Source organism: Rhipicephalus sanguineus, chromosome 4 (genome assembly GCF_013339695.2).
Source record: "Rhipicephalus sanguineus isolate Rsan-2018 chromosome 4, BIME_Rsan_1.4, whole genome shotgun sequence".
Classification (NCBI taxonomy): Eukaryota; Metazoa; Arthropoda; class Arachnida; order Ixodida; family Ixodidae; genus Rhipicephalus; species Rhipicephalus sanguineus.
The window spans coordinates 73,754,857-73,899,035 of NC_051179.1; the positions used below are offsets into that span (position 1 = coordinate 73,754,857).

The 144,179-nt window shown below is 44.7% G+C and overlaps 1 protein-coding gene and 1 long non-coding RNA gene across 2 annotated transcripts; one reads left to right on the forward strand and one right to left on the reverse strand.

Annotated features, from left to right (window-relative positions):
• Positions 1-40,218: 40,218 nt before the first annotated feature.
• LOC119390254 (uncharacterized) lies at positions 40,219-82,115 on the forward strand. The gene is made up of 7 exons (XM_037657830.1): positions 40,219-40,314; positions 46,085-46,219; positions 51,803-52,009; positions 53,117-53,180; positions 71,473-71,635; positions 75,239-75,359; positions 82,050-82,115. The coding sequence occupies exons 2-6, from the start codon at positions 46,097-46,099 to the stop codon at positions 75,345-75,347; spliced, it is 666 nt and encodes a 221-aa protein (XP_037513758.1). The 5' UTR covers positions 40,219-40,314; positions 46,085-46,096; the 3' UTR covers positions 75,348-75,359; positions 82,050-82,115.
• Positions 55,748-70,010, reverse strand: LOC119390255 (uncharacterized). Its single transcript, XR_005183264.2, has 3 exons — positions 69,913-70,010; positions 68,523-68,682; positions 55,748-55,981 (listed from the first exon to the last, which is right to left on the reverse strand). It is a non-coding gene; the product is annotated as an uncharacterized LOC119390255 (long non-coding RNA).
• Positions 82,116-144,179: the final 62,064 nt, after the last annotated feature.

Sequence of the window (144,179 nt, forward strand, 5' to 3'; positions counted from 1 at the left end):
TTCACACGTCGCGAGAATTTCGATGACAGTCTTGAGGCGAAGAAAACGGCTCTGCATTCATGAATACGTTTATTCAACGTTAATCAAACACTCCGTATATTCTTTCAGACGGTGAATGTATCACTTGCGGCCATAGTTGACACAGTGTATTAACAGTGCCCTCGTCATCGACTTCTACCTCTTTATGCAGTTTTCGTACTCATATCCTGGACTAGTGAGAACTAAGGTTAAAGAACATCGAGAAGAACTCCAGGCAGATAAAAACAGAAATTCATCGCGACTAAACTCACCCCATCTTGTGCCGACCAGCAGGAGCTCTTATGATGTGCAAGCCAGCACTTTCGCTGCCCAAATTCCGATCTATTCCTGAAGTTTCTTGCCGCTCCCAGGAACTCTACATTTTACTTATACGCATAAAGAGAACCAAAACGGAGTATGATACGAGAAAGCGTATCTTACGCATCCTGCACCATTATGAACACACACTGTGCATTGCCTCACACATAAGAGTTTGCGACAGCAGAACAGTTCTTGGTAGTCAAATCTAGATAAAGCTGTTTGAAATGTGCGAATATTCGTTTAAATTCAAACGTAAGTGATGAAAATGACCGTTGGAATGCTGTGAAAGGAAGCCCGAGGCAAGTGGCGACTGTTTGGAATGTTTCTCCTGCGTAGGAGCCAACGTTATCGCGTTGAGTTGAGTTTTGCAATCGAACGAGGTTATGTACATGAATCCTACACTCAAGAATTAGATCATAATGTAAAAAAAAGGCAGAAGTTCAGTGAAAGATGGAAGCTTGCAGAGATGCCTTCTCCTCCTCCTTTGTTTGGGTTGGAGGAGAGGTTACGAAGCATATACACACACGTGCTAAGGAAAGCAGTTGCCGCCTTGAAGAAGACAAGTCCGCTTGTCGAAATATTGGCTCCAGCCACACCCCGCATTCACGAATTTTTCATCTAGATCAGAACGTTTTACTTGTCGGAAGCTAGCGAATCTACCAGTTATATTTGCGCAATACAATTAGAACCTGAAGCATGGTAATAATATATTTATTTATTTCAGTATACTGCGGACCTTCTCGGTCCAAGCAGGAGTGGTAGTCCATAAAATGGTTACAGTTGTGTCGAAAGTGACGAATACATTCCAGATAATAATAGTTCAATGCTTGACAACAGTTTCAAAGATACACTTCTTAGATAACATGCGTGCACAATTCAAAAATGTAACATACTAAATAGAAGAAACGATATCGCCGATTTCCCGAGCAAAATATTCTACCGTTTCACAGTTCACCGCAGATGATGGTAGACTATTCCAGTATGCTATTGATGATGGAAAAACAGAGTTTTGATGAATGTTGTGACTTTTAGGCAGCCGTATGGGCAGCTCCTTCAACTGCTACGATACCGTTAAGTTGCCTGGGCATACAGGCTGTTCTCTTATTTCATAACTGACATTATTATAATATAACAGGTACCTGAAACTACCTGCTTATTCTTCATGAAAATCTACGTTCACTATAGTCAAGTTTCGCATGGCGGCACGCAAGTGTGACGAACAGCGTGAATAAATTGTTTTTCCACTCACCTGACCCCAACCCTACTTTGTGTTTCATATTTGGCATACAATTTGACGCACGAAGGCAGTTCTTTTCTTTTTCAGATTATGAAATGAGGTTCCGAAGTTTTCCTCTGGGAACACAGCTGCTCGCCATTCGTCACGGTAGTTTAACTGTCAGGAAAATAAATTATCGTGAGAACAATAGGGGTATGCGAATGTTCGAAAATTTGGAATAAGGAGTTCACTCGCGTTGTATTCGATTCGGAACGCGAATTGATTAGGGCGCATTCGAATTACCGAATATTTTTCGAATACTTTTCGAAGAATGATAACCGACGTGAAATCCCCCAAAGGAACAAAATGTTGGAATAGCCAGTGACCATCTTCTTTAATTATTTAATCGCCAAGATGCATGCAGTTCACGCTTATCGGGGACTATCGAACCTTTACCATTATTATCATGAGATTCATGATGTTCATTCATGGAACATTATTTAACATATAGGCCTTAGTGTTATTTAAAAGCTGGTGACAACGTACTACCCCGAATACTGAAGTAACTGCTGTATTCATCCTACAGTTAAACAATACCTCGAAGGCTCTAGTGGCTACTACGAGCTTACTTTAGTTTACATAAATGCGGCATCTTTTGACAAATAAATGAAACTTCTTTAAATATGACGTCATGGTCGCTGAAAGCTAAATCACCCTTAATGGCTGGGCGCTACAAACATACCAGTCAGAGTCATAGTGACAGGTCATGATGACATGTATAAACGCTTCTGTGTATCAGCAGCAGTAGCACGCACTACTTGCAACGTTAGTTGCTATGACACTCGACTTCGGCATAACCTTCGATGTAGCGTAGGGCGAAACCACCATTGTTATACGAAGCGCCAAGCAAAACTTTATAAAATAGAGAAGAAGAGAAGAAATAGTAGAGAAGGAAAGGCAGGGAGGTTAACCAGTATAGGACAACCGGTTTGCTACCCAACACATGGGGACAGGGTGGGGGAGATTTAAAGATGGAGAGGAAAGAGAGAGAGAGAAAGATAGAAAGATAGCACATGACACAGCACACATAGAAATAAATAAGAAAGGCTGCTAGTGGGGAGGTGCGTCTTGTGGGCTTTGAGAGAGAGTGAGAGGGCCGGCGGAGATTTTGATGTTGTGAAAGTCCTGGTATGCAGAAAACATTCATTACGTTCACGCAGAGTTGAAGTAAGGTGTAGAGATTAAAAAAAATGATAGCTCAAGTGAATAAAAATTAGGAAATCTGTTTACGCATTTCCGCAGATATCCTCTCTGGTATAGACATCCATATTAGGCTTATCTCATAAATTGAAGATATTGTATACAAGACACAACATTTTAAAGTGGGTTAATTAAAGGGGGTTGCCCGTGACGTGGGGTAACGACCACGTGCTGTGAAATTTTCTTTTCAAGTGCGTAGCACTTGAGGGACCCGGCTTGTCATTCATCTGTAAATCTTCTATGGAATTATGACACTCAAAATCAAGTGCTCAATACATGTCTAAAGCAAGGCTAGCGATGCTCAAACCCGGCCTAAAATAAACGAACGAGGTCTAAAATGTTATATTTACACAAATCACCAATATTTAACCGCAATAATTACTTTCGCTAGAAACGCTTCGGAAACATGCGGCTGACGCCTAAACCGCGCTAGAGAGGGCACCACCGCCTCATTGCTCCACTAACCTGCGCATCGTCCGCGCCTTCGTCGCTACATCTGAAGGGGGAAGCGACCGTACGGAACTCGCTGTTGATGACACGTATCTAAAATGCCGTAACAAGCAGGAAGCCGATAAAATGTAGCAAAAAGTCGTAACTCTATAGGAACGGGAAGCTTGGTGCCCATGCTCAGGTTTTTTCAGGTTTCACCGTAGTGGAACTGCATTTAGCGCAGGATTTAGAACTGCACCAATGGCAACACAAGTTCTAGCATTTATGGCATTTTAAAACCCTGTTTCACACGACGTTTAGTAGCAAAATCTGTCGTCATTTATTACCTACGCTGAGACAATTAAAGTGAGATACGCTTTCGAAAGCTCGCAAAACGAGCAGCTTTCAGACAGCATTTGACCCTCCGCCATTAGCAGCCCTTATACGTGCCCGTTATCTGAATTACCGCACACCGAGAGCACGCACCCTCTAAAGTTCAGCAGCCGGCTATTATTGCCAGTACGTGCCTTTCCGAAGGTCAGGCGGCTGTCGCGAATGCATACGTAGCAAAGCTGCTGAGCCAAACAGCGGCTCAAATCGTCCTCGGTGAATCTGCCGAGAGCCGAACGAACGCGCGTGACTGTCCTTCGCTGGCGAAATAGCGAAGGGTAATGAACGAGCATGTTATGTGAGTGACACCCTCCCCCCTTCCCCAAACGTCAACTAGCGCTGTCTTATCGTAAGTTAGTTTCAAAGCAACACCCGATGAAGTAGGGCCCATTTTATTATATAGAAGGCCCCACTCTTCCCTCGTTTTATATTTTATTTTTATAAAGAGTTACCTGTCGCCTTCCTCTGTGTTTTCACATTCATTAGCTGTCTTTTTTTTTTTTTTGCCGAGGCACACCTCATGCAATGGCAACCTCATGAACTGTGGTGCCTTTTTCTGTGGTACAAACTGAACCAATTCTGCGAGAAGATTGCACTGGTTCGGTCGCCGTAGCGGTGAGAAAAATTTTCAAGCAGTTGATAAACTGTGTCATATATGGGAATAAAGTAAATTGCTGCTGGCCGCTCAGTAACAACTCAGGTAGAGCACGTCGACCTCTACCTATATCAGAAGGCTATAAGAAGGCGTAGGGCTGACCGGTTGCTTGGCAGTGCAAAACTGTAGCTGAATAAATAGGTAATCATGTAAGAATAGACTAGTGGCATTCGGACAAATGGCTTCATTTTGTTCAACTTTGACACAATCTTAAAAAACAAGAAATGTAGTGCCCTTATACAACGCACAAATATACTTAGAACTCGATATACATGTAGCCCCAAAACAATGCCTCACATCTGTCAGCCGACTCGTGGCATACACGTGGTGCCAGCTCACCACATGCATCGCAAACGGTATACAATTAGAGTGCCGCGAAAGTTACGGGGTGGCGTCTGGGCAGGCACTGACAGCCGCGAACTTGGTTCGGCATCCCGCGTGCGGTTATGCGCAATGCGTCCTCTGAGAGCTCATGTATGGAACCGCCTCCTGCTAGACGGTCAGAATAATTGGTTTCCAGGGGAGGCATGCCACAGGCACGTCCAGCCTGCTGCAGAGCTCGAAGAGGAACGCAGTTATGGCGAGAACCACGGAAAGAGATTCCGGCAAGCTCATTCGTCGCTGGGAGCTTCGATTGATGACAGCTCTGACTGCACGCACTATGCGTAATGGAGAACGAGGCCAGAGCATTTATTTGGAAGAGAACAGGAATGCTGAAGTTTTCGCGGGCGTTGTAGTTTGTTTCGCGTTTCTTTTCTGTTGGTATTTACATGTGTGAACCATGTATGTAGAATACGGAGGTTTCTTTGTGATACGAGGAAAAGTGGTACAGGAATAAACTGGAGCACAGGGAAAGTGGTTTGTCTAAAGCGTTATGGTTCTGACCGGCTATTCCGTACTGGGAAGAAAAAGGATGCCTAAACCCAATATCAGGGCGCAGGCTCAATTCCGGGCCGCGGTGGCCGCATTTCGATGGGGGCGAAATGCAAATCACACCCTTGTGCCTAGATTTTGGTGCCCGTTAAAGAAGACCAGGTGGTCCAAATAAATTCGAAGTCCTCCACTACGGCATGAGTCCTAATATTGTCGTCGTTTTGGCACGTAAAATCCCAGCAATATTTATTCTTATTATGCAGACAATATCCTTGAAAGGTGTTTTTAAAAAAGGCGATTTGTTCAAAAAATTCCGTGCTTTCTTCTAACCACGTGCTTTCAAAGTAAAAATCTCGACGTACCGTGAGTTCCACACAAATAACGTATTTACCGTTATTTTTGGTATATGTGCATAAGTAATTGCTGGATTCTAACAAACGAAAGTGTAAACACCAAATAAGCGTCTGAATAACTGCTTACCTTGTTTGCTCACTTTTTGTAAGAACTCACCCGCCGTGTGTAGCTTAGCAGGTATGGTGTCGCGTTGTCGCGGGAGCGAATCCTTGGCACGGCGGCCGCATTTTCATGGGGGCGAAATGCTGGGGGCCTGCGTGCTTAGATTTAGGCGCATGTTAAAGAACACCGGATGGTCGAAATTTCCGGAGCCCTACACTACGGCGTGCCTCATAATCATATCGTTCTTTTAGGTCGTAAAACGCGAACAATTATCATTAATATGGTGTGACGTTGATGGGCGATGGTTCCCGTCCGGATCATGGCGGCTGCATTTAGATTTTAGGTGGGGGTGGAGTGCAAGAACAGTCATCTGCGTAAGTACAGGGGTACGATAAAGACCTCCAGGTGGTATACCTTAATCCGTAGTTTCTCACTCCGGCCTGCCTCGTAACCGAATAATACTTTCAGCTCGTAAAACCTCAGATATTATTATTAAGGCGAAAGCCTTAGATGCCTAGTCAAATGTGAAAAGTAAGCGTCGTCGGCTGAACGAGAGTGACGCAAAAAATTATGGCCTGATGAAGTCAGCCTATGACCTCATCACGCCATTACAAGCGGAATACAACCTTTACAATTCATTACAATCCGATTGCAATCGCATTACAACCAATAAAATCGGATAAGAAGAAAAAGATCGCCTTCGAATCGTCGTAGTGAAATGCATAAGAGACCGTATGATTTAAAAAAAAAGCCTAGTAAGTTATTATTATCTGATAGATACTAATTATTCTGAGGCCTCTGTCACCACATCATATAACTGGTACACATATAATATCACTATTTCTTACCCAGGTAAATAATGAGAAGAGGTTCGCCCAGTGATTTTCAGCAACCTGGCAGCTTTTTTAGGCAATAAACATCCCTATTTATAGCTTTCCGTGATGCTTTGCCTCCTAAAGGCGCATATTAAAACTGCGGTGCGCCATACGTGATTCTCATTCAGAGCAAAAAACGTGCCATTTCGATTTTTCTCACTCGGCCCTGTCATCCCGCAGTGTTGGCGACTTACGGGATATATGTCTTATCTTTCCCCTGAAACGCTTCCGATCAGGTTGTGAAACTCTAGCGTGTGATACACGTGCCCCCTTGAAGCTTCTGCATGCTGCCAGAGCAGCCGATCAATCTTCATTTCTCACACTGGTGACTTTATGCCTCTACTTCGCACTTGCCTGATGTCCATTGCAGCACGAATGAGGCAGGCGCCGCTGGTACGTGCAGTGTGTACTCTAGTGTTTTTGCGAGGAATTCACGTGTGCGCGTCCTTGCTGATGGTAGTGAGTGAGTGAGTGAGTGAGTGAGTGAGTGAGTGAGTGAGTGAGTGAGTGAGTGAGTGAGTGAGTGAGTGAGTGAGTGAGTGAGTGAGTGAGTGAGTGAGTGAGTGAGTGAGTGAGTGTGCGAGTGAGTGAGTGAGTGAGTGTGCGAGTGAGTGAGTGAGTGAGTGAGTGAGTGAGTGTGCGAGTGAGTGAGTGAGTGAGTGAGTGTGCGAGTGAGTGAGTGAGTGAGTGTGCGAGTGAGTGAGTGTGCGAGTGAGTGAGTGTGCGAGTGAGTGAGTGAGTGTGTGAGTGAGTGAGTGAGTGTGTGAGTGAGTGAGTGTGTGAGTGAGTGAGTGAGTGTGTGAGTGAGTGAGTGTGTGAGTGAGTGAGTGTGTGAGTGAGTGAGTGTGTGAGTGTGTGAGTGTGTGAGTGAGTGAGTGAGTGAGTGAGTGAGTGAGTGAGTGTGTGAGTGTGTGAGTCAGTGAGTGAGTGTGTGAGTGTGTGAGTGTGTGAGTGAGTGAGTGAGTGAGTGTGTGAGTGTGTGAGTGAGTGAGTGAGTGAGTGAGTGTGTGAGTGTGTGAGTGTGTGAGTGAGTGAGTGAGTGAGTGAGTGTGTGAGTGTGTGAGTGAGTGAGTGAGTGTGTGAGTGAGTGAGTGTGTGAGTGAGTGAGTGAGTGAGTGTGTGAGTGTGTGAGTGAGTGAGTGTGCGAGTGTGCGAGTGTGTGAGTGTGTGAGTGTGTGAGTGAGTGAGTGTGTGAGTGTGTGAGTGTGTGAGTGAGTGAGTGAGCGAGCGAGCGAGCGTTTATTCGTTGGGTCCAGCAAAACGCGATTAATCGCGCACCCGGCTAATCCCACGACGGGACCAACAGGTCTAGCCTGCCGGCCCGATCATGGGCGCGCCGGACGGCCAGGATTTAGTCCTCATAGACGGAACATTATGAACGAGGGTAATGCGCTGAAAGCACGACGTGACCTAGCGCGGACAAAGTACAGGCGCTAACTTGTAACAGAGATATATTAGGCTCAAGCCTTAGATGTCTCATCAAACGCAAAAATTACTTTAGACTAATGGTAGTAATAATAGCTTTGCGATCGGTGTGGTAGACCGTGATTGGTTCCGCGACCATTTTCAGCAAGACGAATTTGTTCCTTTCGTCGAGCATTGTATTCACGCTGTTCTTCTGGTGACTTTACCTTCCGTGGTCTACCCGTACCGTGGAAGTCTTAGAATGAACTTAGTGAGTTGGTAGACGGGTCTTCTTTTTATATATAAAAGCGGGAAACACATGCGGGGTGAAGTAAGGACCGCTTGACGTCATCCGAAGCCTTCGCGCGGACTGCGAAGCAGCTGCTATCTAATCTTTAGCGGGAAGATGTGGGAAGGTGTTTCTATTGTTCGCAGGCGCCATACCTTCCACCATGCGGTTTTGATGCTTCCTTTGTGGCTTTCTTTATTGAAACGAATACTGAGCTTTATGCTGTATTCCTGATTGCAAAGAAAGCTATGTCGTTTGCCTTCAATTGTTAAAGGGCCACTAGATCACCCAAAGGTCAAAATTTAGTTGCGGAGTTGTAGTTGCGCACGAGTCTACGGAGAACGAGTTCAACGGCTCTTCTGTCCACCTCTCCGAATGCCTTTGCCCAGCGTCCGAGGTGAAAACGCAAGCAGCAGGCGCATCAGCTTGCGGAGGAGCCGACGAACGCGTTCGCTGCAGACTCCTGCACAAATGCACACGAGCGTCTGTTGGTGGCTTAGGGCCCTTTATTCTGGCGTTCTGTGTTTACGCCACGAAATTTTCCGACCAACGAGAGGCTTCGTTGTAAAGCCTCTCGTTGTGAACAAGGCTTGTCGTTTCTCCGCCCTAGTCCACGACGCTTTTTTAGCGCTTAAACCTTGTTAATATTGCACAAGAGTACCGCACACACAGTGCTCTCGGGGCGAACGCGCAGTGAACCTGGATGCAGGCAGCGCCTCTGGCGGTGGCGGCACGAAAAACTGGCGTCGACCCGCTGCTTGTTTTGACGAAAGGCGCGCACTAGAGTTTCGCTGAAGCTCGTTGTCCGGCGTTGATCGTGGCTCAGCTTGAAGGTCCGATTCGCAGAGCCAGCCATTTCCTCGGTTTCTTCGTCATCGTCCCGTGTGCGCTGCGTCAACCAAAGATTATTTCATCGCTTTGTAGCTGAAGTAGTAGAGCAATCGCTCTACTACTTCAGCTTTCCCGAAGAAAGGGCTGAATTACCCTTATCGTGGGTGATGTAATTTTCGCAAATGTCAGCAATTAAATTCAACAATAATTGTCGGGGTTTTACGTCCCAAACATTATGTTGAAGGTTTCTTCCTACAAACAGGAAAACAAAGGTGGACACTAAGAGTGTCTTTGTACAAAATTAATACACATATGAGCTTGCGTTTTTTTTTTCTTGTTGAGCCTTAGCCTCCGCGATTAGTTCTGGCAGCTTGCCATTCCTCCGGCCGTCTGATTCTGCGCGTTTCGATAGGAAGAAGTGCAACGTTGTTAGCAACAAAACACGCCGCGGCGCTCGCCAGGTTGTTAAACAGCTTTTCCCGTTTGCGCTCTGCCTGTGTTTAATCATGGTGGAGCTAGAGCAGAGACCTGACACGCGGCTCGTCTAACCCTAGTAGTTATGACGAAACAAAAATAGACGAAGAGATTATTCGCTGTTGTTGGGGACCGAACCTGCAACCATTCAATAACGTGTCCGATAGTCTACTAATTGAGCAACGACGACGGTCATTCCCTCGTCGACTAGACTGTGTATTTTTGTGAGCATAATCGTGAGAGTGTTAGCCACCCCACCTACAAAAATGGCGGCCAGCAGTGGAGTAACCAGGAGGGGGGAGGAGATTGAGGGGCTCAAACTCCCCCGAAAATTTTCAATTTTGAATGTGTATGTATACACGCACACATAAAAACGCGCGCACGAACACACAAAAATTATGGTTGTACACCCCCCCCCCTCACTCCTGAAAAAAAAATTTCGGGCTATGCTACTGGCGGAGAGTGGTGTTGGTTAAATTCATTATCCGGTGGGTTCTTTAGCTGCTGTATGCCCCCCTTGTGATATTGAGACATTTATCTATTCCGGGAAATTTTACGAATGGTTGCAAACAACAGAGGGAAAGCTCCTTCTAGCAAAGCGGAACAATTAGCCCGCGTATATTCGCTTGCTTACTACTCTGCAAGGTCGCGGGATCGAATCCCGGCCGCGGCGGCTGCATTTTCGGTGGAGGCGAAAATGTTTGAGGCCCGTGTACTTAGATTTAGGTGCACGTTAAAGAACCCCAGGTGGTCGAAATTTCCGGAGCCCTTCACTACGGCGTCTCTCATAATCATATGGTGGTTTTGGGACGTTAAACCCCAGATATTATTATTATTATTACTCTGCAAGGTGAGGGGAGGAGGGGAAAAAAGGCCCTAGGAGAGTGGGTGCCTACTTGGTTCGACGTGCAAAGTAGGCCTGATTTTTCGTCTGCTCGGCAAGAAAGCAAACACCACTACCAGCACCCGTAACGTAGAGAAAAAAAAATCACAGCATATCCACGGGGTGAATGATGATGAGTGGGGCGAAGCTACGGAGGGAATCATCTGTAAACCGTGAAACTCTTCCGTGAAATGCGCCCAGTACATAATATAAAGAGTGTGAAACATCGTGTATATATTAAACATCAAACTTTTATTGTACTGTTGGTTTACGTGGTCCCTTCATTATCACTTGTGATCGGTGAAATGCAAGGAAGAAGTCCGCTCCCGAGCGAAAGAGCGCCAAGAGCGACCGCATTCCCCGCTCGCCCTGTGCGAATTAAAGGCAAGGCTAGAGGGAAGACAGGACGCGCGTTCCACGACGCGAGGTCGGTAGCATGCCCAACGAAAGCCAACGGAACGCGATCGTGCAAGTGCTCCGGCTTCGCATCGCCTCATGGTTCCATTTAGCGTCCCAAAACCAAACATATTGCTCAAGGTGTGCCTTGCGTTTTTCGTAGAAATAATTTCTTTATCATGTACATCAAGACGAAAAGTTGAAAGCTCACTAGAGTGTATCGCCCGCAAAGTATGTCTTTTAGTGTGATTTAACTCTCGTATGGCAGGGTCCTCGCGCCGTTGCCGGTCCACCTCGCCCGTTGACGATCGGGCGAGGTGGCTACATGCAACTACTACTACTACACTTTAAGAAAAACATCTGGCGTTCTTTCGTTCTGCTTTTACAAAACATCTGGCGTCTTTCGTTGGTTTATTTCATCAATCAACGGCGTTTTGAACAAAATTTTTATTGTTTAATCACGCACAGGAGAAATCTCACCAGGCACTACCTTGGAGGTAAACAATGGCTGCTAATGGCAATGAGAGACAGAAGAAGTCGGCTTTTAGCTAACACTTACACTTCTACTTCTACTAACGTTTCCTACTGGAACATGCCAATGGCTGCTAATGGGGAATGAGAGACAGAAGAATTCGGCTTTTAGTTAACGCGCACGCTGCGAATTTTCTATTGTTCAACAACGCACAGGAGAAATCTCCCACCGGCACCACCTTGGAGGTCAAAGCGTAAGACTTGTTACTCACTACTACGACCACGACGACTACGAGGGACGAACGGGTGCCGCCTTAAGGAGCTTCGCCCCTAAAAGATGACAGCTTATGTTGTAGAAGGAAAGCTGTGGTAAGAATATCAGCGCAGCACGTACTTCAGCCACGTAACCAAACAGAGCAAGGAGAGAAATGAAGAAATTGGAAAGCAGACGAGAAAATTTGCTGGGAAGTTGAAGACAAAAAAATGAAACCTTTTGCTTGAAATGGAACTGCGCTCAGACAGTGCCAAGAACAGAGAACAGCCTGCAAGAAAAGCGCACAACCACGACCGATTTCTGCGGCAGTTTCCTCAGAACTTCCCTGACCACGTGAGGCTGACCACCGCTGCCTTATCGATCGTTCAATCTAGAATCCAAAGCTAGCAATTGCTCCGCTGTGATTTCCCTCTCTCAATGTTCCAACTACGGTTCCTTCAAAAAGAAAGGTAAACAACAAACGATTGGTCAGCGCGGTGAACAAAGGAACAAAAGACATACAGCTGGAGGCTGCGGGAGTACAAGCCATACCCTGCGGTGTTGCCGGAGATCTGGGCACAAAAGGGAATCTGCACCGTGAACAAAGGGACGTCGGACACAAAAGAAGAGCTTAACGCGAACATCGCGTTAACAACTAATCGCGCGCCTATAGCTTAGCCAAATGGAGCCTGTGTCGAATGGGAGAAAAAGCGACGATACCGAAATGGAGCGACTCCGACTAAAGGCTGCATGAAAACAGCAGACAATGACCTCGACAGACCGAAAATGAAGCTGCAGCAACGAACAGGCGACGAAACGGCGCGTGTGAAAATAAGAGAGGTTAAAACAAGAACACCCAAACCTTGGTGACGATATCGCACGTCCTGGATTAAATTACCACATTGAAAACACCCGGCTTATCACCCGATACAATGGGGACAATGCACGGTCGAACACGTCAAATGACCAAACACTGGAACACACAAAAAAAACTGTTGAAAAAAATGGGCGCTGCGGTTCTAATTGCTGCGACATAATCTCGTTCGCTTGCTCGCTGTGCTAATTAAAAAAAATGTACAAAAGACACTGTGTGTGCACTGTCAGCGGTTCTGGAATCTGTGGACGTGAACCTTGAACACGGCTTCCATCATGCTCCGAATACTGAGATTTCGGTGTTGCGAAGCAGTCGTGCGATATTGCCGGTATCTACGAGTTTTCACTGAGAAGCACGAAACCAAACGTTTCGCGTTAAACGTGTTTACACTCCTAGCAAGAACGCTTCTAATTGCGTTTTCCGCTCGAGATTTTACTAAATGCCCTTTATTGTAGCAATAAACAGTACGAGACATGTTTGTGACGTCCAAACCAGTGCCACTGGCAAGTGAATTCTCTGGAGATTTTCCCGTGCTCTCATTCTCATAGTTCAAAACTTTTTGCGTCTAACCTGTGTGAATGATATTCCCTGTACGCGTACAAGATGAGATGCCAACGCGAAGCCCTGAGATTGCAGCAATAAAGCTAGGTCCGCTTAACTTTCTCACAGTGAACTTCATCAAAGGTAATACGGGGACACCGTAACGAGGACTGGACCATTAAAACCTGCAATTGCAACGCCATGAGTATCAGTGTTTTTCGCACACTAAGTGAATGCACTTGCGAGGACATATTTTGGGGCAATAATGGTAATCACGTCGCCAACGAGGCACTCTCGCCCTCCGATGGAAAAACTCGAGTGAAGGCGATTCGCCTATCATGAATACACACCGCAACACAATTTTATTTTCTAGGTCGTGCCCTCGCAAGCACACATTGGTCATATACTTGTTTGGAAGGGTCGCCTATATAAAGGTGTTCATTCTGTGAAGTTCTGACTGCCATTCCAAGTTCCCCCGTTTCATTGCAGCGTTATCTTGCAGCTTCTCGGTGGGCATGGCATTCACGAAGGCATGCATACTCGTTCCGTATTATAATGGCGGGCACAGCTACGTGCGACTGCAGTGTGGCCTGAATCAACAAAGATACCTTTCATTTGATGAACGCTGCGTAGGTGAATGAAAACTAGAAAAGGAGGAACGCCGTACATGTGTTTCAAATGTTTCAACCAATTGCATCCCAGAAAGCGAAGCAGTTTGGTGCGGACTGCTGGCCTTGCAAATGCTTTTGCAAGAGTTTCACGTACAAAAACTTGGCCGCGTATCTGCGTGCTTTGCTGCAAATGTCGTGTAAAGACGATAGAAGAGGCGCTGTGTGAGATATGGACGCCATCTGGCAATACGTCGGGAAACATGAGTGCTGTGTTGCGTGCTGGTAGTCCCGGCGCAGCAGCAGGCGAAGACCGGCGGTGACCAACGCGACCGGCGGGGACGCCAAACAGCCCGAAAACGCGGTTTGGCGCGAAGCGCTGAAGCAGAGAAACGTCCGCACTCAACGAGTACTCTCCACACACTCTTTTATTTACACGTCGCCTGGGTAAAACAGGAACGCCAGAGCGGCGCCCACAACCGGCAGCCTGAAGGCCGCCCACAACGCTGCTTTTTCATTTTTTAAATATTTTTTTTCACCTTCTTGGCCTTCTCAAAACTAAAGTTTTTCGACACCAACCCATGGCATTCGTACAGTGCAATACAGAACCGAAACCGAAACACAACAATGAGCTCGTGCGAAGGGCACGGAGGAAGGCAAATTTCAGCGCAGTCGCATTTTCAGCTTTGTTGAAACAGCGCTCACTAGACGACGACGAAGTAAAAGAAGGCACAGGACAGGCGCTGCCTGTCGTGTGCCTTCTTTTACTTCGTCGTCGTCTAGTGAGCGCTGTTTCAACAAAGATGAACGCATACCAACTCGCTCAAGCTTCCATTCTTATGCATTTTCAGCGCAGCTTAAGAAACTAGGGTCCTTAAAATTACGTATGTATGCATTTTCTATTAAAGGAACACGCCACCTAATACTTACCTAGTGATGTTGCACCTCAGATGTGCATGATATTTACTTTTTGATCGACAACGTTCACAAGTATGAACAGCCATACCAGTTCAAGACGGCTGGCCCTTGGGTAAGGTGGCTAGAATGGGGAGGTGTGCTGAGCGCCGCGCGTTTCCCTTGCCAGAGAGGGTCCCTCTGCGCGCCGATGCCGCCAGGGGCGCTGCTGCAGGGGGCGCGGGTACAGCCGCCGCTGTCGCAGACTGCCCGTTGGAAGGCTACCACAAGGAAACGCGGCGTGATTTTTGTTCTTTTCACCATTTACGCGTTCTTTATTAACGCGATAGCGTTAGAGAGCTCGTGTCGCAGAAATTCCGGTGTCGGTGTCGGTGTCGGCACCGTTGGTTGTGAGCGAAAAATCGTCCGTGAGCGAAAAATCGAGAAAGAAGCAAATAAAATAAAGAATAAAATCTTCGGTCCTATTGAGGATCGAACCCGGGCCGTTCGCGTGGCAAGCAGGTGTCCTACCACAAAGCCAGGACGTTACTTGCAGCTGCTTCAGAAAAAAACACTACATAAATGTCATATAGTGAAGGAGTCTAACGCATTTTGTTCGGCAGGTGTCACGACAAAAACGAGCCCACTCGGCGATTTGTAGGCGCATTGGCGAGACCATCAAACTACGTCGAAAAAGGCCGGGATAGTGCAGCCATCGCCGCTAAAAACACGCACGAACAGCTCTAAAAATGGACAACTATATCCATCTAGCGGAAAACATATCAAGCCAACGCTGGCTTTCTAGAGGAGGCGTTGTTCAAGCAAACAGCGAACGCTAGATAATGTGCTGCCATCTGTGAGGCATTCTAAAAAATATGTCTCGACTCTTTATGGCCTCCGAGATGGCGAGCGCGCGGCGTGCATCTTGTAGGCCATGCGATTCTTGTTTCAGATCGACAACCTCTACCATTTGCGCGCGCGCGCACATGTGTATCTGTGTGCGTGTGTGTATAACAATACAGAATAATAAGTATGCACTTAGTGGTTGAAGTGCGCACTAGGGGCCGGATTTCGCTATCGCGTTCAACTCTTAAAGGCGAAGCTTAAGGGTCCTTCAATTTTTGTACACGAGTCATGCATTAGTGAGCTGTGGTGAAAATGCCCTATAAAACGAAGAGAACTGAACGCTGGTGCTTCGTTCCTGGCTGCTACGAAAACTCTGAAACCAAAGAACTGAATTGCGAAGAAATACGATAATGATGAACAAAATGTATGTTCGCCCTATCCCGGTATGGGGCGCCGTTTTCTTGTTGTTGTTCTTTTTCTCTGGCAACACAGCTTAAAAAATGAAACCTCTAACACTATTAGAAAGGAATGATCTGCGCTTGTGCCTTGGACTTCTAATGTTCGTTGTAAACAACGTGTTAGATATGGAAGCGCGATTACCATGGTCGGTAATTAGATCAGAGACAGCAACAGTTAAAACGTACATTTTGAAAGATATACAGTTCGCATCAGAGACAATCATTATACGTTTTCATTTAAAAACCTAGTTTATTCTTGAAGCACATTGGTCGTGAGTGAACACCCCTCAGATTCGCATTAGCGCTGCTAGAACTACTCAATGTAAAAATATAACATATTGGATCTTCAAGTAAGCTCAGTTCGATCCTTCGCACAAAAGTCGTGATATTTTTTTTTCTCCTAGTGCTAAACAAACGCCATTTCTGTATTTAAATTACCAGTACACAATTACCTTGCTTACATGACAATTAGCAATACAACTCATTATGTCAAAAAAAAAAAAACCGCGACTTATGCATTGGTAGAGGGTAAGGTTAGGACAACGTCACTAGACTAGTTTGCTAACCTAGTCTAGTAACATTGGGTTAGGCATCATCTCTCGCTCTTTTCAGTGGTCTTTTTCAATTCGACTTCCCAATCATGCACCTAAGGCGCTTAGCCGTGCTCCCTATTGGGTTGCAGAAATTAGCGCTTTTTTTTTATGTCTTCCTCTTATCATCCTATATATACACCTATATTAATTACCGAAATACTGGCTGTTGTTTTAGCAAGCTCCCGTCAAATGAATCAACAGCAGTTATAGTTACAGATTATCTTTCGGTATGTTCAGCACTTCCTATATACGGCAGCGAATTCAACACTCCTGAGCATGTTTCGTTATCTAATAGCTGCAAACTTACAAAAAATTTGGTTGCTGAGGGTACTGGGCCACCGCGGATTGTATCTAAATGAAATGGTGGATTCATGAGCCTCAGTATCTCTATGTGGAGCTCTGATTCATAATTTACCAGATACGGCTTATGCGACAGCTTTAAGGTATAGAAATGCTTGTTTGCAAAGCGACACTGGCAAATTATCACTGGATAAATTTTAAAAATTCGTACATGTAAGGTATTGCTGGAATAAACAGCGGTGTGTTTCTTACAGCAGATTACGCGGTCCAATTCCACGAGTGCATTTTTTATTTATATAATGCTGGTATCATGGCGTCCTCGGCCGTTGTGCAAATTTTGCAATCAATTGAAACAACGGACCACTTCCTTTTATTCTGTCGCCGATATTACAATTAGAAAAAAAAAGGTACCTCGTAGCTCCACTTCAGAAGATATGATTAACAATAAGTTACTGTTCTTATATTCAGAGGGATGTCTGTTATGCTGTATTCGGTTATATAAATATGACGAAAAGATTACTGCGATGGTTTATTTTTCCTTCCCTTTTCTTTGTTCCAAATCCATTTTGTCTAGATCGATCTTTCGCATTGCTTCAGATCTAGATATTTACTACCGCGTCTCTTTCATAAATTCCACCTGACAGTATGACCGCTTGCTCATTTATCGTTTTCATTTACTCGATGTTTACTTTTTAATCTAACTTTCTAGTTACCCTTGGCTTCATATGTGTTTTTTTAAATTATCCATATTGTGTGTAACGAATTTTTTTCTTTCAAGGAAGTAACACCAATCGACATTTGCTGGTTGGTGCGCACCGCATGTCACTCCGATATATTCTTTCTCGCGTGCATTCCTTTACGAAAATCTGTAAAGAAGGAGAGGAAGATGAGAAGCGTACGAACTTGAGCTTGTTGGTACACATTCATAGTAAAAAACAGCGCGAAAACTACAAGGACGAGACAGCGCTAGTCCTGTTTCATCTGTCTCGTCTTCGTAGTTTTCGCGCTGTTTTTCACTAGGAGAGGAATATGTTACAGTGTGCCCTTTTTTACTGCACTCGCTGAAAGCGAAAAGGAAAAAGACGATTAACGCAGCAAACCAGCAAACTGTTGCAAGCTAATAGCGCGAGACAGGTTTGCCGTACATGAGCGGCGCTACGCGGCACGTCGTCTGCTCGACTCCCCGCGCCTCTGCGTACAGCGCCCCTTGCGGCATCGGCGCGATTTGGGGACCGGTTTTCGCGGCCGCTTTTCACACCTCCCCATTCTAGCCACCCTACCTTGGGCAAGTGGTTCAACTTTGGCCGAGTGGCTGAATCGAGGGACGTGCCGACAAACAGACAGACAGAAAGACAGACCAAAATTTCTGCGTTTAAGTTCCCCAAGAAAGACTATCGTCTTTAAAATGTTTGAGGCAATGCTTGTATTGACTGACCTCTGAAGCCGGTGGTATTCAAAAAAAAAAAAAACCGCCGCAGAAAAAGACGCGTGACGCCCTCAGCCAAAAACCCTTCTCACGGACATCTGGCGAGCACCAAAGAGGTAATTTGAACTCAATCAATTTTCTTTCAAGGGCTGGGGTTTCAACCCGTGTCCCCCTGGTCGGAAAGCGAGGGCCGGGACCACTAGGTCACACGTCCCCTTTGTTTGTTAACACGAAAGTGTTTTATGCCGGGGTCCACCAAGACTTCACTGACGTCATTTCCGCCACGGAAATGATATTGCGACAAAACAAAACTTCAAGAAAAAGTTTCGTTGACGCGGACAACCTGGGAGTCCAACCCACGACCTCCCGGTCGTGCGCACTGCGCTACCGAAACACCTACACGATGCTTTATAAACGCGCGTTATTACTCTCGCACTTCCTCCGCGAAAGTAACGCCAGCGGGAAGTGGAACGCCTTCGCGAGTTCACGGCTCAAGCTACGAACTCCGCCTCTCGCGTTCCTGAAGCGCTGCGTAGTAGTTACACCGTGGCACGAGCGGAGGCCAAGAGTATATATCTTGCACCGTGGCAGAGGCATAGGTTAGCTTATTACTGGGGGGCGTACACCTTTCCGCTTCTCTCCTCAAATGACGACGCTTTGTATAAGTGCACATCGAGCACCAGTGTTTATTATGCGCTTGTTAATGCCACCTTTGCGCGTGATTCACCATATGCTGCTGCGTCCAGGTGTATGTTAGCTACTTTAACTATCACAACGGTTTATTATTGATCACGGAAGTTAGTCGTCAGGATGGAAATGCGCCACCTCGCGTCATCGTCAGTGCATCAACGTTAAACGGTGCTAGTGCTGCCAAACATCAATAGTCATTGTCCAAGCTTTTATATACCAATGTACGATAAACAATCAACTACCTCTGTGAAAACACGTTTCGCTTTCGCGTCATACGGATTCTTATGACGGAGAGACCAACCATGTTTTTTTTATTTCTTTATTGCCTCATATATATCAATATCTACACACTCATTACAAACCAAGGTACAGTACAAAGCTGTAGTGCAATGATCATCCGTCATCTGTTAGCTGATTGCATATCAGAACATTGGCATGCGCAGCAACGGTTCCACTTTGGAAACCTACTCCGTCCCTTACATATGCACATTCTGCATTTCAAGAAATAACTTTTTTTTAGTTGCACACCGGTACTTTACCAGTAAAAAATCACAGCATATCCACGGAGGGAATGATGATGAGAGGGCGGAGCTGCGGAGGTTCATCGGTAAACCGTGAATCTTCCGTGAATTCTGCCCAGTACATCATCACCGACGTGAGATCGGGCGCGTTTATACTAAAGGTTCGATGAGTTATGACGACTTGCAGCTCACTTTAATTTTACATGTACGGTGTGAATTTTCATTGTTTAGAAAACCATTGCTTTAGAAAACATCTGGCGTCTTTCATTAAGCAGCTGGCGTCTTTTCGTTTTGCTTTAGAAACATCTGGCGTTCTTTCGTTTTGCTTTTAGAAAACATCTGGCGTCTTTGGTTGGTTTATTTCATCAATTAACGGCGTTTTGAACAAAATTTTTATTGTTTAATCACGCACAGGAGAAATCTCACCAGGCACTACCTTGGAGGTAAACAATGGCTGCTAATGGGAACGAGAGACAGAAGAAGTCGGCTTTTGGCTAACACACTTCTACTTCTAACGTTTCCTACTGGAACATGCCAATGGCTGCTAATGGGGAATGAGAGACAGAAGAATTCGGCTTTTAGTTAATGCGCACGCTGCGAATTTTTTATTGTTCAACAACGCACAGGAAAAATCTCCCACCGGCACCACCTTGGAGGTCAAGATCTGGTACTGGCGTTACGACTGGTTACGCACTACTACGAGGGACGAACGGGTGCTGCCTTAAGGAGCTTCGCACCTAAAATACTCAAACGCATAGACACTCCTCCCCCCTACGGCTGCATCGTACGGGTTCCGGGTCACGATGGCCTCGAGGAGAATCAAGCGGCAGACGCCGCGGCCCGCGGACGCATGAACCGAGCCTTCCCGCACGAGATTCGGGGCACCTCCCAAACAACACAAGCAGACGAAGCAGAGTCAATAGCACTAACTTATCATGCACCGCTGCAACACTGCCGGCTTGAACGCAGGTACCCCCCCCCCCCTTCCCAAACTGACAAGAGATGACGCGACCGACTACAGGTGACTGCAGAGCAAGGCGTTCACTCATGGTATTCTATTGCACTAAACCAACGTTCTACGGTTACATCAGCCCACGCTGCAATGTAGCACTCTGGCACACTTTCTACTGCAATGAAGGGGAAGCATCCAAGTGCTACAAGCAGCAGCAACAGATGCAGACCTGCTCACTAAAGCTTGGGAGGCCACGTCCTCCAAAGCCGGACCTGGTCGACCAGCGCCAAATCGTTGGTCCAGGCCAGAGGGTTCCTTGAATAAACGCACCCTCCCACCCTCACTACCCAGCCATTCTTCAATAAACGTTTTCTCTCTCTCTCTATCTCTCTCTCTCTCTACAGCTCTACACGAAAGAAACACAGCTGCGATTGCGGGACTACATTCATAAGCGTCAGCTTTCGCTTCTTTGCCAAGAGAAAACGGCAGACGATTTAAAATCACGTTTTAGAGTACTCCCTGTCGTGAAGCTCGCGCTCACGGGTGCATGTAGAGCCAACGCTACGAAATTTACACTTCTAAGTAGTGTTCAAAAACCACAATAGTAGTTCTGCCAGGAACATGTTTGTTTGTCAATATCTTGCAGGAGCATACTAAACAATAAGAAATTTGGCTTACCTAATAAACATAATAATTGTTTAGACCACTAGAGCCTTTAATAAACACTTCAACTACTTTAATTGAACTAACGAATACTACTTTTTCTTTAACTTCGTTTACCAAATATTCAGGGACAGTGCCAAAAATAGGCGATGAACTACCCCCCCTAGGAACCCAAGGATGTTTAAAGGACCCCCAAACCACCAACAGACGCTCGCGTGACCTTCTCCGCGCCTTTCCTCTATCGACAACGGCCTTCATGACGTCACTTGTATGGTTAGGCGACGTCGTGAGCAACAGACGCTGCAAGTGGGCTTACAAGAGCCTGTTTTCTGCTAGCAGATGCGCGCGCTTCTTGCGTTTCCACCTTGGACGCGGAGGAAGGGCGCTCGGAGAGCTGGATACCTTAGATCACGGCCGCTAATTTAGCGGCCGTGCTTAGATACACGAGCCGACGAACGCGGCCTAGAGAAGGAAAGAGCGAAACGAGAAGACGCTTGCAACTCCGCTAGCGTTCGCTGTAGACTCGTGCACAACTGCAACGCCACAACTAAATTTCGACCTCTGGGTGGTTTAAAAGGGCCCTTTAAGTGCATAAGCATTTCCGCGGCCGCTACATAAAATAACAGGTGCGTCCTGCTGCGTGGCACCAAAACGGCGTCTCGGGCCTATGGGCACACTGCGCTTGCATAGGCGGCTCCACCAGCGCGGCGGCGTTCAGCGCCAACGCGGCCGTTTCCGCGTCCCTGGGGTGATAGCGTTCCTCCCAGACCACACGCGTGGCGGCTTGGTCAAGCATGGTGTTGTCTTTATGCGTTCCTCTGTAACTGCTGGCTGGTTTTCATACGATCGAAGGTTTAGATAAATTTTTCAGAGGCGTAATCATTGATAAAGGCAAGCTTCTGTACGAGGCAGGTTATGTACATAATATTAAAAAACTTGTCTCTGCGGATGGAAGCGTGGTGACAGGTAAGTGTTTGTCTCAGACGTGCATCAACGCTCCGTCGGAGACCATTAAGTTGACAGTAAATAAGCAACTATATTCAATGGTCTCGTTTTATTAAATGCGAAGCATTTCTTAGCGAACTTCTGCGACTTGGAGCGTATCTATCTATCTATCTATCTATCTATCTATCTATCTATCTATCTATCTATCTATCTATCTATCTATCTGTCTGTCTGTCTGTCTGTCTGTCTGTCTGTCTGTCTGTCTGTCTGTCTGTCTGTCTGTCTGTCTGTCTGTCTGTCTGTCTGTCTGTCTGTCTGTCTGTCCGCCTTCGACCTTGTGCTCTCCTGGCCGTTTCGTTAATAGGATGTACACCAAAGTTGGTATGGCGTAACATGACTTTATCACGAACATAAATGATCGGTCATAACATGAAAATCATGATATCCATGTCATGAACGACATGATTTACATTCCACTGTCTTGGTGCTCTTGCGGCCGTTTCGTTATCTTGATATATACCAAAATTAGTATGGCGTGACAAGAATGTATGACGAACATGAATGACAGGTCTTAAATCCCACGCAGCGCTATTGATTAATCTATTTTAATCTATTTTATAATTAATCTATTTATTATCTATTTTACTAATGCCAAACAGATGCGGCCGATTCAACATAGAGGAGGCGCTGTCTGAGACAAGGCAAAACATAAATGCAGAAGACTATCGTCTTTCGACGACATTTGCAGCGAAGCACGCAGATACGCGGCCAATTTTTTCAGCTGTTCTCCTTGATGACCAACTTTCTTTTTCAATCTGTTCATTGCTTTCTTTGACTGTCCCAAGAGATGCGCAAGATCTAATGCAGTGTGGCAGGCCTGAATTACATGAAATCTACGTTCTGTGCACGATTCTGAGGCCGACTGTGGAACGAGCGCTTCGATCTCGTCTTTCCCAGGGTGCGAGGAACATTTGATCGTGGGGCTTTCTCGTGAGCTTTCACAATCCAATACAATAGCTGCCCAGGCTATTGTGTCATCAGCTGGATTAATTCGCCGGCGTTTCCTGGGCTGCGTGTTCTTTTTTTTATTTTGCATGTAGCGTGGACACCCAGGAAACACAGTAGGGACCGCAGTCGGAAGAATAAGCCTAATCTTCGTGTTATTTTTGTACTCATTATCAGCTAAATGTAATGAACATACTAGCGACTTGCCACTTGGCTCCCACTTGCTTCCTTTCCCTGATGGTCCTTGGTGAGAAATATTCTTCAGGCACGCTTCCTGACACTGTAGATCGCAGGGGAATTCGTGGTACTGCACAGTAGCGGCTCTCCTCGCGTTCTAGTTGCACAGCGGCACAAAACAGCTTCGCAGCATCGCGCTGCTAGAAAAAACCATCTGCTGCACACAGGCAACCAAAAAGACCGCACTCAAGCACAGGAAACATGACATGAGGCAAGCTGCTCACACTCACGACCACACAAAAAAGCAAACGAAAAAGTACACGAACACGCATAAATCCCGAGGCGAAAACACTGTAGCACGAACCGGCGTCTGCCTTGCGTACCGGAGTAGTGGCGCCCTCACAAAAAACAGCGGCCGCAACTGTCAACTCAGCCGATACGCGCTCGCCCTTTGACGCCGACGCGACGCAGCAGGCCACACCTATTTTTTTACGTAGCGGTCGTGGCCTGTCTGTGCTAATTCAACGAGAAAACTGTGTGTCATTCCTCCCGTCACGTAAGATCATTGTCACTGTAAAATGAATAAATGCAAAAACACACCAAAAAAACAAAACTAATTTCCATGCCAGTCCACTCCTTTATTCAATAATGAGAATAATGGATCGTGATACACTTCGAGCCTTGTTGCCCGATATGGATGGCTTCAATCGCCTCTCTTTCAGTCCTGTCACAGCTGTTAGCAACATATCTTGTAGGCTGCAACTTTCGGTAGCAACTACAGCTCATTACGTGCGTTATCCAGTGCCTGCAATAGTCGTTCTTCATATAAGTGCGGTGTTTGCTTACCGTTTCATTAAAACTAGTTGATATTTGAATTCGAATTAGTGACTCGGGACACCCGTCTGTCGATATCATACGAAAACAATATTAATCCCAGATTATCTAAGCGCGCGCAGCAGTCCGGTGCGAGCGGGTTACCTGAGTGAAGGTTCAATTTTCGCGAGTGACGAACAGGTACCCGCTAATTGTAAGTGAACTGTAGTATTGAGAGGAAAAGCGGCACCAGTCACAAGACGTACCTTTGTCCGCTACGGTGATCTAGTGATAGGACGTCCTGCATGTGTGTGCATGTGGGCATGTTTTGTTTTGTTTTATTTTGTCTTCCTCTCTCTCTGTCCTCTTTCCGACCCCTATATCCCCACCCCTGTGCAGGGTAGCAAACCGGTCGCTCGCACCAGGTTAACCTCCCTGCCTCTTCCTTTTCATCTATTTCTCTCTCTCTCTCTCTAGTGGCTATGGTGCTCCACTGCTGACCCGAAGGTCGCGGCCGCGGCGGCCGAATTTTGAATAGAAGTGAAAATTCTCGAGGCCCGTGCACTAAGATTTTGGTGGTCGGATTTTCCGAAGCCCTCCACTACGGCGTCTCTCATAATTATATCATGGTCTTGGGACGTTAAACCCCAACAATTATTATTATTATTATTGTATTACAAGACGTACCTTAATACCATATGCTTTGTAAATGCGCGTTTTCTTGTTGGAATACGCCCTTGAATGGAATGTTCCTAGCCCAATCGCTGGAGGGGAATTATGAGAGTGGGCTGGCAATTACGACAGCACTGACTTTCTTCTACGGGCATATTTTGACGTGTCGTAACTGGGGAACACTCAACGTGTTTTATTCGCAAGCTGCGCTACAGCCACGCAACTACGATAAAGACCAGATGACGAATGTATTTAGGTGACCGCGGACACTGCGTTACAAGGCGCAAAATTTTAACGCGATAGTTCCGTCATCACTGACTCCTGCTTCATACGAAAAATCTTTCCTGGGGCGTCATTTAAGTGGCGGGAGTTTTCTTTTCTACGCCAGGTAGCTGTTGGCAAAGCTGTTGATTTGGTGGGCACCTGCGGAGACATCCTGAAAATGATATGAATACGATGATGTTGCGTTTCATAGAACGAAAGTGATAGGTTGCACAACCAGGCAAAGGCAAACAAAGCAATTCTAGTCTTGCAATCTTATTTATGTCTCAATAATAAGTAAACTATGCTGCAATCTAGAATTACGAATAGCAAGATTGAATTATCCGTTCGCACAAATGGTGCATGGGGCTACCAGGTCCATCAAATCCAGGAGCTTTGTGTCTTCCCTTTTAAAGGTGCATTGTTTGCTTCCGTAGATTCGTAGAAGATTGGTCCACTCTTTAGTCTCCGTGTAAGAACACTGCTACATTTCAGGTTAATCTGTAAAGATCGCACTAAGTCTAGGTGATCCTGATATGCCGGTTCGTATAGGTGTGTCGTTTCAATTTCCTAGGCTACCTATAGTATGCAAGACCTTCCACGTAGTGCATAGTTTCGCTGCAGGGGTGGTACAGTGGTAACGGTGATCGGCTAGTGACCCGAAAGACACGGGTTCGAACCCGGCCGCGGCGGTACAATTTAGATGGAGGCGGAATGCTAGAAGCAGGTGTACTAAGATGTAGTTTCACCTTGAAGGACCCCAGGTGGTCGCAATTTCCGAAGCCATGCACTATACGGCCTGCCTGATAATCACGTCGTGGTTTTCGGGACGTAAAACTCCTGAAGTTATTATATTACGGGACGTAGTTCTGCAGCATTCCACGGCGATCACGCTTACATTCTCGCACTTTCTCAGATTGTCACTCCCATAGAATGCCTCGTGCAGCAAGGCTTCCGCGTAATATGCCTACTCTTAAGTTATGTAGATTTTGCTCCTCATAGAGACAAATACATCCGCTTTAACTTTGTGAAAGACTTCAACATGCCTTCAGATAGCGACACTCAATTCCTTGCAAAGCCATGGGGTTACGCGTATTTTTGACCCCACGGACCCCTGTCTTCGCACTCATCTGACGCTTATCAAAGAATGCAGCTCCTGTATTAAAGATATGAGCGTTTGCGCAGCTTCACAAGTTTAAGTTAGAAAGCAAAAAAGAAAGAGTCATACAATTTCCCATCACTGCCATTGCGCGAAGTGTTCTGATTCATTTCTTTAGAAAAAAATGGTATGGTACTAAGAGGACGGGGACGAACTGATAGACACGAACTGACCATTTTGATACGCGCACGTGTTGATCCTCTAATGAACACGTGTTCATGTGCATTGGCATGACTTTACAGTTCGCGTCAGTGCAGTTTACGGCACATGCCTCGACTCTGTTTCAGTGGCTCATGATGAATTGTTAGTTCTGCATGTTTCTATTTTTCTAATCGGATCCTTGTTTAGCAGACTATATAGATCGGCGTGGTTTCTGTTAATGAACAGTTCGATGTTGGCGCCCGTGTCTGTCAGTTCGTGTCTTCACTTCGTCCCCGTCAACTTCGCGTCATACCGATTTTTAAAGACGATAGTCTTTCTTGGGGAACTTAAACGCAGAAATTTTGGTCTGTCTTTCTGTCTGTCCTTCTGTCTGTCTTTCTGTTTGTCGGCACGTCCCTCGATTCAGCCACTCGGCCAAAGTTGAACCACTTGCCCAAGGGCCAGCCATCGTGAGCGGCTGAATAGGTTCACACTTGTGTACATTGTTGATCAAAAAGCAAACATTACGCATATCTGAGGCGCAACATCACTAGGTAAGTATTAGGCGGTGTGTTCCTTTAACAGGAAATACATAGATACGCAATTTTAAAGACCTTGATGGTATGCGTTTAACGTTGAGACAGTAACGCGTTTATTAAAAGATTGCCACAGCTGAAGCGATCAGCGGTCCAAGCCGAGCAAGCGCGAGCGCCAACAACAACCGTCTTCGTCGTCTTCTTTCGCAGGCGTTCTTGTCTGCGCCCTACCATGTTACAAATCACTCCCCCGCGGAAAAGGAGCCATCCTGGCGACCCAAGGAACAGTTACAACTGGTGGGTCATAATGCGGCTTCAGTCGATCGACGTGAACAGTCTCGCGGCCGCGACGACGGCGGTCCGTAGATGATTGAACAGGCTCAATCATATAGTTAACTGGGGATGCTTGACGTAGGACGCGGTAGGGGCCTTCGTACTTAGGCAGTAGCTTCGTGGAAAGGCCAGGAGCGGAGGAGGGAACGCGAAGCCACACCAACGTTACAGGCGAATACGACTGAGGAGGCAGGTTTTCGTCGTGACGGTCCTTCTGGCCCTACTCGCCCTACAATGTTACAACCCTAGTTTCTTAAGGTGCGCTGAAAATGCGACTGCGCTGAAACTTGTCTTCCTCCGTGCCCTCTGCACAAGCTCATGTTGTGTTTCGGTTTCGGTTCAGTATTGCATTGTACGAATGACAGGGGGCGCCGCTCTGGCATTCCTGTTTTACCCAGGCGACGTGTAAGTAAGAGAGTTTGTGGAGAGTACTCGTTGAGTGCGGACGTTTCTTCTCCTTCGGCGCATCGCGCCAAACAGCGTGTTCGGGCTGGCCGGCGTCCCCACCGGTCGCGTTGGTCACCGCCGGTCTTCGCCTGCCGCTGCGCCGGGACTACCAGCCCGCAACACAGCACTCGTGTTTCCCGACGTATTGCCAGATGGCGTCCATATCTCACGCAGCGCCTCTTCTATCGTCTTTAGGCGACATTTGCAGCGAAGCACGCAGATACTCGGCCAATTTTTTCTCAAGCAATGAACCAACTAGCTCAGCAACAAGCACTGTTTTGGTTCAGCAGTCACGTGTATAGTTAGCTCATGCACGCACAATGATAATGTGCTGAGCGGCCAGCTTAGATTCGCCATGCCTGTTTCTCTTATGGCACTTTCCGAAAACCCTTTTTCTTATTAATGACGTTAGGTCAGAAAAACCCAGGGTGGTTTCCGGCGCTCGCGACGCCGGAAATTCCAGGAAATTCCAGGAAATTCTCGCCTGCTAGTTTCCATGGCCGCCATCTTTTTCCTATTGGCATTTTACAGCGTCTTTAACTTCAAACGATGGATACATTAGAGAAATGTAAAATTAGCCGTTAGAAGGAGGCAACTCTTTTGTTTTTACTTTTAGAGAATGTTTTTTTTTTGCGCAGCCACCCTTACCCCTACAGTTTTCTGAGAGGTAAATCCCATTTCAGCATTATTATACTTTTCTTATTTGAACTTGCCTGCTATTGATTAGTGTTTCGCAGTTTTGTGGAGCAAAAAACAATGCTTATTACTTTTGATATGCAAACTTTCAACGCTGTGAGCTGCAGCATTCCGATGCGCTTATTCTGCTTTTTCGTATAGTCCATATGTTCCCACTGCTAAGGAGGCCTTGTCATAGTAGGGCATAATGGTGACAAGGGTATAACAAAGAGCTAATTATCAGATCTGCAAAATCACAGCTGTTGCCCTAATTATCGGCAATTTTGAGCAACAAAAAGAACAAAGCTTAAACAAAGAAGAATGAACGTTGATGTGCAAGCTAAGCATCGTTATATTGTATATACTGAACACATTTATTTAATATCTAGTTCCACTGAGGCCGCCCTGTCTTCCGTAACATAATAAAGACAATGTGATAGTTTGAATATTACACCAATAGTATACTTGCCATGCCGTTAGGCAAAACATGTCGACGAGAATTTCGTGCCGCCATCATGAAACATCGCTTTCCACGTCAGCAGTGCACTCCGAAAACACATTGCCAGTGTGTATTCATTCGATATTCACAGTCGGCTTTAAGCTAATCGTTTACGTTGTTAATATGCTTCGGTTATTGGTACCATACATCTTTTTTTCGGTTTTTTTTGCTTTCATGACTTGATTATTAGCTTACGCAATGAATTTTCTGTTTTCCATTGCTTGTGGGCCTCTCGGTAGATACCATAGTTCGCACATGCTATCGTGTCACGCCCAGACGTCTGTCTCTTTCTCTTTCTTAATAGGCCCAACAGCATAAATAGGAGCGAAGATATATAGGGAAGACGGTAGACAACCTAACGGGAACAGTCTTTATTCGTACAATTTTAATTGTCTCAAAGTAAAAAATGTAGGAAACCTACGCGTAAAGGCATTCGGTTGTCTTCCTTCGCACGAGGGAAGCGGAAAGAGGAAGGGAACGGAGATTTACGTGAAAGAGACCAAGAAGATTTACGCACACGTGCGTGAACATAAGGGATAAAATCACTGCAAGAAAGGGACGAAGAAATAATGAATAATACGTGGGGCAAATGAAAGAAGTAGCTCCAATGGCACTTGTCTGTATCATCCGACACCATCCCCATAATTTCTTGGCGGTTTTCCGATGGAGGAAACTACGTTATAGTTTTAATGGAAGCAGGATATTGGAAAGGAGAGAAGCGAAGCACTTAAAGGCAATGGCGGAGAAGAAAACGGGGAATTGGTGAGATATATAGTCTCGCTACGAGAGGCGTTTTCTTTTTTCTTTTTTTAAGAAGCCGTGCCCTGCAGTTTTAAGTTCTAGCGTACATGCGAGACAGTGCCGTGACAAGTGGTGCAATACCGCGCGCAGCCGCCAGACACTAGCGATTATGGCCTCCGAAGGAAGACAATCTGCCCTCCTGGCAGAGAAGGCTGCAAGCTTTGTGCTGGTAATGAACTGGATGTGTTTCGACGAAAAGCACTTCTTTTTACGAGCTGCTGGGACTGAACGACGCGGTGAAATAGCAAAAATACGAGGGTAAAGGAGCTTCGCTAGGAAGCTATAACGACGGGGTGCGATTGATTGAGGCTATTCTTTTTTACCCTCACTATGTTCATCTTTCTCACTAAACTTATTTCTGACGCACATATAAAGTGCTCGAGGCGCTTCGACCTGGAGTGTATGATATATTTGCGTTTACCTCATCTATTTACCTATAGTTACGCCGAAACGTGGATACCTTCGACATAAACATAGAAGATAAGGATAGGCGATAAAAGAGGAAAGTGAGGCTTGCGATCATTTTGGATTTAAGATAGCTTACTCATTCTTTATCAACGGCACATGCTCTACTTTCGTGCTCACGTACACAAGCCAGTAATAATATTATCTGGGGTCTAACGTCCCAAAACCATGGTATGATTATGAGTGACGCCGTAGAGGAGGGCTCCGGAAATTTTGACCACCTGGGCTTCTTTAACGTGCACCTAAATCTAAGTACACGGGCCTCAAACATTTTCGCCTCCGTCGAAAATGCAGCCGCCGCGGCCGGGATTCGATCCCGCGATCTTCGGGTCCGCAGCCGAGCGCCATAGCCACTAGACCGCCGTGGCGGGGCCGTGGACAAGACAAGATGGACGACATTCTTAGGTATGCTTTAAGCTGTCATTGTAACTTCTATAATATGCAGTTAGAAACGGCATGCAAACGTACTTTCACGTACTTTTTAAAATTTTTTGTTGAGTTAATACAAGCGCCCGCAACATTGCTGTTTTGCGGTCGTTATTTCTGCCCTGGGTCAGGGGTAAGTATTTTATACCCCTGACACACGGGCAAAGCTAAAGTACTTTGCAGCACAGCCCTTTAGTGGTTCCGAAGGGCCCTTTGCAGAAAGAAGTTGCGCGGATGACGCACGGCACAGCACTAAGTTCTTCAGGTGGTTCGTGGCCTCCGAGAATCTCCGCGGTTCCTCAGATCAACGCAGCAAACAAAAAATAAAAATAAAGAGGCGCAGCATGTTGAGTAACCGCCTCCCGGTACCGTCCTGGGTAGAGCCACCGATTCGATAGGGAGCCCTAGGCCTCCCTTCATCATTTTCCTCGGGGCTATTAAATAAAGTTCTTGTCACTGTCACTGTTAAACCATCTGGAGAGAAAACATTTTAAAAATAGCGCCGTTTGTTGCGGCGTTTGTTGACCGCGCCCATTGTTCTGAGTAGAACGCACCCCACTATTGACGAAGCAAATGACACTGCCGATATTCAACATGGCGGCTATAGTGACGTGGTGCGGGGGTTTGAGGGTACATATAGCTAGGGTAAAGCTTCATCGTTCGGCAAATCGCATTACGGCGTTACTGTCCTATGGCCCGGAAGTACAAAGGGTGACATCGTTGCCTCGACCTTGCGTTATTGGGGGGTCACGCATATTTGTAACAGCCCCTGCAGAGGGAATTATCGCGGCACCCAGGGAGCCTTCGTTGGAAGGGTGTATTGATGAGTTGTGCGCGCTGTATGCGAGAGTAGCCCTTTTCCGTTCGAAAAGTAGATGTGAGATCTCCTTTCCCACAAAGAAATTTTTCCGGAATGGATGCACTCTTTTGTCGTGTGTCACTACGCATGAACGCCTTTCCGCAAACCGCTCCCTCAACTAAAGGACCTCAGAGTACCCCTGTGTCAGGGGTATTACATCCCTAGCACATATTTCAATGTGCCTAATTTTCATTGATAAATTTGCCGAATCCTTCCCGATTTGTCTTAGCATGGAGGCATTGCGAAAGTACTAAATGATATATACTGTAAGCTAAGCTACGTCTTAGTTGCTCTCCACAACGCACATACTAAACGGACTTCCTCCGGACATATTTGTCACGCATATTTGCTTTCATATTTGTTTTTCATAGCCTCCAGAATTTATTCAGCATCTATCAACATTTGTTGTTGATGGTAGGGTCCTCCGTGATGGTTGTTCCGGCGTTGCTAACACTGTGGTAAGCCGTCTTTCCCAACAGGTGGGGTGACGCAATATTGTGAATACGGAGAGGAAGAGGATAATGTCTAATGAAGAGAAAGGAGGAGAGGTCGGCTTGGACAGCGGGCTTCTAGCCTGCTACTGCTCGCGGGGGTATTAGGAAAAGGGAGAGAAAGAGACAGAGGGAGTTATGATGAGAAGAGACTATGGTATAGTACAACGAGTCACTGCGCAAGAAAGACTCCGCCGTACACTTGTTTATGATGCGGTCTACGCGCAGTTACAGTACGTGTTTTCTGAAGAGGGCTTCGCTTTTGTCGCCTGTCAGTGTGTCATTCATTCTTTGGGAACGCGTCTTGCATTCCGCTTATCGCACCTGAACCAGGGACCAAATCCTAGGGGAGCGTGCAAGTGAGCGTTAGGGATGGGTGTGCGTCGAAAGAGCGACTGCTCAGCATATAACTTTTGTGCACTTTTAGCGGCAATAGCGCTCTTTCTCGTTTTGTATTCTTGCGATTACCTTTGTCGCTACATGAAACCGGTGCTTCTGACGCTCGACTTGCGCAATCGTTTGCATGGCTTAGTCGCCATGTCTCAGGTCGGTCATCAGAGTTTTTCTAGCTCCCGCAATCATAATGGCAACCGTCTTGATCGGAACACGTGCACAGTGGCGTGCTGTCGAGCATTGTTGCGTTCAGTATTATTAAATGCGAAGCATTTCTTAGCGAACCTCTGGCACTTTTAGCGCTTCTATCTACGTATCTATCTATCTATCTAGCCGCCTACGTCTGGGTGCTCTCATGGTGGCCTCCTTAACTTGGTGTAGACCAATATTTGCATGGGAGGGTAAGAGGATTTGACGAATATGATTGCCGGGTCACGACATGAATAACGTTAAAATCTTGTCGAGTACGTCGTCAAACCCTTTCCACTAGACACGTGTGGCACATACCCGTTTACAACGGGCCGCGGTGTGCGGGTATGCGCCACAGGTGACTGACAGTTTATACATACCCAGGAACGGCGACAACAGACATTGATAACCTAAATGCTAGAGCGTTAAGGAAAACCAACATCGGCAGCGCTGACTCAGCGAATGGAAAGAATGAAAATTAGGATCCCAGCAGGAATCGAACCCAAGCATTCTGCGTGGCAATCAGGTATTCTACCACTGAGCCACGCTAGGTCTGTAAACTGGGTTGGAAAAACAGCCTACGCAGGCGTATTAACGGTGCAACGTAAATTGTGTTTGTGGCGCTGGCTTTCTAATTTTACTGAAAAGCAATAAACACTACATGATACTCCTACGATGTGTACTCCTAAGATACAGGTGTCATATGAGATTAAGGTGTGTAGTTCCTGGGTTGGCTCCGCGTTTATAGCAGTCTAATAAACATTACGTTTGTATTCCTATGATTCAGCACGCTATATTGAAGCATTGCGCGACCCCGCACCTTAAAGTCACCGCATCTTAAAGTCATTTCGTCCACCAGAACGACGCAATGTCCTCTTCATTTCTTACGAGGCTGGGCGATGGCCTCATGCTGACCGAGGATGATGCCAGATTGAATGACAGCCGCTTTGTAGACTAGGCTACGTAGGCCACATACGCCCAGGTAATCTACGAATACGACAAACACCATCCACTGATGTTCGTCTACGTATCACTATCCAGGCCTACCAGCCTCGACGGCCTATACCTCACCAACGCGAAGGGTGGCTTCAGGTTCCGACATGTCGCCGGCTCTGTCGACAGATAATTTGTCGACGAAATGTCCGAGGCATCCACGAATTCAAACAGCTCTACTATACGACATACTTCACTACACATGGACCCCTCGTCACCACGATGACGACCGGATCCTATAACAAGTCATGACCAGCTGCTGGTGCTCACTGATCACGTTGATGATATGCCCTTGTTCAAGAACTGTCAAGAACTTCTTGCACACATTCACACGGGCTCGTGAAACCTGCGTGCGTTCTCCGGACACGTATAAGCACTACATATCAGCTTACCGCTTCACTGCAAAAACTGTCCTTTAGATTCCTTCAGATCCACGAACAAGACCTACGTAGAACTTACAGATGGCTCTCATTATATGGAAATAGGGAGTACACGTTCGTAACTGCCAACGGACATATTGCTTTATTTTTAGTTAGGGAGAGAGTGTTCTAAAGTCCTCAAGAAAAAGAAAGTCATAAAAGTCCTAAAGTCTGAAGGTCCTAAAATTGACTGCGCTGTTAAGTTATTTTCCAACCAAAGACCGTCACATAGCTACTTTTATTGTGATAGCAATTATATGGGCACTCTCGACGGGCTTTTGCTGTCGGCGTCGCCGTCATGTTCGGTATAAAGTCCAAATTGATAACATCCCGCCGCGCAATTTAGGTTCTACCGGCGGGTAAAAGCTCGCGAGCAGGGGCGACGATCGCAGCTGAAGCAGAGATCAAACGAGCCGGCCTATCTGCGTCGTTCGGAAGGCGCATGCGACAACATCCCCCCGCGTGTTAGACCTGCCGTCGAATGCTGCTCAAGCAGAAACGAAACGCCCCGCCCGTCTTGAACGAGCATGCAGGGATGCGAGGGCGGGGGGGGGGGGAGGAGGGTGCTTGAACAGCAACTGCGAACTTTGGTCCTAAAGGCGCGCTCACGATCGCTTGCGCGCGCGCTATCTCGGCAGGCATCAGCAAACGGCTCGTATACTCTTTTACGCACGCTCTCAACGCGAAGAGACTGCGAAAAGCGCATCTCTCCCTGGAGCGGCCGTATTCTCTTACACCAACGTTTTGTAGAGTTACGCGAGATCGGATCCAAAGAGTTAGCTGCCAGCCTTCCTTCGTATAACATTACAATTTGTTGCCTTCGCATTCATTGCTTCGCCCTTGCGGTGAAACTGTGATCTTTTTTTCTTCAGACAAGATGCGTTTACAGAAGGCCTGGGGAGCGCGCAACTACCACTGTTTTATATGTGAGCGGTTTATCTTTAATCTTCTTTCACGTCAACCGAGAGTGGTTAAATTTGTAGCTTTGTGTATGTCACCCTCACGAGGAACGAAGGTAGGCAATATTTTGCTGCCGTCCTGACATACTGCCAGACTGTCTGCGTCTATTTGCCGCGAAGTAGGCATGTGCGAATATCCGAGCACTGGGAATATTCGAAGGAATATTACAGTATTCGAATTCGATTCGACACGAATTTAAGGTATTCGAAATTTCAAAGTATTCGAAATGAACGAACAGGCGTATCTTGGACAGCATGTAACCCGCCTGTGAAGGTGGTTTCACTGCAGCTTGAGAGTGCTACGCCGTGAAAACACCTAACCCACAAAATTGCGCACTGCAGCGAAGCCCCACTCCAAGGTTAAATGAACATATTACTCCCACAGAGATTAATCATTTTTTTAAGTTTAAAAGCTTGTTATACGGGCTTATAAGTTATATGTAGAGTAATTTTTAAAGTGCGACGTATTTTACCGGTTATGACTTGCGTCCTACTGAAATTGAAATCCTGCTACTATTCGATGTTACTAAACGTACGTAGCGTTTAGTTTAGTAGTGTTTAGTAGCAGCAAAAAGAATGACAGCCGCACAGGCCTCGTTCCAATAAAAAAGAAAAAAAAACAAAAAAAAACCATGCTGTTCAGGTTAGTTGGGCCACGACAAATATGCTCTTTTGTATAATGTGTGATACGTACTATTCGAACTATTCTATTCAAAATTATTTGACGAAATCACTGTTCGCTTCGAACCTGAGATTTGCTATTCGGATACCGCGAAGGCTTCTGTGCGACGTTCCACGGCATAGGCGTGCGCAGGGTTCCCCATCAGGGGGGGGGCGGGGGGGGGGGCGAAGGTTCGTCGCAGCGCCCCCCCTCTCAATTATGTCAATGTGTAGGGCTGACTTTGCCCCCCCCCCCCGAGTCGCAGCGCCCGCACCCTCCCTATTATGTCAATGTGTGGGGCTCACTTTGCCCCCCCCCCCCCCCGTGCGCACGCCTCTGTTCCACGGTGCCTTAAAGGGGTATTCAGACGGGGGAGGAATGATCGGGGGAGACGGGGCGATTGCGTATCACGTGACCGCGACGTCACGGATTAGCGAGTGGGCGTGACCCCCCCGCGTCTCCTCGAAGGAGACGGGGACGTTTTCCCCGAAAGGACAAACGATCCCCCTGCGGTGGGGGATGTGGCGGAATTTCGGGCTCTTGTTTGGCCACATTGTTGCACTTGCTCCTGCAGAGAGCGGCAGGGGTCCAGTCTGCAGCTGGATGGTCGTCTGCAGCTCGTCGTCAGCAGCTCGTCAAACGGGTGGTGCAAGCCACCAGAGTAGTCTAGTAACACTGGTCTCCCCCTCCGTTTGCCTCGTCCGTGTGAGTGGGGGGAATTTGTGGAGACTTCTCCTCGCGAGCTGACGTCACTAGGCTCCGCCTTTACCCCCCGAGCATTTCTCCCCCGTCTGAATAGGGGTAAAGAAATGCTCGGGGGGTAAAGGCGGAGTCTGGTGACGTCAGCTCGCGAGGAGAAGTCTCCACAAATTCCCCCCACTCACACGGACGAGGCGAACGGAGGGGGAGACCAGTGTTACTGGACTACTCCGGTGGCTTGCACCACCCGTTTGACGAGCTGCTGACGACGAGCTGCAGACGACCATGTAGCTTCAGACTGTACACCCGCTGCCGCTTTGCAGGAGCAAGTGCAACAATGTGGACAAACAAGAGCTCGAAATTTCGCTATATCCCCCACCGTCAGGGGATTGTTTGTCCTTTCGGGGAAAAGGTCCCCGTCTCCCCCGAGAAGGCGCGGGGAGGTCACGCCCACTCGCTAATCCGTGACATCGCGGTCACGTGATCCGCAATCCCCTCGTCTCCCTTGAGCATTTCTCCCCCGTCTGAATACCCCTTAATAGACAAGGACACAAGGAACGTGCGGCGCTGGTTCGCCTTGGTGAAAATCGCCCCTTTATGAAAGCCTTCTTTCGGGACTGTGCCACGGGAGTACAGAGGCTGACTTCACAGCCTCAACAGTGGATTTTTGGGGGTCACGCCTTTTAAGGGGATAATGGCAACGCCGAAGGAGCCCTCTTGTTAAACCGGTTCGCTGCAGCGGAATGGTTTTCAAACATCGGCATTTTTGGTAAACCACGTGCGTTTCAGGAAACTGTTTTCAAACATCGGCATTTTTGGTAAACCACATGCGTTTCAACGCTACTTTGAAGTGAGCGTGAAAAACATGATTTTTAAAAAAAGACAGCTCAAATATATCAGAGTCAATATGTACCGAGTCTTATTCTCATCAACTTAACTTGTCTGTACCAATAAATTCCTGATATACAGGCATTTTGTGCAGCTTTACATGTTTGTGACATTTTTCCTCAAAAGTAATGTGCGTGCAAAGGGAAATAAAATACTCGTAAGACTGAATTTCACGTTTTCTATGGCGGGAATGATTATCGTGACCTAGGAGTGCACCGTTTTTTTCGCCAGGTGCACTGTTCAGGAATTGCGAAATTGGCGGAGCAGTGGTTTCTGTTTTCATTTTTTTAGCCATGATTTGTATATTTTTAGGTCAACATTTTTATTTCCTAAAACTACGAAATCATTGCTCCGAGCCGAAAACCTGCGCCTACAGTAAATTTCATCAAAATCGGGAAGAGTAACCCGTACCGCGATATGATTATGAGGGACGCCGTAGTGAAGGGCTTCGGAAATTTAGACCGTCTGGTGTTCTATAACGTGCACTGACATTGCACGGTACACAAGCATCTAGCATTTCGGCTCCATCGAGGCGAAATACAATGTGGCCGCCGCGGCCAGGTTCGAAGTTGTGCGAATGTAGCGTCGCTACGCGTTTGAAGGAAAAAAGAAAACATTAGGCAGTTCGACATACCGGTCTTGCACAGATAAAAGAAAAGCAACAATTTTTAACCAGATGGAAATTAAAGATATATCAAAGGATGAGAAATGATCGGTGTAGGTGACCTGCGTACAATTCTAAGTGAAAATATTTTAAAAGACCCGTGACAATAAACTGAGTTCATAATGGTAAACAAAGGAATTGCCATGCGTGTTATTAATAAACTGCAGTTATGTCGCGAGCGTTCGCCTCACGGCCTCGCATACACCACAGGGAGCAAAATCGTGAAGCACCACATTGATATTTGCCCCGCTTCACTATTTCAAAACAAGTAATTTCAATCACTGTTTCGAAAATTCTGCGATGTGCACTCGTTCTCCATCACGTTTGTTCCTGAAAGTGTTGAATAAGAGCGAGCGATTACGAGACGACGACGAAAGCTGCTGTGGCACGTGCGACATAATAATGACGTCCACCAAGCTTGCCGCATGGTGATTTCAAGGTACAAAGCTTGTCGCACTGGAAACGCTGTCACCAGGGCCGCACTAGCTCTGCCGCAAACGCGCGCGCGGAGGTGCACAGCAGACGCTTCAACGACCGAGCGCCGACGACCTTGCTCAGTCGTTTAAGTGGGCCCCCAGGGGAGCATCTGGCGCTGGCGTCGCGCGCGGACTTCACGTCACGTGTCAGTGTTCCCGCCTTTCGTCCGGGTCGCTTTGTGCTGGCAGTGCTGGTGTCCTCGGTTGTTGCAAGCGTCACAAGCTCTCGATTCTGGACGACATTGGCAGTAACGTTTCTACAACGCTGTGAGTTCTACCACAGGTACGTGCGCTTCACTCTGGCTTTCTTTATTGACATATTCCGCGTAACAGGCACGCGAAACGTATATGCGATCGAAGCTAGCTTATAGCACAGCGTTCCTGATCAGCCGAGCACGGGTGAACCATAGCTTATAACCTTTATCACGAGCATAATGTCCGCGGTACAAGGACGTAAAATAAGGTTCCTGTTGCCAAACCGTTGACTGCGTTGATATAAGCGGCACTAGGAACTACCTCTTGGGCAAGCAGCATTCCGGAACCATGTATTGCCGCCTATTGAGCGCTGAACTTTTCAAGATGGTGTTAACGTTTGACAGACGTGTTCCTGTTGCTATATCTTGCCTAGAGAATGGTATTCTCCGATTTTCCTTTGTTGCATGCGGCTAAATGCCGCATGCAACACGACCTTTATTTTGCCCGCTCAGGGTTGCACACGAGTACTTCTCGATCGTATAAACCAGTGGTTCTCAGCCACGAATATTTCGGGGACCCCTTGTGGACCGGTGGAAGTGATAAAGACCCCTTACAGTGAGGGAAAAGGTGGCGGGGGGGGGGGGGGGAGGAGGGTCATAAATTAACACAACATACGTAAAATAGGTGCCTTTTATTTCTTTCTGGCAAAGAATGGTCAGACTAACGTGCCATGCCAATTCGATCTCAACAGCAGCTCAGTGGCGTAGATCATGGGGGGGAGGGGGGGGGGCTCGGGGGGTCCTAACCCCTCTTGTGTTCAGGCCGGGGGAGACACCCCTTACAAGTGTACCCCCTTGAGATTTATCTTTCAAACGTCACATTTGCATTTTTGACAGTTAAGGATAGCGCAGCTATCCTTAAAACAGACCCTGAAATCTGAAGCCCTTCTAATGAGCAGAAACCAAGTACAGAAGTCAAAGCTGCTTGTCGTCTCAAGAGGTGCTGTAGAGCAAGAGCTTTCTGAAATGCTACGGGCTACTTCTGACGTGCCGTAAATATTTATTATGCTGGGCTTTGAAATGCAAAGTAAATAAATAATCCCAGATTATCTATCCTTATTATTGTCTACTATTTGTTGTAAGCCATTCATAATGAAGTATAAATGTGATTGCTCGATTATATTTACGTTAATTAAAAAACGCCGGTGAACATTTGCAAGAAAATTTGCTGCCGTATACACCGTGGGAGGCAATTTTTTTAACAGGTATGCACGATGGGGAATGGAGCTGAAGTTAAAGAAAAGCTGTACCTTTACGTGGTATCACACAAAAAAGTGCTACCATTTTTATTTCATGCCTTAACCCAAAGACATAGCTGGAAATATGCTACAGCCTACCTGCGAGTTACAATTAGAAACTAACTTCGCCATGAAACGTACGTTTATACTATTGGCTGCAAGGCGCTGTCTTCCTGACCCGGCAGCGACTCTCATGATCGTCTTATTGATTTTTTTTTAGTTTCGTGTGAAAGCCTAACCGTAATTTTTATATGATTAAAAAATAAATAATAAAAACAAAATGACCGCCACTGCAAGTTGTGTCCCCCCCCCCCCCGTGATTTTTCTGGATTTACGCCACTGCAACAGCTTGTCAATAAGTTGTGCGGTCTGCAGCCAAATTCCACCTGCTTCTAGCTATGGTTGCCCCTGAGATATGCAAGCCTAGAAAAAATACGCTGGCGTGCATATGTCGTAGAAAACCGAAACAGAAGCTTTACAACCATCTCATGAAGATAGGGAAACATAAGTCAGCCCCGCCGCAATACAAGGATGTTATACGGTGAAACATACCAAAAAATAGGAAGGGGCCATTGTTACAGGAGGTAGTGTGCATCCGAAAAACGCGTTTCTTTTTTTTTTTTTTTAGAATGGGCTTCTCGGACCCCCATTTGGAAATCCGTGGTGTCGACCCTTTCTTTTTTTTTTTTTTTTCTAGTGTGTGCCGTCATATTGCCTAGAGTTTCCGTAGCTAAAGGTAACTAATGTTGTCTAGCGGGTGGCGCCATCTCTGATCTGACAACCCGCTCACCCACTGGACCACTGGCTTGTGTTAAGAGTGTTCTCTGAGTGTACTAGAATGAGCCTACTTGTGTGAAGCTCCTCGTTTGCACTGAGTCTCTCTTTTCGAAAGACTCAGTATCGTCCATGCAGAGCAAGTAAGTGCTGGCACCCTTCGGGGATGAAATGAATTTTTTGCTTGAGCTGTAATGTTTTCGTTTTCTTTCACGGTTTGTTTACGCCGTTGCATATAGTTGCATCGGCTATTGGTCGTACCATGTATTACAGCGTGCAATCGTGCGTGTGCGCGCGATGATTAGTCTCGTGGCGAGGACGGCATTTGTTTGTTGCACTCAAACTGTCGTATATCGCGTTTCTGAACAAGATAGACAACCCTGCTTCTTATTCATGCGTTTATTGTCTGCAGATGCGGAATTACAGCTGTTCATGCGGGTGCTGATGCCCCCCCCCCCCCCCCCCCCGAGTACAGGGTGATTGAAAGAAAAGAAGGTATATCAAGAAAATGTCAATTCTTGCGCAGAAAAAAAAATGCTTCACGAGGCGGGATTCGAACCTGCGTACCCTCGATCACGAGGCGAGCGTCCTAACCACTCGGCTGTTCATGCACGCTAGCAGGGTGTGGCATAGCCTGTGTAAAGTGTAGCAAGGGGGTGTGAAAGGGAAGTGAGTGTGAGTGGAGATGTGATGGTGGGGAGGAGGAGAGACAGTACAGCTACGGTTCCTAGAAGACCGTAGTACAGCCAATGCCTCCTTGACTAGATGCCCGCCGCGTAGTCCGGTGACCCGGTTCCGTACCCTCTCCCTCTTTTTTTTCTCCGCGGTCAGGCCACAAGCGCCCCCTATAGCGCACGCCTGCAACGGATGCAACGGGTTTTCTTCCTGCGGCACTTAAAACGCCTGTCCTGTGTTAAAAGGGAACAGAACATCTTACTTACTTACTTACTTACTTACTTACTTACTTTTACTTACTTACTAACGGAGGTCACGTGCTGCGGCCTCCGAGATTGCCATCACGCCTGTTACAGTCTCGAAGGTGTAAGCGTATTTCCGCTGCCGCCGGAAGTCGGTCAGGCTACGAGCGCTGCCTCACGGATTTTGTGGGGAACTGAGGGAACCGCCGCCGCAATGGGAAAGCGAGCGACGCGGCGGGCATCTAGTCAAGGAGGCATTGGTACAGCATATCAGAATGAAATAGAGAAAAATGGCGAAAAAGAAATGCAGAAAGGAAAAGAGAGAGAGCAGGGGCGGCGCCAGTGGGGGGGGCACGGGGGGGGGGTGCTGGAGCCCCCCTGCATTTTCACCTGCCTGCGCCCCCCCCCCAGTAAAAAAATCCTGGCGCCGCCCCTGAGAGAGACAATAAAAAAAAGTGCTAAAGAAAAACAGAGTGGGAGATAGAGAGCGAGAAGGATAAAAAGAAGGAGAAAGCAAGTAAGAAACGGAGAGAGAAAGAAAGGGATGAAAGAAGGAAGAAACGGGGAGAGAAAGAAAGGGATGAAAGAAGTAAGAAACGGAGAGAGAAAGAAAGGGATGAAAGAAGGAAGAAACGGGGAGAGAAAGAAAGGGATGAAAGAAGGAAGAAACGGAGAGAGAAAGAAAGGGATGAAAGAAGGAAGCAAGAAACAGAGAGAAGGAAAGGGATGAAAGAAGAAGGATAGAAAGAGAAAAAAACTAGAGAGAGAGAAATAAATAAATAGAAATAAACACAGAAAAAACACAGTTTTCAATAGTAACAGAAGAACCACTGTGAAGTCAAAGACCATATCAGCAGAACTTACTGTCTTGCATTGCAGCCAAAGTGCCAACGAAGGATGCTGACCTGCCGATTTTGCACACAAAGCTTTCCAACATTGGTGGCCTATTTCGAGCACCAGAAGTTCCACAGCAGTGCTTCATCTGGTGCAGTTTGCCCTTGTGGGCCGTGCCAGGCTGTGTTGAAGAGCTATGAAGGCCTGAAAAGCCACTTTTCGAGGCACCACAGACAACGTGATGATCCAAGTGATGAACAAAGGGGTGCTGTGTTCTTGTGCCCAGTGTCGTCATGTGGGATAAGTGAGTCGACCCGTGCAAACTTGTTGTCACACATTGTTGCACATTTTGACAGTGGAACAAATTCTGTCGCTTGCCCTTTCACTGGATGTTCCAGCGTGTTGAGAACAGCTGGATCACTAAGGACTCATGTGTCGAGGTACCACCCAACAACGGCGGATGTTGCACAGGACACTCCACAGCATTCAGAAATGGCGGACACGAGTGAGGCCATTGAAATGGAACAAGAACCTGGCCCAAGTGGAGTCTCCACTCATTCACCAAGTGATGGTGTAGTCGCGACAGTCATGACTCAGAGCCTGATGGCAGCAGAGATACCAAGCTTTTCAGTGACAACTTTGCACTGTTCCTGTTGAAGCTTGAATCTGAGCATCATGTGCCTGCAGCAACAGTACAATACATTGTCAAGGAAATGCAGAACATACACAATCTCAACATAGATATGACCTTGCACAGACTGGCGGAAGCTGTTCCAGCTGACGCTCTTGCCGCAGTTAATTCTGCATTTGTTGAAGATGCTTTTTCAACGACACGTTTTCTGCTTTCGTCTTCCTATCGGCGGCACAAGTATTATAAAGACAGTTTTTGTTTTGTGCAACCAACAGAGATCACGTTAGGCATAAACAAGCAGAATGCTGCTTCAATTTACCATTACGTTCCAATTGAAAATCTCATCCATTTTTTGGCTTTTTGTGCGCCAGCACTCAGCCAAACTGCTCATCAAAATACATTAGATGACTGCTACCACGATTATGTTGTGTGCGAATCCTTTAAGCGTCCAGAGCAAAATGTTGTTCGCCTCATTCTTTATTTGGATGAATTTGAAATTTCTAATCCACTAGGCTCATCAAGGGGAAATTACAAGCTGCTCGGTGTCTATATGACACTCGGGAACTTGCCATTGCATTGTAGGTCACTGGTTCAAGGCATGCAGTTAGTGATGCTGTGCCGGCGGAAAGACATCAAAGAGTTCGGGTTGGACAAAGTTCTTGATCCATTGACTCAAGATCTAGTTGTACTAGAAAGGAAAGGCCTGATGGTTAATGGAATAAACCATCACGTGAGACTAGACTTTATCACAGGTGACAACCTTGGAAGCCACACAGTTGGTGGTTTTACTCAGAATTTTGGTACGTCCACCTACTTTTGCCGTTTTTGCTTGCTGACGCGCTCAGAATTTCACGAAAATCCCCATGCAGTTGGGGAAAGGCGCACCCCAGAAAACTATGCTCGTTCATATGAACGCCTTGCAAGTTGTGACAGTGTGCAAGATGATTTTGGTATCATCGGGAATTCCCCCTTTCATGTGTTAGAGCACTTTCATGTATGCCAGCCTGGGTTACCGCCGTGCATTGGGCATGATGTTTTCGAAGGTGTAGTGCAATATGACGTACCATTGTACATAAAATACTTCGTCACCAAGAAAGCCTGGTTCAGTTACGACTACCTGAACAACAGGATTTCCACAATGCAGTACAGTGCCCATGATCTCCGCAACAAACCAGCTAAAGTTCCCAGCAAGGGCAACAAGCTTGGTGGCCAAGCGATGCAGAATTTGACACTGTTAAGACTGTTGCCCATTTATGTTGGCTCGAAAGTAGTTGACCATAATGACTCAACATGGCAGCTTCTGGTCAAACTGATGAACATCACCGATCTTTTAATGGCGCCTAAAATAACCTCTGCTCAAGTGGCATTATTAAAAGTAACAATTGAAGACTACATTGCAACTCGATGCTCCCTGTTTCCCAAGGATAAGTTGCGCCCGAAGCATCACTACATGCTTCATTATAGTGACTTAATTCAGGTGTTCGGCCCTCTTTGCCATGTCTGGACCATGCGATTCGAAGGGAAGCACCAGTACTTCAAGCAATGTATAAGGAGCGCGAAGAACTTCAAGAATGTCACGAAGACATTAAGCGAGCAGCACCAGCTTTACCAGGCATTCTTGGCTGCAAAGGGCTTGTTTCGGATTCCTGTTGAGTTCACAGAGATGGGAGGGGCTGATCAGCTGAGAATTTTGAGTGATGTGAGATATGGTGTAATTTCAAAGGACAGTACCCTGCTTAAGAAAGCAACTGTGGAAGGTGTCACATACACTATCCATGACTACGTGCTTGTTTCGGGCACCCGGTATGACACTGTCTTTGGAGAAATTGTTGCGATTGTGAACACTAGTTGTGAAGACATGTCACTGCTGGTGAATTGTGTTCATGCAACGTTTGCATCTGGTTTCTCTTTCTATGTGTTGGAAAATGGCGTTAGGGAAACAATGCTTTTGCACCCTTCTCGGCTACTGGATAGAACACCATACAGGCCCTACACTGTTTCTGGTGCCTCTGTAGTACGCCTGAGGTCTTCGTTTCCTGAAGAACTGTAAATGTTGCGGCTTTGCATTCTTCATGATGTTATGACATTTTCATGGCCTTGTTTATGTTAAGGTGATGCACATACAGAAGGGGGATGGATGCGTCAGTGTCTCTTCGATCTCTTTGTACAAGAGTGAGTGCTTATATTTAGATGACACTGTGCGATAGATTTTTTTTATCGTGCTATGCTTTAGTTTGCTTGTGGTGCGCGCTCTCTCTGTGCATATATCTGGAAATATATATATATATTTGGGTGATGTGCGGAAAAATGAAATATTTGAAAGTCTGGCACCCTATCCTGTCTTCTCTCGTTTTTTTCTTCCTTGTCTCAGTTGTGTCACAAATATTTTGTTAAATTCTGTGTCTCACCGGTTGCACTGTTTTTATTTTACGATGAACACCAACCATCTTGCCCAACTCGCCATTCCACTTTCATAGGCAATTTTTTTGTATTGTCACTTTCAACTTTCAGTACAAAAACTTTGAAAAAACATTTTTGGTCCCTCAGCCTGGCTGGCTAGTGACGAGACCAATAGTTAGACATACCGCATAACTCAGCAAACAGTACCAACAGTGACAAGTGGAACAGGTATACATCCATATATTAGCTAGTTTACACGTGCGACATTTAGACATAGAGAATAAATAAAAATAGATAGATTGATTATCTGCTAACATAAAATGCTTCATGGCCACAGAAAAGTGTGCTGCTTTCACATTGGTCGGTGTAACATCCCAAATGAGAGCACCATGAAATTCTGTTAGCCGCCAACCGTGGGCATTTTTTGGCAACCGGTAAATTAAATCAATTGTTCGTCGCAACTCTTGTGCTGAGTGCCAGTAATGTAAAGATGCTTAGTGGTAGAGGGTCGTCATGTTTTCTTATTCTGTGTATTACTATATCTGCAATGCTTATTACGTGAACTGAGTCCAGCTGCAGTCGAAATCTGGGATGTTGGGAGGGCGGTAATTTCAAGGTAACGTCGCAGCGCGTCTTTCATTTTTGTGTTTCCTCTGGTTCATCAAGCCTCCGCACATTGTACAAGTGGTTTGTTTGGTATTTGAAAAGTGTAATGTTCTGGGTGAAGTGAATGTTTTGATTCAATGTCTCTTTGAATAGTAAATTTGATTTGCTGCTATTGGGTCACTTGGCGGTAGTTTTCGTGGTAGCTATGTGTGACTTGCTTTTCTTTCTTTGTGGGGATACCAGGTGTATTCTAGATGTATGTCCCCTAAATGGTTTATTATTGTGTGAATTGTGTTCTTGTGTTACCTTGCATTATTTTATTTTTGTGGCCATATTTGTGCAATGATAACTATCTACTGCGAGTGCAAGCTGCCTGTTCGCTTGTTGCATGCCTCTTATTAAAAGTTGCCTCTCCTGATGGCTCGACGGGGCATGACACAAATTCATTTGTGTTGTTTTTTATATAGCATATATTGGAAAAACACTTTTAAGGTTCCTAAAGAAGCTTCTCTCCTAAAACTGCAGGCTTGCCACAGTATGCCTTTCGTCAAAATATGGAGCGGGGACCACAGTGTCAAAAAAACTGCCTGCGTGGGGACGCTGTTGGAGGTGCTCGTGCAGGCAAAAGAAAAGGGAGTCTGCGACTCGACACAGGCTAAGGTATACAATGTAATCAGGTTCACAAAGCTAAAACGAAACAAGTCTAATTTAAATAGGCTACCTGAGTACTTGTCACGTTATGCTGTATGTTCCTTACATGCATGCTTACTTTGCGTACCTGATTCACTATCACTTTAAACCGGCAGTTGTTTAACATGAATTAAACAAGGCTAAGGCTTAATTTAGTTTGAGTGGAGCACAAAGAAAACAGACCCTCTGGCAAGGGCTGACTTGATAATTGTACTCTTGTGCTGTTTTGGTTGCCTGTAATGTTAACCACGGTCACATAAAAAATTTGTTTTGGCCCATGTACTTATTAGCAGACCTTTGACTTTTTTGCAAATATCCTATGCAAACTTGAATTCGAACTACTGTAAGTGGAAATATATCTTTTATTACCCAAATTTAGGTTAGACTTTGGTAAATAGGTGTTTAATTTTATGTCAGGCCTTTTACAGAAGCTCATAAATTACCTTAAGAACATATGTGCTTGATTTAATTTTAATTGACATTAAATTAAGTGTACAGCTTGCTCTTGCACACACCGTTATTGCCTACATTAAGTATCTTGCCTTCACCCACCATGAAATTAGTGCTGGTGAGGAGAGGTTCTTGTGGCTGCTTTTGGCCAAGAGTATACAAGAAACTTTTTAACATTGTTTTACAGTGCGTTTTTTTTTTAAGGAGTACTGACACAAAATTTTGAAGGTGAGACAACTTGTGGGATAGATTTGTGTGGACATACATGCATCATCTACGAAATATCAACGGACGATATATAGCTTAGAACATATTTACAATCAATTTTAAAGTTCATGTTGCGCCACGGCACGCGAAGCACGTTTTTGGTTTTCATGTAAACAATCAACCGCCCCCTGCTTCACGAGTTTGTGTTGGCTGCTACGATCCTTGCGAGCCCTCTCTTCTAGCAGACCTTTTCAATGGAAAGAGGGGGCAGACCTGCACAGGAGTACAAAGGCTGATATCCTCACCTCGGCAGTGTATTTTTGGGGGTCACGCATAATTACAATGCCTCAGAGATCGGCATTATAGCAGCATTCAGGAAGCCTTCGTTGAAAAGAGTTGTCAAAGCGGTGCTCATGTGCACGCGGTTTTGTGTGCACATGTAGACAGCTATTTTTACACAAAAACAACTCTGGGTCCCGCCTCATTCGGTGCTCTCTGAAACCGAAACTACGACTGAGCGCTACAAAACCATCTCCAAATCTGACCTTTCGCACGATTGAGCAAAGAGCTACCCAGCCGTGATAATTGGGTCGTTAGCTACCTATTGCAGCAGAAAAAACTAGATGCAAAATTTTTGTGTCAGTGCTCCTTTAACTGATATATAAACCAAGTCCTGTGATTCGGACGAACATTTTTGGGAGCTAAAGGTTATCGTACATTCAAAGAATTATGGTATGAAATTTGGCACTTGCCTTTGTAGCGTCTAGGTAGCTTTTTCGCTATTAAATGTGCGGTGTAGTTTCGTAGATTCCTAATAATGAATTAACTTCTGTAGCTCTCACAGTTCTTTAATTGTTGCAAAAATTGAACCACCAGTGGCTTGGAAAGCATTACTAGCATTTTATCTTTGACACATCAGTCTCAAAAAAGAGCTTGACTACCAAGCACGTAGTGACAGCACCTAAGACAATATATAAGGCCATATTGTTACCTCTTTGTTTAATATTATTTCAAACACAGGTTTTTCTGAAAGACTGGACAGAGCTTGATGAAGGAACCTTTGAAGGAATCGTGAATGAGCTCCCCCTTGATGACAGAGTTGTAATTGTTGCTGAAGGGGTTCCAAAAGCTTCACCTGTCCCTGCTCTTCCAGGTGCCCTCCCTTATTGTTCGTCTTATCAGTGGTTTTTGAAACTTGGGGTGTATTGATTTTGCATTGCAAGATTTCGAAAAAGTTTGAACATCTCCTAAGTGTGTGAATTCATTTGTAGTAGTTCGTTACTGTAGTGTATGTAAATCATAAGTGGTTCTAACTTGGGATGGCATGAAGCAGAGTCAGTCCCGAATATCTCAAACTTGAAAGGGATTGCAAAATGGTAGATACCATTTTGCAATACTCAACCACCATGTGTCTATAAAGCAAGATTACAGTACGGTTTTATAATGCAGTGAATAGCACCTGCAAGCATCAAGAGAAAGTAAATTGTCTGTAATACTACTATACAGCTTTTGTAGTGATGGGCAACAAACAGTGCACATTGCTGCGCTATTGGCCTTTTGGTTTGGACGCTTGCATGACTACAAGGAAGCCATGGCTTTTGCCCTCATTTTGTAGCTTTAGTAGTTAAAGTACCCCTTTAACATGAAATCAGTCATTGTATTTAGTTTTATGCCTGATAGGCTGCTTTTTTTTATTCTTCCAGGCACTTCACAGGGGGGCATTAGTTCAACAGGTTCCCGTGAAAGTGAAAAACAATACGAGGGTTTCTTGTTTCAATTTGAAACCTTGCCGGAGCGTGTTCAAAATGCTCTTAAAGCCCAGAGGCCACTTCCTCCTAGAGAAAGAAAGGAATTGGTACGATGTGTAGTTGAACAAATGACAAGAATATGCCCCAGGCCTAGACGGGACTTGATTCGAGAGGCAGCAATGGTGGTAGTACAGGCCTTTCCTGATGCCCTTGAGGATCGTGGCCTAGGCGGTGGACTGCTTGGGAGAGGATATGACTCTCTCTTTCAACAACTAGAAAGCCGTGTTGAAAACACTACTCGAGGAAGACCAACGATCTCACCAGATGTGCAGAGGCCCAGGAAGCTAGTTAAGTGGTCATATGGCTGTGTTAACTGGCAGCCTGTGAGGGACATGGAGCCACCAGAGGATACTGATGACAAGATTCAGTTTTTAAAACGAGAGGGGAAAAAAAGCCTGAAAGAGATCAACATGTCACTTTGTACTGCCTACATGGAAGAAACGTATCCCGAACAAAGGAGTTTCATAAATGCTGATCCCCCTCCTCACGTTTCCACGGTGAAGGAAGAATGGCCAATGCTTCTTCACAGGCCATTCTTTTATAAGCATGGGAATAAGCTCCTCGCCAAGGATGTCAAGGTGCAGAGGGTTTCATTTTTTATGATCTTTCGGTTAAGTCCGAAATGATTGATTTTGCTTTCACTCATTTACTTGTGTCCATTGCAGAACAAAGGCCTCTCTCAGTTTTTCTTCAGCTAACTCTCTAATGAGCCTTGCGTTATTCTGTTGTGGTTGCCACACAGGATGTCATCAGTTTCGTGTCTTGTTAGCTGAGTTGGACTTCTACTTTCTATTCTTACAGTAATATAAAAACCTTTCAGCTTTTCTGTCTTGCAAGTCATACTAACAGGTCTCCATGACTGATCCCAGTGTTGGACACCGAAGTTTCCTACCGTTCACTGACATCTTTTCTCTGCCAATGACCACAAAGTAAGGAGCTGTGAGCTTCTTGCTTAATGTTTTTGGAGGATCTTCCTACCTTTAGCTTCCTCTCTAAACGGCAGGTCAGGGAAGGCTTGCACTATCTTTAGCTTGTACTTTTTAAGGTCTATATCACTTCTGCGGCCTTCCCATTTATGCTAAAGAACTCTTTTATATAACATGGAATAAACCCTGTGGACTATAGTTAGATACAACTTAAGAAGTCTGGAGAGGCCCCACCAAAATGATTGAAGCGCGGCAGTCGATTGCCTCCTCGACTGTAGAAACAGTCCCGCTCCTGCACTCGGCAACACTATCAAAAGGCGGGGGTCACCGGCCGTGGAGCTCATCACTTCAGTCTGGAGTGTGTGCCCTTTGGTGCAGGCTTGTGTGCACCCTCCTTTGAGGAAGAAATTCTAAAGTTGTATCCGACTATAGGTGTCTGACTTCTAGACATAGTCCTCAGAGCATGTGCTCTTTCTTTACTTATTACCACAAATCTTTTGTACCGTCTCCTAACATCTTTGTGGCTCATTTAAATGTCTGAAACTGCATGAGGCAGGTCCATAACTTCACTTTTGACTGAATTGGAATGTTTAATGGTGCCAGGAGTGCTATTGCAGAGTGATTCTGTTGCAGTTCTATAACTTCTGTTATGCCTTCTGCCACCATTAGCCGTCTGCTATTAAGCAAAATTTCTGCGCTGCTCTTTTTGACCAATGGCTGATGACTAATGGTGGCGAAAGGCATAAAAGAAAAGTCATAGAATCGCTCTGCTAGGCACCCCAGGTTTAGTTTCTACTTGAAGCTTAAGCGACTGATTAAATAAGTGCAGTCAGGTTTAGTTTCTACTGGAAGCTTAAAGGGGCTCTGTAACACTTTTCTAAGTAATTGTCTAATGGCTTCATTAAAAGAGCTTATTGCCTCACGAATTGTCTGCCGCAAAAACTTTTAGAATCCTTCAAGTACGAGCGGAGCTACAGGGATTTGTCGCACGCTTTAAGTGCTTTCTCTCTCCTTTCGTGCCAGCGAGTACACATGAAGTCATGCATGGAGGGGGATGATGTGGGGGCAAGAATATGCGTTCCTTCGGCAGTGCACGTCATGACCTTCAGCACTTTTCATTTTTTTTCTGCGAACGCGCGGCTTACTTTCAATGTGATCGCAAGTGCGTGCGAGGGCACATGGCAGCATCCCGTGGCAGCCGCAGTAACTATGCAGCTAAAGATGCTCCATTCAGCAAACGGCCGTGGACTTGTCTAAATGGCACAGTAATTTGGGTACACGCCATCATTTGTACAGAGAAGAGAGAGAGCGATTTCTAGCTAACTTCGAGAAATAATTGCACATTCCAGGCCGCGTGTTGCGCTATAATGTTTGACTTGCGTGTTCTCAGGAGCCTCGACTGACAATCGGCAGTGCTTTCTGACCATGCTGAAAAAGTATTGCAGGGCCCCTTTAAGCAATTCATAATAAATTGGTGTTAAGTAAATGCAGTTAAAAGCAAAAAGTAGTCAGCCTTGGAAATTTTGCATTACCACTGCTTCATTCTAAATGAAAGTGTGCAAAAGCTATTCCTCTTAATTTCTTAAAAACACTGGTAATTTCTCTTTCTCGTGTGCAACATTTTCTGGAGTGAATTGAAAATGGGACATATATTTCCTAGAGAATCATTACATAGAAAACTAACCCCTAAAAGTTCCTTGAAGTAAAACTTCACAGTTGAGCAAGGCTTATGCTGGTCAGGTACTAAGAGTAGCCTCTCTGCTACCAGAGCTAAAGGGTTGACTGGCAGAGGATAGCACAAAGCCAATTTGACTGACAATTCAAAGCAAAGTCAGGTGTTTAGTCTAGCATTTTTTAAGCAAAAGCAAAGCTATTCTGTGGAAACATAGGCAAATAAAAAGTCAGACATTCCTCAACATTATGAGCGCTCACTAGCAGGAAGGAATTTTATCAACATATATTAGGACTTTCCCTCACTTTTAGCTGCCAGCAATAGAGCGATTTTCAATATATTAGATAATTGTCTTCTCAATGCAGGTTTCCGCAATTTCTTAGCTTCACCATATATTGTAAACATTCTACGCCCATTACACGGTGAAGCTAATTCAGGACACTGTGACTCAACCACATACTATTATTAATCAGTACATGTGATGTTTCAGGCAATATTTGATGAAAAAGTGTCAGCATATGCACCACCACTTGTTCAGTACTTGGAGTCGGTCCCAAAGAAAGACATTATGTATGTGCTGATGATCATGCAAGAGGAGACCAAAAAAGGCAACACGAATGCAGTGAAGGAAGCTGTGCTGCCCCTTCTGTGCGCACATTTCAAAGAAGATGAAAGTCATCTATTCCAAGTTTTTGAAGTGAGTTGCACTTCACTTTGGGGTTTTAGGTGCTGTTAACTTTCACTAGACATAGGGCACATTCCTTTGATAATTGTTCTCTCTGTTGCTAAAAAAAGACGCATTAAAAATCTTTTTATTAGCAAAAAAAACTTTTTTACATGGCCGAATCAGTTTGTAAATCCCCGTTTTCTGCCAGTATCATATTACTTCAGAACTAAACGAAAAAGTTTGTGCAAGGTCAAAAAGTCCACAAAACCTACACGTACATTACTTTATTCTTGATTGAAACGATACGAAAAAAATATGAAGGTTTTCCGTTGTATATACTTTTACCTCAAGTTGGCCTAGAACATTGATTCTTGCAATGTTGCAATCTGATGATACTAGATCATTTCAGTATGCTTTTATCCTTCCTAATGTCCAGTATTTTGGAAAGAGCTTACCTCTCACTAGTCCATTCAGGATATATAAATTCTTAAGTGTATGAAAACTACTCATTGCTCAAAAATAAATCAATTGTGAGTTCGAAATTGGCATGCAAAATTGCACATTTGGTGCAGATGTGATTCAAAAAGCGCATAAATGAAAAAAATGTTTTAATGTTTGCATTAAGTCGTGCAAAGCTTGGCTCAGCAAAGAAGGGGCCCGTCGCCAGTTGTACTCTCCATCGACCGACACGTTTAGTTTCAAGATGCGCGGCTTTCCCCTCGGGAGTACGCACTATCTTAGGACGCCCCATGACTCTTTGGACATGATTGGGTGCAGCCAGGCTATGCACTATAGAGCGGAGGTTGTGCGCGGCGTCTCTTTCAGTGGGCGTGGCATTCCTTGCTTTCTGTTTCTTTCTATCTTTTCTTCTCTCTTTCTACTTCTTTCTCTCTCTTTCATTGATGTTCTTGTCTCATTCTTTTTCTTTCTGCATTTCTTGCTCTTTATTTCTCTCTTTCTCATTCTTTCTGTGCTAAGCTTTACTCTCTTCCCTTCACGGCAGGGTCGACATTTTACAGCTGGCTTAAACAGCTTCGCTGTTAAAAGTGTTCAAGTAGAATGTTCGAAGTGTCAAAATGTTTCCTTGAGGAAACGTGTTGTTAATATTGGCGACCTGAATTCCTTTTTATCTTCCAGGAGGGAACGAGCATCACAGAAAGACTCCCGGAGCTGCCGTACACCCCTACTATTGTTGCAATTGGTATGTTCGTGCATGAGCTTTCATTGCATTGCTCTTTACTTCTGAATAATTATATAGCTCAGCTAGCATTGGCTTTGGCGTCACCACATGTTATCATCACATCTGCTGGCTTTACAGTGGGGAGGGCATGGAATGATTGTGATTGTCAGGAAAGATCACATGCTCTTCGTTCCCACTATACATGCACACCCATCATACATGGTTTCTGCTGGGTGTGCTTAAGGCAGGTGAAGGATACAGGTGCTTTTATCTTGCATATTGAATAGGTACTGTTTATTTTTGTCTTTATTAGCTTGCGAATACAGCTTTTATTATGCTGTGGTGATGAAAAATCCTGTCGGTGATAACCACAAGCAGCCTGCACCTTTATTGTGCAGGCTGCTTCACCTTGGCTTTGCTTCAGTGAGAGCAGTGGCTGATATGACAATGTAGCACATTCTCTGCTGCAAGTTGTCATCATGAGGAGAGCGTGAAGCCGTTTGCGTGGTCAAGACGTATTGAATTTGTGTGCACTTAACTCCTTGCCTTGCACCCACCTGCAGCAAACCACATGTCCAGTCAACTGCTTATGTGAAGATGAGACTTTTGACACTATCTGTGCCAAAAATAGTTTCTATGCAGCTGTGTGAATGACAACTATTTAAACTGAAGGAAAGAAGGTGACTTTTAAGAGCTTGTTTTTTCTTTGTTAGACACAATATTAATGAGAACTAACAGACAATAATGCCAAGGAAAGTATAGGGATGTCATTTGTAGTAACGAGGATATAAATGTGAAGAAAGTAAAGTGGATGAAAAGATAACTCGACGCCGCTGGCATTCTTCTTGCGAAGCGGCATTATGAAATGACTGTTGCCAAGCTTAAAACATGCACAGAAGGCACGAAATGTGGTTTTTGATAGGTCCCTGCCAGCGGCAAGTTATCTTTTCATCCGCTTTACTTTGTTCACATTTATATCCTAATTTCTACAAATAATCTTTCCTATACTTTCCTTCACATTATTGTCTGTTAGTTCTTATTAACTATTTAAACTGTATCTCTGGTGGGCTTCTGTCACTGTAGAGCCTTTCAATGTAAATTTATCAAAAGTGGAGGTGCTTTGCACAGAACACTGTCAAGTCATGCTAAAACATTCCTAAGTCAGCTCTCTGACCACTGTACACAGAGTGTAGCACTTCATCAGTGAGCGGTGAAAGAGATTTTTGCATCTCCTATGCAGATTGCTGCATTCATGGAAAAACAGCTGCTGGTATAGATGCAGGAAGACGCGATCACTGTTTTGCAATGAGTGTAGTGTTGCGTGCTTAACTGCCCTAATGCAAGTGTATTAAGCTGCACATTGTATTCACCCTTTTCCATGTTTTTAAATGTGGCTGTGGTACAGTTCTTAGAGCCTTGACTCACTAAAATTAGTTTAATTGCCGCTGGGGGATGAAGACTATTTTCTGCTTAGCATTTTCGGCATTTAACAGCCAAAAACCTTCACCAACCAGCCGACACACTGAATATAAGTTGTCCTCTATTAGTTAATCCTTTAGCTGCCAACCCCGAGCTGTACTCTTCACTCGAGTTTGTAGCAGTATCACCGATGATGAGTCACACTTGTCTGGCTTGATTTTCCGCTCTTTCTGCTGCTAAAGACTCATCACAGTTGTCAATTACATTGCTTGCAATTTTGAACCTTAGATGGTGGTAGTTGCTTATGTAAAACCGCATTTTGTGCCTTTTGCACCTGTTTTAAGCTTGGCAACAGTCATTTCATAATGCTGCTTTGCAAAAAGAGTGCCAGTGGCGGCGATGCTCCAAGAAAAAGAGGTGCTTCTTGAAGCAGTACAGAAAGCAGCATCAGTGACGACATGGAACTTGTGTCCGACAGTGACTCGGGTGTTGTCTTTACCCTGATGTGCTGATGTGTTTTGTACGTCTTTCATCGCCGTCTTCAGTTCATTTTTGTAAAGCTTGCGCAAGAAACGTTGATCATGTCGACCCAACTAGCCCATTTTCAAGTTTTTCTGGATATCACTTCAGATGACGACAATGACAGTGACGCACTGAGCAGTGCACGTGTGTGGCAGCGCGTGAACACTGATAACCCGCCAACTGCACAAGCAACATTTGTGCACTTTTCAGTGTGTTACCTTGTATTGCATCAAATAAATACTTCAGCTTTCAGTACGTTCTGACCCCCCTACCAGCAAAATTTGCTTGGCCCAAGCATGGTAAATCATCAGTGGCCAAGCTGTCCATGAATGGAAAGTTATTGGAGGCCAAGCAAAATATGAGCTTGGCAGTTGTAACAAGCCTACCATTGGCCAAGCAAAGGAAGGCCGTGCTTGGCAAATCATTGGAAACACCTCTTGCCATGGTTGGCACTGTAGTGGAACACCATGCAATAACCAAGCATGTTCTAGATATGGAGGCCAAGCATTTTGGCCAATGTAATTTCTGGCACATTTTTTGTAGTTTTTTGTCTTGGATAAAATTTGATGCCCGGCTAGTTTTTTCTACATTTTTGTCTGTACCCCCCCCCCACATCCCCCAAACAAGTCACAAGGCAAATATTTCTGGTGCTTCAGGTTTATTTTACACTGAATATATACAAGGCAATACGCCATTTTTATATTCCTTCCTGAACTCTTGCGATTATAAAGTGTTGCTTGGGCTTCTGTTGGAGTCTTTCATCAAGGTGGCACGCCGTCTTTGCATAAGTGCACCTTCTTGATCCACAGCGAACATGAGCCACCTTTTTGTTATGTCCGAAACAGCTGCGTCGGTTGTGTTGAACAGGGTACGTCTGGCACCTGTGAAATACAAGGAGACAAAAAATCATGAGCTTCTCTTTAAAAAGTCATTTCTCAGGCTTTCAACAATTTTCAACACATAGCGGGAACATTTGTTGGAAGGCTAATCGGTTATGCATGATTATGAAGATCAGAACACATGCACGGACAGGAAGAGTTGATTGGACAGCATAATACATATTTTTTTTCACTTTCAACTACAAGTTTATTAATGGAGTAGCTTGCGTAGTTTTGTGAGAACCCCATCAATATGAAACAAAAGATGAAGAAATACAACAAAAAATGTCCCACTTAATCTTCTATTCTGGCACCCTCTTCCAGAACAACATCCCTACCAGCAGTGGCCGATGGCCGATGATTGGACACACATTGGATTCCCATCGGCTTCCGTTATCATTGGCCAATGCCCTGACTGTGTGATAGAAAAGGGCATGGCCTACGTCCAAATTATGGGCAAGATGGTGGCGACAGCGGCGAACGTTTTTTTCAAGTGTGTTTTTCTCTTAGTTGTTGGCAATTGCCACATATCAGAATGAACAAAGAGGTTTCGGAGATATCTGCAAAATTTAATATGGTGGCCAAGGGCTTTCCTTTAACATACCATCGTCGCGGGCCATTGTTCTCGGAATAATTAAATTTGGCCATCAAGTACACTCACTTCTGCGTGTAAGTGTGTGGAAATTCGTGGCACAGGAACATATATATTAATGGTTTAAAAAAATCAGGAAGCGCGGCTGTACCTGTGTCTGTGGTACATTTGCCATGATGTCGTACAAAAGCTGTACCGGTATAACCAGAAACGTGTGTTTTTGCGGTCATTAATTAAGTTCGCCCTGGTTGCTGTACGGAATACTCAACTTTTTTTTTTTCTCCAGAGAGTCAGAGCTGTAAGTGCGCGCATAACGTTTGCGATGTTTGAATTCTGTGCCTTTTCCCGCGCACCGTACACGTCGGCCGCTATACAGCCGTACTGCGCTAAAGAAAATAGTTCACAGAAGCAGCCGAACAGGTATTTTTCACGAACTAACAAAGTGCAGCAGTTCTTAAGCGCTTAAATAATCGTACATAAATCGTCAAGTATATTGCATTTGATCTTGTTTTAAGCATGTATTGGCATGCACATATTTGTATGATAGCACGCGGGTTTTTTTCCCGACTTCCCCCGCGACTCCTACCCCGTTCACCTTTCTTCACGCGTTGCTCGCACGATCAGGTTGTACAGCGACAAGCTTCCGCTGAAATATAAGGTGAGTAAACTTGAGTGGTCTTCTTCGTTGCTCTTTTCTCTCAATGCAATGTGAGATTTGATGACGAGGTGCTGAGACAGAAATCGCGGACGTTTTTGTGTATTCCTAGCGCCTTTTATTGCACATGCCGTATGTTACCGGCAGACACGTGCGAAATGTTCTTAGATACGGCGTTCGAGCACAGATTCAATTGGCCTTAGGTTTTAGTGAGCGATCCACGTACCCTTTTCGGGAAAAACAATGTGCGATATGAAATCATCTCGACGGACGATCTTCTGTTCGCGCCATGCAGATGTACGTACATGTAGTGGAATGCATCGGCTACGCGCAAATGTTGACTCCGTTGACCACGGAATATGGTAGCGACCAATATAGGCGAGAAGTAATAACGATCGAGATTTGCTCTACGATGCACAAATGCTGAAAACACACTTGCGTGCGATGCGCTCTCTGTCACGCTATTTGCTTAGAGATGAATGCACTTTTGTCAGCGTTATCTGTGCGATCGTGCATATATAAGGCCAGTGTGAAGCTGATCGTCGTATCGCTGATCTCGTTGATTCTCGCCGATATTAGAAACTACCGTACCGTGACCTCCACGCCCTTACATTAAAAAAATTGCAAGGTTGTGCCTGCATTTATGGAAGAGGCGGTCAGAGTTATTGTTGAACTTTTTTTCGCAGTAAGAAGAGGAGTCGCGTAGAAGATATTGTAAGTTCTATATGTGCATGTGTAATAAATGATGCTTTGGCACAGTTTGCAGTGATCTTTTGACCGTGAGCTCTATGGAATACCTTTTTAATGTAATCAAGTTAACATTAGTAGCAGCAAATAGACCAACAAGTCTAGACAAACTGTGGTTTGACGCGAAGGAGGTGCATGCCTGCTGATGTGTCTGCAGTTCACTAAATGCCCACGGATAACTTTAAATAGCGTGTAGGGGATAAAAATAAAACCAGTATATTTGCCCACCTCAACCAACCACCTTTTAATGGCTTCAAGCTGAGAAGTGTAACCATTCGCTTATTTCAGTTAAAGTGCAGTCCATGTTTTGTACTGTCGCTGTTGGTGCACCTTGGTTATCATTTTTAATACATTTTTAATAGTGACTCCTGTTTTCAGGTTGAGAATGAGCCTGGAGCCATCTTCCCAAGACTGCAGGAGGTGATATTCAATTCTAGTGTTATAGCGCTGCCATGATTAGGTGTACTGAAGCTGAGAGAACACGTCGCAAGGAGCAGAGGAAAATTGTTGATGATGCAACCGCAAGCATTTCCCGCATTGATCATTTTGTGCACACCGTGTCCAGCAGCAGGCATGATGACTTTACTGACAAGTCTAAGAGACTTTGCAACCGTTCAGATGGTGTTCATATCGAGGACACGTCCCTTAGTGCACATGAGGATATTGCATATGAGGACATTGCACACGACGACACTGCACATGACGACACTGCACATGAACAATTGCCCGTTGAACCAAACAACTTTGCAAGTGCCAACACAAGTGGAGAATTGTGCACATTGAATTCGAGTTCATCTGCAAGTTCATCTGATGATGAATTGATGGTTGTTGACAGGCACCATAGTATTGTTTCATCACTCAGAGGCTGGGCACTTAATGGAAATATAACGCATGGAAGTCTTGATAGCCTTCTCCATATACTAAAACCCCATTTGCCACAGTTGCCAAGTTCAGCACGCACGCTTCTAGCTACGCCATCAGTTGTTACACTTAGTAAATTGAGCACTGGACAGTATTATCACTTTGGATTAAAAAGGAGCCTTAGTGCTCTGCTTGAAAGTATGCATCGCCTGCCTTGTTTAGCTTTCCAAGTGAGCTTCAATGTTGATGGCCTTCCGCTCTTCAAAAGCAGTGGAACAGAGTTTTGGTGCATACTTGCCGAACTTCATCACCCACAGCATCGTAGAGAGGACAGTGTGCACATCGTTGGTGCTTACTGTGGAAACTCCAAGCCTCTTCTAGATGAATTTATTAACCCCTTTGTAGCTGAACTGGCTGAAATCTTGAGGGATGGATTTGTCCACAGGGGAGAGCGCTTTGTTGTGTCAGTACGAGCTTTCATATGTGATGCCCCGGCCAGATCATTCATAAAGGCAGTGAAAGGACACAATGCAAGGTCAGCTTGTGAGAAGTGTACAACTGAAGGAGTTTATCACGGACGAATGACGTTTCCCGACATCACAGCTCCTTGCCGTACTGACTCCGGCTTTGCTCAGCAGACTGATGATGACCACCACAAAGGCCATTCACCACTTACGTCTCTTGGACTAGGGATGGTTTCATTGTTTCCACTTGAGTATATGCACCTTGTGTGCTTAGGGGTAACAAAAAAACTGGTGCTAACCTGGCTGCATGGCAGCCTTTCAGTGAGAATGCAGTCTGCTAATGTACAACGGCTGTCAGGCCTTCTTTGTGGACTGAGGCTTCAGATTCCTAGGGCAGACTTTCCCAGAAGGTGTCGTGGGGTTGATGAAGTCAACAGATGGAAGGCAGCTGAGTTTCGCTTTTTTCTCCTTTATGCTGGACCTGTTGTTCTCAAAGCTGTTTTATCCAAGCAGTTGTATGAGCATTTCCTCACATTACATGTTGCAGCTTCTATTCTTGTGAGCCATTCCTCCGAAGAACATATTAAGTATGCTGAGCAGTTGTTGAAGTTCTTCGTGGAATGTGCAGTCGTGTTATATGGAAAAGAATTCTTAGTCTACAATGTACATTGCCTGGTACACCTTGCTAAGGACTGCCTGCGATTTGGTCCTCTCGACAGTTTTAGTGCCTTTCCTTTCGAGAACTACTTACAGAAGGTGAAGCGTCTTGTGCGTACAGGCAGCAGGCCTCTTGAACAGCTGGCAAAACGGATTGAGGAGACTCATAGCGTCACATCTTTTAAGGTGCCTGCCATCACAGACATTTCACAATGCTATGTAGACCCACTGTCACAGCACTCAAATGGTCCTACTTGTGGGCTGCTGTGGAAAGCACAGTACCGTAAAGTTCACTTTGGGACCACAGTATTGCGTACAGAGAGCCAGGACAGGTTTGTGCTCCTGAAATGTGGTCGTGTGCTGTGCATCAACAACTTCCTACTTTGTGACAACGAGCTTTTTGTTGTGGGCCAGGAACTGGAACAAACTGAAGACCTATACTCTCATCCCTGTCATTCATCACTTGTTTCTGTGTTTTCTGCTCATGGTGCTAAGCGGCAGTTGTCCAGTTTCAGTGCTTCTAACATTGCTTGCAAAGGCATGCTTTTCAATGTTGAACGCAAAGTTGCTTTCTTTCCGCTTTTTCACATGCGTTGTGTTTAGTGGTGTAAAAGCACATATAGCTACATTTTTATATAAGTGCTGATTGTAAAAATAGACATATGACCGTTTCATGTTATTAAAGTAGTGCGAAAAGGAATGTGGATTAGGCTAACAATTTGATAAAATGAAGTTGTTTTGTGAAAGCAACAACCACTTGTAATCGTGTCAACGCTCCATTTTCTGTGATTCTCCTGTTTTAAATATTTAGTGTTAGGTAAAAACTGTACGCTGAAGCATACCCTTGTATAGCTTTGAGCTTATATCTTATTTAGTTTTACCGTGACTTTTGCCACAATCTCATTGATATTGTAAAATTTATCGTTGCCAGGAACATCTTTATGGATTACAACCTCTACACCATACCCCGTTCTAAGGCCCACTCTGAAGCGAATGATGTGCTCATTAATTAACAGTCTGTTCTTCTCCAGTTTTTCAAATCTCACTATGGCTAATGATATCCCACTTTGTGCCTCAACTAGCCTGGGGATTCCAGCTTTAATTTGAGAGTTAGTACATCAAATGTCGCCTGGTTCAGTTTCCAATGGCGGCCTGTTCGTTTCCAATTATTGTAAGCATCCTCTGCTGCTTTACGAACCTGACAGCCACCGTGGTCAGATGCTCCACAGCTTTCGGAGGTTAAGGGCCAGGGTTTGATGTTGAATGTAATCTTCATTTTTTAGGTATTTAATAGTTGAGTTTCTCAGTGAAAAAACTCGCTATGTCGTACCATCGACATGGATTATTCAAGAAGATAGCAGAACGTATGCCTTCTGGCCTCCAGCGTCCACAAAATTGGACGTTGTGAAGGCTATGACATCAAAAAAAGCTGTTGATGCTTCATGGACACTTCAGGAGGTGATGATTATTGGACATCGAGGTATGAAGCAATGTTTAATGGGGCCCTTCATGCCCTAACACTTCACTATTTCATCATGTGAAAATATGCCTTTAAATTATGTGTTATTTCTTTGCAGATACCTTAAAGGAAGCTTTTGATAAGCTGAACGAATCAGCAGACACTTCAGACATTCAGAAATCTGATCCAGATGAAAAACGAAGAACGAGAAAGTATCGAAAGCGCAAATCAAAATGTGACTCCTCAGATTCTGACGCAGTTGATGAGCCAACATGTAAGGACTCACGGTCATCGCGTCGCGCCAAAGGTACAATTTTTTCCATTTAGCGTTTGACAAAATATGCGACTCATCATTTGAATTATTACAGCCCATCACATTGCTTATTTAATGCAGCTGTTTTTTAAAATCGCATCTGCAGTGACTATAGCATATCCACTAAATAGAGGGTATCTGTATGTTTTGGTCAGGCATTTATGCCAACTTTTTTATGGAACCAGGTTTGTCGACAGCTTCCAAGTTGCCACCTGCACCAAAACCCCCATCAGCCATCTGTAACTCAAGTAGAGTGGCGCCACCCAGTCCATGTGACAGTTCAGCTGGCACAGAGCCAGTGACCAGTGGACAACTGCAGCTGTCTGCCTCCTCTACTGTTGAATTGCACCCAGGTATGGTAGAATGCAGTTATTTACAATGCGTCTGCAAGTTTAGTGTTTCACCATTTTGCACCCAGTGTAATTTAAGCGATTCTGCTGAGAGAATAATTTTGAATATATTGCGGTTAATAAGATGACCCACACAGATCATACAAAACGAAGATAATTCTGACAAGGAGAAAATGAGCTTTATTAAATGCTTGCATTCAATTAATTGATGTTAGATAGTTGGCAACATTTAACCAGTCATTCACATGGTATTAGTCTGTATTTACCCTTTTCACTACAGTACGGCACGTTTGTGTTTGCTGCACCAGTTTGTGCTAAAAAGGTATTCGAAGTATTATTTAATTGCCAGCACTGGCCGCATAAATGCACTGGCCAGCATAAAACGAGTAGACGAGGGACGTACTTTTTATCTTAAACTTCACTAAATCAGTCAGGTCGACTCACAGTTCTACTCAACTTGCATCAATGCCAGTCCTATGCAACATTGCTGTCTTTTGCAATTTCCAGGTTTTAAATGCGAGGATGTTTTTGTAAGCAAAGTTGAGGATGTTTTTGTAACCACCTCTTCGACACTTTCAGAGGGTTCGTCTTCCAGCGTCATGCCACTGAGCCCAAGACACCCCCAGAACTGCCTGCGGACACCATCCCAAAGCTCTCTTGCTGGACCCTCACAGGAGCACACACGTTCTGGTGCGTGGTCACCTAGCGTCATGGAACCTCCAAGCCCCACACGGGGTTATACACCACCTCCATGCGAAAGTCCCAGTGCAAGTCCCTCTCAGCAGGAAACAGGTACTTCCAACATGATTGGCTATTTGATTATTCTAAATTTCTTGGTATGATTAGAAGAAACAGTGTGAAAACCACAGGAACCACAGAATGCACACAGCACTGTATGCGTTCCCTTCCTGTGTGTCCTATGGTTTTTGTGCTGTTTTTTCTAATCATGTACAACCAAGAAGCCCAGCTCTCCCCACAATTCTTGGTATGGCACAGTATGTCTGTCACCTCTGTTTGGTTGCTTGAAATCCTCAGTGTTTGGATCGTCGAAACAAACTTTTTTTTTCTTCCATTGCTGTGCACAACTAGGCTCTGTGGTCACATTACTAGGGGTGTGAAAATATTTAATATTTGTGATACAATTCAAGTCCTCTTTGCTTTTTGATCTGTAACTCATTATTAGAAATATACTTGTTCAAGAGAATGGAAAATTTAGAGTTTGTTAAGATTCATAGCAATGAGGGGAGTGAATGATTGAAATGAAAAAAAAATCACGCAGCAGAGGCACTAACTTCAAATAAAGAATGCTTCACAAAATTCATTTCCTGGAAAACTAAGCCCACTTATCACACATGACAACCGACAAAAGAAGGGCGATAAAGACTATATTGCATCACAAGAAAATCTGTATTAAACCTATTATGCGCATGCAGCACTGTGGTGACAGGTTCATCATAGTTAATTTGTGTGACACTGCACGTTCTTAGCCTTTATTCAACAGGATTATTTCACAGTCTAAAAAATGCATTCACTCTCTCTTTTCCTAATATGGCGTGCCCCTACCATCTTCCGTGCCTTTCAATTTACATGCTGAAAAATTCTACTTCTTTAAAAACTTCTGCACAGTGAGTCGGCGCAATGGTTACAGTATATTTTTACCATGGAACCTCACCAACACGCCCAATTTGCATGTCTTCTACAGTTAGTGCTTGTCCTGTTCGCTCAGCTAGGCAGTGTTCTGAACAGTAAGAAGCAGCATTCTTCCTGTCTTGTGTTCTTTCTACCTTTTCCTATTCCATTCACGTGCTAGAAATGTAGAACAAAACGTCCCGTGAGGTTTGTTTCTCTTCACATGTAGCACATACAAGGCAAACCACAGGAACAAAGACAAGTATATGTGGATTGCTGAGTGACATTTATTACGTTGTAAATAGTTTTTTTTACAACTATGATTACAGCCTATTGTTGTGCAGTTGCTTGGTTAAAATTTGTTACATAAATGTAAGGTGGATGAACAATTTTATTTTTAGTTGTGGAACATTGCTTGCCACTATATAGAAAACTTCACATGACACAGATCAGCTGTCACTTGCTTATTGAAGTTTTTACATTTGCAAGTACGCTGTACTGCATTTCCCTGTTGTCAAAGTTGATATTATCACACAGTACTTTTGTCCTGTATCACTTTTCTTGATTACAGAGTGCTCCAGCCCACCTCCTGTTGGTCAGCACGCTTCTGCCTCAGGAAACCAACTTCAATCTGGCAGAGGTATGACGAAACTTGCATTTATGCACAAGGAAAGCCTGGGTGCTGACAGTAAAGTAGTGTAATATTCTGTATTTTTACATAACGTTGCGTCTCTACCAGTGGCCTGATGCCTGGACTACAAGTGGTACTAGCTCATATAGTACTTCCAACCTCTCTGATCTTTAGATTAAAAATATCTTGAAACCAGTGCACCAAGCATTTTTTGCAATTTAGCTAGTCCTAGCCATCAGCATTGGCATAGTTTAGAGAAGAGTAGCATGTAATTTTTAATATCGAAACAGGAAAATATTTAGGTTCTATGTCACATTTTCTGCACGTATACTTTTAATGCATATTATACATATATATAATACTTAATTTTTTATTTTTGCAGCAGCAACAAATGGTGCTATTCCAATAATATACGCGTCTATGTAAATTAGCTTGACAGGACATGCATAGCAGCTGAGGTGTTTAGTAATTGTCTTAGGTTTACAAATGCTGGTAACAATTGGTCTGAACTGCTCTGATATTGTAACTTAGAAGAATAGACTGTAGGGGAGTTGGTAATTTACGATGAATAAAAGTAGAAAAAACGTGTGACAAGACGAAGGTTACAGGACAGTGCGCTTGTCCTGTAACCTTCTTCACCTTGTCATACATTGTTTCGTGCTATTCTATTTATCTGATATTGTTGCTTACAGATGGAAGCAACCTATGCCCCACCCTACAAGAAACATTTGATCTTGTAAAAAGGCTTCATGCTAGACAGCTTGGTAAGAAGCACATAAAATTTGCAATACTTCATGAGAGACGCTGATAAGTACTTTGTGAAAATAAATGTTTTTGAATAGGGGTGTGCAAATAATTCAACCTTCAAATATTTTTTAATAGTGTTTGCTACTCAAGTTGATTTGAACCGCATTTTTAATATTTGAAGTATTCGAAGTTCTGGCAAATTAATACATTGGTCACACTCTTGAAAAATCACATTGCAGTGCTTCTAAATGATGCACTCCTCATGAACTTAGGCCTATTGGAAGGGGTTAATGGCCGTCACCGCGCCCTGACACTTCAGACAAGGCAGCTCAATCAGTGTCCACAGAATAGAAACATAATTGGGCAGATGACCAGTACCTCTGCTTTGAAAATTTTGATGTTAAACCTCTTTCAGGGTTCGAAAAGGAGGTCTTAAGGACCCTTGGCGACATCCTTGTAAATGTGAGAAGCATTCGCAAGAAGAATTCCTGTGGCAGTAACGTTGTGATGCAGCTGCCAAAGGACTGCCCAGCACTCCCTGTCAGCACAATAGATGAACTGGTGGAATTTGACAAGTATTTGTCAGATCAAGCACACATGGAGTCATTGGTAAGCCAATGTACAAAAGGAAATGGGCTTCATTGTCAGCTGCATGATTATGTCGTCTAGATTTTTGTGCATTATGGACATTGTTAAGAAAAACTGCTCGACAGAAAGACTTTTACCACAAGAAATTGTGGTAAAAGTCTTCTCGTCTTTCTGCCGTGCCACCTCACCCAACCTCGTCCTACCTAACATTATGAAATGTAAATTTTTGATGATTATGGAGGCAGTGCGTGTTGTTTAGAAAATTGGCTCTGTTTGATTGTTGTAGTCAATAAGTACGCAGAGCTAGTAAGTCATGCCATACTGGCTGCAATGCATTTCTTCTGAATTTGCATCCCACGATTCTTACTTTGAATTATCTGTGGACCGAATTTGAAAATAATGTAGTAAATTCAGCAGTATTAAAACTGAAGCTCAATGAGATTTCAATGTAAATGAGCTATCAGCTGAATGAATAATTGGTTGTCCTATTTGCTCAATTGTACAATTTCTGTATCCATTTTCTTGGATGGAGTGAATGCCACTTGTCCAAACTCATTTATGATTTGCACAAACACACAATTCTTACCATTGTGCGAAAGAAACTTCTATAAATTTACAAAAAAGTGCTGTTCATCAGAGTTGAACGAGGCCTAAATGCTTAATAAGTTTTGGCTTTTGATCGCAATTTTCCACCACGAAGGCATTGCTTTTGTGAGGCCATGCAAGTATCCATTAAAATCTTTAATGCATTTTTCAGGTGATAAAATAGTGTTCTTTTTTATCACTGCAAGATTATCTTTCCGTTGGTGCCACAACCTCAGGATATAGTGCAGGCATTTAAGTGCATTTAGGCATGATGTAACTACGTTGAACTTATTTATGTATGACTTTGTTACAGACTAGCTACTTCTCCCTGAAAGGGGGCAGCGACTCAAAAGATGCTGTGCGAAGACTCCTCCGGCACATAACTTCGAAGGCAGCTGCAGTGCAGTGCAGCTGGGCTGGATCTTCCGGAAACAAGTTTCCGTTTAAAAGCCTCTCAAATGTTCTGTTGCTTCTGCTTGGTAAGCATAATTAAAATAAATAGCACTTTTGTCTTCTTCTGCGGCTTTCGCTGGCAACATATTCATTATTAGCTTTAGCGTTATGTAGAATTCTCTATGCTGTGATAATGTGGTTTTAGTTGTTTAGAAAATGCTTCAGCGTGATCTTGTACTGTATTAGGGATGTTTGTTTGGCAGCTCTGAATCAATTAAGTGATACTGAATCAATGTTTTCTTAGTATGATGTACGCTGGCGTCATGAATAATGCTGACTTCTGCCGACTGGAGGTAAAGTCAGCAATGAAAAACTTTCCCTGGAACCATGTAATTCGCCAGTTCAGTGTTTGATCTCCTTAGTTTCTGCTTTAATCAGTTTCCTATCTTTAGAAGTTGAAAACTGGAGCACATAACGAATTTCATGGTTTACTATTCTGCTGCACAGCTGAGCAACACAACTGTAGACTGCCTAAAGCACTTGCTTTCGACATTAAACATTTTTAAAAGAAAACGGGCTCACGGTATTTTGTGTAATTGTATTTTACAGGTGCAACACACACATTGTTCAGTACTACTGATGCGGTTGTTGCAGACACTACAAAAAGGTGGCTGATGTTTGCCGCCGATCAGGAAGGTGGACGCACACAAAGACGGCGTGCTGCCATGAGTAAAGAATGCAGTGAAAGCTGAAGAAACTTTACGTAATCTCTAGAGGAATCTCTGGAGGTGTATTTAATTGTGTAAATAAACATGTACCAAAAATATTCGCCTTGTGATTTGTCTGGGTGTGACTGACAAAAGTTAGCAAAAAGCTGGGCATGAAACTGAGCCAGGATGAAAAACTAAATAAAAGTACTAGAAATTGCATTGGCCAGAATGCTTGAAACCCATATCAACATATGCTTAGCTATGTATAGTATTCCACTAAAAAACCTACAAAAAATCTAGCTGGGCACGAAATTGTAGCCAAGATAAAAAAGTAAAATAAAAGTACTAAAAATTGCATTGGCCAAAATGCTTGGCCCCCATATCAAGAACATGCTTGGCTAGTGCATGGTATTCCACTTCATTTCCAATCATGGCAAGGGGTGTTTCCAATCATTTGCCAAGCACGGCCTTCCTTTGCTTGGCCAATGGTAGGCTTGTTACATTTTCCAAGCACATACCTCACTTGGCCTCCAATAACTTTCCAATGATGGACAGCTTGGCCACTGATGATTTGCCATGCTTGGCCCAAGCAAATTTTGCTGGATATATTCTTTCAAGCGCACGAGCACTCCATTATGTCCTTGTTTTCTTCCTGAACGTATGTCCTTTGAGATTTATGAACGTTGCTGGGATAGTCGATGTACCATAATGTTGCAGTTGCCGGGTAGCTTCTGTTGAGTCCTGCTGCTTAGCAGTGCTGCTGACTGTTAAACAAAGAAATTGGTTATGTGCTCTGGTTCTCGGCTCCTAAAAATAGGAACGCCAATAAAACAGTAAATAAGACGATCGAACACTGCACTGGAGAAGCACCTTGGTAGTAGTGAAACTGTTTGTTTCAATGCTGATTCTTGCTCCCGATGGCACAAGTTGGCAGTATTCATGAAGGCAGCATATATAAACTCTGAAAAATTTGTATCAGTTGGACAAGTTTCCAAACAAACATCAGTAATACAGTATACTGGTCGCGGTGAAGCATTTTATAAACAACTACGACAAAAATAATCACAACATGGAGAAGTCTACATAATACTGAACCTCATAATGAGAATGTTGTCCTGCAGAGCAGGAGAGAAAACTAGAATTTGTTTTTTATTGACACTTACCAAGGAGAAACAGCAGCACATTTGCCAGGCTTTTAAATGCTAATTTGTTCTCAGAAACCCAGCTGTACTTCTGTACGACCATTTTAGATACAATGAGCTGGAGCTCCCTGTGCATGGCGTCTTTAGCACTGCTGCCATCTTCTAGGGAGAAATAGCTGATCTGTAATAGAAAAGCAATAAATAAATCAAGTTTATCAAAAATGTGTTACACATGTTTTAAAGCTTGGAAAGAACTCTTATTATATTCAGAGGTTGTGGTGCCAACAGAAAGATAACTTTGCAGGGATAAAACAGCATTATTTCATCATTTGAAATATTCATTATACATTCTACGCGGTACTTGTGTGGACTGACAAAAGCTATGCCTTCATGGTGGAAAATTGTGATAGCTGAAATTTCATCATGACATTATTTTAAAAGATGGATTCCACTAAAGAAGAAAAAAAATGCCGAGAAATCTCATTGCGTCAAGCAGGGCGGCTGCCCGATGCCCCTTTGACAAGGCACGAAATGACGTACGTAAATGAAAAAAAAAAATACACCTGTGGTTGAATTTGCAAGGCAGAAGATCCCACGACTTCCTTGCATTCAACTGCACCAGCCTTCACATCTAATTCGCCTTGGAAATATGATCACATGCACAAGTTTATAATTCCTTATTAATTAATAAGGCGCTGGCATCGACTCTAAATCGCACGGCGCGTCAGCATGACAATGTGGCAACGCGAGGCACTCCTTCAGAAGCGAACGAGAAATCGCCGCGCACGCCGACCACACGCCACTCGCTGCTACGTGTTAAAGGGCATAGCCTCCTCGATAAATGTAGGTTCCGGACCGCTGACACCAATGTAGTCGACGCATTTACGCATTTCACTTCAAGTGCAGTCTGAACAACACTTGTCTAGAGCGGCTAATCGTCCGATCTGGTCGCCGTCCTCTGCGAAAGTATACGAAGCTCGACGCTGCTTGATACAAAGTACGGTCATACTGCATACTAAGTGTAACCTTGCATCTACCGCGATGTAGCAGCTACAGACTGCGTCAGCGGCTCGGCAACTGTCTTTCGGACGTGTGTTGACAGGTGACAGTCCGTTCAGTTTGTCATATCGGGAATAGTTTTCACAAAAAACCGTGGATCGCTCATAAAAAATTAAGGTGAATTAAAGCGATACTCGAACACCGTACAGAAGAACGTTTGGCATATGCCCGGTTTTCGCTAGTAACATGGGAAAACTGCGGCATGTGCAATCACACACATTGAAAGAGCTAGGACTACACATGCACTACGTACGCAGCATCCGCGAGTTTCGCCTCAGTGAACCTCGTTATCGAATCTCATATTGCATAGAGGGTACAAGGGCAAATAGAGAGACTGCTGAAATTTACTCACCTTCTATTTCAACTTGAATTAGAAGCTCGTCGCTGAATAGCACACCTCCACCTTCAACCAACGCCGTGCGAACAAGGAACAAGGCGCGCGAAGACGACGCGCAGTCATACACGCGTGGTTGGAGTGTATTCGGTGCATGCGAATACACGCTTAAAGCCACACTAACTGCAATATTTTTAATGACTTGTGTACTATTACACAAGCGCTTAACGGCCGCTGCAGTTTGTAAATTCGTGAAATTTGCCTGTTTGGATGCATTGGTGAACTATTTTTTTTTAGCGCACTAAGGTTGTGCACAGGCCGAACCGTGGCGCGCGCGGGAAAAGGTGCGAAATTCAAACGTCGCACTGCGCGCGCGCGCATGTACAGGTCTGGTCCTCTGGATAAAAAGAAATTAAAAATGAAGTATTCCGTAGGGCAATCAGAGCGAACTGAATTAATGACCGGAAAAAATATTCGCACGTGGCTATTTGGTAGTGGTACGACTTCACGACAAACTGTACTAGAGAAACGGACACAACCGCTCCTCCGTCTCATTTTTTTTAACCGCTTGTACGTGTTCGTGCGCCACGAATTTCCATGGAATAGAATAATACAAAGAAGTGAGTATGCTTAATGGCCAAGCACATTCCGAGAACATTGGCAAGCACCCATGGTACGTTACAGAAAAGCCCTTGGCCTCCATCTTAAATATCGCAGATATATTTCAAACCTTTTGTTTCGTTCTGTTAAGTGGTAAGAGCCAACAACTACGGGAAACACACACTTAAAAAATAAGTTGGCCACTTTCGCTGCCATCTTATCCATATTTTGCATGTAGGCCATGCCCTTTTCTATCACGCTGTCAGGGCATTGGCCAATGATAACGGAAGCCGATGGGAATCCAAGATGTGTCCAATGATCGGCCATCGGCCACTGCTGGTAGGGCCATTACCACGGCATACATAGGGGGAAGCTGCCCGCAACAGCAGTTTTTTCTTTTTTAATTTCTGTGTTAATTCTAAACAGAAATTGATTATGTAATATATTTTCAGAATCAAAATTGTATGGACAGAATTATGACTACTTATAAGAAATGGCAATTTCAGTAACTATTTTGGAAGTTAAATTGACAGTTAAAGAGTAAAGTATGAAGACTTTCTACAGTCAAGTGTTTTAAGCCATCTGTGGTAACACCAAGTTCCATTCAGCCACTCAAGAAAATGGCATTTGGCTGGAAACTTATTTCAGATTTTATAAGCCCTGGTCCTGCAAAAAATTTTGTCATGAAAAGAGACATGTCTGAAAGCAGTGGCTGTGGGCTGTTAGAATGAGCACTTTTATTGGTTTTTAAGATATAGCTTGTCTTGGCAATCGCTGAATTATGTGCATTTTCTTTAAAAAGCACTGCACATTGCAGGCTTCTATAGAATCCAAACAGTGCCTGCTTTGATTGCAGTAAATGGATTGGCAGCCTTTTTAATAAAATTGCTTTACCTTTCAGGTTGCATTGATTATGAATAATGATTATGAATAATGAAGTGATTTTAATCCATTGGTTTGCCTGCCGTCTTTTCGCAGGAAGCATTTTCAGGAAAGAATGTTTTGTGGCCTGCGAACAGCAGATCCTTTTCACAGAGGCCGTGGAGTTTTCGGAGGCTACCTGCCTTTTACTTCTGAGCTACTACATTTTCAACCTAGCCTATGCAGATCCCGTTACCACAACACTCGAATTTCTTCAGAGGTGAGATATGCCGATGATGCAGTCAGTGTTCTAGTAGCTGCCTTGGCTCAATCTTTGTGCATGATGGCATGCATAAAAGTATGAAAAGTGTATAAAAATTTTGGAAAAGCCAAAAAAGAAAAAATCATAAAAGCTTATTATAATTACTAAAGCTGAAGATAAATGTGTCAGTGCAGTGTCACTTAGTTTTACTACTCAGGAGAGATGTTTTCTTGAGAAACACCTGTTAGTATAGGAATACGCATGCCCACCATCTTTGATTAATGTTGGCGTTTTTTTGTGACAGGTATAAGTGGTGAATTTTCAGTAAAGATTCAGTTGGCAGTCCAGCGCTAGTCCTGTTGTGTGTGTTCCTTCGTTGTCCTCATTTTTTTTTTTCGCGCTGCTTCAAGTTATTTGCATAAAAGACATAATAATGAAAGAAGGGGAATTTTTTTCAAGGAGCTCGTTTCTTTGTTAGACACAACGAAATTAATCCAACAGACAACTAAGCCAAAGAAATCTTAGGGGTCATTGTTATAAAACGCAGAAGTGGTAATAAATTTTGTCTCTAATTCTTTTTTTTTTTTTGTCTCTGATAGTGCATGACTGCGAGTTTCGCTGGTTGCTGTGTCTTAAATATGGGCTGTTGATCACATTTTCACCTTTTAAAGGGGTCATGAAGCACCCCTTGGGCTTGTGGAAAAACACATCCTGCGGAAAGCTGACACAGCTATGAACTGCTCTGCCGAATATTACAGTCGTGCGCGCCGCGTAAAGGCCACAAGCAGAGCGCGAAGTTGCCGTTTCCTCAGGCGCCCTCTTTTCAAACAGAGGCCGGTTCTCACTCTCGTCAGTTCGGCGGGGCAACGTCTGCACGTTGACGTCGCGGATCTGCCAGTTTACGTCGCAAGAGACATAGCATGCTTATTGGCCGATAGCCGACGTAAATCGAGAGCGGCGTTCGGATCAGATTTGCTTCTTGCCGCGGGGTGCCGCCACTTGCCGGCGCCGCACTCCTCAGTACACGGTAGCCGCACTCGTGCAAGCAAATCACAGCGAGAGAGCGATCGCATTTCATGACGCGCACTGACGTAACTTCTTTCCCCCGTGCCATCCCTCCCTGTCTAGCTTCCATTGCGCTCGTCAGCACGAGAAAAGAGAGAAAGCACTGGGAGCGTGCGCCAAACCCCCGTAACTCCGCTGATTCTTGACGGATTCGAGAAATTTTTGCGGCAATCGATTCGGGAGGCAGTAAACTCCGATACTGAGGTCATTAGATCATTACTTGGAAAAGTGATTCGTGACCCCTTTAAATAATTGTAGTTCATTAGCCGACTTTATCACTGTGCAAGGTGCTGCTTGAAATTTGTTGTGTTGTAAAGGAAAAGGGTGGAATTGTTGCTTTTGTCTCTAAGGCTTAATCTTGTGGGGAGTCCTTTGCTTTTGTGGATGGTCGAATAATGCTTCATTGTAGCCGTATTTTGAACTATATAAATAAAAGTGCTAATGTCAGCCATAAACGTTAGTAAACCAAGAATACTCAGTATCATCATATTTTATTGCCAAGGGCCTCTATCTATCATGTTATTTTATTCTGCAAATATTCAGTTCTCTCTGTTTTGAGCTGTCACTTTTATGTTGAAGAGTCACACATAAGTAGTGATTTAGGTGTGACAAATGTTTTGTATCTGTTCTGCAAGATTTGAGAAAAAGGAAGGCTTGTATTGACTCCAGCACCAGGGGCTCTGTCAGGATACAGCTAAATTTTTATTCGTAAGAGCTTGGTTGTTACTGTGCAGTGGCAGCATTTAAGCCATCCTCAGAAAGTTGATAGCTAAAGGTAGCACGGCACCACATTTTTTTTTTCTTGGGAATTAATTGTGTACTTTTTTTTATAGTTACATCTTAATGCGGCACTTGGTTTCAAAGTTACCATAAAAGTAAAGTGTATTTTATTTATGCTGGCATGCCAGTTGCATGGTTGTACACATGTGAGCATAGGTCGGCAAAAAATATGGAGCTTACTCAGACTCACTCACGAAACATATCTTGCCCTTAGGGCTCACTCGGACTCAGACTCACCAAACTTTTCCTCATCTGGACTCACTCAGACTCACTATAATTTTTCTCAACTGGACTCATTCGGACTGAGACTCAGTAGAATATAATCTCACTCGGACGCAGACTCACGACTCGATCTGAGTCTGAGCGAGTCGACTCATGAGTCCGTTAGCATATAATTAGCCTTTTATTATCAGATATTATTAAGCGAAACAACGTGGCGTCATGCACGGTGATCGCGGCAGTGGTCGCGGGATCGAATCCCAGCCGCGGCGGCTGCATTTTCGATGGAGGCGAAAATGTCAGAGGCCCGTGTACTTATCTATAGATTTAGGTGCACGTTAACGAACCCCAGGAGGTCGAAATTTCCGGAGCCCTCCACTACGGCATCTCTCATAATCGTATAGTGGTTTTGGGACGTTAAACCCCAGATATTATTATCGCGGCAGTGTCGACGCAGCTACCCAAGGGGTGACGACATCAGCCAAAACAAGAAACATGCTTCGCTTGATGGGAAATAAAGTTGAGTGCAGTGACAGGGGTGATCAGCACATGCGATGTGTTAAGCAACTCGAGAAAGCTTTGCTAGGTGCAAGTGTTACTGAGAGGCAGACCAGCCTTAGTTGGTCTTTCTGCGCTAAATAACGAGGCAGTGTCGAAAAACACAGCTGATTGATAGCTCTGGTATGTCATTATTTTTCTTTAAAACCTTTACAAAGAGCCATTTAGGCGCTCCTGTTAAGAAACTGGTCAGTAGCGATAATGTTTTCAGATAGAACTGGACTTCTGAATGGAATTTGTTCAACTTTGCTTAACTCGAAAATCTGCTTCTCTCGAAATTTTTTCTGGTTTTTACTACTTCGAGTTAACAAGGTATTACTGTACATAAATCATCACTTTCCTCAATCAGCACCACTGACAAGCAAATGTTGATCAATCGTGCTCTCTCACGCGTGTGACGTCTGTCTGTTTAAAGATGCGTACATTGGAATTTTGTTGGGCAGGTCCAGATTATATTACAGGAAAGGCAACTAAATTGCAGGGTAATCAAGAACTGAAGTTGAAGAGCCTTTTTGCATGTGCTGGTCATTTCCAAACTAAAGTGTGGCGCCAGTCTTGTTGACAAAGCAAGTTCGCGTCAGTTCTCTTCTTTTTTCTTTCTTTCAAGTAACCGATACATGCAAATACAATCAGTGTTGCCTTGTTCTCAACATTATCACATTACCCAGACAGTCCACGAACCATAGGCAGGTCATTGCAGAACAAAAACGAAAAATCGGCAGCTAGCACCTGAAATGCAACCGGTTTCATTTTCACGCCCAGCAAATTATGGCAGATCGTGCTTACGGGCTTGTTGACAGATGGCATTGTACATTTTAAATATTGCTTATTGGATCTTTATAAATCGCAGATCATGAGGACTTCAAAATTTCTTAAATATAAAGCACCCTTGTGATGCTTCGAAAGCAGGAAGAAATAGGATAGTGACTTTATAATTGTAACAAGGAGTGACAAAAAGCCAAGGTAAATGCCCAGCTAATGTACCGACATGCCTTCCAGGGAGATGTTCAACATTAACCCACCGAGAGGCAGCAAAATCACAAAGGGCCGTAAATCGAGGACCGTTGTGGACAACAGGATAATGAAGTTGGTGCAGCAGTTGCGCTGAAGGATTGAAGTTGTAAGTTGACTTTTGCTGGTGTTATTTGCTGATCTGCTGTATTTTTCTTGTGTGTGTGTAACCAGGTATTTAAGGGTGTGCTTGCATAAGTAGCTAAAAAGCAGTCAGAAATGCTCAACCTGTGAGGAGATCCACTGTGATTTATTGAAAGAATGCTGGAGCGTTTGTTTTTACTCGGAACAAGATGCCCTTTATGATAACAAGCAAAATTTTTTAGATGTGACGGGGTCGCGACCCCGTCACGTTGCGCAGGACCAAGTAAAGTTGTTTTGGATTCAATCCAATACCAATGATGTGTTTAGAACTCAGTTGTCCAATTCACAATCCCCATCCCTCTTTCATTCTTTTTCTCTATACTTCCTCTATTTTTTTTTCTCAAGTGGGGCGCCAGTACTGCCTCGTCTGTTGCTTGTACGTGAAGGTCCTTTATGAAAGAGAACACGAGAGCTCTATGAATTGATGGTAGAGGTGGTTGTGCCAGGTGGAAGCAGGGGTCTGGTATGCACTTGCCTCCAGCCATGCCTGGTTATTTTGGCTGCCTGTAGCTTACACCCAAGTAGATGTGCTTTCTCTTGCAGTGAACTGTCTGCATTCTAGTCAGCTGCGTGACAGCTGACTAGAATAACCCCGCATGTCAGCTGATCAGTCCCGCGCTGTACAGTCGCATATACCCGGACGCGCTGTACAGTCGCATATACCCGGACGTTTACACACCACAGTGCAAAGCTTGCGGGATGGCTCGCGCCAACCTCGACCACATTATCTGGGCATGTCCCGCAGCGACACACACCACCAAACACAGCAAGAACCCTACACTTAAGATTACCACGCCCGAGCAGTGGGAGGCTATGCTGCTCAGCGCGTGCCCGGATGACCAACTCTGGGCAGTCCGGCTGGCCGAAGACGCCGCCAAGACCCAAGGTCTGGCCGCCGCCTGAGGAAGGGGGGCTCCGGTAGGGCTAGTCTCCCGGCCCCCGCCTCCCTTGACCCCAGCAAGGACAAAATAAAGTTATGTCTCTCTCTCTCTCAGCTGATCAGGTGTCAACAAACACACCATGCAATGTTAGAGTCTTTTTTCAAGTTTAAGCATTGAACTAAAATTCTGTCCAATTCACACTACTCAATTATTTAAAATCAATCCCGTTATTAGGCCTTTAGGTTTCCTGGCTCTTAATGTTTATTTCTTACAGTCACGTCAAAACATATCAGCAGGGTTCTATTTTAGTTGGACAGATTCTGCCACAAGGCAGGATTTCAGCCAATTCAAGTTAGATGCCTAAACTTTTGATCATTTCCATGGTGGTTGGCCCATCCTGGAAAACATTTCTATGCACTAGTGCCAGATTTTCCTCTAGTAGTCTCTTATAGAACTCTGGCCTATGGCAGCTATTCACATTTGGCTTCTCTGTATTGGGCCCCGAGTGTTTGGGCTGCTATAGCTGCATAGCCAATCTTGGCAAGGTGTGGACAGGTTTTTCTGTTCATTGGACATTTTGCTTGGGAGTTAACCACTGTAGGGCACATGCAGTACAGATTAGAGCCATAATATGTAGATTGGCTTTCAGTGCTTAATTTTTGCAGCCAGCGTTCACTATAGCTGAAATTTTTACAAGGCGTGTATAAAACTGTTAGTGACGAATTATGACTGCACTTCAAAATGGTGATAAACCTTGAAGTTCCAAGAGCTGGGTTGTTAGCAAGGTGAATGCAGACATGAATGCATGTCTTCGAACACAGGGTAACTCATATTAACTGATAAGGTTTCAATTTGGTCATAAGATTTTCATTGTTGTTTCATGACTATCTGCCTTTTAATTCTTGCTTGCATGTGATGCTTAGTGGTCCAGGAAGGCAAGAAATTATGTGTATAAATACCCCACTGCACTCTGTAAAAAAGAAGTGGTAATGGCACTGATGTGGCAGCAGATAAGAGCAGAGGCAGTGGTGTAGTTCTGAGCATTGTGCAGCACTTGATTCTGCTGGAATTGCAGAACGGCAGTGTGCCAAGGGTTGCTAGTACTTATTTGTGCCAAGTTTGATATCTCAAGTGTTATTAAAAATGACTCAACATATGAAATGTTGTAGTCATTATTTTGCATGTTGATGTGCAAATTCTATGGCTGCATCAGAAGCTCAAGATACAGTAAAAGCTCGTTAATTTGAATGCGTCAGTATCTACAACGGTTAATTCGAACTGGGAGCCCCTGGTTTTCATCGCTCCTCGCAGAAGTCGGTGCAGAGTGATCACAGTGTGTTGCGAAACCAAACCAAACCAAATTTAGTTTGCAAAACAACGAAACAGCAGCATTTCTCAGCAGATGAGAATTAGTAAGCTGCACTGGAGCTCTTAAGCAAGCTGTAAACGATGCTGAAAGAGTCTCGACAGAAGAAATGTAAGCAAATTATTGATTACTTTTAGTTTTGATTCCATTAACTCTGCTGTGTAAATAAACGTGTTTTGGAGCATAAATGGCATCATGTACTGTATTTCGACATTAAGGCTCGCTGCTCACATGAATGCATGTCGGTGCTTGTTTCTGGTGTATCACTGACTGATCAGTTAATTCTGTTTGCTTTAGAGAGCTCCATGAACTTCATTTACAAGATCACCTGTCACAAAATGTGTAGTAGTGCCTAATTTGCGATAACGAGTCCAGAGGAGGCTTCTTTGGGTTCTGCCCACATAGTGTGGCGTGATGTCTGTTAGTTCCAGCACTCACCCGCTAATTTGAACTCTGCCTAATTCAAATGCTTTTATAGCTCCCTTCAAGTTTGAATGAATGAGCTTTTATTGTATCACTAGATTACTCTTGCATATACCAGTTGTCGAAACCACAGTTTTTGGTGTGTAGGAGCAGTTTCTCTGGTTGTGGCAGATACCGTCAGACTCCTATCTTGAAAGGCGTTGTAAACTTTCTAATTGGGAAATTTCACTAACCAGTTGTCTAGTAATCGGTTCAGGGGGCATGGGCAATTATGGTGAACAATTTAACAGCAGCTTCAAGAAATACACACTCTCATTATGTGACAGATTACACTGAGTTTTCATTATCATGGTTTCCCGCCCTTAAAGGGGCCCTCCAACACTCTTCAACACCCCATTTTTTACTCGTGGATTGCGTAGACTGAAGTACAGACAGGTTAGGGCAGCAAGAGCGGCAGCGATAGCAACACGCAATCCGAAGTTATTCGATCAAGAAAATTGAAAATACAAGAGAAAAAATGCCTACCCTTAACTTGATTTTTGTGGGGTCACATGACCACGTTTCACTCGCCCTGTGACGTTTCAGAGAGCCCCAATGAAATGAGCCGAAAGCTCCTACGTAGGTGAAGCTTGCACACCACTGTTGCTTGTCCTTTTTAATGTATTGTTGATGTCGGTGCCATAGTAACAAATGTGGTGCCTGACGCCTGACTTGTCATCGAAGCGAGGCTGGCGAGGCTTTGTCTGCTGCTCCGTACAACCATGTCATTCCCTCCTCATTCTGAGAAAGGAATTTGTGGAGCGGCATGGGCAGCGAAACATGGTTGCCCTTATGCGGGTAGTTTGGTGAGCCGCCTGACAAACTACTACAAGGTCATTGAATGAAGAGGATTACTTGCACCACTTCCACAACAATCAAGAGCCTACCGCAGGTGCGGAAAGAGGCAGCTTGCAAACGTACAGAAGCAAAAAGAGGGAAGAGAGAGAAGTGTTTCATATGGACATCCAACCCGCGCCGGCAAAAAAAAACCTGAGGCGAAATGGCAGCCAGTGCCTCTGTCGTGCTTTGTAGTTCATTGAAAGAGCACAGAGAAGAAAAACGAAACCCAGTAGTAATCTCAACATTGATGCCATGCCACGATAGCTTCTTACGTTACATTTATCCAATCATAGGCTGGCACGCAGCGTCGTCATTTCTGCTCGCAAATGTTCTGGCGAGGACCACTACGTGCTGATGCAGTCGGCAGCGATATAGTGAGTTTACTGCGTGTGATATCGGTGCTTAGGACCTATGCTAAAATTATCCCCAGCCATCAGTCTATAAAATGTAGGTGCTTCAGAAGTGTTGGAGGGCTTCCTTTAGAGGGACGCAAAAGAGAGGCATGAAGTTTAGGTATAATGATAGGTTGCGATCCCTAGAGTTCGTTTACTTCTTGCATGTGAGACGACATAGTCATATTAACAGAAAAAAAAATGCATAGGTTGACGGAATTACTCGTTGCCAATTTCTCTCGCTACCACAGCAGCATACTTCTGCAATTTCCTGTGCTGCCTTTCTCAGCGTATTGCATGGCACTATGCTGCATTAGCTGCATTACCAGGTAACCGGGCGCGCAGTCACCTGGAGCATGAGAAACAAAGAAAAAGAAAAAAAGAAGCCTAGAGTAAGAGAACGAGCAGAAGGTGCACTTAGTGTTGTCAGCGCTGGTGTTATTTGAGCACACATTGCTATGCAGGTCATTCCTAACCTTGAACTCGACAGTGAACTCTTGCCTCGGAAGGTGGACTGCATTTCAGCTAGCTGAGTGGCACAAGATGCTAAAAGCTCCTGTCGGTTTGCATGGCTAGTGTTGCTGTATACTGGGACAATTTTCCGAATGAGTTCGTGGAGGGTGAAGCCGCGTCTCTTATTATGGGAAACTGGAGTCTCTTCAGCCGTAATTACGTTGTCAGGCCTGGTTTTTCCGAATCGTGAGAAGCTGGGGTATGTGCAACTTAATAAAACTGACTGGCACGCATTACGTTTTATAATGTCTAGCACATTGATTGTACTGTAATAGAAAGTTGGGCAGAATCAAGCTGCCTGCCTTTGAGCAAATGCATTGAGCAATAGTTGGTATAATGCTGCTGTGACACTACGCACATTGTGCATTTTGAGTTAGCTTGTGGAAACTGACCTTTGTGGAAATACCTCAAGCAAGGACAATCTGCAATGCTTTCCAGCTAAAATTAATCAGCGTGGTGTAGGAGGAGAAACCAAAACTTTCTGTTGCATATGCGACACCTGTGCAGTGACTTATCGAGAACATTTCTTTTTGCCTATTTCACATTGCATGTGCCTCTTTTTGTGTGGAAGGGCTAAATATTGTCACAGAACATGTTTGTTCTCCTCTTTAGCCCTTTTAATTGGACATTTTTTAATAAAAAAACTACACCCCATCTCGGCCAATCTCTGCTTGAATCCATTCGCAGCCATTTATGTTACAATGATTTCTCACCTTATAAAGTTTTATACTGATTTCTCACCCTTTGCTTATTTAAAGGAGTACTGACACAATATTTTGAAGGTGAGATAACTTGTGGGATAAATTTTTGTGGATACACATGCATCTTCTACGAAATATCAACAAATAATATAGCCTATTAAATACTTAAAATCAATTTTAAAGTACGTGTCACACCACTGCACATGAAATGCGACATTGGTTTTTGCGTAAACAACCAGCTGTGTCGTGAGTTTGTGTTGGCTGCCACGGTTCTTGTGAGCGCTCTGTCCTAGCAGATCCTTTCAATGGAAAGAGGGGGCAGATACGCACGGGAGTACAAAGGCTGACGTCCTTGCCTCGGCAGGGCATTTTTTGGGGGTCACGCATATTTGCAACATCCCAGAAGGGATTGTAGCAGCACCCAGGGAGCCTTAGCTGAAAAGAGTTGTCGGAGCGATGCTCATGTGACCACTGTTTTGTGTGCTCACGTAGTCAGCTATGTTTACATGAAAACCATTCTGGGTGTCCCCTCACTTGGTGCTCTTTGAAACCAAAACTGCGACTGGGCGCTATAAAATCGTCTCCATAATATGAACTATGATGTGCTCAAGCCCACAAGGTTTCCAGTTGTGAGAAATGGGTCGTGAGCTACTTATTGCAACAAAAAAAAAAGATGTAAAATTTTTCTGTCAGTACCGTATTTACACGACTATAAGTCGACTTGAATATAAGTCGACCCCGCTAAAATAGCACGGCAAAAGAAAAAAAGAAGCGCGTGGGTGCATTTCTCAAAAAAAATTTATTTACGATGTCACTGAAGACAAACTCGAATTCAGTATGCAAAGAGCTTCACGGCAGTGCTTCGAAGCCACGCAGAAAAGCTGGCATAGCGGCAATATGCGTAATCATTTTTAGAAAACTTTCCGCGAATTGTTACTGTGGGGTGCTGGTTGTACTCAAGGAAATACGGTATGTGTTAATGGTAGAGTCGTAACGTAAACACACTGTCGTAACCATGGCACCGCGTGCCTTGTTTCTCGGCTTCGGTTTCGGTTGTAAGCCGACTTGTACAACCAAGCTTCGGTTTCAACTGTAAGTCGACCCCCCAACTTCGGACTTCAAATTAAGATAAAATGGGTTGACCTACAATCGTGTAAATACGGTACTTTTGAAGGGCTACATATTTATGGTTCCTGAAGGACAATCTAGCATTCCTGCTCAACTTGGTTACTCTACAGTGTCCCTTTATGGCATCCACACAGAAAAAGTCATTCAGCTTTTTCCATGTGAATGCTGCTTTTGTTCACTCCTCCAGACATTTTAGGGATACATGCCTTTTCCACTTCTAAGAGTTTGGGTGTGGTGTCGGTGCATTAGAACCTGCTCCTTGTCTCTCATTTGTTATTGCAAGATAGATGCAATATTTTATTTTAACAAAGATTGCCTTCTTTCTTATTGGTTCAAGTGTCCTAATATCTTGTTTCTTGTCTTTCTTTTCAGGTAAGCCATAAGCCAGGGCACAAAAAATGCTTGACAAAATAAACTCCACCTATGTGTTCCGAGTGGCTGGATGTTCAGAGTTTATTTGGCAAGAAGTAGTATGTATGCACACTTCCTGTCACGGCTATGAACTGTCTCACACTTTGTGGGGAGCACAGTGAGTGCTACAAGCTTTGCTGAGGAATATCAGGTTATGTGCCACATGGTGCGTTTTATTGCTTTACAATAATCCACGTGCACAACTGGAAACCATGCTGTTATTAGGGGTGTTGCATGTTGCAGAAAGATATAGTGCTTTTCACGGAGACACTGCTACATCTAACCGGCATTAGCAGAATTGCAATGTTTCATGACTGGTGCCAGCGGCAGCTTCCACTTTGCTGCTGAGGAATCATGAGACAGAGTATAAACACAGTATGCATGGACATGTTTTAACACAATAGTCATGAGAAGAGATGTGCATATTCATTGTCCCTGTCTAAACATATTCGGGTCAGACACACATTATAGCATGAACAGTGCAATATATATATATACAGTTCAACCGCATGTATCAAACCCACGTATAACAAATAATTGTGTATAATGAACAGCTGTAAAATCTCTTTGAATATTATTTTCGATGCATAAAATATTTAGTATATCTAATTTCTAAATATAGAACTTTTTGTGATCCCCTGTCCTGGTTCCACTGCATTCTAGAAATTGTCAGACTATTTTTCTTGGAGCAAAACCCAACTATATTATTTGTATGTGGTGCCTTTTGCAAGCACTGTACATTATTTCACTTCACTAAAGACTGAATAAATATTGTGGTCAGTCCCAGGGGCAGATCCAGCCACTCATTTTGAGGAAGGGCGAGGGGGGAGGGGGGTCGCTTGAAGTAAAGTGGAGAGGGAGGGGTCCCGACTTGTGTTTTTAGTAGTTACTGAATTCGCAAGATACCCCATCACAGCATAGATGCTGTTAATTTGTGCTCACAGTGGTCCCACTCATTTGTCCTAATTGGTGATAGGAGGTGGAAGACAGGCACTGAAGGGAGGGGGGCGGGGTTGCAGATGCAGGCTTTGAGGGAGTCATCGCCCTATACCGTCCGCCCTCTGGATCCGCCACCTGTCAGTCCATTTTGGAAAATTTATTGCGTTGAAGTTACATCGAATTAATCAGCAAGAATGACCGTTCCACAATTACTGCTATTTTTAAGATCTACGTAACACATTTTAGGAAGCGGAGTGTTTTGTGTTTACACGTAACAAAAGTAATTTGTAAAAGACTCTCTCTTAGGGAAACAACCGTATTCCAGTCACGGAAAAGCGCCTTGTTTGAAATGAGTGTTTTGTCTTAACTATACTAACGAATGAGATACGTAAGAAGGCTTTGTTTTAGGGAAATTGCTGTATTCCAGACACAGATTAAGGTCTGCTGTTTTAAATGAGTGACGGAGTGCTTTGTGCTAGCTGTACTAACGAAATCACTTCGTGAGAAGACTCCTTCTTACAGAAATCGTTTAATTAGTGTCACGGAAAAGTGCTTTGTTTGAAATGGAGTGTTTTGTCTTAACTATACTAACGAATGAGGTACGTAAGAAGGCTTTGTTTTAGGAAAATTGCTGTATTCCAGACACGGAATAAGGTCTGCTGTTTTAAGTGAGTGACGGAGTGCTTTGTGCTAGCTGTGCTAACGAAAGCACTTCGTGAGAAGGCTCCTTTTTAAAGAAATCGTTTAATTAGTTTCGCGGAAAAGTGCTCGGCACCGCTATACCTTCAGCTTTGTCCGTGAACAGAGGCCAGATTTTTTGCAGTGTTCTGGTGTTGGCAATGCCCACGTTGCCAGTGGCAGCGTTACCCAACCGTAAAGGACTGGTTGTATAACACATATGCGGCTCTTCAACATATATATGTGTGCGTCTAAAATATATACAAATCTTTAGCGTCATTTTAGCGCTTACTAAAAAAAGTTACGCCCGAGTCACTTACCCGCCGCATGCTTCGCATAACATTGGCTCCAACGGTACGTGGGATCTGCCGAATTTTTCTTTTTTTTTTCGCTGCATAACTTCGTGATATGGAGTAGCCGAGGCAATATGGACCTCAACCTCTCCACAGCAAAACAGTTAGAACAGAACAGAACAGAACGCTTAGCAATCGGCCAGTGCAGTTTTCGCTAAGTCACGACTATTAAGTGGGTTACCACCCATTAGTCTACATAACATCTGTCACTACATCACGCTTGATGTATCACTCAGCGCTACGGCGTTGAACAGATAAGTTATGCATTTTTCGAAGTCTGATTTGCTCCAGCACGTTATTTGTAACGGAAAACATGGTGAAATGTTCCTTTCTGCCCTGAATTACTAACGTGATGATGCATGTACTGAACGCGCCTAACGGGCAAGTCTTTAGATGCATGAAACATTATTAAAATACCGCAAGTCACACCGCAATAAAACTTACATGACACGTACTCACGCAACTTGATCTGATGAGGACGTTAACGCGGCAGTAAACATCTGTTATTCTGTTAACATCTCTAGAGATGTTAACATCTCTAGCTAACATCTCTAGAGATGTTAGTACTATTTAGTTGCATAATATAAGGGGATGTTAGCCCGCAAATAAGGCGCTGGCTGCTCCTTAGCACTGCAGTAGCTCAATGGTCAGACATCAGAAATACAGGGTTTGAAAGTGCATATCATGCCAAAAATCATCTTCACAGTAACATCGGAACATAAGATTAACACCGTATTCAATGTAAGTAAGATCGCGAAACTTCAGGAAAAGTTTTGAATGATAAAAATAATATTATCACCTACTGAAAAAAATTTTAGTGATGTATTGCTGCCTAGTCATACTCTTTCAACTGCAAAACTGTAAATGCAGTCGTACGCGACAGCCTGTATTTTCCTTTGAGAACACGTACACTACACTGCAAACCGTTTCACACCCTTATAGGTGTATTTGCGATAAAACACCTATCGTACACCCTTTTTTTCTGTCAATATTATCCGAAAGGGTGTAATGTCTTCTTTGCACACCCTTCGCACACCCTTTTTTCATTTTTGGGTGTACAATGGGTGTATGTTCTGTTAAACACCCATGGGTGTTCTTTGGATTTTACACCTATGGGTCAATTCACGCAGTGAATTGACCCATAGGTGTAAACAGGTATCGTTGTAGTGCTGAATGCAATAAACTGAGACACTGAACACCACGGGCAACGCCTCCTGAAACCACGGGTCACCACCCTGTTCGACAGAGCGTCTTGGCACAGGATACTGTTTCACGAGGCACCTGAGTGTGAAGCTACCTGCTCGTGAATCAGTAATGGTTCACCTTGGTCTGCTAAGCTTGCCACTCAATTTTCATTCTTTTAGTAATGCATCACAAGTCTGCTGTAATTACAAAGACGCATGTATTTTGCCTACTTTATTAGGCAAGTGTTAGTGAAAATAAAATATAGCATTGTCGTGCCTGAGGTTCTGAATGCAGTGAGTCAACTGATGTTACTTATTTTGAGCTCACATATATTTAAGCCTTCACATCCCGATTTATTTTTGAGAAATCGTTTCCAAAATAATTTTATTTATTGCTTGATTGGATTGACACGTTGAATGAATGCCCGAAATACATTCGGAATAATATATGTATTTGTTTAGCATTCATAAGTGACTAAAACGCGTTCTTGGGCTAGTTGGTGCATGGTCTGACAAAAAAAATTTTTTTTTTGTCATAGCATTCATAAGCATTTGTTCAGTTTAGAGATAGTTGGCTTCACTGCACTGTGATCATCGCGAACACCTCTCCTAACGCTTAATCTATAGCATACATATACAGTGAAATCTCGTTGACACGATTCTGCATAATACGTTTTTCAGCCTAATACGTTCTCCTTTTTATTTCCTGCCAACATCCCTTGAAAATATTGCATTTTCATGCGTTTAATACCATCACACTTTTGCCAAAACTGGATAATACGACCGCGAAAGTGGATCTTGACCGATATATCGAGAAATCCTGCGTTTATTCTTCGCTATGACAGCTCCCACCGCGTTCCAACAACTCACGATCTGCGCGTAGCAGAGCCGCTGAGACCACAGCAGCATCAGTTTAGCGGCGAAAAGATCGCTGCTAGGCGATCTTTTCTTTGAGATTATATACATACATATATATTGCCGCTTTGTGAGGGCCCCCCGTCCAGTGAAGGGAGACTTTAAGCCCTGCTTGTAGTCATGCAGCCCTTACTGTGTCGTCGCAATGCTTACTGCGATTCGAATACACTGTGTAAAGCATAACAAAACATAACACTGCCGCAGAAAGCTGCGCCCACGCGACCCAACAACGGCCGGGACGCCACCTCCTCGGCCGGCGCAGCCGCCGCGACCGCAGCGCGTGCGCAGCGCGCGGAACAGCTCTATCACCACGTGACTTATGCAACGCGCTCAGACACGCCGCCGGACCGGCCGGACTCCCATCGTTTTCTGCGTGTGTTGTGCGTCGCCTCCCGATCGGTCGAGTTTTGCAGTCGGTCTTTCGGTTGTTTGAAGTGTGCCTGCTCTGTGTGCTCGTCCTTTACCTTCTGCCAGTGCTGCTTATTACGAAGATGCACTATACTCAAAGGGAGACCTGCAGCTTCATATCGTGGAGCACTCGAACTGAAACGGTATGTACCACTATCACGTTGCTACGGCCAGCGCTTTGTTAACTCCGAGAGCGCGATCTAATGCCGTTAACTAAGCTTTTCTTAACTGGTTGACGATCGGTGAGCATTTGTTAACGTAGCGAGCATATGTGAGTGCATTGTTTCATCGGGATGAAGGCAAAGTTGTGTGACATTAGGCGCGGGCAGGCTTTGCTTTGTTTGGTGTTGAAAGCAGTGTGCGCATGCGCGGCTGTGATTCGGAGGGGGATTTGAACGCAGTTGTGGCGGTGCCCGCCTGTCGGCGGTGGTGTTGGAAGGGGGCCCCGCTCTCGATGAACCACTATTTTGATTTAAGAATAGTTGGGCTGTGACGGCGCCTGTTACCTCTAAGCGTCAAGCGTGTCTAAGGTGCGTATGCTTCGGCCTGTTCGTAATTCAAGTGCATTTTTTGTCGCACAAGAAAAAAAAAGAAACAGGACATAAAACAACGACGTGGTGTCCGCGTCGTTCTTTTCCGTCCGTGTTCGTTTTGTGCGCTAAAACTACCGTGATGCTCGGGTTGATGCGTGTGGGTCATTTTAACGCAGCATGTTGCTTCGTTTTAGGTACGCCGCGCGAAGCTCGCCTAAGTGCTAATACATTCCGTTTCGTTAAATTCGTACCGATGTTTTAATTCATCCGTAACATAGGTTTCCTGATAATGCCGGCACCTGTGCACGGGGAGCCGTTCGTTAAACTTGACTTGTGTTCGAATGAATTTTTCATGTCTATGTGTGGCCGAATCGCCTTGAATACCTGAACTGTGCTCGAGCATCAGTGTGCACTTAGACGTGCGCAGGGTTCCCCATCAGGGGGGAGGGAACTAGGAATGTTAATCGCTGCCCCCCTCCCCCCGCCTTACTAAAAAGTCGAAGTATGGGGCCAGACATTGCGCCCCCCTCCCCTCTGTCTGAATTGACTATACCTGGCGACAACTTTCTGTGGCAGCACAGCGAAAGCTACGTGGGCGGAGCTTCTGCACATGTGTTGCTACGCCAAATAGTCCGTTCGCGGGCGATTTCGGTTTTGGTTTCGCGAGCGCATACAACATGTGCGTTTCCATACGAGTATTCATGGCTCATGATGTTATTTGGGAATTTATGTAGATAGCTTATTTACAGATGTAGTCGAAATCTACCACATGACTTGATATACTTAAGCATGCAGCACAAATACCTGGAATCGTTGCTGAGCTCTTCTGCAAATCAAATTACATAAAGCTAATGTGCTAGCGGTTCAAGTCCACGTGCAAAGCGAGCACCATTTAGTATTGTTTACATTTATTTTTTAGAAAAGCGATAGAATATTTTGTATTGCGAAAAAACGCAGAAATCAGCTTTATTAAAGCGGTTGGTTTTACTTTTAAAGAAAAAGAAAGCCACGGCCCAGCAGTAACTGCGCAATTGGAAATCTTACGCAAAGGAAACAAGCCATTTTCTGAATTTCGGTGCACACAGGGTCGACATCGTCGTTTTCCTACATTTGGAGACGCTATAACTTTCTAGAGACGCTCACGTTATTTTGTCAGGGGACACGAAAGCATCGAAAGGCAGCAGATATCCTGGCCACGACCAGTCAGGAGCGGGCGTCTCACGTGTGCGATTATACAAATGGGTGAAACGCGCTCCTTACTCCCGTGGTAAAGAACCCAGGTGAAAATGAGTAACTGGGCATCCAACTGGTTTCAACTGGTATCAACTGGGATCAAATGGTTCCAGTTGGGAAACAACTGGTCCCAGTTGATTCCAGTTGCAACTGGTCCCAGTTAGCAGCTGGTCCCAGTTAAACTCAACTGGTCCCAGTTGATTTCAGTTGCAACTGGTCCCAGTTAGCAGCTGGTTCCAGTTACAGCTCAACTGGCCACCAACGGGAACCATGACCAGTTGAACTGGAAGAAGCTGATCCCAGTTGGAAACCATAACCAGTTAAATTGGAAGCAAGTGGTCCCAGTTGCGCCCTAACTGGAAGTGCGACCAGTTGTCCTGGTTGTACGGTTCTTCAAAGTGAAAGAAGAAAGATAATTGAACTCGAACGCATACGCAGCATTGCTGCACTTGAGCGAATGGGTTTTATCTAAGAGCTTTTTGTGTCCTATTCGCAGAAGGGTACCATCACTGACCTAGTAATATTCCTAGGACAATGAGAGAATAAGAAAATAGCATCTCATGGTTTGCGAATGAATTATCTTTTCTTGTTTAGACGTCATCCCCTTCGTGTTGTTTAAACCCCATTACATTAATATATACAGTCTTACCTCACCTGATATATATGTATTTTTTAAAATCATATTATCGTGGATTATTCCGTTGCGCAAATGCGCAACACAGTGCACACAAGCGTACACTTGTTTTAGCATCAGTACATTCAACTAACATTAAAAAGCTGTTGTCAATCTTTTTACGTCCATCACGGTGACAATACGCGCAACCGAGGCGGGCCCAATTGACGTTGGGGTGTTAATATTGCCGTCGTGTCGCTGGGAGCATGCCATGCTTAATAGTCTTGTGTGCAGCACAGCGGTTACTTCCGTACGAGAACGAAAAATGGAGTAGTGCCAGTGCCGAGAGCTACCACAGCTGAGACTGCCACAGACTGCTGACATCCTGCCGACACAAACCCACAAACCGTTGCACAAACGCAGCCTCTCTACATCGACTGCCGTCACATTAGTCCCGTATCTCATAGGCTCAAACATTGAACGAAGCAGTAAAGTAATCAAGCATAAAGATTACATATAAAATAAACTGAAATGAATTATTTCGTGCCAATTCGGCAATATTTAATGGAAGAAAGAAACTGGATAACAAAGGCATAAAATTTAGAAAAACAGCGATGCTAGTTTCGTACAACACATGGGACGAGGGCTAGCTACCGAGCGCTCGGTGGTCCGTGGTCGCGCTGCTTAGTTGTGCTATTTTTCAAAAGGAACGTGCATGCAGTCATGGCGTGCGTAAATTAGACTTTGTCGAATTAGTGTTCGGCAGCTTCATCTCTGGAAGACTTTGACTTCAGGCGAACGCCGGACAAGTGTTTACGCCTGTGACAAGACGGATATATGGACCCATTGTGTGCGGAATGCTGCCTGCCAATTGTCAGCGATGCAGCCGTTTGAAGGTAATTATACCATTTATGCTTCGAGTGCTAGTTGTTCAGTATCCTAGAGAAGATGTAGATATAATGCAGGCACAGTGCTTTGAGTGTTGAGACGATGGAACGTTGCATTGTAAACAAATGCTTTCTCTACTGCTCTAGCTAAGTTTGTTTATGGGTGTGTGCAGAGTGCTCGCAAACTTGCTGCCATTTGTTTGGGAGCATCACAGAAAACGAGTGCCGTGCAATACTTGTGCTTTGAACGGCGTGCTAAATAACCATGAAGTGTACTCTTAACTCTGTCCGCGACTTTCAAAGAAAGCGCTAAGGGCCCGTATTTGCACTCTAAATGAATATTCCTGAACCTGTTGCATGTGTAGGCATATGAATTCGAGTGAAAATAATGGTGTTTTTTATTATTTTTTGCTGCTGATATATAAACTCGACTTCTAAAAATTCGGAATAGATGCAGCGCATGATCTCTGTAGACACTGTTTGTCGTGTGAATTATTAGAAGGCAGGTCTGCTGTGTATATCTATAAATTTATATGACTGTTCTGAGACATGCATGAAACATGTTACCTCTTATTTTGCAGCAACGCTGTTTCATTGGTAACGGGTGAATGGCACAGATTCATCAGCTGCGCAGCCCGAAACTTCACCAGTATATTGGTTGAGAAAATACAGCACTGCATGAAAGCCGAGCGGAGGATATCTTTGCACTGAATGTGCAACCACAGTGCTGGTCCAAACCAGCCACAGCAGGGAATGCCTAGAGCTGTGTAATTTTTTGTGTAATAGCAATAAATCATGATCATCTTCTACACTAACATGGAGTGTCAAGTGTTCCATTGGAGTGTTTGATGTGCTCAGAATGAACATTATTTGCACGTTGAAGATTGTTTGAGCTAGCTGGAGTACAAGCATGCCCATTTGGGCACCAACGGGGAATGGGACCTGTTCACAACTGGGAAAGCATTTCCAACTGGGAATGCATTCCCAATTGGTACCAGTCGCCAACTGGGAATGTATTCCCAACTGGTCCCAGTCGCCAACTGGGAATGCATTCCCAACTGGTCCCAGTTACCAACTGGAAATGTGTTCCTTAAACCAGTTGAAGTGGAACCAGTTGAAACCAGTTGGATTCCCAGTTACACATTTTCACCTGGGAATGCTTTTTTTTTGCAAATTGAAAATCACGCTGTCAGACGCATAATAGTCATGAACGCGTCTGTTCCCGAGGCAAAGCTATGCATGGGTGATTTTGTCACCGTAAATCGCTCTCATTCAAAACGCCAAAACACCTCCCGCCGTAGACGCCGACGGGCACGGTGTTGGACGCAATCTTCGGCGCGACTGTATCAGTAATAGTAGGCAACCGAAATACCGACCATGTATGCAACGCACTTTATGAAATGGGCCACTTATTTTACGTACTGTTTGCAATCACAGTTGCCTTTTCAAGCGGCTCTTCTTGCTAAATTCTTGCAGGTCGCCGGCGTCATAATATCAAGGAAGCTATCGCGATGACAGACCCGCTTGCGATGGTGGTATCACTTGCACACTTCTTTCTCGGTGATAGTATATATGGGCAAATCAACAAAATAATTCACAACGCACCGCTGTCTTCGTTTCTTTCTGGTCGATGAACACAGATCACCTAACGAACACGCGCCTATGCTCACTTGCAAGCTTCGACGTGCACCCGTTGCAGCCGAGCGACGCCATCGTTGTTTAGTGGGGACGGAAAACGTGAAACGGACACCAGAAAACTTGAAAACTCGAAACAGCAAAAATCGCAAATCCTTTACGGGATTATCATTCTTACTTTCAACGCAGGCAATCTTGAACGTAATACCTATTTCTTTTCTTTTTATGTTTTCTTTTATGCTACGTATTCTACAAAAGCTAGCGTTCGCGGACTACATACAGAAGCGGAGTAAAAAAGTGCGTGGTTCGGTTGCGTAGCCTTGGCTGTGCTGCCACAGAAAGTTGTCGCCAGGTATAGGGGGGGGGGGCGCACCCTCCCCCCTTCGTGCGTACGCCTGAGTGCCCGCATTCGAGCACAATTTATTTTATTCTGTTTGTTTCCATTATGTCTAGCTTTCATTATTTTATTGTGGTTATTAAGAGTTATATGCGCCTCGCCTCGCTTTGGCGTTGTAACTTCGCTAAATACTTTTACGTGTACAAACATTAAAAAACGCAGTTTGCACGACCACCTCCAATGATATTATTTAGTAAAAGACAAGCTTAATGATTTATAAGAGATTTTAAATTCTCCAATCATCTTCAAGGCTGCAAGTTGCAGCCTTGAAGAGAAGTCCTTGTGCATAGTTTTGTTTTATATGCTTTTTATCGATGTGCAGGAATCCTTCATGCCACTAAAGAATGCTCCTTTTTCTTTAAAAATGCGGATGATATTTGTCAAATAGTACTTTCTCTTTCCCAAACAAGCTAATTGCACGTAGAAAAGCTGTTAATTCTCTCCAGTTCCATATGGGGCATCTTATGAGCTTCATATTTGGATGGTACTATCGTGAGCAATATGAGCTCGAACATGCGAGCGCGTGGCGAACAGCCTTGAACCTTACGTCGGCTGATTTGCAGCGGCGGCTGTCGGAAACAAAGCGGAAAGGGCGCCGCGCTTCCACTAGCTGTTGACCCTCCCGCTTCGATATTGTTGATGCGAAACAGCATCTTAGAGGGTGTCGAGGCCGCTAGCGGTGATATGAATTCCCATCAACGCGAACAGCCACATCAGACTAGGTAGCTGCTGAGATATCGGCTGTGACGTAGCCTGCCACGATGCGCAGGCCATGCTTGCGCATCGTTATCTCGGTGGTGTCGGCTGAGGATTTTGCCGCGCCTCATTTATTTATTTTGTTATCATTGCTAGCGGTCATTGGCACGCAATCAGCCGACATCTCGCAGCAACGCTAGCGAGGCGGGAGTACCAACAGTCAGCGGAACAGCGCCCCCCCCCCTATCCCCTCCAGTTTCGGCAACGCCATCCACGTATCACCCTATCTCAGCTTTAAGGCTATTTTCCACGTGCTCGCATGTTCGAGCCCATATTACTCACGATAGTACACGGTACAGAAACTGTTATTTACTGAAACAAATAATTGAAGTCTGCGTAGCGCTTTCCAGACAATGATCTTTTTATTTTTTATCATGCAGGGAGAGAGCGTTCCAATAACACCTTGCATTGTGTACGATGGCCCCGATCTTCCCTATGCAAGCAAGCTTTTCCTCCCTGTGGACAAAGAACTGCTCTTCAGTGTGTCCAATGCCGAAGAATGAGTAGCTGCACTCATGGCAGCACATTGGCTGTTAAATATCGACTGCCATCACAAGGTGTTCAACGTTCTCGTCGCAGTTGAATGGCTCCTTCTTGGCCAGTGGGTAATGACTCCGAGGACACAAGTAGTAAAGCTCCTGAACATTTTCCAGAAAGCCTAGAAAATAGGCCTTAGCTTCTGCTTAAAGTATGTCGCCACCTGTGATTAACTCGAGCTTAAGCCACAAAGTTATATTTTCATATGGTAACGAGTAGTTATTTGTTTTACATTATACAGAAACGAATACTATGGCGGTACTAGTATTTCATTTCAATTTCTTGCTCATTTTCTTGTGACATTTTAATACAAGCCATTTTGTCTGCCGATTTCAACATGTTCTCGCAGGTCATTCCGCTTTGTGGTTATTGGCTTAGTTTTTATATTCAAAGGGCTTTGTGACTTTTTTGCAGTAGTTTTAATAATTGAGATCTTTTGGTATTGAAACTTTAGCTTAACAAAACTGCCAGTACTTGTCAGTGAAATCAGTGCATCGAATATTGTTTTAAAATTTATTTTTGAGCTATATGACAAGCTTTAAGTTTTGTCAATATTTTTTTAAAGAAATAAATAATCGTTTTATTCAATTACCAATGATTCTGTTGTCTTTGCTTGGAAAGGGATAATCTTTAAATTTCTCTGAACATGCCCTTGTAAAATTTGATTCCACTTTTGTTACGTAGGTAATGCTTCTGCAGTGCTGTCGTTGTCATAACGTCCCTATTCCCATGCATTTCCTGCATATTACCGCATTTACCATGCGCTGCGACGTGCGCGTCGTGGCCCGATTGCTCACTTTTTTGTGTTGGAGCCACAATCTATTGCTCTTGAGAAAGTGGGAAATATTTCATAATTCCAGCAATGTACACAGTTTTCTACTTCACTCATGTACTTTCCCAGAAAGATAATATGGAGGCCTGCTGTGGAAAACGACGTTCTGAGTCCTTATAATGTTGCGTGAGTTGTCACGGAGCATTGATACCCTGCTCGTGTATCAGCTACAGCTGTGTGATGGCAGTGTTTACCCTACTAAGAAAGTCGACAGCAGGCACAATGGTGTGGGCACTGCTGGAATTTTGAAACTTTATCAATCCACTTTCTCATCAAGGGATTGCACATTTCTGAACTATCTCCTTAACAGGAGAACGACCAGACCGTACCTTGTGTGTTCCAGTTGATTTCAAACACATACACTGATGTTATGCAGCCCATTTAAGACGATGGCACCTTATTTTATCAACAGCATGAGTGCAGGTATAAGAAGTGGCACCAATATTTCCCTTCTTGGGAAGGGCAACTACAGTGGGAAAATTCATTCTGGGTGTGCCCAAAGGGACCAAGTGTCTGTAGTGCCCCAAGGGGGCTGACAGAGAAGGTTCGTTTGTGCTTCTCCCTGTAACTGCTATCCTTTTGAGGGCGGTTTCATCTATTACACCCCACTCGCACGGGTGTAGCTTGTTCTAAGACCCATACTGCACTATACGGCTGTGTTACAATGAAGCATGTTAAATTGAATTCCTCATTATGAAGTGGAAATAACTCCCTTGCTTCATATTTTGACACAAACGCCTTGGTCATTTGTGCTCCGTCATTTGTGCTCCTTGTTTGGCGGCATACGCGATGCCGCTCCGCACACTCGAGAAAGGTCATTGAATACCGTAGAATTTGTCTCGAATGTACGAGCTCTGTGTTTATTAAAGCTTGACTTTATTTTGTACTATTGGATAACTGTGTGAACATCTTGCAATATATGTCAACACATTTTAGGTAATAACTTTGTATTCAGTCACGATTGCACTGTATATGTAAGGGCCATATATGCCGTGCTTCATATGCATTATAAAATCTGTGCTGCTGCCAGGATTTTCCCTCTGTGACAGGAGCCACTATAATAGGTCATGCGCCCTTGAAAGGACTAGCTAAAGGGTAAGCTTTCTAGCGTTTCAATGGGAGCCAACTGGGAGGGGGGAACCACTCGAATTATGGAAATTTTTGCCTGGGTGTTTGGGTGTAATTGTGCATAAACACCCTAACGCCCTTTTCTCGTTTGGGTGTAATGTGCTTTTACACCCTACACCCTTTTTTTCATTTGGGTGTAATATGCTTTTACACCCATTGGGTGAAAGTTTGAAATTACACCCATTGTATAGGTGTAATCCTGCTTGGTACACCTATTTTTTGGGGTGTAGGGGTGTGAGTTATAGACACCAAGTTACACCCATACAGGTGTAAAGTGGTTTACAGTGTACCTTCGTAATCTTCGTAATAAGTTTCGCACCAAATGGTCTTTGCGGGTAATCTTGAAAAATAAATGTTTGGTCATGTCTCATGGGTGGAGCGCTAATACTTTAAATTACACTTGTTTTATTGAAAACAGTCATCAGGCCGAAAAACAAATGTTGCTTTTTCATGGGTCGTAACTGCTTGTTATGTTGAAAACTTAAGTTCACATCCCTAAGATCATCAACTAGTCGTTCTTTGTTCCCTCTAATAAGATTCACTTCATCTCGGTGATACTTAAAAGCATATATATAAATTTCGCTTCTTTATGCAGTAACATAACGTTTTTCTTTCCAAGCTCAAGATGCCCAAGAATGTAAATATATATTTTGCTGCTCCCTTGCTCGCTCCAGTTTGCACCTCCGCATGCACAGTGCCCTTTCGGCAAAGCACGCTTTACAGTAAACCTTGGCAACGCCTTCCGCTTCCTTTTTAAAAAAAAATAGAGGAGGCACTGACCCTGATAACGCTTTGTCGTATAGGCACTTTTGCGTCCCATAACATCACCGCGTGCAACTCGAAAGCGTTATACAAGACTTCCTTTGGCGTTATTGCCCCGGTGAGGGCTACTCGTCCATCTATGCGCTTGCGTAAATGAATGCTTCCCAGCGCTGTCGCTTGAAGTGTTCGCCATACGTGTAGCTATTGCTGGCACCGCTTTAGGTGTCGGTCGATGATACCAGACATCAGAGCAAACACCCAAAAATAGTACTTGTTATGGCGTACAACTACACGTACCCGTTTCTGAGCAGTTTTATAAGTGTCACCAGGTGGTCGATTTAAGGTAGGGATGGGGTAGCGTTGGGAACATGTCGAATACCGAATCCAATATATCTATATTCTTTGTCTTTCTGTCGATCAGCAAAGATTAGCGAATAAAAATACATGTTTGAATGTATTTGAACTCTTGAAATTGATGTTCCACCAACATCCGATACACGCACAGACACTATAACTTTCCTCCCGACAGTCGTGCTTGAAACAAAACCTTGAGCAGTTAGGAATTGGAGCAAGGCACATATGACCCATGGAAAGAGACTTTTCGGTCTAAACCACAATTTTTCGAATGCATCCGAAAGTCCGGAATTTATTAGCAACCTGTTTATTAGGTAACGGCGCTTCATGCATACCTATAATGATCAATTCTCTATAATTTCAGATGTAAGCAAAGAAATTCGCAACAAAACATTCCCCTTTTCCCTTTCTTAAAACAGCTCCTGCTTGCAACTAAACTTATTGATTTGAAAATTTCGTACGTCTCACGAGTAAAAAAATGTGGCGTCCTGCGTCGACCATCCTTGGCGTGAACACATCAAAAGTCACATGACTCCATGGACAATCAAATGAAGAACTAAATATAACCTGATGTCATCGCTTGGTCAAGAGTGGGCCGATACCGTAAGTAGTGTGGCAACGGGTGAAATACAGGAAGCTTCAGCGGGAAGGAGGGTGTTGGTACAATGCAAGCGGCTGACAGCGTCAGAGTGATTTACTAATTGCCTTGTGAGAGCTAGGCTTTTCCTGTGTTCTCCGTAGAGTTAGCTAGAGGGAGTGTAACATTTTTGAAGTCCTATCTGTTCTGTCATGCTTGCAGTATTATTACAGGCTACACTGTCCACATGTTGTGAAGAGGTATTTGTTTACTGGGACACGATGCATTTTTGTATGTTACTTTTTGTCGATGCGCTACCGTGTATATTATCGTCAAGCGTCTCGACTCGTCTTTACTTCGTAACATCGTTCTTTTCAACTTTTCTTTATTTGGAGAGAAATTATGCGGAGAATCAGCTGCTATTTCCCGTTGCTACTACAAGAATCGAACGACCGCAAGTAAAAGAACGACCTCATAATTCTTCGATACTATACTAATGCACACTGGGCTGTAGTTACCTTCTAACCATCAGTCAATCTATTAAGCTGTTTGTACACTCAATTTTTCTTGTCCTCCCTATGACAAGGATTCGTCTCCTTGACGTGCACTCGGCTAGTTGACCTCCGTGTTTTCTCTCTTTCTGAGACATGTACTTCCCTAATACAACTTGTATCGGGGTGGTAGTGGTGGGGACGTTGCCACAGGCAGGGTTAGCCTGGCGGACCTGGTCCGCCATTGCTCCGTCTGAGCGACTGTTTCCGAGTAGTGTTTAGCGGTTATGCCCTCTCTCCTCTGTTTTACTTACCGCTATTCATCCTGCTTATACATGCAATTTTGTATTTTTAGTTTCTTTCGCAAATTGGACTATGCGCCATTGTGTCTTCGTCTTGCGTAAAAGTGCACGCGTGGGCACAGCAACCAAGCTAGTTTTGCCATTGTAAGCTTTCTTCGTGTCTCTTAGTGCGAACAGGTTCGCCGTCTCCACTAAGGTAGGAGCGGGTTTTGTAACCTGTAATTGGAACTGCATGGTTTTACGGCTTTGATGCGTGCTCACAGGCCATTTCTTTTGGCGGTTCCAGGTTAGGACGCGCAGGTGACCTGCGGATTGACCTTTAGGGTATTGCAACGTTATCACCTTCATATATTTTAGGAACTTAGCTAGTCGTCATTTGCTGGAGTGTGTTCAGGCGTTTTGAAACGAATCCTTAGTCGCGAATCCTTAGTCAAACGCAAAAAAAATAGAAGGCAGGGCGGATGGAGAGGATGCTTGGGTGGTTGCAGGGTTTTAGGGGGAAAATAAACCAAAACTAAGTAATATGTATGAGCTAGGGCATTGAAACATGTCTCGTTAATTGTCGTTTTGCCACGTGTCGTACCTTAAGTTGGGCGTCTGGCATGTTAAGTTTTATACTATTCCGATAATCAGTGTGCTAGTGCGTGTTTTCCTGTAGTTCAGTGCAATGAATACTTCAACGTTTAAAATGAAATAGCGTCCAAAATTATTTCTTAAGCATGTTCCTTATATGTGAGTCCTGCCTCCAAGGTTACAAATGATGCCGAATGAATTTCGTAGCTCTTCACGATATCGAAATACCGTTGTAACTACGAAGGAAGCCAAGCTACTAAAAAAACTGGACCCGTGTTCACAAAAATTTCTTACGCCAGTAAAGTGAACAGGAGCCAGATCTTTCCAATAACAGCGTATATGTTATTAGTGAATGCCGCTGACCAATGAGAACAAGTTCTTACGCACAAAACGCTTTGTGCGACAGATGTTGGATGTGTCGGCACTGAGATAAACTGTCAGTACCTGGTGAAGCGGTTATACTATCAGCTGTTAAGAGTGCCAATGTGAAAACTTCGCGCTGTCAATGCCCACATGCCATCGTATAAAAGTTGTTGTGCAATGTATTGCTCAGGTCGATTAATATGTAGGTGCATCACCATCGCATAGCAAGATTACACTCCTTTACTGCCTTGATGTGATGCTCATCTTGAACCGAAGTGGCAACAAATCGCGAGACTTCAGGCAGTCAAAGCGCATGCTGCACAAGCAAGATTTAAATATCGAGGAAGGGCCGCATACGCCCACATACAGGAATATAACCAAAATTGAGTCCGAAAAAGAAAAGAAACTACCTCGAAACAACGAAAACATTAAGGAAAGCAAACAAGGAGACAAAGAAAACAGACTGCTTAGAGCCATTCCTGTTAAGTAATTTCTTCCTAGCTCTTTGGGTCAGTACGTAGCTGCAGAAAGTTTCGAAGAGATGTGTTCCAGAGGTTCTACCGCCCAGTGGTCTTTGGCTCAACAAGAGGAAAGTGATATGTGATTCCACCGTCATATAAGACGAAAGCACCGAAACAAAAAAAAAAAGTGCTTTAATGGGACTACACATTTTGTTGCCGTTGGGGTCGACCAGATCGCGATTGTTCCTTGCATTCTTTGTGCGATGCTTCACGAAACTTCCTTGCGGCCCTCCTCGCCACATTCGAAGAAAGGGTGAGCAATAAAGAAACATAACTAGCCCCAAAAAGTCGATTCTCAAGAAACTGCAAGTCCAGGGAGCCTTCACAGCGACTCCTAGCGTTGAGAGTTAGGAAATTGCCAGCCGCGAAAGCTTTCTTTTATCAGATTTTTTTATTTGACAAAGAGAATCCTTACCTTATATATAATCCACTGAAGCTCATCAAAATACCATTCAATGAATAAATTTAAAAACAAGGGAAATAACCAGGAAAAACCAAGAAGTAGACTCTACCAAAAGAATAGAAGATAGCAAAAGTCAGCAATACCCTACCAACTATGTGCTTCCTCTAACCACAATGTGTCGGCGATGGTTTAAAGTCTAGACAACAAGCCTAACGATAGCGGCAACATCTGAATAGCGTGCACAAGTTATATTCAAATTTACGCATGCATGAGCGGCTAACTGATCCATTGCGCTGCCCATCACCCTACGCGCGATGCCCGCATGGATGCGACCTTCGCGCGCTCACTGTTATAGCGAAGTCTCACATAATCTCGCATTTGCTTTTGGATGTGAGGCAGAACGAAGTAAACGGAAAATAATGGTTATTCGAAGGTCGACCTCATGCCCCAACTCGGCACTAAAATGAAAAGTGGAGCAGAGGTTTAAAAAATACTGTAGTGCAAACTATCCATCGGAGCTTGTCACAGTCAGTAGATATACGCATTTAAACCATACACACCTTAACAAGTTTAAGGTGCACGTGTTTGACATGACAGCGCACAAAACTACCGACACTCCGTTGTATTCTTTGATGAAGTGTTATTTAAAATACTTGTCTGCACCACGTGAAAGTGCACGGGGACGCAACGCCACTCTGTTACCATTGTAAAAACGCTCCAAGGGTCTGGCAGCACCTCTTAGCACGTTGGACATTCTTAAATATGTTATATTCCGCCTGTTGAGGTATACACACACGGAGCTGTGGCTATGGCATCGGGTTTCGGCATTAAATGCCCAAACTTTTACCTCAGCGATGGGAACATCTTTAACACTCTTTATTTATGTTGATTTGGTGTGGATATGCCCTGCGCTGCCGTCGATGGCTCGTGCGTGCGGCGTCACGCTGTGGTTACGCGGACCGTTGAAACCACTGATAGCAACTAAGCAAATATTCGCATTAAAGTACAAATAAAGGAGTAAGTACACCATGGCCGGTGGTAAACAAGTAGTTGAAAGTTTACGATTGAGTCGACATCTTTACATCGTAAAACAACCATTCATGCTACGTCAGCAGGCACATCAATGTCAGCGACTGCTGAATTCAGGTTAGACCTGTTATACGATACAGTAGAATGGTTGGAGGTCATAGCTGATCACGCGGTGTGAGGCACGAGCCATTTACAAAAAGGTATAACATAGCTTTTAAGGCGAAAGCCTTAAAGGGGCCCTGCAACACTTTTCGAGCATGCTCAAAAAGCGCTGCCGATCGGTAGTCGAGGCTCCCGAGAACACGCGAGCCAAATATTATAGCGATGCGCACGGCCTGGAATTTACAATAAATTCTCAAAGTCAGCTGAAAATCGCTCCCTCTTCTCTCGACAAATGATGTATTAGTCCACAAAATATGACGCGATTGTCGGCAGTTCCACCATTGGCTGATGTTATAATCACGATAACACCCTCATTATTACTTTCGTTGTTAATTTTGAGTTCAATAAGTAGATAATATGTATGTTTATATTATGTTATCGCGTTAAAAACACCGAACAAACATTAATATTAGCACTTCCGGTCTCACTGACAGCTCGTCTGCTCGTAGTTGCGTGGTTCCGTTTTCTTCGCCATGCGCAGTGCCGAAAACGTGAATATTTCTGTGCTTTTGACCATCGCCGGTTGCCGTTGAGAGTGGCAGCCGTTCGAGTGTTGCCTCGTCAGCTGGGAACTGCATCGTCGGCACGTTCTCACAACCGACCGAGGCAGGGGCGCAGCTTGTCTCCGATAACAATGCTGGCGTCCGGTAATGGCGGCGCTTCGGGGTCGTCTGCCAGTGCCGTCTTACGAGGCGGTGTATCGGAGTATGGGCCGAAACCGATCTCAGCTGTCATTCGTTCCAAACGAGCGCGCAGGTTTGCTTCCATGGTTGGCAGAGCGATGAAAACACTACGGCGTTCGAGGTGCACACCCAACATTACCAAACCGACGCGCAGTTTTCAAGCACGCGCGATACACAGTGCGATCGGCTCCGCTCGACGAGAACGACGCAAGCCGACCGGAAGTGGCGGCACAGACGACGTGGTTGCGCCCAGACGTCAGAGAGAAAAAAATGAACAAAAAAATTCCGCCGACGCTCTTGGGCGGAGCCTCGCTCCTCTGCGCTCCCTCCCTCGACTCGCTGCCTAGCTTTCCGCGCGCTCGCGGCGTTGAGTTGAGGGAGAAAGCTGCGGAACGTGATCTCTATAATTTGGTAACACCACTTAGACTTGACAGATTCGAAAAATTTTTGCGGCATATGACTCGTGAACAGTCACACGTCAATAATGAGACTATTCCAATATAACTAAGAAAGGTGTTGCAGGGCCCCTTTAAGTTGCGATGTTGGCGCTTCCCTCGGCAACACTTGAGCACGAGGCTTTGGGAGACTTTGCAAGAACTCGCGAGACGCGTCCGAAATACACCGCATGACCTCTACCGAGCTAGCGGCGTGTGGAGAGGGAATGGATTTTTGTGGCGTCATCATGACTTCACGGGCCGCTAAAACTTCTGACGTCATTATGACGTCATGAGATATCGTCGCTGGGTTAAAAGTGGGCCGATCGCGTAGGCAGTTCAACACCAGGTGAGGTACAGAAAGTCTCAGGAGAGGTGGAAGGAACAATGCAATCGACTGAGAACGTCAAGGTCATTCAATGCGTGCCTGTCACACTGCGGCTTGTTATCTCTTGCAAGGAGTCTGGTCCCTCAGTGTACAACTTAATGCATTGCCAAATGTTCAGCAGACGTTCGCCTTCAAGGGTAACTGAGAGTGTACGATGCCGCCGACTTTTTCTTTTTTTTTATAAGTTGTAAGAGCAAATTCCGTAAGACACGCAGATGAGTTTAAAAATCGAAAGCTTACTCTGTGCCACGCCCGGTGCGCGAGGCGTCCATTTGTGTGCCTGCCCACGGCTGCGCTGGAACGTGAGCACTTTTGCTAGCGTTCCAGCGCCCCAGTGTTTAAATGGGTCGCAGAGAGCTACGATGTGCGTGACAGCGATGCCGCGCATGCGTCCTAGAGACGAGGAATACGGTCGACACACAATGTCGAACTTGCTCGTGCGTGCACGCGGGTCTTTGTAGCTTGTCACAAGTGGAAGCCAACGTCGTTTACCGTATACCCTCAACATGCCGATTGTTTGTCTCGTACGCCATATACTATATAAGGGAAGCTCGAGTTAGCCTGACATGGGCCGTGCGAGCGCTTTTTTTTTCGTCGGCGCAAGGCGTCTCTTGTACGCTGCGAATGGTTCATGAAATATTCCGTCGCAGATAGTTGCGCTGCATTATTTACGTGGTCTGCTATGTTTTGTTTAAGGAAGACAAGAAAAGCTGAAGTGCAGGCAAGATATTCCTATGGTACACAAGCGTAATAGGATAGAGCTAAATCTTTCGCAGAGTGATTATACTGCTGGTGCTAGATACGTGAAATCTGCTTGCGAGTTTAGACAAACCACTCTGCAGGCACCATTTTAGCAAGTAAGAATCATCAAACGTGTAATTAAGAAAACAAATCTTTACCTTTCCGCCATCACGATCGTGGTGTATGTCTACATTTAAAATGTGGAAGTAATCATATTTTGTAGTGCTTTTTTTTTTCATTCTGCTGGAGCGCTTATTTGCGAAGGTACTCATAATAAGCATCACACTCATTCAGATAACTTCACATTCAAGGGCCTAAATCTCGACAACACGTTAAACCGTGCGGCAAAGAGGAGAGGTTCTCTTCGCCAGCCAGCAACCACCGCACCTCTGTCATCAGTTTGGTCCAGTTTGCGAACAGCATAGCACACGCAAAGAAGGTACAGTACAATGGATACTTGACGTTGTAATGGGATCGACGTCCGTAAAGGCGAAAAGCGAACACTGGCATGATGAGTGCTGCCGGATACGTTGCTTATGCCGCACCGTGGCCAAGCTGGAACGCTGCTTTAGAAGAATTTCCTAGCGGCTTAGCTTTGACCAAGTACGGAACGTTGTGCGCTGACACTGTTAACCTTAGCTTGGCGTGGTTGCGCATCGTTACGTGGACGGCGCGTGCACTGTCGACGGCGCGAAAGTGCGGCGTCGACAACGTCGACAGCTTGGGCAATCAAACGAGCGCGTATAGAGCGCTGATATGATCGCTATTATAAAGGTGAAACCAAACAACTACGACGGCAACAGCGGAAAGCACTATAGCACCAACAAAACACACTAGGAACTATTCCGTTCTTCACAATTTCTGTCCAACAGAAGCACTTCGTTATATATATCGTTACAGTATAATAAAGAGAAGTGGCAGTAGCACGGCTGACAGCTGATTAGCTGCTTCTTCTTCACCTCGGTAATGGAGATTCATACCCAATGCAGGGGATTGGCCAAGAAGTGGGTTAATTATTCCATTAGGTTCTATAGGTTAACATTACTGAGAACAGCTCCGATCGGGCAGAACGTTTTCTTCTTCATCCAGAGCCACCGTCTCCCGCTGCGCACAAATAAAGCTGAATCACACTGTAGCCGCGCAAGACTCAGAGACCCACTAGGTACACCCCGATAATTTTCTTATAATATCGCGCGAGCGGTGACTACTGGACCCACAATCGCGTAATAATGCGAGAAGTAACGGGATTTCCTACATGATGCGCAAGCACACAGAACACACTCGTGTGCGGGCGCCGTTTGCTACGCCGTTTGCTCGGAGACGCATTCGCAGTATGAGCCTTATCAGTGCGATCATGTGTTCAGAGAGCGGACGTGACGTTGATCGTCGTATCGCTGATTTGGTTGCTTCTCGCTTATTTTAGAAACTGCCGTAGCCTGCAGTCGACGTTCGCGCGATATTACGACAGACTCGCGGGAGTGTACTTTCCAAAAGAGATCTTCAGTAATTCAGTGAAACCTGTTGAACCACGACTATTTTCGTCACCAGATTCGTTGAATATTACGCATACAGCTAACCTAAAAGCCTACAGCGATTGCTTTGTTGATAATAAATGTAAGAACAGCGCGACGAACAAACACTGGCGAAGAACACACACACAACGCTGGCTTTCATCAACCCAAGTATCCACCCTTAATCGTTTTGTTCACATAACTGCTACATATACCGTAGCGGTCGAGTCTATCACTTTTTTTAGCATTCCTACAGTTCTTACTTCGCCGCTTTCAGTTTTTCTGACTAGCGTCTTTGGCAAGGTTACCATTATGTTCCTTCCAGTTCCTCGCTACAATTTCACAAAAGATCTCTCTACATCGAACCAATTTTTAAAGGCGTAAACAGTTTGAAGCGGCAATCAATGTAAGGTAAAGAAAAACACGTGCACGAAAACAGCTATTAACGCCCGGCTTCCTACTTTGTACGGCTACCCACGCCGGCGGCATGTTAGGAATTTCAATTAACCTCGCCAGTGTTCCCCTTCTCCTCAACTATTATCGGTGTGGGCTCAAAGTGTGTGCGCTAAGCGCTGGGCGCCTGTGTTATCGCACTCAATTTGTTGCGAGCACCCCCGCTACAAAGTGAAACTTTCATCAACACGCGTCCTTTCCGATGACAAATCTTCGCGTGAACAGGGGAGTGTGCGCGCGAATAGCAGGTCTCCGTTTGCAGGCAAAAGTCTAAATTCGAGATAATTTGAGCATCAGAGCGAGAACTTGCCAGCAGGATTATTATTAGCGAACATATGCACCGTAGCCATCCTATTCGTCTAAAGTCGGTGCACTCTCAGGTTTTTTTTTTCTTCAGAAATGGGGGATATCGCCAATAGATATTTTTGAAACCTCAAAAATTGTGAATATTGCTGTGAGTTGGCACGACAGAAAGTGAAAGCTTTGAAAAGTTCCTAAGCTAATTTTTGTTTCACTTAGGGTACACTGCGACACTGGCAATGACAAGCTTATAACAGGCGAAGTGGGATTTCATAATAAAAACTGCCAATTTTGGCAGAGCATCTTTTCGCTTCTGCGACTTCTTAGGAAACTTGCATATGACGCAGCTCTTCACCTATATTGAACATCTACTGATGTTTGCCCAGCAGATTTAAATAGAAGATTGCTTTGACGGCAACTTTGAACTAAGAAATTATTTGCACAGATCACGTCTCGCCGTAGGTTTTATGTTTCCTACATGAAGCAATACTGTGAACTTTAAAACTCAGTATCCTGCGAACACGTCTCGTATACATTGGCCAGAGAAGACGAAGATTCTACTTAACTAGCTATTTTGCACGCAACATTTATGAACACGTATAATAACCATTTTGCAGAACCACATGTTCATGGATCTCACTGGCGCTCATGTAGTCGCCAGGAATTATCAGTCACCGGACGGTTCTCAGCAACAGAACAACAACGACAGCTATCTCGACTGTATAAGTTCAATGACCAATGTCACACACGAGAAATAGAGTAGACAGTGACGACGGTCGAATGCTATCCCGTCGCCTCGAATAAAGCAAATTGCTAAAAGCTCTTAAGACGGCGTAACTCAAGGCGTCTAGTCCGTTGTTGAAAACCCTCTGAAAATAGTCACGCGGAAAACAATTGTTTTACGGAAGCAGCAGCCTATTCAAATGATGCAACCATTAGCCACCTACCGTCAGGACCTGGACCTACAATGACCTACAAATGACCTACAAAGACCGAACATGGGAGAATTTATTCGTCTTCTGATGATAACGTCGCTGTGATGGCCAGGACTGCAAGTGACTTGGCAAGCAAGTCACGTTCTTGACATCCAGATGTCTGCGAGAGGTCGTCGCCCCTCTACGTGCCCTGGGGCTGCCAACTTACTTCCATAAAGACAGCAATGACCAAGTAATAACTGAAAGGAGGAACGATCTCGAGTCAAATAAGAATCGGAAGGATTCGCCTTCTCTCTTTTCAACTGAACAGAGAAATTCAGGGCAGTCCTTGCTTGGAGCATATAATAGAAAGGTAAAAACCCATAGAATCATTCTAGCCCGGAAAGGTCTTTTGAGGAGTGAGAATATGGCGATAAAATTGGAAGATCTAGCTGTATATAATAGAAGTGAAGTGCATGGGAAAGCGTGAATGAAATGCGGGGCGGAAAGAAAAGAACCAATGCAACAGCTTAAGCAAACACTGCAGCCATCACCAATTGTTAAGCTATAGGGGTTTACTCGTTTTTCATGTCATTTGCGGTTCGTTTCTAACGAAGAATGGTAAGACCACCCGCGGCATTTCCGCAGTCGCTAGAGATGCATTATTCTCACAACCAACACTTCCTTTATTTTTATCCTTGGCAGTGCAAACGCTCGCTTCTCAACGTAAACCGTTGGTCCGCCTTAATTCGGGAAGTTGTAGCGGCGCGACGCCACCTAAAGAGTATTACTGCTTGTGTAACGTGTGCATCTGTGCGTTGCCGTGGAGATGCAGTAGGAGCTCCGTCCCTCTCGTATATCATGAATCTGTCCGACATGTTCCCTCGTACGGATTCCTTTGGGGCTCAAAGCAAAACTGCCGCCGCCTCACAGCGCTCATGTGGCACATCTTAAAACATGTCTTAAAAACCAGCACATGCAGCAGCGTCGCAGTGATGCGTACCTATTGGTAGCGCGTATAGCGCCACGAGTATAGACGCGCCATATCGAGACACCGCGTCTCTTAGCGGGCCAGCGTGACAGCCAACATAGTGATGATGAGCCATGGTCACACTGTAGAGGCGCCCGAGCGTTAAGAAACGCCCACGCACCTTTCTAGACCCTGCCTCGGTGCCTGCGCTCGCGCATCAAGGCACCCTATGGATGAATAAAGTCCCTGAAGGACTTTATGGATGAGAGATGCAAGACGCCGCCCCTCGGATAGAAACACAACTGAACAAAAAATTACCTCTTCTGGACCCCGCCATGAGGGACAACCTAAAGGGTGCTCTCCCCCATAAGCGCAAAGTGGGCTTAAAGGCTAGCCGACTGGGCACAGTAGGAAAGAACGATAGGAGAGGGTGGTGAACGGTTATATCAGGCGCATATGACTGGTAGTGAAAACGTAGAGTATGCGCTGTAGCAACGATCGTATTCTCTTTCAGCGATACTTGGCACCGAATCTCAGAACGCGTAACTTTATGCGGCCAGTTGTGCCAGGCTCTCATAATGAACAATCGGAACGGCAGACCAGCCGTGTGAGGAGCGAGGGCCACTACGTCAACGAGCTTTACTGACTCAGCTCGCAAAGCTGCGCTGTCTTTAGTTGATTTAGATGCGGCGCTCTTTATTTCCGTGGCCTCGTATGCGATCTTCAGAAACCCTCCACAAATACTCGCAGCGTCCCTCGTGCATTCGCATGAGACGACTCGAAGGTCAAAGCCATCTTCACCTTTTTTTGTCTGAGTAAATGCATTCATTCTCCCCCCCCCCCCCCCTCTCCGAAAGCTCTCTGCACCTAACGTGAAATTGCACTGCTTCCAGGATCGGAGGCACTGCAAGATTCCTGCGCTTTACCTGGCTTTGCGGGGCCTCCGTGATCGGACCACATTTGACCAGGCGACGATGTCGTGCAGTGACGCCATGATGACGTCACAAACGTTGGTGACCTGTGACGTCATTATGACGTCATATGGTGACGTACTCACGTGATGATTTTTTTTTTTTTTGCAGTCGTGTTGACGCCCGCGCCGCCGACAGTCAATTTTCGCGTTTTACAGGGCATCTATAGCATCTAGTGCTTTATCCTTCATACACTTTGCAATGGCCGTTGGTGTTTCGATTAGAGTTGTGTTTCGCGCTTTGGCGATCACTGCACCGATATGCATTGCCTAATCTGCTTGGGGCCCAGGGTTATTGTAAACTATTTGTGCATTTCTTGGACGGCTGTCAATGATTTATGTAAGTAACGTATAGTTTTCGAAGTGACTGACTAAAGAGTATGAGCGTTGTAGAAAAAGTATAAATATGCATATTTAAAAGCAGGCTTTCGTACCACCGTAAAGCAATTACCTAGCGTACACACTTTCTTACCACTTGACAAAGAGATCCGGTTATGCCTGACTAGATGCACGTACTTTTCACCAAACGCTTGCGCTCCGAACGACGCAGTAGAATGGTAGAATAGTGTCCGTTGCTACATCGGGGGGGGGGGGGTGTTACACATATCCAAGGAGCTTTTAGATGCGAAGTATCTTAAGGTCGAGCTCAATCCGGCGGTGGTGGTGGTGGTGGTGTGCGGCGTGACCACCCTCACTGCGCATGCGCATACCCTCTCCACATACCTCCTCTCCACTTCCCGTCACCATTCCCCTTCCCATCTACCCCTCTCCCATTTCCCCTCTCCACTCACCCTCTCCTTTTCCCCTCTCCACTTTCCCTTTCAACTTTCCCTCTCCCATCCCCCCTTTCCACTCTTCCTCTGAAACGCGGGCTAGACCACTGACCTCCATTAAAAAGGCTGGACGGCGCATCCCCGCTCTGCGAGGCGGGCGCTTGTGAAGCCACCGGAAGGTGCCCTTTTTGTCCCGGAAGCCGGCGTCTTCTGTGCGTCTCAGTCGCGCATTTCAAATATTCTCGGGTGGCAGCTGGTGTTATGATCGTTTTTATTTTTTATTTTTTGAAACTCTGCGATTACGCGTCGCTTTAGACGCCGACGAACGCTACACGAAAGATGACAGACGCCGTGCCGACACCGTCCGAATACGCCGGAGTGCTGCAACGTACAAAATGCGTAAAAAGTAATGCAACTTCGAGGTACTTACGCGTGAAATGTCTTCCCTGACGACTTTTCCGGTCGATTCGTACAGTTTACTGCGCTACAAGCAGGTATTTCTTTAAAAAAAGAAGAGAAAAGCTCTTTTCCGGGGCAAAAACGGCGGCTTCCGGTGGCTTCACGCCTGCGTGCTCGATGCGCCATCCAGCTCCTCCTAGTGGAGATCAGTGGGCTAGACATGCCGAAATTCTCTCCTGCACAACGCCGCGATGAGCTCGAGCGCATGCGCGTCCCCTCCCCTTCTCTCTCCTCTCCTACGCTGCCCCCCCCCCCTCTCGCCCGCCTGTCGACCGCGTTCCCCGCTCGCCCTGTGAGAATTAACGGCCAGGCTAGATGGAAGACACGACGCGCGTAGCGTCCCTCTTCGCGTTCCACGACACGAGGTCGGTAGCATGCCCAACGAACGCCAACGGAACGCGATCGTGCAAGTGCTCCGGCTTCGCATCGCCTCATGGTCCCCTTTAGCGGGAGATGGCGTAATTTTTTTAAACCTCTTTGCAAACGTCGCTTGACTTGCGGCCATGGCGGTTAGTATCCAGATCACGGAGGAAGAAATATTTAGGAGGCAAAACTCCCGTTAGAACAGGCGTCGGCGGGCGTCCACATAACGTCACACAAAATACAAAAATAACATGCGCCGAAGGAGTCACTTCAATTGGCGGCGCCTTGCGGCGCGAAGCCGCAACAGCATAAAAAGGAAAAGAAGCTCTACTGGCCGGGCGGGGCCGGCGAGCACGCCCGCGCGCGCTCTCTCTAGCAGCGTTCGGGAGCAGAGGACAGCAGCGTTTTCTTCAGCGGGCACGCAAATTTTTTTGTGTGGATTGCCTTTTCAGTGACCATTCTTTTTGTGTAGCGGGCGTGGCCGCTGTAATAACGCTGCTGTGCACAGTATGCCCTTCATCGGCATTTCCTAGCCTAAGATGGGACGCAGGTACTTTGTTGAAACCTGCAAATGCAGGCGCAAGTCTTACAGGGGAAAGGTTGAGCAAGAAACGAACGCGGCCGAACGCGCTCATCGTCCATGCTCCGTGACTGCGGCGGAGCGGGAGCAACGCGCGTGGCCGGTTCCCTCGGAAACCGAAACGGCGGCATTTCCCTTGCGTGCCGCTAGACGCCGCCAGCATGAAGTGGCTCTCCGGCAGTGTGACGTTATCTGGTCGCCTCAAGCAGCGGAGTTGCGTCTCCTAAATGTCTCTTCCTTCGTGGTCCAGAAATTCAAACTGTAGAAATGGCGGCGCACACGATATGCGTCGCCATGGCCAAGGAGGTTAAACTTGAACCTCCTTGGCTATGGCAGCATTAGCACCAGCCGCGCCTCTTCACATTAGGTCTCTCGCGCGCGCCATTTTTTTTCCCTTTTTTTTTGTCGCGTGCGGGCCGCTTTTTCTTTTTTCTTTTTGTTGTGATAGCAAATATATGGACACTCTCGGCTGATTTTTGCCGTCGCCGTCGCCGTCATGCCCCGGAAATGTATGCATATATGTAAAAAGGCACAAAACATAAACCAGAAGAAAAAATTACACATCATCTCCCACTTCGAGCAACCATGGTGGGATGCGAGAGCATCGCGGGGGGTGGGTGCGCATCGAGTTTCCGTTTCTCTTGTGTGACTTATGAGACGGTGGTTGTCGAGGCGTTTGAATTGCCGCTTGCCGACGCTGACGTTTACGTTCGGCTTCCCGAGCCTTCCTATGCTCCGCGGCGGAGGCGCTGCCGCTGCAACTAGCGCCGACGTTGACATTGTTCATGGCATTTCGCACACCGTTGCACAGAGAGAGAATGCGGAAGCACAGCGAACGCGTGCTTTCACAGCCTCACAGCTTCCAGATTCACTTGCCGGCGTTGCCGTTTACGTTTAGCTTCGTGAGCGTCCATAGCGCCGTTGCGAAGGAAAGTGCAACGGGTGCGAGCGCGCGCCGCATTATATACGAGCGCACAGCTGTGGCGGAGAGAGAGAAACGGGAGAGGAGAAACGAAGTGGAGGCAACGCTCACGGCACCTCCTCCCACCTTCTCGCGCGAGGAGAGGGGGGAGAGTTGGCGCATGTGCAGTATGGGTGCGGACTCCGCAGAACGGACACTGCCCCGAGCATAAGATGCTTTCGCATCTAAACAATTCTGAAGTACCCAACCGCAGATTAGAACCAGCACCCCGCGCTCCCCAGCGCGCTGCGTTAGACAACTCAACCACACGTCATGTGTGTGCCTGCGAAGTAACGGCAAGCTATTTATATACACCATGTACCGCTGGTGGTAGAAAATCTCGCAGGACCATGAGCGTGTTTTCTATCACGCAACACTCCTAACTTTCAATTTGAAAACTGTCCTTGAGACGTGCACGACACAGTGGCCCTTTTCTGTACCCACTCGTGATGTGGAAGAAAAAAAAAAAAGAACACCGGGCACACCTTCCATCAGACGCCCCCGTGTGGATGGAGACACAGGGGGTCTCTCCACGTGCCACAGTTTAAAAGAAGAAGAAATGTCTAAGAGCGTCTGATTCTCCATTGTCGACACTTGCAGCGCGTTGCTCAAGCACATAGACGTAACAACTGTGACAGTTTTTAGTTCACGCTTGACCTGTGCATGCCTGTGCGTTCTTTTAGGGCGTCCTTCTTTGTGCTTCAGCGGCGCGCTGCAAGTATCGAGCTGCTTCTGGTTCTTCGTGTGACATTTCAATTTCTTCCTATCGCATTCATTGCTTCGCCCTTGCGGCGAAACTGACTTTTTTTATGAACCCGCTCGCGCGTGCTGCGGCGCGCCGACCGCTTTTTTTTATGCATCTGCTCGTGTGTGCAGCGCCGCGCGTTCTTTGCGCGTTTGAATGTACGCAATTTGCAACCATGCATTCTGCAAACACTGTAGTCGTGCAGCTTGTGCCAGAAAACAAAAGAATGAATTGCACTCACAACACAAAGTATCTTTGGCCTCGTTTTATTGTCCTTGTTTCCGAAAATCAACATTTTCATCAAATGTGGAGCGATACAGGCTCTGGAGATTAACAGAAGTAATTAACAGATTAACAGGAGATTAACATACACATATTCATGATCACTGAACAACAAGAAAGTTCCCGGCAAAGTTAAGAATTTAAAGAACAGTGGAATAAAGAACAGAACATAACACCAGGGAACATGCACGTATTAAAAAACACAGTCTTTATACTGACCAAAGTGCAGAAGAGCTTCTGATATATGCACACGACATTGCACAAACTTGGTGTCGTAGGACGTCATTATGATAACTAACAAAAGTGAACATTCACGTGTTGCATCGCAAAAACAATAGAAGCAATTGAAATACCTAAAAAGACAATAATATAGTAAAGGTAATTTTAGAGATTTCAAAATGAACTCCAAATAAAGCACAACTAATACTGACCGCACTTTATTGATTTCATTTCTAGAAACGTTGATTTTCATAAAACTAGTGATGATAACATGGAGAAAATGAACAGATGATATTGGATGATTTATGCCAGCTGTTCTTGAAATGCTCCTATTCCGCTATTCTTCAGCTTTTCTCTGGGCGCACCGATCCGCTGGGGCCTTCCGGAAGGAAGAAGAAAGGAAATGAATGAAAGGCAGGGAGCTTAACCAGACTCGCGTCCGGTTTGCTACCTTACACTGGGGGAAAGGGATGAAGGGAATTAAAGAAAGAAAGAAGAGGGAAGAAGGCACTGTCAGAGCACATATGCGCCTGTCCATTGAATCTAAGGCATCCCTTCAGAGTCTGCAATCAGCATTACGACGAAGGGTGCTTTCCGGAATACTTTAAAAACGCTTCCATCCTGAAGAAAAGTGACAAGTTCCAATGAGATAAAGAGCGCCGTCGACTCGTGCAAAAATGAACTGGTTTCTTCGTCTCAGAGCAGTACAAGTTTTCATACATCTACCTAGAGCCTCGGAAAGGCGACTTTGAGCGATGGCGAGTGATTAGCCGCTGACAAATGCAAAGCACACATTCAAGCACACGGTTCTATGAGAGCTGTAAAACTGTAGCAATAGTTACGTCGCATGGGCTTTATGTCCGCTGCTTGTTCGTATAACGATGTAAACGCAGCATCGTGACCTTTTCAAATCAGTCAATTTGGAAACATTACCTGTTGCCCCACTGCAGAAAACTGCTAATAAGTATGGAGGTGAATTCATACTGACACAATGAAAACTGTGACTAAGGGACACGCTCACCCGTCGTTCTTTTGAGGGTCGGCACCGTCTTCAGAAACTTGTTCTGGAAGTATTCCAGCAACAAAGCACGATGCACGAACAGCGCGAGTCGTAAAACATTGCGGCCCACAAGCACACAGCGAGCGAGCACCATGAAACGGACGAACGACGACGGCTAACGCACGCCTTACCAACGCCAGACACGAAACTTTCTAACGGATTTCAATGTCGGCGGCGCCAGCAAGGCGGCAGAAAGTGCACCTCCCGGAGGAGAGGGAGTTGATCCCGCCAGAGAGTTGGGAGGAAAGTGACGAAATGCAGGTTTTAACTCTGCGTTTTGTCACTTTCCTCCCAACTCTCTCATCCCAATTCATAGGTGGCGCCTCAATTTCCTCCACCAGTCACGTGGGTTTCTTTCACTAGCCTGATTTCATTGTGGCTGTTGTTTGTAGGGACAGGCAACCGCTCTCCCATAGTAGAGTACATATAGTAGTCTGGATCGTTCGCATTTTGTTCTAAACAACACATGTGTATCAGTGTACGATAGATGCGTCAAGCACACATATATCCATATGATAGGACAGAAGATAATGAGTGGAAAATATCGATTATTCTTTTGAATTCTATGGCTTCTAACCGGCACACGGTGTGCTATTCCAAAGTAGGAATATGAATAGCCTTCCACTTGAGAGCAAATAACAGTTACGCAAATATCTTTATATCGTGTGTGTACGTGAGTGTGTGTTCTCTTGTGGTTCTTTCATGCCTGTAGGTACGTTGCTGTGATGTTTACTTGCCATGGTATTTTTCTTAAGTATTTAGCGGTTACTAATAGGCTTAAGAGGATAATGCCGTGTCATTTAATTTTTTTTATTTCATAAAATATTTGCTTTTTCGTAATAAAATCAACTTAATATGGCGGTGCACAAGCACATAAGAACAAAATAGGCAAGGACGTCTAGTTGAGTCACTCTAGTTCACTAATTTTAGAGCGGTTACTCAGTTGCTAGTGCTGTTATTAACAATTTGGTAAGGGACTGATCACTGGAATTAGTGTCATTCACTTACTACCAGGTAGCCAATTTCACTAATTTGCGTTTCACCACCTTGACTTTTTAGGAGTTGGTGGTTGAGAAGTAAACGGCCATTATTTACTTCGTGAAAATGCTGACCTTTTTTTTCTAGAAGTGTAGAGTTTCTGCAATTTCAAAACGACGTGTCAGCGCTTCTTTGAGCGCGACCTCCGCAACACCAATGTCGCCGTTCTGCCTCGCTTTCTCGAGAAAAGAGCTTACTTGCGATGATTTTCCACGTCGTCGAATGGAATGCGCGATTGTTCGCGGCTCGCGTAGCTTTTGTTGCGGGCATAGCGTTAGCGTACGCCTCCTCGCCGCTTGTGATTACTCGCTGTGAAAACAGTGCGTTAAAAAGGGACGCGAGCTCGGCCTGTTTTACCCCACAATGCCCTCATGCAAATTAGAGCGCCGTACGTGGTAGCCTCAATCCGTCGTTTTCTTCCGCCAGTCTAATGGGTTTTTCCTATAGAGCGACTCTGCGCCCGTGCCGCTGGAATTCTGTATCTCCAGCCTGGTTCGTTGCCTAATGGCTTTCGGAAAAGCATCCAAGCGCGCTCAGGGTTTGACTCAAGTCGCTGTCGAGTCCATCGCGGAGAGACGCTCAGAACTGGCTGCGTAGCCATGATGCGACAACGGCTTGGCTTGATGCGTTCTCATTTGCATAATTTATAATATTTAACTGCGTCTGGATGGTCGGCAGGGTTAGTCGCCTTCCAAAAAAAAATATTAGAATAAGTAAAGGCTTTAATTCAAAGATATACAGAAGGAAAGTAGTTGCATTGGTAGGTTTTGCGTAAATTAGCGGCCAAACGTTTCATTGGGAACTGTTGTGTGGAAAAGCGAAGCAACGCTCAAATCACGACAGCCACGTGCAGGGCTATCAATCCTCGAAACTAATTGAACGGGCCGAATTGGTCCGCTATTTACTTCGACCTTACTGGATATAGCCCATGGAACGCCGGTGCTTGCGTATTCACATTCCTGATCAATATGAAAGGGAACTTCGATTTCGTCATCAAGTAAACGTTACTCGTCATGTGTGGTACCAATCTTCCTAATAATTTTCATGATATATACCTACCTACCTGAAGTGTTACGAACATGTTTGTGCTTAGTTACTCTGTCCAGCCACTATGGCCTGTTGAAGGTAGTTCTCAATGTTCCTTTTTGTATTTCTCACGACTGTGCATTTAGGAATGAATGTAGAACATATATCATGCCCTTCACCGAGCGAGCGCGCACTGTGATGAGACATGCTTCCAGACAACGCACGGGTAATGCTCGGAACTGAACTGATGGGTCTTGTGCCCTATTGCGATTCGATGAGTGAAAGTCCTGCGAAAACAGATATTCCCGAAAAGCGAAACATCAAGATCAGCTATGAGTTTGTCGTTTTGACGCATATATAAACACTACTGAGCTGTGAGTCATGCCATAGAATCCACCTGCTTCTTTAATGTTCACGACTGTACATTCAAGAATGTATTGAACATGTATGCCACCGTTCACCGAGAGCGCGCACAGAGATTAAACATGCTTCCAGATAACGCACGAGTTATGTGCGGGAAAGAATGCTCGCATCTTGCGCCGTATTACTATTTGACAAAAGTGATAATCCTACTTTAACATACATTGCAAAAAGTGAAACAAGAAAACTTCCACACCTCAGCATTATGTAGGCGTTCATCGTCGCATGTAACATTTCATACGCAGTAGCCCAGGAAACTGCTGTTGTCATAAATCTAGACACAACCCAGTTTGCAGACATGCCCTAAAGTCACGGTTTAATGCCGCGCTGGATAAATTAAGAAGACTTCTGTGCAAGTATTTGACACAGTGCACGCATTGGTTTTGTTTGATTCTTTACATAGCTCTCGCACAACGAGGTGCGAGATTAAGAGGAAGAATTGAATAAATTTCATCCTGCTCTCCTACCGAAAGTGACCAGCAGTAAACAAAGTGCAGAAAGGTCCGCCTACTCTTAATCTTTTATTTCACAGATGGAATGCTATAATAAAAATAACTAATCTGATCAGTGCCGCAAGATACTTGTGACATAAATGTTCGTACATTCGAGGAGCAAACAGAGCCAAGTCAGAAACAACCAATTTTTATTTTTGTTCACCGTATGAATAGCGGTACAAGGAATCATTAGTATCTTCGGGACGTTCGCAGCAAGATGGCGAATGTTCTCCTCAAAACATGGACCGCCATCAAAACTACAGATAAGCTCCGTAGAAGTCGTTAAAACTTCAAGTGAGGAAACCACCTAAAATACAAAATGATAAAAGATAACAAAAGCAAAACAGCATTCTGTTCATTTCGTTCCAGAACCGTTCAAAAAGACCGTGAAGTGAAACCAACGAAACAAGCATGCTTCTAGAACGGCCCGCCTAAATCATGGAAAAAGCACGTACCAAGCTGGGGTTCTCTTTTCGCGCCTTCTTCTGAATCGCCTTCCAAATGGAACAAAAATGAAAGTGTTCACTCCGACATGGCACTTAGGAACGCTTTCGCGGTCTTTCGAAGGACGAGATGGCCTAACAAAGCGACGCACTATTTTATTTCGTGTTCTTTCTAGTTCTGAGACAAAACAAATGTGCTTGCTTCTCTCGTATTCATGTCTACTTCCTTCTAGTTTAAATGGAAGCTACGGGCAGAAAGATAATTTTTAAAACATTTGCATGAAGACTTCCTTTCGCTCACATTTGCAACCGTCCCGCATGCCTAAGTTGGTTCGTATTCTATTGCGTGCGAAGCTTTTGCTCTCTTTCTTTGTTTTTTTTTGTTATCACCGAAGCACGCGCATTTGTTATTTCTCGACTACTTTCTTTATTTCCAAGACTTTTCAAGAAGAACGCTTGACTGGAAAGCGGCTCGGCTTTGTTGTTGTATTGGATATTCCCACTGTTACTTGCGTGTTCCGAGTTTCACACCACCTATACCTCAGTTTTTTTTACAGAGGTCTCTGAACACTCTAGAAAATATTGCAAGCGTTTAGTATACAATGATGTAGAGAAATTTGATGGAAGAACCGAAAATAGAAAGAGTGAATAAGTGCACATTTGTTCGCGAAAAACTGCGTAATCTGTGCACATGTTATTTAAGGTGCGCCTTGGAAACCATCGAAACTAAAACATCTCAAGTATGCTTTCATTGCTGCCGTGTTTAGCTACTTTTTGTTGGTTTTCTTGCTTGAGTATTTACAGCTGTCTTCGCCTTCATTTTTCTTAATCTCGTGCCATTTCCTGCAATTACTTGTTTTTCCACGCACACCACAGAATGAAGAAGAGGGGCCCTTCCATTTTTACTCTTTTATTATATCTTGTAAGCCCACAGTAAAGGGTGATACTTCGGAAACAGAAAGCATGACGACGCAAGCAACGTGGATGGAGTGGCGAAATTGATGTCTAAATTAAAAGAGAAATGATACGTAAGTTGTAAAAAAGAAAATTGCATGAAAATCATAGACAGCGCACATCGCATTCATACACTACGCGACCACGATGCGCTGCGAAATATAATGTAAGTAGAAGATATGTGTTAAGTAATATCAGATACATCGCACTGCAATACACACTAAAAAAAAGTACGCAGATTTTCAGCGACCAGGATATGAAGCATGTGCGAAAACGTTTTCTTAAATTTATTAGTCATGCTCACTTGGCAAGTAACTATCACTCGTTTATTAATGATTTAATAAGAAACAAATATAAACCAATTAATGGTCAGGTAATATCGTAAGTTGGCCCACAGAATGCAATCTGGAATTGTAGTACGAAGTGCTACACTTGAGACGTCGCACCTGAGGATCCAACGCTTGAAAAGACGAAAATACCTCCGAACCTCATTCAGCGAAAACGCTCAGAGCTATTTTGAAAAGCCTCACCTTTCCTGAAGTTACGACGCCTTTCACGAAGCAGACCTCGACATCACCACGCTGATCTCTTGTTCTTTCTTCTCTATCTTCTATAACATTCCTCCTTTCCCCTACCCAATGTGTAGGGTAGGCAACATTGTTAACCTGCCTGCCTACCCTCTTCAATTCTCTCTATTCTCATCTCTTACGCTAGATAAGCTCCTAACAAAATATTTCAGCAAATGCTGGAGTTCGACATGCGAACTGGCCAACGGCAAACAGCGCTTACGAACGAGAACCTTCGTGAATTCGACCCCCTCGATAGCCTCGTATCCGTATGCAGTGTGTACCCAGGTGAAAGTGCGAGCAAAGGCATGTATTTTAAACGATGCGACGCTGTAAATCCGGACCACGCAGCGTCCAATTAGGCAGGTCCATGCAGCCTGTGCTTCCTCTCGTATAAAGTTCGAAGCAGGGTAGCTTTACGGCGGAAGCCCTGTAGCGCTGAAACCATCAAAGGCTTTTGCATAATTGCTATCATGGCCAAATTGTAGACAGTACTTGAATGATTCCGCTGTGGATTCGTAGGTATCAATGGCACCAGCAATGCACAGGTTGGTCCTTTTATGTTGATAGAAGCGTTAAAAGGAATAAAAGTCACTTTTCGGCAGGAAATTATGGAGGGAATTACGGGGGACGAAGCCGAAGTGGAGGCTACTTACAATGATGATTCAAAGATTCCCAATAGGAGCGGTGTTACGTAATTCTTTAAGCGTCACTAATATGTTGGAGTCGTGACGAAGCCTCTCAGGTGCGATATACTTCTTGCCCTTAGACGGTACGTTCATAAATAAAAGAAACTGTATTTGTATTTTAATCTCACTAGCACAGTAAAACAACATTTGTTAATATGCTCACTGAACCATACCTAACCGAATGCTTCCTCCAGAAAATCAAAAACACGACTGCGTAGGCTTCCCAAACTTACTACAATAATTGCGAGGTGCGAAAAAAGCGTTGCAGCTGCGTAGTGTTTCTTTACCCGAAGCATTACATTAAAATTAGATCTATGTAACTAATCGCGAGGATGTTGTTGCATTTCGAATCACAAGATTGACACATGCATGGTACAAAGTTATTCTCGAAATTTTGAGTGTAAATAACGAATTTTATAATCAGCTTTAACATTATTGATGTCGGGTGGCTAAAGCAAATGTGCGGCTTGGAGCCCACCCTGAAGATGATCTACCTGAACAAAGAAATTTTAATTACAGAGGGTCTCTGAAGATCTCCGCGACAAATCGTTCTATGTCAGTAAGGCCACGAGAAGCACAAATTAACGAATTTCGCTAAACATGCTGAACCACGTAAGATCGGTAGCTTAAATATTAATACAGAGAATGTGTAATTACTCGCAAAATCATTGACAATACTCTTTATTTAGGAGCCATCTATTTGGAGAACCAGTTGTCAACACTATCGTCAAGAGAACATTTGTCGGCCTGAGTTTAAAATTTCGCTGCAGCTAAAAAAAATAACAGAAGACACCCGATTCAAATAATGTGCTGGACGATACAAGATCGAACACCAATGTGTGAATTTATTCCCGGCATTCTTAACGTCACATTTGCTTGTTCCTCTGCAAACAGTGTACGCCGCTCATAGTTTTACGCGGACACTGTTTCGCTGTTAAGGACTATTGTATGTTATTTGGGTGTTATATTTCATATTACTCGAGGGTGCACTGTACGATCGATAGGAAGTCAGGACTGCGGTGCGATGAAAAGCGTATCCTCCATCAGCTTGATTTCTTTCTGACATTGAGGTACCCGAGTGTCACCGAATGAGTCCCTTGCACACGCTATGCGATTGGTCCACCTTCACTGCAAGGGACGACGGCCAACGTAGGCAAACCACACATGCCACGCAAAGAAAATTGAGCCGATGGTCCTGTTGCCCTGCTAGCGCTGGAGCCTGCAGAAAAAGGGCGGCTTCCTACCTATTGAAGGTCTCCTGTGGACCACTAAAGCTAGCTGACGAAACTCTCCGTCTTTCGTGACTCTATTTTAGGATCGCTTGGAATGTGAGGGAACTACGCCTTTTTTTCTGTTCATCATCTTTTTTTTTTCAGTCTCTTACACCTATGATATTATTGTGCTTCTTTCAACATGCGTGTGTGAAAATCAGCAAGACTGATTATTTCTTCTTCATTGTTCATTCTTCCCGGTTTCCCATCTTTCGTCGCTGTCGCGAAGATATCCGGCAAAGTACACCTTTCGCAACCTTTCCAACGCAGATGGAACTTCTCTGTGTGCCTTGCACACGGTGGATGGAGCTCTATGTCACTCTCCTGCAACGTCTCCTTTTATTCACATATGTTTTGTTTATATCAACACTCTCCCAGAAGATCCATCAATTCACTCCTGGTTGTCCCGGGTAGAACTGAAGAAGTAAGCGAGAAGAGGAGTCGCATTCGTAGTTGAACCTTGGTGGCGGAGCACATCGTCGTACACTGCCCTCAACTCGCTCCAGGTCACGGACTATCATCAATCTTGACTTCCGATACGGCGTTGAATCGAATACCTATGTATATTTGCGGCTGTATCTACGTATGTAGATAGTAAAACAGATGGGACACCCTTTCACTGTCAGAATGCCCTTTTGGCGCTGCGACATCAATTTAGCCAGCAGTGCTGTTATTCCTTCTATCATATATTGCAAAAATATACATGCGTTTCGTGCACCAGTTTATACTTAGAAGTTAGAAATACTTGTGTTATGTGCAGGAAAAATGAGACAACTTTTCGAGCAATTCAGCAATCGCGCAGTCCTGAAATAGTAACAACTTGAATGTCTTTGCTGTCTCAGAGAATGATAACCTCTCTTTGCGCTGAAACAGCTAGGCCCTCGTTGGTAAGATTTTTTTGTCTCCGTGTGCTCACATCAAAAATATTATTATAATGGATTATCGGCACTTTCAAATTAAAAAAAAAAGATAAAACGTGATCATACGGATGCTGCCAAAGTGAGCGACGTCACTGCACCCATGGCGATAATAAATAGTATAATTATTATTAAAGAATAATTCTAAATAAAAAATACTATATCCCAAGGTACGTTGCTGCGTACTCGCATATCCCGGCCCAGATAGCTGAGTATTTGCCACCGGTTACGGAAACGACTCCTAGCAGCCACCCACGTGGTACACATCGTGCATGGATTTAGTCTTTGCAGCAAACAAAAATAATCTCTGAACCCATCACCGAATATCGCAGCAGCCACAAGGCTATCATCGCTATAGTTACTCGAAAGCAACAGTAACTAAACGCATTGCGTCAGCATGTGGTGGTGTTGGTTGTCTAACGTTAGTTTTGATGGTGGGGATTATTTAACGACAATTGTCGGTCGTGCTCGCGCTTGTCTGACAGCTTCACCATAGGCTCATTTTCGCAGGATGGAATGGCGGGAGCATTTCTTTATTCGATGTTCCAGTAACAAATAGTACCTGCGTTAAATGACATCCACTTCCTCCATGATTGACCAACGCGGGCATTGTTCTCGTAGTGTGTTCCAGTTTCGGGTTACTCTCAAATCGCGCTCGTAACTGCCACTTCTTGGACCATAAGAGGAATCACCATAAAGAAAGCCAAGTGCACACAGAAAACAAGCATAAAATTGCAAATTCATCTTCTATGAGAAGACTGCAAGAACTCTTCTCCGTTTATCCAGGAATAATTAGCGGGTTTTTGTATACTATACAATCGCTGCATACGCGCACATTTTTCATGCGATATCGGCTATGAGTTCATCGTCGAACTAACCGTTATCTCTGAATCTGTTGACCAGTGATGACAATTGGCATCACTGCTCTTAAGTCAAAATCTGTGCCGATGAATGTTCCACGACTATAGAGGCACACTGATTTCGAAGGACGACGAAAACAGTGGCAGACACAAACAAATCTTGAAATAAATATACCAGCAACTGCTCTTCGTATTCCATGTTGTAGAAAAAACTAGGTTAAATTCTCAACATGTTACTCCAATGTTAGTGAGCGACCAGCTCTATACTTTAAGTTCGATGTCGTAACTATTTGAAATCGCCGTCTTTCACTGTTTTGTTTGGGCTGTGCAAGGCATTCAAATATCAGTGCCTATGCCTATCAGGATTTCTAGTGCGAGCGAGGTGCGGTGTGCAATCTCGGGGACTAGGTCAGATATAACATACGTAGGGAAAAGCAGGATATTATGAAACGTGATCCCAATGAGCCATCACTGATTCACTGCCATTGCTATAGTAGTGTTGGTGGTGGTGGCATTGAGTTGATAAGAAAGTATTACGAAGTAAGTTTTTTATTGTGTGTACTTAAATGTTTGATATTTATAACCTTCCAAACGGTGAAAAATCACTGCAACTGCCCCGATGGAAGCAATTATATTTCAATAGAGCTATTTGGTCTCCTTGGAATATAATGACATAGAAATAACGCCAAAACAATGCACGGACAAACGTGGCTGGAGAACGGCATACCTCGTTTATAACTACACGGTCTCTGTGAAACCAAGTTCATCAGGTCAGTAGGCGATAAAATTTACTGTGGGTCCCAGGAGAAATTACTGGTGCTGGCTAGGCCACCTGGGAGCCGTCGTGCTGGGAACGTCGTGTGAGGTCCTCGGTGTTTATGAAATTACAATTTGCTGTATTAAAAAAAAAGCACCTCCGTACTACCTTTGCCTTTACCATACAGTCGTAGCCTATCGCCTACAAATATAGTTCATAAAAGCTTTACATTGCTGCTTCTTTTTGTATGTATAGATATCATGATAACGGACTATTGTAAGGCATGTTTTCGATATAGTTACGTTATGCGAAGCCCAGTTTAATGTATTTGCCAGATACAATGAGATTACTCTGAGCCCGCTCGTTCTCCGCTGCATAATGATTCAGCACAACGGAGCGCATTTATCGTTGCTACTGCTAATGCTACGTGCAGTTTCCCCTACCCTTAGAAACCCATTCGTGCCACCAACACCGCCGTAAAGAAAAGGTCGACGACAGAACAGAGGCAACGTGAAAAACACATGAATGCTTGATGCCATTTTAGTTGCTCTTGCGGACATACAACGTGCGTCGGAGGCCTTTCTATTCGACAGAATAGCTCTAAAAGCTTGCTTTCAGAGAGCGCTTTCTCGCTGCTCACCTTTTGTTATATTCGCGAAACGTATCTGGTGACACATATTACGCAAAGAAAACTTGGCGTTGCAACGTTACTGTTGCACTTTCTTTTTCTTTTTTGTAACTCCAGCGCTGTGTCAAGCCTTTACTCCTCAGTGGTTCGTGCGATATTTTCTGCTTTTATGGTGAACAGCCGGAATGAATACCCGAATGCAGGGGTCACAGACTTAAATTTCTACGGGTCGCCAGCAAGCTTGATGTCACGTGAGAAGGTGACCTACAACAAGGAACCCATTTGGAATTTTCGCAGCATCCCTATGTGTTTTTTCTGCAACTTTTTATTATTTTTTGGCCATATGTTTCAATCCATTCACAATTCATCCTTTTCTGACGTCGCACAATTGATCTTTCTCCTGTGTCACAGCCGCATCCTGTCTTGTCTTTAATGTGAATATCGCCTTATGCCTTACTACGGCACAGATTAACGTTTAAAAAAAACAACGATGGAATTCTCATCAGAATAAAAAGAAAGTCGTAGAATAAAACATTTTGTACTCGTTCTCTGTCAGGAAAACCACTTGTCAACAATTCCAGCCGAAGCCCGAGTACGACTTTTGAGTTTCCATTTGATCCGCAATATTCAATCATTTGTCGTGCTGGAATACCTTTTTTTTACTTTTCTCGGCACTCTCACCTGTCACTGTTATAAATAAATGTTTCTCTAAATGCCGCGTCCTACACGATGCACACGATTCATCTTCTTCATGTAAATCACATATCAGGAGTTCGTTCTCGACAGGAGTGCGTGCATTTATTTGGTGCTCCTATCTTCCATTCATCTATTTCGTTCCTGATCCCGACAGAATAAGCAGGCGTCGTGCTCCTCTAGTTCCCGTTGTCAGCCTGCTCTCTCCCTATTTTCCTCTGTGTCCTTGTCTATTTTTTCAGGCATATCAAATAATAATAATAATATCAAATAAATAAATAAGTAAATAAATAAATAAATAAGCAAATTTAACATATGCTTAGTGTCAAATCCCTCTATTAAGGAAACCTTGCTCTCTTCATTAGCATTGGCGTGTGTTGATGACTTCTTCAGGCTTTTCTTGATGACGTGTCAGTGGCTTTGCACAAGATTTTAGAGCGGGCTACTTTATGCTGCAGTAACGGGGAAAGCTACGGAGGCAAAGTGTGCCTACTTAAAAGCGTTAATAAAGATAATCCCACATTCTTGTCCGCGTTAATTGAACCTGGCCGACAGGAAACAAGAACATTGCATTCAAGTGCACAATAAGAGACAAAATTCACCACCGGGTGTTTGAATCAGAATTATTGTTTCTGGTTTCCACTGCCATGTTTGAGCAAATGCGAAATCGTCGTTTGCGCACGGAGGGTGGGCTCACTGAGTCCACGTTCTCAGAAACCGATTAACGTAAGAGTTTGGGCGAGTTGGTAGTTCATCGTAAAGCAAATTTCAACAGCGCGGGAATAAACAAAAAGCAAAAAGTGAGCTGACACGGACAAGCGCTTAGAAACGGCAACATATTATTTGAACAACACCATTAGGCTCAGAAGTAGATGTGCAGAAGCTGTCTACAGTAGCTTTCCTGAACTTATAATCTTTCGACCATATTTCACAAGTACGCGGACACCAATGCTCAAAACCAGTGCCAGAAAGAAAAAAAAAAGCATCGCAATGGACTGAAGACATTAAGGGCTGCTGACATCGAACCTTCAGATTGAAACGAAGCGCGAGGAAAACAGGGCACAGTTAAGAACATACAGAACACTGTGTCGCGTTTTCCTCGCGCTTTGCTTCGACATGAATCTATACCAACTCGCCCAGTACTCTACGTTACTTCAGTTCACATCGAACCTGCCTTTGGTCCCGGGCATTCCGCGGGTAACAGCGGGAAGTTCCTGTAATATATCAGTGCCTGGAATATAACAACGGGGACCCCCGGCCACATTATTGGCAAAAACCTGAGTGGGCATAACTTTACACAATAAACAATACCGGTACAAGTCTGACAAGTGTGCTCCTGTTAGATCGTTAATTTGATCAGGAGAGCGCGCCGAGATGCTGCGGCCCATGGGGTCCTGTATGAACACTCGACACACTCTCATGACCCGTCGAGGGGCCCTACTGTTCTTGTTGTATTTAAAGTTTTCTTTTCTAGGTCTTCCTATGGCTTCATTAACTAGCACAGTTTGTTATTCGCGAGGAAAACGTGACTGGAAACGTTTTAAGATACTAAAACGCTGATGTTAGTTTTTCGAGAACAGAAACTTTAGAAGGTTATATAATACCTGCCGTTTATGCTTCTACTTAAAAAGGTCGCATTTCAATATTGGTTTTAAGTATCATGTTAATGAATGGTTTTCTAAGCAACAACTTTGCTAGTTTGACCTGCTCGAGGTCACGCTATGTTTTCTCTCGTGCAGAACATTTCAGTACCATCCTCATAGGCCTGCGCAGGGTTCTCCATCAAGGGTGCGAAGTACGCAATGTTCCGCCGCAGTGCCCCACCGCCCTCAACCCGTGGTCTTCCCGACCCCCTCGCACTGAAGCACTTACGATCAGAACGCAGTGCAAACACGGTATTGAGGGGAGGGGGGGGGGGAGAAGTCCCCCTGCCACCCCTGTACGCATGCCTATATGATAATACTGCACGTGAACATATACGGAAGAGGAGGTGAAGCAAAAAAGCATGACAAACGGGCGCAGTGACAGCGACAATATATGGCAGGACGCTCAAGGAGACCACTAAAGAGAATTTACAGCACGACTCTGGAGAGCTGATGGTCGAAGAGATTGCAGTCGGATCCCAGAATTCCACCGAGCGGTGGTCCACCTGCGAAGAAGTTCTGACTTGCGCCGAGTGCTAGTGAGACCCCAGAGGAAACTTCGCTGAACGGGCGAAATCTATAGGAACACTAACAAAAAAAGCGAGATGAAGTGGCCGGTACTTCCATAAAGGCAACGTCCGAGAACCGTGCAAGAGCCGAAGGAAGGCAGAAGATGTCAGGACCCAGAAGAATACAGCCGAAGTCGAGAAAGGGCGCGTATATAAAATGAACAAAGGGAATCTTTCTCAGAAGTTGAGAAAGTTTAGGGCGGAGGATAACAAATATAAAACTTCGGAAGCAAGAATAGAGTTGGTGGCGAGAGGAGGGGGGGGGGGCAAAAAGAGAAAGAAGAATGCTTCGCTTCATTGGCTTTCGAGGATTTCGCGGAGAAGACTTTATTTGATTACCCACAACGCTCGAGGCTGCAGCCAGTGACCGGTCCGGCCATTTCGACGTGCTCACAAAGGCAAGCGACGTCCGGCGGTTTATTTACCTTCGTTAGCTGTTGTTTCTTCGCGGCGAGGCGCGTTTAAAAACCTCTCTACGATGCCAGCTTCCCCCATCGCCGGGCTGATCTCGGGCGCAGCTGCAGAGTTGGCCCTCTCCAAAGGAAAGTCCAAGCAGCTGTTACGAAGACCAGTAAGAGCCGATAGAAAAGTGCCCCATTAAGAAGGTCCGAAGGAAGGAAGGTATAAAATCCTGTTAGCAGAGCAAACGCCACTCAGTGCACGAAACAAAACCGCAGAAAAACTGTAATGGGGAGGAAGTGGTATTCGCCCAGTTTTTCTTTTATGTCCAACCAACCGGACCAATCGTCAACGCCACCTGTCCTCTTTGATGCATCTCTGTATGCCAACTGGACTCCGCCGAAGAGAGGCCACACTGCTTTATCGCTTATGGCTAGGCGTGGCATTTACGAAGTCCTATTCCTTTCGGATTGGAATGGCCGACAACGCTCTTTGCGATGCCTGTCGTTGCGAGGAGACGCTACACCACGTCCTGTGCGACTGTCCGGCATATAATGTTCAGAGACAGTCACTGGCGTCCGTTCTAGCGCGCCTAGACAGTGGACAAATGTCTATTGAAACAGTTCTTGCATGCCGTCAACAGAAGACATCACAGCTGAGGGCGACGAAAGCACTGCTGAGGTTTTTAAGAGAGACGAACTTGGACAAGCGGCTGTGACATAAATGTCGCGTACCACGCAAGAGTGACCGACTGATTTTGTGTGTGCAGTGTGATGTGCTATCTTTCTACCTTTCTCTCTCTCTTTCCTCTCCATCTTTAATCTCCCCCACCCTGTCCCCATGTGTAGGGTAGCAAACCGGTTGTCCCATACTGGTTAACCTCCCTGCCTTTCCTTCTCTATTATTTCTTCTCTTCTCTTTATGTCCAAGAAGAATGGAGAACTCTTGCCTAGAGCTCTATCACCGTTTTTTATTTGTAACTTCGCTTTGTGAAGGTCTCAGAAACTTTTAGAACCTGCGAACAAAAACAAGTGGCAATGCAAGCAACAACTGTACTAATTTCTTCAATCATGCCGTACTACCTTTTTGAAGGTCTGAATGTGTAAGGAGGGCTGAAGATCCATTGTGGGAACGTCTAGCAGCGTCAGCGGCGAAGTGGTTACCAATGGTGCCGCAATACCTCGGCATGCCACTGTAACATTTTACTGAGCCCTCCATAAGCAGCGCGACGTTTTTACGGGAATAATTTGGCCTTAGTTCTAAATTTGAAGAGATTTTCTTATGGAGCACTAGAGATTTTTTGATGGGTGCACGATCTAACCTCCGGTTTGACGTTATCCACTATATACGTCTTTATAAAGAGCATATAGCGTATGAGTGAACTGCGCCATATCTCGCGTAGTGCCACGCTAAATAACAAGATAGCGGAAATGACCAAGGGCTCATGTTCTTTTTTTAGACAAAACCTTATTTAACCAAGAGAATATGAAGCCAAAGGACGAATAGTGGACATTATTTGTAGTCTTTAACTGTAGCGTATTAATTATAATATAAATGCAATTAAATTAAAGCGGACGAAAAGACAATTTTCCGCCGTTAGGGACCAACCTTCGGATAACGCTTCCAGTGCTCTGTTAGAGTATCGGACGCGTTATCTGATGCAAAGTAAGTGCAAGATGCAGCATGCATGGTGTTTATAATATGACCAAAAGCTCACTGTTCTGAACACGTTCTGATCTGTACACGTTGATTTGAAACGTAAGTGACATTAAAGAATGGATAAATATTTTTGACAAGAGAGAACAAAGTCACCCCATTTATATAATTCAATGTAAGTGTATAACATAATGTGGTTTCCTTAGCTACATTACATTTTTATTTATACTTAATCAATCATTATGGTTGAGATTCTTCTTGATATTCGCGGCAGAAAGAAAGAAAGAAAAAAAGAAAAGAAAAATGAAAGCTCATGTTTTGGGCACTTATGACATACTGCATCAAGGTCGCGGGATCGAATCCCGGCCGCGGCGGCTGCATTTTCGGTGGAGGCGAAAATGTTTGAGGCCCGTGTACTTAGATTTAGGTGCACGTTAAAGAACCCCAGGTGGTCGAAATTTCCGGAGCCCTCCACTACGGCGTCTCTCATAATCATATGGTGGTTTTGGGACGTTAAACCCCAGATATTATTATTATTGACATACTGCATCAGTGAGAGACTGAAGTATCGACCATTTTTCCGTCAGTTGTTTATCCTGCCACTCTTTCAATCTAGATCTCGCAAGAAAGAAAGCACCGACATTCATAAATTACTAAAACCAGGCTAGTTTCCCCGAGTTCCAGCCGCCATAGCAGCGCAGATGCGATGGTATCTTATCAAGATTCCCGGCACAACGCACAGGAGCTGAGTCAGCGGCGATTGTGTTCTTGATGTACACTATCCAGAGGACAGTCTGGCTCGTTCATTCAGAGGGTTTCCTCCTTGTCGAAAGTGATACGCAGAGATGTACGCGAAAAAACGTTCTTTTTTGTCGCGTATATAACAGGAAGAAGGTGTGAATGCAGCAAAGGAAGAAAGCATGGGAGCAGTAAATACGATTAAGCGACGTATTAAGAGCCCGCGAAGGCGGCATAGCTACCAAAACCCCTGGGACTCCCCGAAATGAGAATCTGTAATGTGTTGAGCAGTTGTAATGCAGAAAAAAATAATAAATAAGCCGGATAGTGGTGGTCCTAGCAAGAAGATACGAGTAAGGTGAAGCCATCCAGTGCCAAAGGCAGAACGCAAGCTAGAACGCGAGCTCCCGAAGCAAAAACAAAAAACAAGATGGTTCAGGAAATGAGCTACCCTTTATTGAATTCTGCGGAGAACGGCTGAGAGCCTGTGCGTCTGCTTGTCTTTGATATGTGTACACATAAGACGTCTGCAACGTAAGAATATAAGCGAATAAGCGCGATTCGCAACTTTTGCTACTGTAGTGTACGATAAATCGTCAATACAGTGCAATGACGAGGGCCTTCCACGGGCAATGAGACGACAGGAAGCCGCAAAATCGTTAGCGCTGCTTTCATACAACGATAGACTTTGTTTTTAGTTTCATGACATCTATGAAATGCTGGCGTTCTTAAAGAGTAATGACAGGGTCGCTCAACAATTTTTGTTATTTTTTTCAGGTAAAATATGAGTGGAAGGTATATCATTACTCTACATATATGAGAAGTGGGCTGTAAAAGAATATTTCAGTGCCAAACAAGCCATAGAAGTCGCCGGCTATAACCCCCCCCCCCCCACCGCCGGTGACCGTCATGTTGTCATGGCGTTCGTGATATCATGTGCTGCATGGAGCGGAACCATCCTCTTCTACCAAACGTTTCAACCGCAGCAAATCGTTCAGTTTCAGTGCCAAGCTGAACAAAGCTAAAATATCTCGATTTCGCGCGCAGCTGACCATGGAACAATATCGTTCGCCGGAATGCAGGCGCTCGCACAGCAAGCTGCTTATACGTCACGGCTCGCGAGTGCGCCAGTGATGCCTGACTCTCAGGTCGCTCGCGTGTTTGAGAGATATTCTATCATAATTTAGGTGCTCGACCAAATGCGCTAAAATTTCGCCAGGAGCGACACGTCGTTGGCAACACGTCACCGAGTGAAAACAAAAAAGTCAGTTTCGCCACAAGGGCGAAGCAATGAATGCGATAGCATGAAAAGCGGCCCGTGATGGACGCGCTGCGACTACCGTGCGTCCATCACTACCCGGCAGCTACTAGACAGTTTTAATTTCACGTACGTAGGGACTTCTCATACGCAAACGTGAAAAGTACACGTACTACGTTACGTGCACGACATCTGAAACGCTTTTAGCTACACGCACGCGACGCGCGGTGAGAGCTACCACGTAGCTCGATCTGCTGAGAATCATGAACACTGCGGTAGTTAGTTCGAGCGCCCGCGCGAGCGGACAGCGGAAGGGCAAGGTTCTCGCTGCGCAAATATAAGAAGCGAGAGAGCTGGCCGATGCCTTTAAGTGCGCCCGCGCGCTCCTAGCGCCATCTCGCTGGTAATGAAGAAACGCTTATAAGCGCCTCCGTCTCGGAGGACTGCAAACGGTAAAGGGTGTGTATATAACACTCGCCGTTAGCTGGCAGAGGCATGTACGCTTTGTGGAGTAGTGCTTAGCGCACCGCGCTGCGCATTGAGAGGCCGCTGGTTCGATTCCGCGCTTCGGAAGCATTGTTCTGATTTATTTTTCTTTGGGATATTGATGTATATATACATACTTATACATATACGCAGCATGACGGCGGCGACGGCGACGGCGACGGCAAAAATCAGCCGAGACTGTCCATATAATTGCTATCGCAATAAAACGAGTCTTTAGATGTTCACCAACGTAGCTTAATTTGTAGTAGGAACGCAGCTATCCGAGCATTTTGCTATGCCTCCAGTTTGTGTGTGCGTGGACGTGCGAGTTGTTCATTGATTATTTCTTCATTCCTACTATTTCAACGGCCCTGCAACACTTCTTGAGCATGGTAAAAAAACCGCGGCCGATCGGTAGTCGAGGCTACCGAGAACACGCGATCCAAACATTAGAGCGCAGCACGCAGCCTACGAATTACAATAAATTCTCAAAGTCAGCTAAAAAGCGCTTCTTGTTCTCTCGACAAAAAAATGATGCTTACGGCGTCACTGACACAAGCTCCACGCCATTGCCTGATTTGAACATTGTGCTCTCGGCAGTTACTGTTGCCGCCGCGGGAGTGCATCACTTGCCCCCGCGCGCGCGCGCGATCGCACTGAAACTACGCCGCGCGTTGGGAGAAAAAAAAAAAGAAAAAGGGCTCAAGTTCATGAGGCGGGCGTGACGTACCTTCTTCCCCGTGCCACCCCTCCCTGCCTAGCTTCCAGCGCTTTCGTCAGGATGAGAGAAGAGAGAAATCAATTACAGCGTGCGACAAATCTTTGTAACTCCGCTCGTACTGGACGGATTCTAAAAATGTTTGCGGTGTTCGGTTCGTGAGTAAATTAAGCTCCTTCAATGAAGCCATTCCATGGTTACTTGCAAAAGTAATGCAGGGCCCCTTTAAGTGTTCTTTATTACTTCATTCTAAATCATTTACCCACAAGCGAGATTGCGTTGATTTAGAGCTAATCCTAAAATATGCCATACCTTTTAGCGCCATCCTTGTACCTGTGTGTATAATGTGCGCAGCTGTTCTGCTTCGCTGCATGAAACGATTTAATCTGTCGCACAGCAAGTTCACGTTTTCTACATTGATTTTCAATTCTATTCTGCTCGAGCTTCTCGGGAACCTACAACCTTGAATACTTTCCTAAAAAAAAAACTTTTCAGCACTTTTTCTCAACTCCTCCCGTTCTGCACACACGTGCCCGAAATCCCACGCCTGGTGCCCTTGTGTTGACTTCGACGTCGTAATAGAGAAAAAAAGAAAGGACAACAAGCAGACGGCTTTCGATGCTCTTCACAATTTCTTGATCGATTTTTTCTTGCATTGCTTTTGTTTTCGAACGCGTCAGCAATGCAGCACTCGCTGCCAAAAATAGCAGCGAAAACCCAAGTCGGGGCACTTGGTTGCTCGTTTGTCCTCATTCTGTGGCCATCCATCAAGCCCTGTCGACAGACAGCGAGAAAAAGGGAACGGCGCAGCTCGCTTCCGCAATGCAAAGCAAACGGCTGTGAAACTAACTATGATATCCCTATCTCTCTTTCTTTCTCTCCAGAAAATTTAAGTCAGTTTATCGGTTGAAGATAGCTTAGTTTATCAGTTTTGTGAAACTTGCCTGTGCTCGAGCACCAGGCGGCTGTGTAGCCTATCTAACAACTCGCGTCAGCAGTGTTTTGAGCTGACAAAACGATTAACTGGTGCGTAAACGGATGCTACAAAGTTTTATTGACTTAAACTGTTAAGTTGATCACTAGAAGAGGAAATTAAGGCTAATGTTCTTGTTTTACTGTCTGGCGGCAAGCCCTACGCATGTGCCTTAGTCTTCATGCATGGTTTTCAATGTGTTCTCACTTATTTCGTGCTCCGAGGTATCGTAAATGTTCGGGAAACTTCTGTTAGCTTTCTTCGGAAGAAAATATTCCAGCTTTGCCTACAAAAACTTATCAGCTATATATATATATATATATATATATATATATATATATATATATATATATATATATATATATATATATATATATATATATACGTCAAAGCAGATCCCGTCTTCCTTCATGGGGTGTATGGAGCTCATGTTTGTATTACTGTTTATCGGTACATGCCGTTCAAATGCTTTTAAACGCTATACTCGCACTTGGAGGATCATATGGATGTACAGTGTTATCAAAGAAAAAGCGTTTCTTCGGTCAGTTGTAGAGCTTTTAAGAAAGTAGGACTACGCCTCAACTTTATGTGTGTGATTCCCAGAAGTAGTCGTTTTACTTGACATACCTGATACACCGGCATCGTGACTATAATGCGTTTTGACGGTAGGAGCCGCCATCTTTAATGTCGTTCTCAAATTTCATCTCACTCTATTCAACGTTTTCAAACATATCTCGCATTGAGCAGGTTTCACTAATTTCTTGAAAGCGTGACACATCAAACCCAAAACAATTCGTGCACCACTTCCAACTGATACCAGATAGCAAATTGATAGCAGACGAAGAATATGCGAGTGACATGGTTGCACATGCTTGTGTTAAACTAGCCAAATGTACAAAATTGCGTAAATCGAAAACTTGCAGTGGACTTTAAAAAATACAATGTATTTGTTGTACTGTGCTCAGTTGTACTCTGAAATAATCGTATGCAAGTAACCTTTTTTTTCTGCTGCAGGAAAATTCAGTAGGACACAGCCACCAAAGTCTAATGTACTCGTCATGTCGTACTGTCCGCCCGTGCGTGTGTGTGTGTTCAATGTAGAGCTTTGCTTTGCGGCTGCTAAATTCATTTCCAAGGTAACATCTGAGTGGAATTTGAGGCTGCTGCGTTTCTTTACTGTATAAAAAAATATTTCATATAAACTTATGCAAATTCTTCAGTACATTAACATAACAGCGACAAGCGGCGCCGGGAGTTTCTCATTCTATCTGTTTGCCCCGTGGCATCATATTCACAAAGGCGTACGTCTGGCTGCGCATATTTTTAGCACAATGCTAGTAATACTCGTTACGCGGATTACTGATATGAGGACGGCATGCTTCTTTAAAGAGGGCATAGGTCACGGAAATAAAATCGCCCCATTCTCTCCCCAGGAAACCTTTCAACCTTTTCTCATATCCTAGATCCCTTGGCCTCTGCTTTTCTACACGCGTTAATGTCTATCCTCGGCAACTTTGCAATTGCCAGATTTCGATTTTGTGTAATCGGGAATAACCTGAACGTACTTGTCATGTAGAATATCATTGTCCGCATCGCGGGCGTTTGCTTACCCCCTTCTAGCCTACGAATAAGAAAGAAAAAAAAACTTCAGCCATGTTATACATGGAAATCCTTATTTATGGAAAATTCCACCGCATCCAGCGTGGACAGATAAACAGCAAAAGCCGGACAAGAGGCTAAACCTACGCAAAAAAAAGCGAAATGCACCTGTCAATTTTAGTTATTTTTTTCCGCCATATGATTCTTGAAATGCACTGTTTGATATTTATGAACGTAGCATACGGCCAGTAGCACTGGTACACCATGGAAAGAGCTGGCATAAACGCTCACATATTTGATGTTGCCTTTTTGATGTGCTGCTATATATTCTTCTCACTGTTGTTTTATCCTTATTTGTTCTGTTTACAAGCGCAAAGGACGAACTTTATTTTTTCTGTCGCAAAATGCCTATTCCATGTGCCAAATATTGTCATTGCAGTGTTTGCCTTATATGTGATGTGCTTGTGAAGAGAGCGTTTTCTGTCTCGAGTCACCGACCGATAATCTAGCAGAACGAACTGCACAACTATGCGTTCCAGCCTTCATAAATAGTTATGGATCTGTGATACTTCGTATTTTTTTGTCATGTTTTATTGTGCTATGGAATCTCGGCTGAACCACGTTCAGGTAACAGCGCAGTGCGTTAATCATCCTTCTTATATCTTAATATGCGCGAGTGTGTTGCGCGCAACAAACGGATCAGACTTCCGTTACAAATCACTGCATAACATTAGGACTAAAAGATAATGCGTTTGATAAAGTCGTTCAGTTGGTATGGAACAGATTCCTAAATTCAACATCTAACTCTATCAGCCTGGCGCGGAACACGGGAATGGCACGCTCATCTCTATATGAAACGCACGCTGTCGTATTTGTCACGTGTGTGCAAATAATACACAACAACAAAAGGTACTGTCATTATGCCAGGTCAGCACTACAGCTTTCATATTCATAAAACTTCATTGATTATCACTGCTTTTTACCTGAGAGATTCATGAGTTAGGTGCTTTGTTGCATAGGGTAATTTCACCCAGCTCGATAAGAAGACAAAGATAACTTCGATGACCTTAACACTCCATTAAGTGTCTTGAACGGCACTAGCTCCTAGCGTTCGGTGCGCGGAGGACGCGAAGCGAGCGGCACAGCTCGGAAGAGACTGGCGCGCTGCCAAGCTAACGCCGCGCCAAGCACACGTTGCACGTTACCCGGCGCTGGCATCACAGGGAGCCGGCGTACGGCGGAGCACAAACAGTGAGCGCGCGACGAAGCGCCGCGGAGCGAGGGGAGGCGAGGCGGACGCTACTGGAGCAACGTCGGCCCTTTCCTCATGTGTGCACTATGACTCGACTACGAGTCAATTGATGAGTCAACTGTTGGAGATGTGCCAACACCATCAAACTGCGCCCGCCTAACTGTTTTGTGGAACCTATCTCCTCCTTCTTGTCATTAAAACACCTTCTTCTTCTTCTTCTTCTTCTATCTACGCGCTTTCTAGAGAATAATTAGGCCCTCAATTAATGTCAGCTATTCAACGAAGCCCTAAACTTTGGCGCAACATTCACTCCAAAGGTCAATTTTATATCTTCACTTAGGGCCAACCGGTTTCTTCGTTTCTCTGGTTTCCATGCGCACCTATCACCATTCACTGATTTTTAATTAATTTTTCCGGGCGGTGAGTTGGCCGCCCGGAAATTTCTCTACTAAACGTATGCTCCTATATAACAACTGTTACATAAAACCCTTAATGCCTCTTTTTTACATTGTTAAATTTTGAACAGCCAAGCTGTTTAAGCTCGCCGTAATTTGTCTGTCGGAAACCGAAATGATCATCATGAATTGGGATGCGCTTGCTGCATCCTCCTCATCTCCGTCCTCTTCGGCTTCGCTCCTAGGACGCGTGCGGTAATTTCTCCGGCGTGGCCTGTAGTAACCATGATGGGTGAGAGAACTAGTAAAGAAAGAAAGAAAGAGAAAAAGAAAAAAAGAAAGAAAGAAAAAAAGAAAGCTAAGCGGCATCTTGTGAATGGTCGGACAGAGAAGAAAGGCGGACAACTGCGCCTGTTCGTAAGAAAGGCGCTTCTTGAAGTGTCTTCCTTGGTCGCTATTTGCGTATAAAAACTCCCCAAACTCACTAACAGTCCTCGACGGTCATCGATCGCGTACTACAATACGGTTTTGGTACAGCGAGATCAGATGGGCGGTATTGTGGAGAACGCTGCTATGTTTTCTCCTGCTCCTGCAGTCAAGTGTGCGCAAACACGCTTGCCAAGAGCGGAACAAAGTTTATCTGCTCCATGAACACGGGGATACGTTCTCAACCCTCTCACAGGACGGCCAAGAGCAGCTTGGCATTGTTCGAAAAAGGCGGTGTACGGATAAGTCTTCGCGATATATGCCGGTACAAATCGTGTGGAGCCGTGTTGTTCTCTCCCGTATTTTCTATCTTTGAGTGCTCACAAAGCAGTAGAGTCATACAAAACTTTGACGTATTATGAGTTATTATTATAGGACTCGAAATTCTGCCAACAAAATTGATATGATGTTCACCGTCGTGGCAACTTAGGCACGTTGACATGTCACGGTGAGTAAATATTGTGAACGGTGCAAATAGGTGAAAAGGAAATGGGCGCTGCGTCTATCTCCCATTTTCTTTTATCTTAGATGTGTGTTTCGGGACCTTTAGTCACTAATTGGAAAGTATTTATGTCCTGGCTATGTAATGGAGATTGTTACCGATGAGTTAATGGCCATACAAAAAAAAGTCCTTCAGATGCGAAGCAACAAGTGGAGTTCTGACGGTTTCCCACTTTGGTTGCGTTTATACTTCAAAACCATTCTGGAGACCTCAGTGAGGCGCTGACATGTACTACTACCTAACGCATCCCTTACTGCTTACAACATCACTTATAGTAAAATATGTAAGCGAATAAAATGAAAAAATGAAAAAAATACCCTAGTCCGCGGACGGGACTATTTTGAAAAGTGTGAAGGGGAACTTCAGTCACTTATCCGTGACGGAGATGAAAAAGGCATTAATTCCACGAAAAGAATAACGAGTCCCTCGGCGTTTTCTTATGTATTTATAAGAAGCCTCCAGAATATGTTCGGCATTAGTTCTACGTCAACGTATCTGTTTGCACAAATTTGTCCGGAACTGAACCTAGAGTTACATTCGTTGCAGAAAAAATTCGCAACAACTGTTATTAAAGTAGCGTTGTTTACATGCCATAAGTTACCTTTGTTGATTCACTTGTCACGCTTTAGCTAGTCACTTACTTTACAATACAGTGCCTGGCACTTAAATAATGCTGTCTCAACCTTGTGTCGCCCTTTAATAAAGCCGAATTTGTTCACGATAACAAAAGTGATCTTCCATCTTGCTACGTGTCCAGTGAAAAATAAGATGTAAAACAAGGTCAGTACTGTTGCGCAAGTAAGGGTTAACTTCCACCAATAATAGAATTGCTGTTTCATACCCGGTAGTTCATTACTCGGGAGGCGATCTCACGCAAGCACAAATCTAGTCAGTACAGACATTTTTTTTTTCTACACAGCTAAGCTGAGGACCTCTTCACAAGTTTAAAGAAAACGTGGAACTAAGATACAGTTAAGCTGACATGCAACGCAAACAGTTGAAGCGCAAAAGGCCAAGCAAAATAATAAAGAAAAATTAGGTTTATCCTTTTAGCTCCTAGAGCTAGAAAAAAAAATGCTATACGCGCAAGACGCACGACCTGGAGAGTTGTAGTGATTGGAACGGAATGTAAAGCGAAGGAAACCCTGAACCTGCCAAAGCAAGTGGCTAGGAAGGCGCAGAGACCGCCAGAGCAACGCCTGTAAGCGTACTAACTTACTTAGGTGGCAGCGTCAATAACAAAACGTTCTCGAGGGAGCACTTCAAGCAGAAAGCCTTGCAGGTAGCTCTATTTCGTTAAGAACTCGCCTCTCATGTTGAGGCACCTTGGCGCGCAGCCTCGACTCCAGAGGCTGCGTTGACCGTCAAACAAACACAGAGAACACCGCAGAGAAGGTAAATAAATAGGCTGGACAAGATAGCCTGCTAAATGAGACGGGAACGTGGAAGGTTGGCAATAAAACACCGGAAGGGTTACACACCATGTTCGAAGCGCCCCCAATGTTGTTTCGTTTGGCGTTGAACCAGTTTTCCCAGTGACAGATCTAAGAATTTTTGGGCTTTGTTTTACAGCACGCTGTAAATTAATTCGTGTTAGGCTGGCTATGTGCGTTACCTGATCCGTCTTATCGTGTAGTTGTTGCAATTTATTGACTCGGTCGAATGTGAGAGTGGTCCTCACCAACCTTATTTATGCTTAACAAAAGCACTGTCCACCTTAGAGGTTCATAGCGTCCGTCTTCCCGTTGACAATTGCAAATGGTTCGTCTGCGCTCTTTCTGAATTTTCATAGGACCTCGCTGTGAGGTTATGGCATTAGTGAACCTTCTGTTCGCGTATGCACATCACGTGGGTCTGCTATGAATGCACAACGTTTTCCTGCTACATGCAGCTAAGATATCTTGCATAATGAACTTTTTCATAATTAGGTTGAGAAAGTAGGTTTTTTGTGCAATTTCTTCAGAATTCACAGCCAACTATAGTGTTTTTGAACATATCGCATTTCATGTCCAGATGTCTCCAGATCTGTGCCACATTCGCTGATACTATAGGGACGCCTCATTATGTCTTCTAGCTAGCATAAGACAAACCAAGATGGTCAAATCGTTTCTGCGAACAGTGGCGTTGGCTGTTGCACATTACAAATATTTATGGTGTTCACTTGTGGGACTGGTCGAAATACTGAAAGTAAGCACAGCGTCGAAGGCGCGCAGCCCGGCTGCTGATGTCCTTTCGTTAAATTAACGCTTCATAGCAACTTTCCCTTCTACGTTCACCCTGAGACAACATCATATCGCAATAAGGCCAAGGCGTGTGTACAGTGCAGACCCGGCAGCTTTGTTTACTTCTGTTAATAGTTGCTTTATTTGGCCATAAACGCTCCACATCCTGAATACCTAAATACATCTCCGTGCCAATATTAATAGCAATGACGCGTACGTTTTACGTTTAGAAATGAGGATTTCATTTTTATTTGTGGTTTTGAAGCTGGTTTGAAGTGAAATTGGTTGTGGTTTTGAAGTGAAAAAGCTGGTTGTGGTTTTGAAGTGAAAATCATAACGAAATCAAGTGTTGCTATCGACCGTAAAGTTCGAATAGAAACGCAGGGAAGGAATCGGTCGAAATGCGTTTGCTGCGCTGAGCTTGACTTCACGCGGGCTCAGTACTCGCCACCGTAAAAACCTCCAGGCCTTCCTCTGTATTTTTCACATTTTACTATAAAAAATAAAAACGAAGATCTAAAATGAACGCTGAGATTCCGGGAAAGGAATAAAAGTGGTGAGGATCGAATCGACAGAGAAACAATGAAAAAACGCGAACCGCAGGGCACCAACCACACAGCGAAAATAAGCGCGTAGACCATTGCCTTGCGTCCGATCCCATTCGGAAACTGTTGCAACTTTTATTTTGTTTCCGTCGCTGTCTTTCGATGAGTGGGAGATTCGACGGTAGTGGTTTCCCGTGGTGGGGGAGGGGGTATTGCCTGACAGTTTTCTCTTTTGGTAGTGATTACAACACTCTTTTGCCTATGTGTAGAACATTCATCGGCTACGATTCTCCCAGCTTTTCAAACAGCCGCCACTCCGACCTGGCCACGTCCATTGTTTCTTTCGGTTATTTCGTCGATGTTTTCCCTCTGCCCGCTTCTTATCAGTTTTGCTGCTCCGTGACGCTTGACCGCTGTTTGCTGCAAATAAATAAATAAATAAATAAATGAGTAAGTAAATAAATAAAATCACTAAGCGTCGGTATTGGATGGGCGTTTTTCGACGCGTAGCGCCTATCAACTGTCCAGCCGATTCTCTCGCTTCTGAGCATCTCTTGTGCGGTATGCAACTTTGATTACCGTTCTGTTGTTGTTCTTGTAATTCACAGCTTCCACATTTGGCCGAATTTCTTCGTCAAGAACGGTCCCATTTGAGCCATTTTTTTCTATTTATGCACGACCCTAGATACAAAAACACAGTGTGCAGGTAGAAGGTCGTCGAGCTTAGTTCTCCGCAAAAAGCCATTGCTTTGCGCAGTGATATGATAATAAACTGATTGATTGATTGATTGATTGATTGATTGATTGATTGATTGATTGATTGATTGATTGATTGATTGATTGATTGATTGATTGATTGATTGATTGATTGATTGATTGATTGATTGATTGATTGATTGATTGATTGATAGGGGAGGCTGTGGAAGCGGATGATGCGTTAGTGACTGAATATTCACGCGATTCATCCTCACTCCACCTTCTTTTCCGTCGCAAACTGTATTCAGCCTGGTTAACCTTGTCGCCTTCCCCACGAGAATTCTCCCTTTCTCTCTGTGTTTGCTGCTTCTTATGTTTGTCAGATTCTGACGTGTTCTTTTCGGAACGATATTCCGGTTTGCCCAGCGCAGTCCTTAGCTCTGAATAGAAATATAGAGGAAGTTAGGGAGAAAGAAGGAGAGAGGGAGGCAATTAATGTGTGCTACATATATAGACCGTGAGGCTATTTGTCACTGAAGCTTGAGTTTTCAACTACGCTTTCCCAGTGGTTCAAGTACGTTTGGCTTTCATTCTACGTGATGATGCGTCGCACTTGTTTCTCGTCAGCGTCAGGAAATTTTGCCTCGTGGGTCTATATAACGACGGCTACCCACGACGAAGTTTGCTTTCGTTTCGACAAAACGACTGCATTCCTGCTTTTGTCGGTGAGGTGTACACGATGATAATTTTCCTTTCATTTCAAAATGATAATTTGATGTTCTTTCCAGCGTTCACGAGCCTGTTGAAGGGTCCAACGAGAGGACCATCCCGCGATCATGGAAACGAGGGTTAGGGCTTCAATATTCGCGAAGTCGGAATTCTCCTGAAATCTGCAATTCCTAATATCGACCTTACGCGTTGCCTAGAAGATCACGTTTAGTCCGCCAACGCAAAATACTTCAGTGATTCGCCCATAGCAAGTATACAGCTTCCCAATTGTATTTTTCACCGTCGGTAGAACTCATTCATATGCTTCAGTTCAATTCACGTTTGGCAAGCATCGGCGCGTGGCCTAGTGGTCAAGGCACTCGCTTTCGGACCGGGGGGACCCGTCTTCAAGCCCTATGCCGGAAAAGAAAATGTATTTATTGAGTGCGCAGCCCTTTAGGGACTCGGGCTGTCGTCTCGTGTCTCCTGTCATGTGGTGTGATCAATTGTCGTTACGCAGGCAAAGCCATGCAGTCATGTATAGCATAGCTTTGTATAGTATAGTACAGCGAGGGGGCAGGAATGGGAAGTGAGGGTGAGGAGGAGTAATGCGAAGGTGAGGATGAGGGGAGGGGAGAGGGCGAGCAAGCACAGCCATGTATGGTATAGCAAAGGGGTGAGAAAGGGAAGTAAGGTTGAGGAGGAGAGAAAGGACGACGACAGCGCCATCACGTCCAGTGTTGCCCCAGTCTTCCAGCACTAATGCGTAGCTGCCTCAGTTTACTTTTAACGGAAAAAAAAGCACCATGCTATTAATGTTAAGGGACCGTTTATAGCTCTATCATAGTTGAGTATTTTGTGCTTTACATCATCCCGATATTTTTTTCCAATCACGCAGTATGTTTCCGAATCGTCTGCATTTCTTTCTGTACAAATGGAAGAGATCGGGTAACCTTGGATCGTTTACCCTTTGTTCTAAAAAGAAGCCTTCAAGTGACCACCCAGAATATTTTTGGAACTGCTTATCGCTCTCACACAGTAGAGTAAAAAGCCCTCTGAATCATCTACCTTCTTTTCTTTTGAGCACAGAAAGAAACTTACCAGCTATCCGTGTGCCCCCTTCTGTAGTTGACACTACATTATTTGAGATAGGAAACGCCACAGTGGTCTAGTGGTTGTGGTGCTCGGCTGCTGACCCGCAGGTCGCGGGATCGAATCCCGGCCGTGGCGGCCGTATTTTCAATGGAGGCGAAAATGCTTGAGGCCCGTGCACTTAGATTTATGTGCAGGTTAAAGAACACCAGATGGTCAAAATTTCCGGAGCCCTCCACTACGGCACCTCCCATAATCAAATCGTGGTTTTGGGACGTTGAATCCAAGCAATTATTATTATTTAAGATAGCTTACAGCTTTCCCATAGTACAGTACTCGATACTCAATATCGGGGACATCTGCATAAAGTTCTCCCGTAGTGGCTCACGCAAAGCTCACGGTTCTTCATGAATTTGCAAAATGCGACTTGCAGGCGAAAGCCATTTGCTTTACTTTCTTCTCAATCGATTGTGTTGAACCGCGAGTGACCGTGCGAAAGCGAGTGCGTTGAGACGTTTGGCGTCTTTTCCATAACGCTGATGATTTCCTGAGAAATTTCCTGTGTGCAAGTTTGACGCAGAAATGCGACGCTTAGAGCACATCTTCCTGCAAGCCCTAGCCGGAGACCCTTAGCGCTGACTCTCTGCGGTAAAACAAACAAACAAAAAGAAAGGGAAATAAAGGCAACCATATCAGAAACGCACCGGAACTTTTTGATGGGCATCGGATCCAGAGCAAACCCTGGTTCCGAGCGCTGTAATCACCCCTGCTGCAGAGCGAACAGGCGGACCGTGTTCTTATCGCATCCTCTTTCCCTTGCCTCTCCCTCTCTGACCAGTCTCTAACTCTCACACGCCCTGATGTTGCTGTTGTCAAGTACGTCTTGCAAAGAACTCTCACTTGGTCGAAAGAGGGTCATCGAAAGTCCATCAGACAACCGCCCGATCACGACCCGTTGATGTCCTGCGATGCCAAGCGATTGTTCCTGTTGTACGACGCAGTACAAGGTAGAATAGTCGTGTGGCGCCAGGCTAGGCTCAGGAGATCTCACAGATACTGAACACGTATGCTAGTTGTAGAGGAACGGAACCATTTCTTTATTTCCTTCGTTATTTTTTAACGCATTGTTCTGTTGTTTTCGTTTACCGCCATGCTCTCTCAGCTTGAAATTCTCTGTTGGGGCTCCTTATTTAAACCGAAGGAGTGTTTTCCTTTCCGTCTGGAATTTTTCAGAAAAATGATGATTGTAGCCCGTGCAATGGGACGTATATTTCCTACAGAACTAGAACAAAAGAACAACAGCAATATTACCAATCAGTCAATCGATCAATCCTTTGATGACGATGATGGTAATAATAATAATAATAATAATAATAATAATAATAATAATAATAATAATAATAATAATAATAATAATAATAATAATAATAATAATAATAATAATAATAAAGTGAACATGAATAGAAACCCCTTCTCATTTAATTGTTCCCAGACTTATATTCAATTGCTGTCGAATCACTTCTTTCCTAAAATATCGTTAATTTTGTAGCCACATTGTTCGGGGAGTGACTGCGTTAGCTGCTTCTAAAGGAATTCCAAAGCGGGTTTCGTTCGTTTTACTGTTAGGCTGCATCTATTCTCCTTCCATGAGCGTCCTGGCATTGGGAGTGATTCATAAAAGGGTGACATCTTTATTACAAAATATACACTTTGTTCTTCTATACTTACATTCTCTCTGTAATCTAAACATTTCATTAGAGGAAAGCTTCGCTAGATTGTTCTGCGTAAAGTATGTGAGAAAATGTTTAGAAGCATGATAGTGAAAAGACCGAGATGACGCGAATTTATTTAATGTGAGAACCTCAAGTTGCTTTCTCGACAACATAGATATTATCGAGCCCTGATATGCAGCAGCATCAGGGAAGATAGCCGGGCGTGTTGGTTTAGCATGGTCTGAAACGAAAAGCGCGAAGGCTACGGACAAAGAGAGATACACACACCTCTGATCATGCAACTGCAGTAGCTGA

Bases quoted from the DNA above. Each gene is read 5' to 3' on its own strand.
- LOC119390254 (XM_037657830.1), top strand. From the start codon at position 46,097: ATGCCTTTCGTCAAAATATGGAGCGGGGACCACAGTGTCAAAAAAACT. The intron at 52,010-53,116 runs GTGAGTTGCACT...TTTATCTTCCAG, and splicing joins ATCTATTCCAAGTTTTTGAA to GAGGGAACGAGCATCACAGA. The intron at 53,181-71,472 runs GTATGTTCGTGC...GTCTTTTCGCAG, and splicing joins CCCTACTATTGTTGCAATTG to GAAGCATTTTCAGGAAAGAA.